The sequence below is a fragment of the Telopea speciosissima genome, chromosome 6 (genome assembly GCF_018873765.1).
Source record: "Telopea speciosissima isolate NSW1024214 ecotype Mountain lineage chromosome 6, Tspe_v1, whole genome shotgun sequence".
Lineage (NCBI taxonomy): Eukaryota > Viridiplantae > Streptophyta > Magnoliopsida > Proteales > Proteaceae > Telopea > Telopea speciosissima.
Genome location: NC_057921.1, coordinates 42,431,483 through 42,575,661, shown reverse-complemented (window position 1 = coordinate 42,575,661; position 144,179 = coordinate 42,431,483). Strand labels below are relative to the sequence as shown.

At 39.7% G+C, this 144,179-nt stretch overlaps 2 protein-coding genes across 3 annotated transcripts; one reads left to right on the top strand and one right to left on the bottom strand.

Moving 5' to 3' along the window:
- Positions 1 to 30,877: 30,877 nt before the first annotated feature.
- Positions 30,878 to 32,100, bottom strand: LOC122664929 (adenylate isopentenyltransferase-like). The gene has a single exon (XM_043860968.1). The coding sequence runs from the start codon at positions 31,991 to 31,993 to the stop codon at positions 30,920 to 30,922; it is 1,074 nt and encodes a 357-aa protein (XP_043716903.1). The 5' UTR covers positions 31,994 to 32,100; the 3' UTR covers positions 30,878 to 30,919.
- A 44,671-nt stretch (positions 32,101 to 76,771) lies between these two features.
- Positions 76,772 to 143,765, top strand: LOC122664392 (synaptotagmin-5). 2 transcript variants are annotated; one of them, XM_043860186.1, is made up of 14 exons: positions 76,772 to 77,151; positions 79,350 to 79,424; positions 79,507 to 79,614; positions 83,269 to 83,301; positions 83,391 to 83,480; positions 99,392 to 99,517; positions 104,116 to 104,259; positions 104,435 to 104,857; positions 104,998 to 105,132; positions 117,392 to 117,616; positions 117,827 to 118,086; positions 118,296 to 118,437; positions 142,455 to 142,760; positions 143,422 to 143,765. In XM_043860186.1, the coding sequence occupies exons 1-14, from the start codon at positions 76,960 to 76,962 to the stop codon at positions 143,641 to 143,643; spliced, it is 2,481 nt and encodes an 826-aa protein (XP_043716121.1). In that variant the 5' UTR covers positions 76,772 to 76,959; the 3' UTR covers positions 143,644 to 143,765. The 2 variants fall into 2 exon arrangements, with proteins under 2 accessions (XP_043716121.1, XP_043716120.1); XM_043860185.1 differs by having other exon boundaries at positions 76,773 to 77,151; positions 117,827 to 118,102; positions 118,300 to 118,437.
- Positions 143,766 to 144,179: the final 414 nt, after the last annotated feature.

Below are 144,179 nucleotides of genomic sequence, written 5' to 3'. Positions count from 1 at the left end.
AAATTGTGCATGTAATGGTCAAATTGATACCCGTTGACAAGTTACGTAATCTGACTTGATCAAAGCTATGGATGACAAAAGCTCTGGAAGAGGCAATAGCTTTGCAACCTCGCGAACTGCAACTTCTTTAGCTTCAAGCCTAGATCTTCAACCATCATTTTGGTTAACTACACAGTAATCTCAACCTATAAATATCCAACTCTTAGTGTCACACCCCTATCCCAACAAGGGATAGAATACAATATCAGGGTATGATTGGGGTAACACGCGTCATCCCACCTCACCGCCAGGATCTCGATGCAGTGGCCAACTCACAGTCATAAACCAATATTAAAATACAATAATATCAGAGTACGAAAGACAAAGGAATATTACATTCCAAGACAGGTCAGAGTTTGCGAAAGCGTAAATGAAATGATTATAAGATGTTCATTGGCTAATGATAATAAGTAACATAGTTACAAAATTCCTATACCAAAAAGGTAAAACATAAAAGTTTATACAAAGCACAATGCTCTAAAATAATAATAAAACGGGAACGATCCCAAGTAACAGTACAACCCGTAGGCACAATCATCACGGGCAACCATCGCCACGATCCTCGCCTCACGGCCTCTGGCTCCACAAGAATCATCTCGCATCCAAATCTAAAAAGAATGTGTACACGGGGGTTAGCTCCACCGAGCTAGTGAGAGAGAAAAGGGGATGCACAATCACACAATCACAAATAGTCCATGGTGCATGCTATTATTAATTCATTTACCACCTAACACACAATACTAAGTCAATGGGTATATGCTCATCGCAATAACTCGGGAAGACATTGTGGATCCTTCCATTCTCACCACAATGCAACCTCAATTATTACTATGGAGCCCGCGCCGGTCGTAGTCATCACCACCCGCAGGCGCACCCGATAACCATTACTACCCCTGGCCTGGCCTCTCTAACTCTCCACAGCAAGCAGTGCCTGCTACCCAACACCTAAACCCCTGTTGGTAAGGGTCGTAGCATAGGAACCGAGCCTAACCACGGATATACTACATGAATCCTATCGTGTTGAGAGGTACATCCGGTGTGTCAACGTCCCATTCCATCTAACACCGGTACCAAGACAACACGGCGCATACAAAAGAATGAGATGCAATATACAATTCCACGTAATCGGGGTTCCGGCACAGATTTCCCAGCCGTAACCCAACACAAATCCATATCATCCAAATCATCATCATCGAATAAGAATAAATGCAAATATGCAATCATGCTTGAATGATAATGTCACAATATAATTCATAAATGCATGAATAAGCAATAGTAAACAAGCTCAAACAATCACCCAAACCCACTCACCAATTACTTCAAATGGAATTTGTATAAGCGCAACGATTCCCGCTCAAAATCACCCCATTGCACATATGTTGGCACCTATGGAAGTGAATAAGAGTGTGAGAGAGTGTAGGGGAGGCCTCAATGAGAAACCCCACAGTTTACATAAGTTATAAGCCTTAAAAACTGCATCGGAGGCAACGTCGGACTCAGCAGGCTTGCCTCCGACCTTGCCTCCGACCTTCCTGCAGGCTCAGGCCACATCGGAGGCAAACATCGGACTCACGCAATCTTGCCTCCGACCTTGCCTCCGACCTTCCCTGCAGGCTCAGGACACATCGGAGGCAAACATCGGACTCACGCAGTCTTGCCTCCGATGCAACCCAAGTGTGATTTCAAGGTCTTTAAAAGCCCAGGGTTGTCCCATTTGGTTCTCTAAGCCTCGAGGGACAAGGAGGGGTGTCTTGGAGTCTATTTGGGTCTTAGAAACACCCAACATTCAAAGATTTAAGGGGGTTTAAAGGATCAAAAGCTCAAAAATCCAGATTTGGGGTTTTCTTTGGTGGTTGAAGCTTTAGAATCAAATAGATTCAGCAAGAGGTCAAATAGAGGTCTTTATAGGATTGTAATGAAAATGGGATAGCATCCTACAAGGGGAAACTACACATGGTTCGAGCTAACCCTTTGGGTTTCAAAAAGGAAAACCCCATCTTGGGGCTGCTACCAACGAACCACCCAAGCTCAAACGAGCAAGGGAGAAAGAGAGAAAAAGGGGGGAAAAGGGGCACTTGGCTTACCTGGTCTGAGATACACAAGATGTGGCCTCTTTAAAGCTCCAAACCCAGCAGCCGTTTCCTTCTTCTTCTTCCCTTCCTTCTCCTTCTTCTCCTCCTTGCCGCCCCCCTCTCCTCAAAGCTCTCCTCTCCTTTCACGATTAGGTTAGGAAAGAAAAAAAAAGAAAGACTAAGGAATAGTCTTACCCCTCTCTCTTATAGAAAACCACTATTAATGGCCTGTTTGGATAAGGCCTCATAGTGTACTCCTAGGGTCTATTTGGGTAGGGTCAAACATGGCGGGCGCCAATAGTACCTTAGCCATGCGGGTCTCACCCAAGGGTCCTTATTAGCGGCATTGGATGCGGGGTCGGAGGCGACCAATAACCTTGCCTCCGATGCGAGTAGGAAGGTGGTTCCCACCATAAGAGGTCAGGGCCTTTGGACCACACTTCGAGGGCTTTGAGAGGGCAGTAAGCACACAATAAAATTTGGTCAACTACTTACCCCGACACGTCGAGGGGCAACCTCCATGGTCCCGACTAGTTTCCATAGCAACCTCGTACTATGGTCAATATAGCTAGGTTTGACCACCAGTGAGAACAACTCACCGGCATACGTGGCAGTGATAACTACACGTCACGGGGAAGAATTAATAATTAATTATACTCCTGGGTGCGGGTATAACATTCTCCCACCTTACAAAAATTTCGTCCCCAAATTTGAGGCGATAGGGTCTCAGTGATAAGGGTTGTTGGATAACAACATCCCAAGTCACCCACATCTTAAACTAAGTCAAAGGTCGGGTCAAGATGAGGCAGTGCTCACATGTCACAGCAAGTCAGGTTCCACAACTCTCTTTTTCTTACAGGGTCACATTACCACAGGGGTGTGGTTCACAATAACCCTAGGAAAACAGGGTTCCAACTACTAAGTTAAGTCTCGAGGAACAAAGGTTCCCTAGATCTTCCAGGATCGGGTGATACCACTCTAGCCTTCAGACTCGGTCATTCTTGGGTTACGGGATTTAACTGTCCACGACCCAACATAGGGTTTACATTCCGGCTTTCACATCCGGTTGTCTCATTACCTAACCCAACTTTAGAATGATTTGGAATATTGATGGAATCTCCTATTGTTCACTCCCGATGCGGAGGAACGCATTTGGTGATCCATTACCCCATTCATATCTGTCGTTGGAGAAGGTCTTGTTACATCCTTCGCCAACTTTCACAACCTTTAAACCTACTACACGTTATCCCACAAGGAAGAGTCCACATCGGTCCTCTTTCGAGAACCAATAACCCTTTAATAGTTTTGGTCCAAGTCAACTCTTCAAGCAGGTCTCAATAAATTAACCTACTCGGTCATTAAATTCATTATTCATTACCCTAAGGTTTGGTCAACCAAGGTCGGGCTCCAACTAGTTTCACAAAGAAAGTCGAGGTAAGTCATACTTATAGTACCGGAGAATCACTCTAGTCACACAAGTCCAGGTGCTAAGGAATAACTATATATATATATCACACCAATATGTAGGCATAGATTCAATAATTACATTCAAATTCCTATGGACATATCGTCATCTAGGTCAATCCACCGTGAAAAGTTCTCGTGCACGGTTCGCTAAGTCCTTTCTTTGGAAAGTCGAATCACGGTGTAGGACTTTCTCTGGAGTCTAAACAAGGTTTGGATGGACCAAGTAAAGTCCAAATAGAGTCATCACTAGCTTGAGGTGTTATGAGTGACTTCCAAATACACGTGACCTTCATGGCTTACTCAAATAAACAGCCCAAACCAGCCTATTTCTTTCCTTTCCTAGTACCTACCCACAGGTTTAGATTCTACGCACCCCCTTAAGGGTCTCTACCCGCATAGATTTAGGTTTCCCTATCCATAAGGTTTGAGTCCTTACATTCATAGGGTCTAAGGATCTTCATCCTCAAGGGTAACTCTTCTCCTTTTAGGTAAGAGAGGAGTCACAGCCGTTACCAATGCCTGCTAGTTCTTATTAGCTGGCCCAGTCGGGTACAAGTCCTAACCTCTTTCAATTTTTAGGTATTAACTAGACTCATGTGGTCCCCACAAATGGGTCACACAACAGGGGTGTCCGATCTAGGGTATAGGCACAAGATCATCACATATAGGTGTGGTCAAAAGGTCTCCAAAATAGGCTCAAAATCTTAAAAGAAAATCGGGTGGACTCACGAGCGACGTCGCGCTCGGTGCATTCGTGGCTCCTCCGTGAAAATAGGTAGAGCGGACTAACGGGCGGATGTGGAATGCAAATCCGTTCGTTCGTCCGGTCTCAGAAGTCTCAAAGGCCGAGAGAGTTGAAGTCAAACGGATCTACGAATGGATGCGTGAGTGTGGATGCATTCGTTGATCCGCACGATTTTAAAATGATAATTTCGAGTTTTGTGCGGGCGGATTCACGACAAGTGGATCCGTTCGTTCGTTGTTCGTAGAATTTTAACAAAACAGAGCCACGAGTTTTAAAACGCATTTTTTGGCTCCAAAGAAAAGGACATAACCGCAGGGAGAAAAAGCTCTACAGGGACTTTCGTTCAAGCTCCCCTTAGGTGGTTTTCTTGTAATCTTAAGCCTCAAGGTTCAACTCTTACTTATTCATGATATGACTTTCTTCTCATTCCTACTCTCTCTTTCTTGGATTTGGGATGAATCATCTCAAGTTGTGATCATGTCTTGATTTTGCTTGTAATCCCATGGCCATGCACACCAAATTCATATCAAACCGATTGGTCGGAACTAGGGTTTTTAGGTGTAAATCAAGCCCTATTTGATCGATGACACTAAGTTGTTGGATCTTTGTTTGATTATTGCATCTTTTATAAATTTTCAAGTCTTTGCAAGCATTTTAGAGACTGTTGCTATGTTTGTCAAGTCTAGTTGAATTTTACTAGGATTATGTTCAGGTTTTGATTGTGGTAAAGTTATCAATTCACAATATTTTGGGAAAACTCTCCAAGTTCAAATCTAATTCTTTTACATGCCATAAAATCTCATAGAAAATTATCACATTGTCTTATCTTCAAACATATTTCCTTGTATACATGATTGTTGATAAAATCCTTAGAATCTTTCCTCTTCTCTTTTGCCATATTTGATTCGGTCTTACTAGATAGGGCTTAGCTTACATTCTCTGAGTTGTCACAAATCATATTTACTTGTTTCCCAAGATTCAAACTTCCAACCACAAAATCTGAAAATTTTCTTTGAAGTCCAAGGCATGCTCCATGATTGAATAAACCTATTTCTTGCTTGAACCCACTGTTTTGTATAAAATATTACTTTCTAGGCATAATATGGCCATTAACCTCTATCATGTATGATTGCATTCACATAGTGGCCATGCATTCCCTTTTTCCCCAACTTCTTAGATCACAATTTGATAAAAAAATCAGAAATTTCTAGCCTAAGAATCCTGCTGTAATTTAATTTGCTTTGAAAGGAAAAATCAAGGGCTAGGTTTTAAACCTCATAACCTTACATTGATCATCTACTCAGGCCTTAGCATTCAAGGTATTAATTTGCTATCTACTTGGCTTTTGGCTGCAGGTTAAAACAATCAATGGCTCCAAGAACACGACATGCATGCGTTGAACAAATTGCACCAACTGTCCTAGATCCACTATGGTTCCAAAAGATAGAGGACCAAGAACTTTACCGAGACTACTTCCGCTTCAGAATTATAATGGAAGGGCGGGATGTAGTGTTGGATGATCTCAAGCTTACAAGGTGGGGCAGAGATTTGAGGCATTGGGGTGGACCAACATTCTCAACCTTCCTGAACCATACTACTTGAAACTCATTCGCCATTTCTATACAAATCTGGACACCGAGAACCCGGACATACAAAATTATCGGGTTGTCTCATATGTCAAGGGGGTTCCTATAGCCTTCACTGCAGCACAGTTGGTCGGCGTTATCAACATGTCCATTGGAGGAGCAAAGACCTATTGTTCACCTGAAGGAATCCCTATACCTTCATCAGGTGGGAGGTATTGACATTCGGCGACCATCGGGCTGAACTGCGAGTGGTGGATGGCTTCGATGAGGTCACGAAGCGACTCTTCGACCGACTCGGCGCCTGAGGGTATCGAGAGAGGGGTAGATGACATCAACACCTTTCTTGGTCGCATGGTGGCGGTGGTGCAAATGACTATCCCAACTTTCTCTCAACAAATTGAAGTTATCCCGGATCGCTTCTTCTAGTTCTTGTCTTAGGATGAACAACTGGGAACTTTTAGAAATGGTAGACTTGTATATTTAATCGAGATAACCATAATCAAAAGTTTCAATTGGAACAAATGGGGTCTTGCGTTCGAGTTGGGAAAGGCACGATTATGCCCAAACAGAGAATCGGAACAATTATGGTGTTTAGATTGGTATCTCTTGATTGAGCAGGATGGAGTCATATGTTTTTATTGGAATAGATGAAATCATGAATGTTGAAATATGAAGGATATGATTGCCTCCCAAGAAAATTTGGAACAATTTGATATTTGTAATTAATCTTATATGTATCTCTATGTATTTACTTAATTCTTTCTTGTTTAATTCATTGTTGATAATTGTGGGTGATTATAATTGATTCATTATTATTTATGAATTTTAACATATAGTTGCCCATTTATGACCTACTTAAGACTCAACCAAGCAATTACATAGTTGTAGCTTAACAGCTATATGGTTCAAGTCCTAAGTTCCATGTTATCTATTATCTTCTAAGTCCTTGTTTCACCACAATCAGTCTTCTCCTATGTCTGCACACAATCATTTATGTTCTTGAAGATTTTTAATTTAGAACCTAATTGTGGAGAGTAAATCAAGAGTCCGCAAGACTGTGGTTGGTGCAGAGCATCATGGCTCTGATACCATATTGTCACACCCCTATCCCAACAAGGGATAGAATACAATATCAGGGTATGATTGGGCGACACGCGTCATCCCACCTCACCGCCAGGGATCTCTACGCAGCGCCAACTCATACCATAAACCAATATTAAAATACAATAATATCGAGTACGAAAGACAAAGGAATATTACATTCCAAGACAATTGAGTTTGCGAAAGCGTAAATGAAATGATTATAAGATGTTCATTGGCTAATGATAATAAGTAACATAGTTACAAAATTCCTATACCAAAAGGTAAAACATAAAAGTTTATACAAAGCACAATGCTCTAAAATAATAATAAAACGGAACGATCCCAAGTAACAGACAACCCGTAGGCACAATATCATCGTAGGCAACCATCGCCATGATCCTCGGTCCACGGTCTCTGGCTCCACGTAATCATCTGCATCCAAATCTAAAAAGAATGTGTACACGGGGTTAGCTCCACCGAGCTAGTGAGAGAGAAAAGGGGATGCACAATCACACAATCACAAATAGTCCATGGTGCATGCTATTATTAATTCATTTACCACCTAACACACAATACTAAGTCAATGGGTATATGCTACATCGCATAACTCGGGAAGACATTGTGGATCCTTCCATTCTCACCACAGCAACCTCAATTATTACTATGGAGCCCGCGCCGGTCGTAGTCATCACCACCCGAGGCGGACCCGATAACCATTACTACCCCCTGGCCTGGCCTCTCTAACTCTCCACAGAGCGGCAGGTGCTCGCTACCCAACACCTAAACCCCTGTTGGTAAGGGTCGTAGCATAGGAACCGAGCCTAACCACGAATATACTACATGAATCCTATCGTGTTGAGAGGTACATCCGGGTGTGTCAACGTCCCATTCCATCTAACACCCGGTACCAAGACACACGCGCATACAGACAAGAATGAGATGCAATATACAATTCCATCGTACACGGGGTTCCGGTGCCGATTTCCGGACCGTAACCCAACACAAATCCATATCATCCAAATCATCATCATCGAATAAGAATAAATGCAAATATGCAATCATGCTTGAATGATAATGTCACAATATAATTCATAAATGCATGAATAAGCAATAGTAAACAAGCTCAAACAGTCACCCAAACCCACTCACCAATTACTTCAAATGGAATTTGTATAAGCGCAACGATTCCCGCTCAAAATCACCCCATTGCACATATGTTGGCACCTATGGAAGTGAATAAGAGTGTGAGAGAGTGTAGGGAAGGCCTCAATGAGAAACCCCACAGTTTACATAAGTTATAAGCCTTAAAAACTGCATCGGAGGCAACGTCGGACTCAGCAGGCTTGCCTCCGACCTTGCCTCCGACCTTCCTGCAGGCTCAGGCCACATCGGAGGCAAACATCGGACTCACGCAATCTTGCCTCCGACCTTCCCTGCAGGCTCAGGACACATCGGAGGCAAACATCGGACTCACGCAGTCTTGCCTCCGATGCAACCCAAGTGTGATTTCAAGGTCTTTAAAAGCCCAGGGTTGTCCCATTTGGTTCTCTAAGCCTCAAGGGACAAGGGAGGGGTGTCTTGGAGTCTATTTGGGTCTTAGAAACACCCAACATTCAAAGATTTAAGGGGGTTTAAAGGATCAAAAGCTCAAAAATCCAGATTTGGGGTTTTCTTTGGTGGTTGAAGCTTTAGAATCAAATAGATTCAGCAAGAGGTCAAATAGAGGTCTTTATAGGATTGTAATGAAAATGGGATAGCATCCTACAAGGGGAAACTACACATGGTTCGAGCTAACCCTTTGGGTTTCAAAAAGGAAAACCCCATCTTGGGGCTGCTACCAACGAACCACCCAAGCTCAAACGAGCAAGGGAGAAAGAGAGAAAAAGGGGGGAAAAGGGGCACTTGGCTTACCTGGTCTGAGATACACAAGATGTGGCCTCTTTAAAGCTCCAAACCCAGCAGCCGTTTCCTTCTTCTTCTTCCCTTCCTTCTCCTTCTTCTCCTCCTTGCCGCCCCCTCTCCTCAAAGCTCTCCTCTCCTTTCACGATTAGGTTAGGAAAGAAAAAAAAAGAAAGACTAAGGAATAGTCTTACCCCTCTCTCTTATAGAAAACCACTATTAATGGCCTGTTTGGATAAGGCCTCATAGTGTACCCTAGGGTCTATTTGGGTAGGGTCAAACATGGCAGGGCGCCAATAGTACCTTAGCCACAGGGTCTCACCCACAAGGGTCCTTATTAGCAGCATTGGATGCAGGGTCGGAGGCAGCCAATAACCTTGCCTCCGATGCGAGTAGGAAGGTGGTTCCCACCATAAGAGGTCAGGGCCTTTGGACCACACTTCGAGGGCTTTGAGAGGGCAGTAAGCACACAATAAAATTTGGTCAACTACTTACCCCTGACACGTCAAGGGGCAACCTCCATGGTCCCGACTAGTTTCCATAGGCAACCTCGTACTATGGTCAATATAGCTGGGTTTGACCACCAGTGAGAACAACTCACCGGCATACGTGGCAGTGATAACTACACGTCACGGGGAAGAATTAATAATTAATTATACTCCTGGGGTGCGGGTATAACACTTAGACATAGGAAAACCAATTAAGAAACCTGTGAAATTTCATTCTACAATGAAATAGTTTCCTCAAAATAAATCAGCAAGGTCAACATGTTTCAAAGGCTAAAGAGAATCAAATGTCTAACATAAACTAAATGAAAGGACTAAATCGGCTGAAATAAGTTGTAAATTACAAGTAAACTTCTACCAGAAGAAATTTCCAAAACCAATCTCATTGATTAAAGCCAGTTTTCTCAAGGAGCACATGACTGACAAAGTATCTCAAAAGCTAGTTAGAAGTTATGAAATGTCTGCCTACTGAGGCATTGAGGTTGCCGAAATCTGAGCAGTGATTGCTGGAACTAAGCCAGTTGTGAAAGCCTGCCCACTGAGCCCACTGAGGCATTGAGGTTGCTGGAGCAGTGACTGCTGGAACTAACTCGTCGTAATAGTATGTTCTCTTTGACAAATCATACTTATAAAACACACAAAATCGATGAACTCGCTTTGTTGGGATTTGCATTAGCCAATTGCATAATTAATGGTTGTCTATTTGTTACACTGTTACACAATGAGCTACAGCTTCTGTAACTCTGCTAAACTATAAATAATTGAATTTATGTGTTTGAACTTGCCATGTTAGTTGTTTAAACTTGTCAGGTCAACTAGAGAAGTAGGGAAATTTGAATTTTTGTGTTTTGTTAAGTTTAACACATTAATTTTTTTCATTCTCTCCTTTAGTTTAGCTTATTAATTCCAAATCAAATTGTTCCTCTGAGCATACCTGTCCAGTTAGTTCTTATATAGTTTACATCTACTTGATTTGATATCAAATTAGTTCTTATATATTTCACATCCCTGCGTGATCTGATTTCATAGGAGGTGTATTAAAATGTATTTTTGCTTTACCTTCATTTATATTCTTTTAATTATATTTTCAGTTAGTTATTATTGGATATTTGTTGGTTGTTGTTAGATATTTGTTGACACTTGATAGTTGGTAATTGATAGAGGCTTATTTGTCGAGATGGATGAACATCTTCTTTGTAGTACTACATCAGCTCCTAGTCTCCCACTCCTGATGCAACTGTTGCCACTCCTGTTATTGAGAGTACTAACCCATCTAGTGCTATGAGTTGAAAGTGTTTTTTCTTATTTCTGTTCTCAAGGAACACTTCCATAGGAGTTAAACGCATTTGGTAACATTGTGCAAGAAGTGTTTCTGAATCAAGAAAGAAACAGAAACACGTTTGGAAGGCACTTTAAGCACTTGAACAGAAGTACTTCTAGCACTTCAACAACTCCAACTTTTTATATTGTATTTTTTGGATTTCTTTTCAAATGTACTGTTAGACAACTCTACTAACCATGTAGATAGTTAGAACGGCAAGAAAAGAAGGGTTCCCAATACAGGGTCTGATATTGATGTAACACAAACAGCCTCTCTAAATTTTTGTGTCCTCAGTGCATCTACTTTGGTGATTTGAGATGAATGAAGTGCAGATTATTTATGATAGTATAATAGCTTTCTATTTCTCTAAATTTACTGGTTTTACCCTTATTAGTAGATGGGTTTATAGAGTCCACTTTAACCTGCCCCATTGTCATCCCATTTACAGGGTTGTGGATCAGTGAAGAGTAGTAGGCCAAGACAGTTAAGGAAATACGGCTTCCGTGTTTGTCTAATCATGAGCTTATAGTATGATCATTCATAGCGCACAAACACACACACACACACACACATTTCCATACTTCTCTTATTATTAAATCATAGTATGATCATTCATATATATCCTCCTTCATTACATAATCAGAAGACGACATTTTTTGTCTCATTCCACTCCGTAAGTGTCAAAAGCCATGGACTATGCTTCTAGACCTCAACATCTCTAGCACTTGCTTCTCCAATATCATCTGTGGATGAGAAGGTTGGTCTCAATATTCCAAGGCGAGGAGCTCCATCTCTTCCTCAACATATCCATTCTCCTTCCTTTGCACCTCACAACCCAGTCTTATCCCTCCTGTCCTCATTTCCTTGATCAATCTAAACGATCCAGTAGCAACATTTCCTCATTCATGCTCCTGTATGAATCTTATGATGATGGTTGCAGCAACCTCTTACCTATGGAGATTGCCAAAGGATATACTCAGACGTATGGTGTTGACTATTTTAAGATCTTTTCTCCAGTGGCTCATCTCAACTCTATTCGTGTATCCTTAGTTTTTAATCTTGACAGGCCTCTATTTCAGCTGGATATCAAAAATGTTTTTCTTTACAGTGAACTTGAGGAGGCATATATGGAGCAACATACTCACATCCTGAGTATGTTGCTCAAGGACAAAATGCTTCCAAGGTTTGCCGTCTTTACAAGACTATTTATGGATTGAAACAGTCTCATCGTGCCTGGTTTGATAAGTTTAGTAAAATTATTGGTGGTTATGGGTTCACTGAGTGCTTCTCTAATCACTCTATATTTGTCCGTCATCATGGTGCCAAGGTCGTCATTCTTCTTTTGTACGTTGATAATATTATCATTTCTCATAATGACACTTTGGCTTGAAATTTTATCAAGGCATATTTACATCAGCATTTTCAGATGAACGGATTTAGAGATACTTAGAAATTTTTTGGATTAAAGTTGTTTGTAGTAAAAAGAGTGTCAGATTGTCTCAGAGGAAGTATGTGTTTGATCTTCTATCTGAAATTGGCATGTTGGGCTGTAAGCTGATTGATAACCCTTTGGATCCTCATCTGAAACTCGGGGCATGTGATGACAAAGAATTTGTAAAGAAACATTTGACTGTTACTCGTCCTGTTATTTCCTTTTATGTTGGTGTTATTAGTTAGTTTAAGGAGCATCTTAAGCAGGCTCACTGGCATGTTGCTTGTCACATTACTCTGATGTTGATTGGATTGGTGCAGACGACTATTGCAGGTCGAGTACAGAGGCTAAGTATAGGATATGGTGCTTATGCAGCGGAATTAATGTGGCCGAAATCTCTCATTCAAGAGTTCTGCTTTCCAGTCACCAAACCCCTAGAGATGTATTGTGACAATCAGGCTACTATTTATATTGTTAATAATCCAGCATTTCGTAAGCGGACTAAACATATTGAAGTTTAGTGATACTTCTTGAGGAATGCTGCAATGCAGAAGCTGATTTCCACTTTGTTTGTTAATTCCTGCAATCAACTCAGTGATATGTATACTAAGGCATTGTTTAAGCCTGCCTTCCTTAATGGTTGTTCCAAGCTGTTCATGGGAGATCTCTATGCTCTAGATTGAGCAGGAGTGTTAAGTGTTTTTAGGTGTTACCACTATTCTAAGGATATCTTTCTAGTATGTAGTGAGATATGGGTAGAGTTGTAATTAGGAGGTTTTAACTCATGGTCTTGTTTGTAATTGCACACAAATTAACTATCTATATGCATAGTGGGTATTCTAACTAGCTGAGACTCCTCTCTCTCTCTCTCTCTCTCTCTTTCTCTCTTCTCATCATCCTCTTTTGCTTCTTGTTTATTGGGATTGATACTGTTACAGGGCATTAAGAAAAGGCATGCTTAATGGGCCATAGAGGAAACATTCACCCTGAGGAAATATAATCCCACAAAACCTGTGAGAGAGGGAAATCTAGAAAATTTTAAATATATAAACCCAAAAAATACCTTTCTATAGCAGAGGAGCATGGTGTTCCATGCACTACATAGGTAGTATCCATTTTATTTTTAACATGACATTAACCATGTGTTCATTCAAGAGCAAGAGTGCTAAATCAAATGAAATAGAAATTCTGAAACAGCTCCTCAGCTATTTCAGAATTTCTATTTCACTGAAATAAGGTGCAAAAATCTAACCAAACAATTTCAGAAATAGAAATCACCCCCCTGAAATTGAAATATAAATCATACCAAATCAGGCTTTAAACTCTCTTATTCATTAAAAAATAATTTCCACCACTAGTATGGTGGTTCAGCCCTCTTGTTTCCATGATTTGCTGGCCATAGTAAATAAAAGACGAGCAGCTTAAGCTTTGTTTCAAGGATTATATATATATGAAAAACATCTTAATTTTTATCCATTACAAACTACGGTCGGTTCGATTACTACTTTTTTCAAGGGGAAGTGTTTCCTCACCGGTAGATTAGGGAAATCCTTGCACAAAAGGTCGAATAAATTAAAGTGGAACCTAAGTATCCATTACAAACTACGGTCGGTTCGATTACCTTAAAACCAGATCTACTTTAAATCCAAGTTGGACTCTGATTGGCAATTAAGATTCAGTTCAATTCCTAGTCCTATTAAGCATGAGACCATTATTTTGATTAGATGTTTAACATGAAGTATAAACATCAATAGCTGACCCTGTGTAACCTACCCAAATGATAAAATTTCAAACAAAGAGAAAAATGGTAATTTTGTAATTTTCGGAACAGTTTAGGATCCTACTGAAAGAAATGAAGGACCTGGGATAGATGGGTAAATAATTAAAGGGAAATTTTCAGCGCCACCCCCTTAAATGGACCAATATTTTAATGTCAGTCCACTAAGGGTCAATATATCACTTTGGGTCCAAAAACTAACGGAAATAATTGAGAGTTAATTGAATGGAGGTAAAATGATTAAATTACCCTTTGATTAAAAACATTAAAAAAAAACCCAACCTTCTCCGTCTTCGTCTCCGTCTCCCTCTCCTTTTCTTCTTCGTCTCTGGCTACCATGGCACCTGTCTCCCTCCCCCCTCCCTCGCCAGCGCCGATTCCGGCTCCATCCCTCTCCCCTCCAAATCTGGCCCAAAAACTCCCTCTCCGACCTCTGGCATGACCCTTCCTCATAAACTGGCGGCAAGCTCCTCCGCAGAGTGATCTTGATATGGCCTCTGCCTCCCTCTCTTCCATCCTCCATGACCTCGACTTGCTCCTCAAATCCGGTGTCCTCCGCCAATCGAATGCCATCGTTCTCTCTCAACACTGTTTCGACTCCGGCAAAGAGGAGCTAGGTTTTTTCATCCGCAACCTCTTCGCTCGCTTGCAGGAGGAGTTTGTAAAAGGAGCTAGGTTTTTTCATCGATCTCTCTTATACCTTTTATCTTTGGGAAATTTACGCATATCACTCCTGAGGTTTAACGAAAGGATATTTTCACCCCCTAGGTTTGGAAAATTCTGCGTACCCCCCTGAGGTTTACAAACAGTAACAGATAGGTCCAATCCGTCAGTTCATGACTAACACTGTTAAAATTATGATATGAACTGACAAAATTGCCCTTGCAAAGAAAACCCCCCCCCCCCCCCAAAAAAAAAAAAAACCTGCAACTCATCTTCCCCAAACGATTGGGGAAGATGAGTTGTAGGCATCCCTTTCCTTGGAGTGTAGATGTATCATCAATACCTGTAAGAAAACAAAATGAGCATAAATCAAAATTTTCTTGGTTTTTAAAATTTTTAACACATTTGCAATGATTCAAGCTAGATAAAAAACCTGCAACTCATCTTCCCCAAATCGATTGGGGAAGATGAGTTGCAGGTATCCCAGATAACCCAGATGCCAAAAGCCCTGAAATCCATAATGCCTTTCACGGCTTTGAAGTAAAAGGACCTCAAAATTTGAATTTATGTTCATCTGAGTGATTTCATTTCAGCAAGGGAAAACCAGGAACAGAGAACCTACCCGACCAGGAGGTCTGCAATTGTGATTCACACTGCACTAGGTCACGAGAGGTCGCCAGAGAAACAAGAGTGGAGCACGTCACACAGCTACAAGGACCGGCTGCAACTGCTTCTTACCGCTTGGAGTTCAATCACTCTACAGTAGAGGTAACCTAGCAGGGTGAAATAGGTCAATGGGGAAGACGGTAAGCAGGTCTCCAACAGCTTCAACAGGATCTAGCAAGTCCACGGGCACCACACAAAAACTACCTCCTTCAATGCCCACACGGGCAGCAGCACCACCTCAAGCTACCACAAGACGGGAAGAACCCCAACACCTCACTCTCCGATCTCTGCTATATAGCCAAGAAGGTCTCTATAGCAGAGCAGAGATTTCCGAATCAGAGTTCTATTGCATATTATGGAAACAACTGTCAGAGAACCTCCATTGAAACACTGGGAAACACCGTCAGAAGCCCTAATAGCAGTTACGCTGACCATTGTTGCAGACCACCAGGCAGAAGCACTAATAGCAGTAACGCGGAAGTCCTAACATCAAACCAGCCACACCATTTCTGAAAGTTCAATTAAGGATTCTTGCATGTTAACCCTATTTCGATCGAAAGAGGAATCCATTTTCAAAATTGAAAATTTATGGATCGAAAGAGGAATGCATTTTCAAGCCCTTTTCCTTGGTAGATATATATGCAAGACCGAATTCGATGAAATCAGGAAATGGGTAAAATAGCCTGCAACTCATGTTCCCCGATTTGGGGAAGATGAGTTGCAGGTGTTTTTTTTTTTTTTTTTTTAAATTATTGTAAGGGCAATTTCGTCAATTCAAGTCTAATTTTTAATAGTGTTAATCATGAACTGACGGAATAGACCTATCTGTTATCATTTGCAAACCTCAGGGGGTACGCAGAATTTTCCAAACCTGGAGGGTGAAAATATCCTTTCATCAAACCTCAACGGTGGTATATATAAATTTCCCTTTATCTTTCGATTTGAGAATTAGTGTAGTAGTCATACACCCTAGGACAATTCAGGCTGTTGAATCTAGGGCTGAAAGACCACCTGGTTTATGAGGTCCATAGGAAAATCAAATCTGAACCTGTGATTATTGCCAGGATTAGTTGCAGGTCTTAAACCCTCCTTAAGACTAGATGGGCAACCCACTAAGCACCAAAATCTTGGCTTCCAACCAAGATTTTTTGAACAAAACAACATGCGAGAGAGAGAGAGAGAGAGAGAGCGAGAGAGACGAATAAGGAGTTTGGGATTTGAGCAAAAACAACACCCAAATGGAGTTGCATAATCCACGGACAGAAGAGACAAACTAAGAAGAAAAAAACACTTGGAATGGGGTAAAGAGAAATGGAAGAATGGAAAATCAAAAGGAAAGAGAGAGATGAAGGAAATGGGGATTCAAACCTTATCACAGCAAGGAAACCCCAACGACTTGGTAAAAATATTACCCATATCGTAGCATAAAACGGAAAACAGAGGAAATAGAGCTCTAATGAAGGAGTTCTCTCGATTCAACGCCAGTGACTTTGAAACTTCAAGCGAAGGTTAGTAACCCCCAACTCTATTGAAGCCCGGCCAAGGAAACTTCAGCAAATAAGTATTAATTTAACAATAGATTTCTGAAATTGATTCAGCCGGACAAAGGAATTGTAGATCTGGTTCGCAAGTTGGGGCTTAGAAGATCCACCCCAAGTGAGTGTGTGCAAGGGTGCAGAGGTGAGAGATGGGCAGCGGTGCCAGTTGCAGAGATGGGAAGTCGACTGAGGAAGAAGAAGACTTAGATTAGGTTTAGTTGTTTTAAGGGGAAGGGCAAAATAGTCTTTTGAAAAAAACTGACATTCTGACATCACTGATTAACAGTTAACAAAAATTTTCCGCTAGTTTTTTAGCCCAAAGTGATATATTGACCCTTAGTGGGTGGCATTAAAATATTGATCCATTTGAGGCGGGGTGGCGATGAAAATTTTCCATAATTAAAAGGAAAAAGACATTCTGAAATTTAAATTAGATTGGGCTAAAACAGAACTTGTCATCCTCTACCTCACGAGTCACGACAGAACAGGAACACAATAGAACCAGGGTAGGTTACAGGTGAGAGATCTCACCAGTATGGATTCTAATCGATCTGAAACGGTCACTAACTCGTACCACTTCTGAATCCAATCAACAATCACCCCAAATAGCTATCAGCAAAAGTAAGAAAATTCCTGCAAGTGAAACCCGGCGGCAGATTCAGGGTCAGCCCTAGTTGCAGGCTTTTATCTCAGAAAAGGGATGCTTGTAAGGGACAAAACTCAAGGATTTGAGTTGCCTAAGCAAGGGAAACCCACACACAGAATCTCAGGCCAAACCGATTAGGTATTGCGAGTCAGCAGATCTTTCGAATGAAGGTGGGGAAAAGAATCACACCTGAGTCAAGAAAAGAACAGAGGCCATCAACCAGTTCAGGTAATCAGCACCCGCCGAAACAGTAGCTCACAGCCCATGAGGTAAAGACAAACTTCATTAGTCTAAAAAAAAAAAAATTTCGTAGAAACTTCATTATTCAATTCAACTCTGTCTGTGGAGGTGTGAATGGGTGAATATAACATCTTCGTTTAATTGCTTATTGTCTTATTTTCAAGAGTTGTTTATGTGTTATAAAAGATTTTTTTAAAATGATTTATTATTGCAGTAAATAAATAAAGGAAAAGAGAATGCCACCTAATCTCGCAGCGTATGCCATCTCCGCGTCCTCACAGTGGGGTACGAAATGACTGTCAAACCTGAGTCCGGATCATCCACCCACATGGATAGAGAACTTTCCAGCCCTCATGCTTCTTTATGTGACATCTGTCCATTCTAAAACAGAACCAAACGGAGTGGATGAGGTACCGTCACCTAATTTTTTTCAAATATTTTTTTTTTTGTTTTTATTTTACTTTTTCCCGATAACTAACGAAAATGTGTCCAACACGAACTCCACAGTCTCCACTTCCATTCCTTCTTCCAATCTCTCTCTCTCTTCCCCTCTTTCTCCTTCATGTCTCTGCAAATTTAAAGTCGAAGAAAGATAAAAATCGCCGCTGCTACTGCCGAACTTAGATCAGGTCATCTCTTCAACTTTCGTACTCCAAAAATCTCTCACCTCCATGTCTCTGCATATCTAAAGTGGGAGAAAATATAAGTCACCATTGCAACTGTTGGACTTAGATTGAGTCGTTGCTGCAACTGCCGTTTCAAAGAATTGAAACTTCTCATGTCTTGTGCGTGCCTCCACATTCTAGAACTAAATTGTTTTTGTATGTACTGAAAAACCTCGAGCATCAACTGCTACTCCCTTCTTTAAATATCTACCTTCATTATTCTTCCATTAATGTCGTCTCTGTTCTGGGCTTAACAGCCGTTGTTGTTACTTTATTTTTTTCTTCTCTTTTTTCTCTTTTTTTAGCAAATCGGTTTAACAGTCAAAACAATTCGTAGCAAAAAAAACCCAGAATCCGCCTATAAGCAAAAGAGAGAGATTTAAAAATGTTGGTATTCAAACTCGCCTATTATCTTATATTCATTGAATATCGCAGAAACTCAAGACCTCATAATCCTTCCTACTAGCTTCAACTATCATGAACAAGGTTTTTTATCCCAATGATGAACTGAATTTATCTGGTGCTCATTTTGGTTTTGAGCTAATCCAGCAACTCTTTGATAAAAATTTCTATGTTTCAATAAAATTTTCAAGGGCTTCCAAACTTTACATTATTCTCTATTTTGAGTGGGAATTAGATCAGCCTATGGCATGACAGCTTAGAAATTCCTATAGAAAAGAGTGAACCACCAGATTAAGAAACATCTCCTGCCACTTCCTTTGAATCCCAAGCTACGATTGGTGTGGACATGGAAGAATATTTTAAAGGGATGGGATCCACCCATGAAATGGACTCACTTATTACCTGGTGATGGAAACAATGACTTATTTGGATCGACAATTGGGTCCATGAAAAAGTATTATAGACCTTCTTAGCTAGTCAGAGTTACGAATGCTCATTTTGGATTTAAAAAGTCCACAATTTCATTGACACACACAAAAGAAAATAGAAAAGCTCCAAAAGCTAGAGGCACAACTGCTAGATGAAATAATTGGGAAAAATTATAGCCATTTATGGAATCAATTTGGTTATATATTGCTTGTCATCTTTGTTTCCTGCATTAATGCAGAGTGAATGAGCTTTCTAAATTGCCCCCTAAAATGCCTTTCCTTTGTTTAATCTTCTCAATATTAGCCACACTGATTCAACTGTTGGACCCTTCTGCCACAATTTAGTTTGGTTATATATTGCTTTTGCAGCCACCTCCCCCCCTCCCCAACCCACCAAAGAGAGAAAGAGAGAGAACTTTGCTTCTTTCTATTCTATTTAGAAACCTAAATTCTACCAAAGAAGTGCTGGTAGACCTGAAGATGCAAGTCTTGAAGAATCAGTCTGTGAACCTTTATTCATTGCAATGAATTCTACAGACATCTACAAAGGATTATAGGGATACAATTATTTTGTAGGTAGATTCTTTTGTCGGTTGAGCAACTCAGGGAGTTGTTTATGGCAGGGAATGGTGAAAGAGTTTCTTTGTAAGACTGAGGCTTTGTTTGGTATGCATTTCAATTCTTAGAATGGAGGATTCATTCTTAACATAGAATGGGAAAGCTGTGTAGAACATATATTCTCTCTGGATTGCATTGTTCACCATTAGTTCTTCATCACCAGTAGACGCTAATGGTGACGAGGAACTAATCGAAAGGAAACAAACCAAGCATTATGGAGACGATGCACTTCATGGAATCCCTGGAAACAGTGGAGTTGCCCTTCGATATGACGGAGGTGTCAAGGGTTTTCAATGCATTTGACGAAGAATTATCGATTGAAGCCAAAGTTTTGCTAAAGACAAAATGGGGTTGCCCTTCTGGGTTTTCTCTTCGAATCGTTTTCTGTTTAATCAATTTGATGAAAAGGGATAAAAAGAAAAGAAAAAAAAATTAAATAACAATTGTTGAGAGTATACTGGCGATGACAGAGAATTCTTGATCAAAGCCATAGTTTCGCCAAAAGACGAAGTGGAGATGCCCTTTTGGGTTTTTCTCTTCGAAGCGTTTTCTATTTAATTGATTTGCTGAAAAGGGAGGAAAAGAAAAGAAAAAAATTAAACTACAATCGTTAAGCTTAAAATAGAGACGAACAAGTTAGTTCCAGAATGTGAAGACACTAGATGTTTCAATTTTTCGAGTCCGAAAGTTGTACAGACAACTTGATCTGAGTCCGACAGTAGTAGCGACAGATTTTTCTTTCTCTGACTTTAAATTTGCAGAGACACAACGGAGAAAGAGGGGGAAGAGAGAGAGATTGGGAGAAGGAATGGAAGTAGAGACTGTGGAGTCCGTGTAGGACACGTTTTCGTAAGTTAGCGGGAAAAAGTAAAATAAAAAAGAAAAGAAAAATATTTGAAAAAAATGAGGTAACGGGGCCTCATCCACTCCATTTGGTTCTGTTTTAGAATTGACAGATGTCACATAAAGAAGCATGAGGGCAGGAAATTTCTTTATACATGTGGGTGGATGATCCGGACTCGTCACACCTTTGGTTATTTCCATTTTGTAAGGGGTGCAATGGTCTTTACGCATACGCATGTGTCTGGGCACAGGGGTGTCTGCACTTGCGCTCTTTCTCGCATAAATAAAAAGGTTTTCTTTCCGATATAAAAAAAACACTATTAAAAACTGTTATTTTCTTCAATTTTCGGTTATAAATGTGAAATAACAGTATGGGCAAGAGAACGCTAACCGGTCATGTCACACATAGAAGCATTGTTTTGGATGGGGTTTTCAATTTCATTGGGGCAGGAGTGGTCTTTTTGTGTGCTCCTATGTTTGGGCGCTTTTTTTCCCCTATCTGTATTTAACCTCATTTGGAAAAAACCTTTAATTAAAACAATAAAAAAGGCAAAAGAACGTTGGTCACGTGGCTAGTGTGGCTCTTGCGCCTAGACACGGTACTGCCTTGACCCCATTGAAAGTACCGCCTTGCCCCCATGGAAAGGCAAAATCCCTCCCAAGTTGATGCTTGAACGTGTGTTCCCATTGGACAGTACGCACATGCAAGCTCTAGAGGCCCAAACGGCGTTCTCTCACCTTAGTAAAATTGTAAATCATTTGACCCCTTAATAAAGGGGTATCAATAAGTCAATCTCTTACATTTATATGCTTATGAAAAAGGTTGGGCACACATACCGCTGGTATACCGTAAACTAGCACCCACTATGTCTCTCTCTCTCTCTCTCTCTCTCTCTCTCTCTCTCTCTCTCTCTCTTCCCCCCTTTGAAATGACCCCTTTACCCCTCATGTATGATACCCCATCCTGCACCCCCATTAGTGTTGTCCGCCCGCTAGTTTATCGCACACAAGTGGTATTGCTTATCCCTCTCCCATATGCTTATTAACTATTGAATTAAACTGAAACTTGGAAACTAAAACAAACTGGATTCTTAACTATCAACAATTATACAAGCAAATAATAATAATGTGAGTTACATAAATAACCCCATATAAAAAGAAGGGAAAGAGAATGCCATCGATCACACAACGCATGTCGCCACTGCACCCAGACATAGGGCACACGAAATGACCACCTCATTTTATGGTACCTCTCTTTCTCCGTCTTTCTTCCCTTTTTATGAGTATGGATTTAAGAATTGATATCAGATCATCATCGATAATGACACTTGGCCAATATTGGATTGGTTTAAAATTTTGATTGCATCATTAGAATCAGGTTCCTTCAATAACATAAAGCTTGATTACTGAGAAGAAAAAAGGGAAACAACATGATTGTTACAAGTATTACAATTATCCAGTAAGGTGACTAAATTCCAAGGCCAACAGGTGGTGTCTGTTGGTGGAAGAAGAGCAAAAGACCGATTTGTTTGTTTCAAACCCTACAAAATGCCAGTAGATGTAAAGTAACCTGTATCGGTTTTGAAACTACAGGGCCCATCTAACAAAATGCAAAAAGCCCATCCCCTTACATTTAGGTCTGGATTATAAACTGCATCCCTTGTTTTTCTTCGTATTGGTGTGTTATGCACTTTATTCCCCTTCTTGTTATGAAGGTAATGGAACAATGAGTTCGAATCTTTGAGGGTTACACTAGTATGTGGCATTGGTTTGAACTCCCAATTTAGGTAGGCATGTAACTGGGCCAGGCTGGACAGTGCTTTTCAGAAACCTAGGCCCACCCCTGGCCCGAGGTTGTGTTGAGATCCTCAGCCCAGGCACTGCCCTTGGGCTCTAGGGTCTGGTCGGGCTGGCCCCACTTTATATTTATAAATTTGTTTTACACTTCTACTCATACCTCTCCCTCGTCCCGGTGCCCCCCCCCCCCCAAGCCCCTCAAAAAAAATAAAAATAAAAATCAGCCATGAATCTTTTATTAGAAAAATCTTTAGATTTCTTATGAAACCCTAATCGAATCCCATACAAAATCCGAGAACACGATGTAATAAAATAAAAAGAAAAGAACCAATGTGTACCTTGCACCAACGTATGTTAAAGAAGAATAATAACTTAATAAAAAATAATTGTGAATCCTCGAATAATCTTGGATAACCGTGATGGGGATCTTCCGTACACCTCTCTTTCTTGTAGAGAAAAGAAAAAAGAGAATAGTGATTGCATGGACTCTCATCAGTTGTATTTATAATATACCCTAAATCCTAACCCACTTCTACATTGAGTCAGTCCCGTCCATCTCAATAAAATAAATAGCAAACCCATGTATTTTAATTCCCATCAACGATTGACCCAATAATTAATCAAGTTCACACATCGCCATTGAAAAATATCTAACATCTTCCATTTAATCCAATGGAGTTTTCTTATGTAACTATTTACATTTTGTAGTATTATTTATAAGGCATTTGCAGTTCTTGTTGTATTGTAGGGGGTCCTTGTTTTAAGGTTTGTGCCTCTTTCAAGTTATAATTTCTTGAACTGAGTTGTGCTAGCTTGATGGATGAGAGAATAAATATTTTTACCTGTCCTATATTTTAAAGCTCTACTAATGTAGGCAAGATACAACAAAACTAAGAAATGCAGTTTCATAAAATTCCCACAAAATTATCAAAGTATATTTATCACTATTTTAGTGTTATATGGAAGGATGGAAAATATCCTCCTCCTAAGGATGCATTTGTTACACTGTAAAGTTTTTATGATACATAATTTATTAAAACAAACAAAAATATAGAAAGGGAGAAAATGTTTTTATCAATGCGCAATACAAAAAGTTGGAAAACAACAGGAACCATTGTGGTCCCCTCCAGACCTCCCGAGGATCCCAGAATGAATAGAAATAAATTTCAAAATTTTCGGTTGTAGGGTATCTTCACTCATAGTGATTCCATCCCTAAAAATTATAAGTCATATCCGCCTTAAATATACTAATGAGAGAAAAAAAAAATGTTTTTAGAAATTAACACCTTCTTTTATTTGCTTTTTGTCTTATTTCCAAAGTTGTTTAAGATAGCAATGCAAAAGGGTTTTCAAAAATAATTTAAAAGCAAAATATCATTGTGTCATTATCAGAAGATGCTTTCCAAATATGCATGTGAAATGAATCATCTATTACTGTCGTTGGAAAAAAAAAATGTATTATATTGAAAGAACATTATTTGACACCATGAGGCGTGCCGCGTTCAATAAGAAAATCCCATAACTAATAATCATAAATTTCCCATAAAATAATTTATGGTGAAACAAATTAAGGATGTGTTTGGTATGCATTCTTGGAATGCATTCTAGGTCGATTTCGCATTCTTGGATGATAAAAATAATTGTCTTTATTGTCCGAGAATACAAAAACTATCTAGAATGTATACCAAACACAGCTTAAATGTAACAAGATTGTGATGGTTCTCATGGTCAACTGAACATATAAGATAAATGCTAATATATGATGGAATACATAATTGATTATGGCTTTGAACTTTGAGAATTGGCAGGAATTAGGTTTGGTTTAGAATTACTCAACTGAATGTTATGGATTAGGTTTGGTTAGGAATTAGAGTCATCCATCATTCCATCCTCCAAATACAAATATGAAAAGCCTAACTATACTAATCTACATTCTGGGAGATGGACTAATCTCAGAAAAGCCCACAGAGTCCATGATTGCTAACTTAGAAATATGGGCCAAAGGTCCATGTTGATGTAGCCCAACTGCCCAATTGAGTAAGTGAGTCTGTTAAAGGCCATCCTTATTGACATTTCATTTTTGGAACTAGTTTCCCTTTTTTTGTTTTTTGGTTTTTTGGGTAAGGAACTAGTTTCCCTTCGCCCTCAATGAAGAGGGAACCTTATAAGCCAGAGTCTAGGAGTCCAGGGATTGAAGTACCGATCTGGCTCGAAAAGCGGAAAAGTACCTATTTTAGGGATCTGTCAAAAGGATAATAAAAAATCTTAACATTTTCAAAAAATTTAGAAAAATAGAAAAAGAAGTGAAAATTACCTAGTTTTATAGTGAAACAATGGACAAAATAAGAAACAAACACATGGACAAAAAAAAAAGACCGAGTTTCCCTCCACCCACGGTGGAAAAAAAGAACTATACAAATCAATGATATAGTTTATAAAACAGTTTTTTTTTTTTTTGGGGGGGGGGGGGGGCGCTAAAAAATCCACCAAAACCAAAGTCATTGTGATAAGGATCGGGTCGGAGCAGCTGATTCGAATCTGATACCAATCTGATGATCGATACTGATTCCTGTCCCAGAATTGATATCAGCCTCAGTCGATATTGTGCTGATCCGATACTGATATCTCATTTCATGTATGGAACTCAGTGTCTAGAAGTTTAATCATAGGGTAGCATCACCTTCAATGATGTAAAATTCTCCTTCATTTTGTTTCTTGATTAAGATTATGTTTGGATGTCAAGAAAAGAAGAAATTCAAAAAAAAAAAAAATTTAGTAAAAAATTTAAATTTACAGAAAAAGATAGACATATAAATAAATCATTGTATAATCATAAATTTTGTCTTTTCTTTTCTTAGCATCCAAACATAACCTAAGGGATCAAATGGGCATGGTGGGCCGAGTTTAGACTTGCCATTACTAGGGCAAATCAAATCCCACCATATAAATGTAGTGGATCAACCCATACTCAAAACAGAAACTGAATTGGGCTTGACCCAACTAATCAAAGTCCAACCCTAGACACTGTTCTCAAATTCTAGCTTACTTTAGGTTTCAATTAATCTCGGGTCAAGAAAGAACTGATCCCTCAAGTTTTGAATGCCCTTACTTTGGGCTCTGGAGATTATGCACTTTGGGACTTGAAACTAGACAAAATATACTGCTTCAACTGTTTAACCACAGTATAATAATAAGAAACAGAGTATAGGATCACGCGTAAGAGCCGCACGCGCATGGAGCCGTGGACTGGAGAGTCTGACTCCTGTACTCACTCTCCCCAACGCTCCTTAATTCTTTTTAATCGATACAATGCTTCCTAATCCAGTAATCCTTTCATTATTTGTTTAGAGGGAGAGAGAAAGAATGCTACTGATCCTGTGCGGCGCACGATTCCTCCGACTAGATACAGTCATACAAGCACACATAAAATGACCGTCGTATTCTCAGGAATTTCTGTCCTTCTATAGAGTTATGATGATCATTTTATGCAACCCTATGTCTAGAGCACGAGGATTGCCATTCTATTTCAGATTAAAAAATCTTAGTGAAACGCAGTTATTGGGCATGGATGAATTGAAAGGGAAAGTTTGTTTTCTCCTAAAATTCTCTTCAGGATCGATGCTTTTTGTCTTTCATCCTTTTGTGGTTCTTCTTGGATCTCTCCAATGCTGGCATCCATCATGGAATCTGTTTTTGTTTTTATCTTCTTATTATTTTTCTAATGACAACCATCACTAAACCCCCATCATTGTCTACATTCATGCATGGTATGACATGTTTTAGCTGTTATATCATGCTCAATCCCCACCTTCCCAAATAACATATTAGCACACGTGCTTTGTGGTGGGACCCACATCTATTAGATGTCACCAACACTTCACTGCACTAACCTTTCTAAACAATGTGGGGTTGCCAACAAATTTTTTCTTTTGTATTGGAGTTTGGATCATACGATACCTTATGGTTATTTGTTCTAGAAAGCCTAAACTTAGTGTTTTTTTTTGTTTTCCATCTATATAAGAGTTGTGTTTGGATGTCAAGAAAAGAAAAGAAAAAATATAATGAGACAAAAAATTCTAATGATGTAATGATTGATTTGTGTGGTTATCTCTCTCCTCAAATTCAGTTTTTATTTTTTATTTTTTTTTATTTTTCTTGACTTCTATGGTAATTTAGAGAAATTATCAAATTCAATTAAGGGCGAGAGATCTCTATTTGGTCGTGTAGCCTTTACAACGGCATGGAGGCCAATGAGATCATTCGGAGGGACATCATTGGATCTTGTATTTGAGCACAGAAACCACGCGGCCATGTAATGTTCTTTTTCCCTTGAACATATTCTTATCACTAAAGGTGTCAATTCTACAACTAATACCATAGCATGTCACTTACAACATCCGAAGTCAAAACCCTAATCAAAATAGCAGAACTTTTAACTGGTTATAATAGTCTTGTTCAAATTTGGACAAGATCTGATTACTTTTTTAAAGTTGTCAAACCCTGGAAATTAACCTAGCTTTTAAGTTTGAACAATGATATTGTTTGAATTTGACCATCAGTCTCTCAAAATTTTGCCACAATTAGAGACATTAAGTTTGAACAAGATATTGAGTGTGGACTTCGGTGTAACGATAAGGTTGTTCCATTTTGACTAAATAGTTGCAAGTACGAGTAAGGAATCAATCCATCGGTAAGACGGGATAAGGATGTATACATTATGACCCTCCCCAAATTTGCAGTGGCGAGAGCCTTATGCATTGGGTACACTCTTTTTAAGTTTTAACAAAATATTCTTGTGAGAACTTTATATGGCATAAACAATGAATATATTAACCAATAAAAATGACTAAAAATACAAGAGAGAATTGGTATTCAGTCACTAAAATTGAAGTTAAAAATTAAAAAAATAAATGTAAAAAATACAAAGAGATGATGTTCAAGTGACCTGACTTCTATTGACAACAATAGAAGCCCTGAAGATCATACTTCATGTGTTTCACACTCTGTTTTTGTGCTTCTTTTTCTTCTTCTTTTAATGCTTTCTTTGAACCTTTTTCCCCTTTTATTCCATTCTTTGGATGTTATTTTCTCTACATCATAACTTTTCTTTTCTGTTTTCTTTATCTTTTTTCTCTTTTCCTTCTTGTTGCTTGTTTGGGTTATCCCTATGAGATGTCCTTATTAATCTAAAAGGAATTTCACAATTTTTGTAAGACTAGCAAAATCCTTCCCCACTTTTATGACCATTTTAGGCACTTGTCAATTCAAGGAAGATAATAAGTTTACAATGATTATATATAGATCCTTTTCAGTTTCACACCTATAGGTCTTTGCTCGAAGAAATTCAAAATTCACAACCCCTTCTCAAAATTCATGCATTCACCTCAACTATTCAAGAGATCAAGGAGTGGATTCTCCGTATGGGTTTAGGCGTCGATACTGTATTGTCTATATCAGTTCGATGTTATGTGAGTGTCTTGAATTCTTATATCCGTTTCAAAGTTTGTCTCGTTCTTACATTTTTAATGATGATTCGAAGGAAAAATTTTGGAAGATCTATGATGATAGCGAAAGATTATCCTTTATGAAGTTTTCTAGTGATTGGTAACTTGTCAAACTCATTAAAGTAAGCACTATATTCATTAATAGATGTTGAATTGATTCAAAGTAGTTTTGGATTACTAATCAACCAATGAATCAAATATCAGAGTAAGTGATCACCATAGTTTTAGCACCAAAATGAGAGTGCCTTTGTCCAAAGGAGCTTCATTAAAATTCAAGATCAAGTGGTCATGCTATGACTTTTACAAACATGGCCCACACAACGTGTAACCCATGACTAATATTTATTTTGAAAGCCAATGCCGAGGTATTCTTAAGGGAAGGAAGGGAACCCAAGCACTTTGAATGAATGAAAGGTTTGTTCATTTATAGGGCATCATTTATTTCCTTTGTAAATAAAGTGGCAGTACCCAACTTGATTGTTGGTTCATTATTTTCAAGTCAATGAAAAAAACAACAAAAAGGTAGGTGGTAGGAACACCAATGTGTTGCCAAGCTTAACAACACTTCTCACCTAAATTCTGCTGCCACTTAGGCAATCTCTTTGGTCCTTTAATTCTGCACACAAGTGGATTTCATTTAAGGTTCTAAATCTCGGTTTTGAGGCTGGTTTCGATCCTGGTTGAAATCGAGATTTTCCATGTTTCAGTCGAAAACTAGTATTTTTTGACAAAACTCAATATGTCATGGATTGATCAAAATCTGATTGAAACTATCAAAACTATCAAAACTGATTGAAATATTGTCGAAACTGATTGATACAACACTTACATGAGTTTGATCTCAAGAATTTGAAAAACCAAGATAAAGTTTTGATCGTGATCTTGAACCATGTTTCTATTTACCTATTTGTCCCTTGAAAATAATGAACCATCCAAAATATCGAGACATAATTGAATACAAGTTGAGCATATGATTGGAGTTTTACACATAATTTGATATGTGATAAATCTACGAGAAACCTTATTTATCCATTCAAATGAAAATTGCTACCTCATCATGGCATACGTGTCCATACTGTCACATTATTGCTATGAAAAATAGTACCACATCACCATTGCTCTTCCCCTTACCCATGTATTTATTACATCTACAAGACTACACCCGTCCACCAAAACTTTTGCGTGAAAAAATGATTCTATGATGATGGTGTGTTAATCCCTTATAATCTCTTTCCTAGTTGAACTATAACTATTCTAGAAACCGTGCAATGTCTACTCCTATGCCTCATTGACTGATAGTTACGGCAATCCCCAACCTCATTTGCAATTAATATTTCTAAGACTGAAAAAAATTCCCTTTCTATCTTTATCTAGCTCAAATATCATTCATCAATGACTCATTGTTGCCTGCCTTTTTATCCAAATTTTTTTTTAGCTCTTTTTGACTTCCTTATAGTTGTGGGTTGTAGGGTAAGACTTGGAGTTGAATTGTATTTAAAAGACTCAAAAAAATTGGAATGATGGAGGTGACAATTTTGGTGGTTAGTTGGAAAAGGGAAAAGGATTGAAAAGGAGAGGCAACCAATCTATCTTCCATTCATCCATTCATCCATTCATCCATTTCTTGGTAGACTTCTCAGTTGTCAGTTATCACTCTTTGTGAGTCTGGTCTGTAGCCTTGGGACTCTTGGCTGAGGTTGGTCCCCTGTTCAGAGCTCAGAAGGGTTAATGAGTTTAGGACCGAGTGGTCTTTCTCAGCTCATAACTTATCAAATTAAAATCGTAGCTTTCACCTCTTACCTCTCACCTAGCTCTCATCATCAGACTGGAAGGGTGGAACCCGAACAAAGAAATTCTGTCAAAAAGTATTGTCCTTTTTCATCTTTTCGGATCATTCTCTTGTTATGTAGAATGAAGGTTCTAGAAGAACAACTCCAATTGGATTTCTTAGATCAGATTATGTATTGTGGTTTGGTTCCAATTGGATATTTGGATTCATTCATCCGTCCAAAAAAAAAAGAAAAGTAAAAAAATCTCAATGGAAGAGTATGCACCCTAAGCCTACGCAAAGGGGGCAAAATGATCGCCCTATACTTCATGAAAGGCCGTAATGATCACCCTGTTGATATTTTTGCATGTACACCTTTTGGTCCCTTCGCACTTGCAAGAGCCACTCTCCCTCAGAGAGAACTCTTGCCCAATTATTTCAAACGTCCATATGACTCTTGCACATGGACATAAAAGTATCATGCTGCTCCCATTGAAAGTTGAAAATGTGGCCCAGGTTGATGCTTGCGTGCATATGCTCCCATGTTCACCAAACACCAGGTGAAGTGAGTGGAGTGTAATAGAGTGATTGAGTTGGCGAGCCAAGTCTAAGGCTGGATTTGGTATGCATGTTAGGTCAATTGTCTAAAAATGCGAAATTGGCCTAAAATGCATTTCAATTAATGCAAACCAAACACAACGTTAATGTTAGAGTCTATGTATTTTTTTTTTTTTTCCCCAAACCTGGAAATACGTGCCGGAGCAGATTCCAACTGACAAAAGGTACCTTTTGGATGAGCCATGTATGCAGATCACAGCAGCTAAGCTTCTCTGCCACTACACAGACACACAGTACAGGCGGGCGGAACCTCAATGCTCTGTTGCCCCATCTTTGATTAGCTGTCATACCCTCCACACACAAATTGTGATTCATCATTATAACTACACAACAGAACAAATTATATAATAGAAAGAGAGAGAGATTGAGATTTTGAATGGATTTAACTCTCTTTTTTCGCAATTTTTGAATGGATTTTGTTTCTTATCAACTCTCTCTCCCCAAACCCAAAATTTCCACAGCCCTAACCAACCCTCCTCATGTACATCTGCTTCAAAATTGGCCTCTCCAATAAAATAACCCGAGTTGATCCGGTTCAACTCGGGTATTTTTTAAAATGAAATGAGAGAGAGAGAGGGAGGTTGGGGAAAAACTAACTACTCCTCAAGGAAATGCTTCACAATCTTCACGCATGGCCCCACCACTTCCCTCTCCCAGACCTCCGCCCTCTTCCCTGTATCATTAGCCAACACCGCCCTGAACGCCTCCGTCGCATCCAACCTTCTCAGGTCCCACTCAGCCGATCTTAGCCGTAAGATCTTCCCCATCTGTATCTTCGCTAGCTCGCACGTGTTTTCCTTTATCTCCACCACTGCCTCTTCGAACGCTCTCTTTCTCTCCTTTTCCGTCTGCACATCTTCCTCGAGATCAGTGCTCTTCCTCCTCCTCCATGGCGGAAACCTTCTGAAATACCGGTCGAACTCAGGAACCCCGATTGCTTTCCTGATACCTATACTCGAGTCGGACTCGTCCGGGTTGTAGAACTCGGAGAGCTCTTCGAACATACCGTCTTCGAGCATGTCGTCCACTCGGACACGGAGGTAGTTGCAGAGAACATCGAAGCACACATCCACCCAGATGAAACAACAGTTGTAACGTAATTCGTTAGACACCCCCGAGTCTAACAAATTTGAGTTGGGATTGAATCGTTGTGCGAGTAGTGCATGGATGAACGAATTGGAGCCACCCACGAGAAGGGGTAATCGATTGCGTGCCGAGATGGATGAGATGGTTGAGTCGGCAAGGGAGCGGTAATCGGAAGGGGAGAACTCTCGGTGAGCATCGAAGAAGCCGAGGAGGTGGTGGGGAACGCCGCGTCGATCGAGCATTGAGATTTTGTTGGTAGTGATGTCGAGGCCACTGTAGACTTGCAGTTTATCGGAGTTGATGACTTCGCAGGTGAAGGAGAGACTAGTGGCGAGGTCGATTGAGAGGCGTGACTTGCCGGAGCCGGTGGCACCCAGGATGACCACGAGCTTCTTCTTGTTGTCCTTGCTGTTACGATGGAGACGATGGGTGTTGGTGGTGGTGGTGGACGACTCCATGCGGACCCATTTGGGGGGTCTTCGAACAAGTTTGGTTTGGAATGGATGGATCACCTGGAGGAAGTCGAAGGACGATTGAGCTCTGTTGTCGCAGTAGTAACCATTTGACAGTGGAAGTAGTCTCATAGGAAGAAGGACGGGAGAGCCAGACCCAGCTGATGAGTATCTGCTGCTGCTTCTACGGCATCGTACATACAGAAACGAAGGAAGGAAGGAACTAACAGTGGATGATGATGATGTTGATGATTTTTGTGACTGTGTGAGGAAGTTTTTGAGCCAAATACATTTTCGAATCGAATTTACCAAAAAAAAAAAAAGCATTTTCGAAAACCACCTTCTTCTTCTTCTTCTCTCTCCCTCTCCCTCTCTCTCTCTGTCTGTCCCAGTCTGTCTCTGATTCTTGGTTTTCAGTTTCTGGTTCTTAGTTTTTGTTTTATTCTGAATCGCTCTCGTAGGTGCAATCATTCCTACTCCATGCGTATTCTTCTCTCACGCCCAGGAATGCCAAAAAACACAAATTACTAGAGCATAACATGTTTTATATCATGAATTTATATATATGGGAAAATGTTACACCTTCCTGACCCCTGAATGGCTGAAATGACCACTTCGTCCTACCCCATCCCATATGTCTGGGTGCAGCTTGTGCCCCGTACTCATGAATATATATATATGGGAAAAAGATCTTTGTCTCGGAGTGTGGTTTACGCTAGCACTCTCATGAGTCTGTCTCTTTCTTCCCCATGTGAAAAGACACCTCTACCCCCTTATTTTACGAAGGAGAGAGATAGACACATATGCCACACTCCCATATAGAAAATTGCTTCCCATATTATATATATGGGGAATAGAATACTACCAAGTTATGGGCCAGTGTGGCGACCATTACATGAGGGTAAGTTGGTCATTTTTAAGCTCTCAAGGCAGTTTCAGTGTCTAGGTATGGTCTCTATGCTGGGCGCACAACCGGATAGTAATCATTCTCCCTATATACACTGAGCAAGAGAACACTTTTTGGGCTTCTAGTGCTTGAACGCACAAACATAGGTTCGACCGTTGGGGGGGGGGGGGATTTCTGTCTTTCAATGGAGGTAAGGTGATACTTTTCATAGGGACAAAGTAGTATTGTGTTTAGGCATAGGAGCCAAGCTGGCTACGCGACCAGGCAACATTTTTTTTTTTCTTTACTTTTTAATCCATGAGGGTAGAAATTTGAACCAAAAAAAAAAAAGAAACGAATAAAAGAGTATGTAATTTAAGTGTTGAGAGCCATTACCAAGAAATTTTGTTGTTTTTTTTTTGTCGAAATGGGTTCATGAAATAGAATCTCCCAAACGAGCCCTTCTAATAGGGTGGGCGCAGCTGGGAAGACCAGTCAATTAGAGGCCCATAGCTTTAGTACCAGCCAAAGGACGGGGTAGTAATTTCGAAATAAAGATTTCTCTTTCCCAACGTGAGCGTGTGAGAGAGAGAGAGAGAGAGAGTTTAGGAAGAGTCTATCATGATTAATGGTTAGGAAACTTGATATATAAAAGGAGGGTTTGCAGAAACTGTGAGAAGACTGAAACACTAGCATGTGGGAGGAATGGGTAGTCTCTTAGACTTCAGTGACTGTAAAACTCGTACAATGTAAGTATGCACTATGCACCACCACTATATCACTATATCCAAAGTTGTTTATGAGAGAATGGATGTGATCGACCTACCACTCTTTAAACTGATTAACTAGTCCCCAACAAATCACAACCCCATGATTCCACTTTCTATACATCACCAATATCCTTAATTTACAGGTAGATGATGCCACGTGGTTTTCAACACAACATCTAGAGATTGCCAAATGTCAGCACCCAAGACTCTCAACTCTTTTGTTCCTTTGTACGAGTAGCAATCTATCTTATATTGTATCCATTATCTGATGTAGGGTTATAAATGAATAATCGAAAAATTGAATTCAATTCGCATTCATATCTATTAGGTATATTTGTATTCGTTTAGAGATATTCAAAACGTCAAAAAAAAAAAAAATTCGAATACTTAATAATAAAAAATAAGTAAATAACGATCTTGAGGATTTTTGAAGATTCAATAGGTTTTAGAATATGAGGAAAAAAGAATCATGATCGAAGAGATATGGATTGAGGATGATTTGTATCGATCTGCTAGGGGGAGGAAGGTCTAGGTTACACAAGGCAAAGATATAAACGGATGGTCAAAAATCCAAATTCGATCCTTAAAGGTATCTCTTTTTGGCCAAGGAATATCTGAATCCGATCACATCAATTCGTATTTAAGTTGAATCTGATCCATTTACTGACCTAATATGATGTTGCAATTTCAATTCATTCAGTTTCACGGAAATCAGCCACCAATTATAATCATTTATGAAGAGTACCTTTATCCTATCATGTGTCGAATTTCATTTTGCCAGAAACTCAATAAAAGTAGAAGATGACATAGGGTACATGTACGCCAAAAATGAAGCATCAACTAAGTTGCCAAATGGCAAAATCCAATTCACTTAGAACCAATCCATTAATGTAAATATTTTGATATTTGTTGGATGCGTAATCTATTTTTATTCTTTGACCCACATTTTAACTAGAAGACATACAATAGATGGTTGGATAATTATTTTTTAAAGATCACTTAGTTTTTTAAATTTTTTATTGACTATATCATCATTAATCTTCTTATAATTTTTATTTTTTTTTTGGTATTTACTTAAGCAATAATTGTAGGAAGTGGCTCTTATATGTATGGGATAATAATTTCATGTTTAGAAATTGCAGAATAACACGGGAAATTTTTTTTTTAATTATTTATGAAAACATGGGATAAGTTTTCCATTTTTAATAATTAATCCATAATTTAATGACAATATTGATAATATATCCACCTTATTTTGAGCTAATTAAACTATCACGTGGCACATTGCTGATGAAGAAACCTTCTCTTAATATTGTGGGGTTTTTTTTCTTCAAGAATCCCGTATTTTAAACCCTGAATCCTAATTTCTGTTCAAGATTGATCTGATCCGAATTGGCCGAAATCAGGATGGACCTCAATCAATCCGATTCGATTTTTCAAACCCAGCAAACATGGGCTTAGAGATGGTCCAATCTAATTGTACTAAGGCTATGTTTGGATGCCAAGAAAAGAAAAAAAATTTATAATAACACAAAAATTATGATGATACAATGATTGATTTATGTGACTATCTCTCTTTAAATTCAAAAATTATTAAAATCTTTTCTTTTATTATTATCCAAACATAACCTAAAGCACAAATTGCTAAGGGTAGGGGTAAGTTGTTGAGTCATTGGTGTGGCGTAAAAGAAAAGACAATTATTTCGCTATGTGGTTGTCGGTGTGGAACAAATGAACAATGGGAGAGAGGGCCTATTACAATCCAAATCATGGTTTTTGTGCACTGTATTGAAATGGGTATCGGTCAACCCAAAAGCCAATGCCGTATCATATTGGCATTTGCATGGATAGTTCATATTGGACAAATTTGCCCCTCATTGTCCTTTAAATTTTTTTTTGTGACCATTTTACCCTTTTTTGTACCGTATCACTAATATGATATCGACACAACATCAAGATTAGTCACTTGCAAAACCAGTACGTACCGCTTGATACAATACCGATACCTCAAACTATGACTCAAATGGTTGAAAATAAATAGCTTTAATTGTGCTCTCAATTTGGAATCCTGTTTCTCTTGTACTGTATCTAGCAAACCTCTCTGAAGTCGAACTCTGATTGATTATTGCATTTATGTCTTTGTGTTTGCTTTGGTCAGGAGATCGGAAACCATTAAATCCTCCGTCGAAGCACAGGTGGGAATTTAGGACCTCATTATTGATTATTGTGTCACCACCAGCAAAATTTCCTATTTTTATCCAATCAATGCCTTTAGTTGAAGGGAGCCTGATGCAACTAACAAAGGTACACCTCTGATGTATAATAGCCTCAGCACCAAATTGCAAACCATTCGGTACTATCAGTCTATCATTTAGGGAAGAGGTTGGGATATGACCACTGTTTACTGGACCGAAGAGTGAGGCCGGAGGATTTGTGGATGTAGGCCTTGCTTTAGGGTTGTAAGTTTGGTCCTGTCAAGTGTCAACCCAAACCCGGCCTGGTTTGCTCTGAGTCCGAATAGGATTTGAGTTAAATTTTTCAACTCAGAGTGCGGATTAAGATTGAAATTTTCAGGGTCGGGGTCAAGGTCGGATTAGGTCAGGGTTGAGGTCTCGGACAAAGCCCATCCCGATCCGGCCCTGTGTTAGGTTATAGTTTACAATTTATTAATTATATTGTGCAATTTTCGTGTAGTATCTAATTTAATTATCTATTGGCTTACCAAAAATAAAAGAGATTATTATCTATTGAACAAAAGTATTTAAAATTTTAATATTGGACTAAGTTTTTTATCCAAAGAAAAGTCCAATAGTCAATTGAGTATGAAACAAACCAATACTCAATCACATGAGACTAGTCAATCAGGGCCAACCAGGCCCTAACAAAAATCGGGGTCAATTAAGACCAACCCGGCCCAACCAAACCCGATCAGGGTCAATCAGGGTTGGGCCTGGGCTGAGCTAAGAGGACTCAGGATTGGACTAGGGTTTTAAAAAATCCGGCCCTATTTCACCTCTACTTGCTTTATAATCTCATAACCGACCTCCTTCCCATTACCTATTGTTGGTGAAGCTCTTGATATACATGCTAGGATGCTTGAAGAAATATGTGAAGGTTTCCAACATTTAATTGTTGAGTATGAAGCAAGGATGTGATTGTCTATCTTCAAGATAGATCCAAGGCCTCTCTTCATCATCAAATCGATAATTGAGGATATATCGCATTTACTATCTTATTTTAACATTTTTAAATTTATACATGTTTCACGGGAGGTTCATGACTTAGCTGACTCCCTGACAAGGAGGGCCTTGTTCTTGACGTGTAAGATAGTTTGATCCGTTTTTGATCTATAGGTACAAGAACAATATTGACCTACATCCATGAGTTCTTCACGTTTCTATGGATAATGTTTTTTTGAGTATATGACAGCTCTCCATTAAGTATCCAATGAATATGGTTGTCAACCATACCATATACGACAAAGTTTTATTAAGTGGGTCACCTTCAAATTCTTCTCAGCATGAGTCATCTATTTTCAACCCACATGGATGGCTGATGTCGCAATTTCAATTCATTCAGCTTCATAGGAAGATGGGTTTACATGTTAAAATTGGTGCCCAGTAAATAAAACCAATACTTTACTGCCACCAGATCATTTGTGAAGGGTACCTTTCACAATATTCTTTCTCGCACTTTATTATATATATATATATATATATATCATGTGGCAAGTTCCATTTGGCCAGAAACTCAACAAAAAGTAGAAGATGACATAGGGTATATGTATGCCTGCCAAATATGAAGCATCAACTAATTAAGTTGCCAAATGGCAAATTCCAATCCACTTAGAACCAACCTTTTAATATAAATACTTTGATATTTGTTGATTACGTAGCCTATTTTTATTCTTGGACCCATATTTTAGCTAAAAGACATACAATAGATGGTTGGATAATTTTTTTTCTTTTTTTTAAGATCACTTGGTTTATTAAATTTTTTATTGCCTAAACCCTCATTAATCTTCTTAAATTGTTTTTGGCATTTACTCTAGATTACAAAATAAGTGTAGGATGTGACTCTTATGTGTATTGGTCAAAGGGGTCATTCTATAGACACTGCATTTTGACACCTAAGGATAATGTCCCAACAATGATGATACAGGCCCAATTGACTTGTATGGCAGTCGAATAGTAAAATTATCAGTACCCTTATTTTTGTGCCCAAATTGTCCCAAACAGTGTCAAAATCCCCAGGATAGTCTTATTAAACCATTTTAAGCCTCCTGTGAGAAATTTCACCCAAAATAGCTTTTACGAAAATGACCATTTTGCCTCTATATTTTCCTCAATATCTCGGTTTGAACCAAAACTTTTTATTTAGTCTCATAAGGCTATTTTAAGCATGCATGTAAAATTTTGTTCAAATTCGTTAATTGTAAATGATCGTTTTGCCCTTGCCCCTTTTTTTTGGTATCCACACCACCCAATTTTTGAAACCCTTCAGATGACTTTATTTGGTCGAAATCTTGGATCTAGGTAGTCGTTTTGTAAAGAGTTTGTAAAAGATATTATTATTATATAAATTCTATTTGAAAAAACATTTTCAAATGTCTCATGACTCTCCTTTAATTGATTACGATGGACCTGTTTATATGGCAATGATTTTTATACCATGGTTGCAAATCCATTGTGGATGTTGGTAGTATAGGAAAAAATATAATGAAAATATCTACCACATGGGGTTTTCAGGTTACGTTTTTTTATAGTATCGTCCTTTCGTATAATTAAAGATAACTTAAAAACTGTCCTTTAGGATCATATCATTTGGCACAATTCTATCCGTTATATTATATGCTACTTCTAATCTAAGAGAAGTTTGATTCAAACCCTAATTGCACTAAACATTATTTGTATATTATTCTTTTAGAGAAAAAGAGAGTCTTCTTCTTCTTGAAGTAAAGGTTTCATTCATTGGAGTGGTGCAATCAATGAAGTTCATGACCTTGTGTTGCATTCCTTTAGAAGAATATGTCACTTGTGTGCTTTAGGTAATATACTGTTATGTGCAAGATAATCTAGAAAAATTAAAAAAAAATAATAATAGGGAGAGAAAATAGAGGGGCATTAGGAACGAAGCTTGATGTCTAGCTTGTTGGGAAGTAGCCAGACTCTCTCAAGATAACTCAAGAGATAATTTAGAAATTTTCATTCTTCCCGATTCCATTACATATCAAAGATATTTAAAACGAAGTAATACACGTACATACAACTACTAAACACGTAGACTCCCAACTTCCAAACTTCACATAACTATTTACACATTACGTTACACCTGTAATTACACTACTCCTGCATCCACACGATCCATGGGGCAAGTCTGTTATACAAGGCAGAAGATGTAAGACTAATATGCTATACAATAATAAATAAATACCTGTAGTAACACAACAACCGTAAGGAGGCAAAAATGAATTCTGAACAATCATGAACAGAAGCAAGCACGAACAGGGTGAATTGAGTCGTATCTAACAGATACTCTTAAGGTTTTAGATTCTTTGGTTTTTTTCCTATGTAAGACTATGACTGAGAATAATACTGTGGACCCTCCACTTCCTACTGCTGCTGCCCAAAATACTACTGCATCCATACAATCGAATATGGAAAAATTAAGAATAGTCTCAGAGTTTGAAAAGATAGAACAGTTCATTGGGCAGAATTTTAAAAGGTGGAAACAAATGATGCTATTTGCTTTGACGCAAATCGGGGTAGCATTTGCATTGATTGATCCCAAGCCCCTGGCAAGTGAGGATATTGCTCTTGATATGAAGAGGATTGCTTAGATATATAGAAGCAGACTTTCAATGCAAAAATCGGATTCTGAATGCTCTCCCTAATGATCTGTACAATGTTTACAATTCCTTTGACAATGCCAACAAGGTTTTGCATTTGTTTTTAAATTTTTAGAATTTAAAATACGGTTCACCCATGTGTACCATATTCGTATACGATGTACACATATACGAATAGACACACTCTTATGAAAGGACCTCCTTAACTTCCATGTACGTGTAGGTATATGGTTAGACACACCTCCACTGGAAGAGGTGCTTCCTATATGTATAAGGTTACCTATATACGTATGGGTGTACCTCCTCATGAAAGGGTATTTAAACCCTATATAAGCCATGTTTTGTCTGCCATTTTCACTACATCAGAAATGAGTTCTGTCTCTGCAATTGTCCGTTTCAGAAACTGCTTTTTTATTGTATTTTCTTATAAAGTTGAGTGATAGTATAACCGTTTGGTATTCTCTGTACTCGTATTTGGTTCTGCAATCTATACGTTTAGGAATTGTTTCATCTTGAAGGGCTAGGCGCAAGGTCAACCCAGTTTGCAGAAGTGGGGCATCTAAAACCTTAAGGAGAGTATCTGTTAGATATAAACAACTCAACTCACTCTGTTCGTGCTTGCTTCTGTTGGTGATTGTCTGGAATTCGTTTCTGCCTCCTTGCGGTTGTTGTGCTATTACAGGTATTTATTTATTATTGTATAGCAGATTAGTCTTACATCTTCTGCCTTGTATAACAAAGTTAAGCACATAACACATACATCTCAATATTAAATTCATTATCCCATGTGTTCATCAAGATCCTATTTCTAATAAATTTTTATAATGATTTTTATACGTATTGTCTGAATTTGTTTCTACTGCCGCTAGCATTAAGAATGTAAAAAGTACTATATTATCGAAATGAAAATTTTTCTTTTTTATCATAATAATAATAAAAAAAAATCCCTCAATCGAATCCAAAGTTGACTCGATCAAGTTTTCTGATCCATGCTGGCTGTTGTAGAAGAGAATCAGATCCCAAGGATCCCGAGTGGTCTGATCCGATCTATTTCCTTAAAAGCCATGGGAAGGGAAAGGACAATTTAAAGAATTAAAATCGAAGTCATTTTCTCCCTCGTCTCTCCTCAATGATTCATTATAACACTTTTATAACCTATTCTTTATTACTTCAATTCAACTCCTTTATTTATTTATTTATGGAAATGAATTCAACTCCTTTTATTACACACATACTATTGAAAGAAAATTTAATCCTTATTTATAGAAACCAAAATCAAGTATCCCCATTGCAAAATAATTCCTTAACCACCACAATATCTGTTGTTTTTCTTGTTAAAAAATAATAATAATAATAAGGGTAAATTATACGTCATCCTTTGGTTTTCAAACGAAACTCAGATCAACCCCTGATTTTTGAAAAAATTCAAATCACCCCCTCTATAGTAATGGTGTTAGTCTGCTGTTAGTTATTGGTGTGAAAGGATTACTTTACCCTTGTACTAAAACATTAGAATTAAATTTACAATACTTTCCTTCGTTCATCTTCAATATTGGTTAAGGGTAGTTTAGGAATTTAAATTTATTTAATTGGCTGACATCATCAGTTAACAACATAAAACTAATGATAGAGACTAATTTATCATATTGGGATCTAAATTAGGGGGTGATTTGAGTTTTTTAAAAAATCAGAAGGTGATCTGAGTTTCGTTTGAAAACTAGGGGGTGATAGTGTAATTTATCCATAATAATAATAACCTCAGGTGTGTGTTGCGGCAATATTTAGGAGATTTGCACTCCAAGTTAAAAAAAATCAAATTAAAATAGGGAAGAACAACTAGGACAACAATAAGCGTGTGGCACACCTCCTTTTATTGTTGCCAGACTTTGGTGTATTTTTTAAGTCTTTATATGTTTTCTCTTTTCCTAATAAAGAGTGCAGTTATGTGGATCACTGCATGTGTCTCATAGGTGGCATGCATGCAGCCTTGGGATTCGAATTTGAATCATTTTAGTGTTATACTAGATTTCTCAGATCTTATAGAAACTATTCTACTCTACTCTTGAAAAAAAAAAAAAAAAAGTGTCAACTAGTGCAATTGACATATAAGGATAGTCACATATGGGCTTGAATCCACCATTATATGTAAGGGTGTCAATTGGCTTGGTTTTGGTTTTTTGATTTGGGTCAAGATAAAATATATACGAATCGAAATCGAAACTAAATAATTTTTTGATTTCTGTATTTGATTTCATTCAGTTCTTAAAGGATATTGCTAATTAAGTTCAAATTTGGTTTAAGTAGAAATAATCTATTAAAGCAAATAAAATTAAAAAGAAAGTTACTACTTGATGAAGATATTGTCCCAAAATGTCAAATCTAGTATCTGTCATCCCTTTTCTTAGATTTTACCCAAAAAAAAAAAAACTCATATTAGATAATTCCACACAACTGAACAAAGATTTATGATTGTAGGTTTACATTCGGTTTGGTTTGATTTATCTGGGTTACAATTTATTCAGTTTGATTCAATTGGTTCAAACATATGGTTTAATTTAAATCTAAACCAAAATCAAATGAAATTAAACTTTTTAAAACCAAAACACACCCATTTTTTTTGTTTAATGACTAGTTTTGATTCCAGTTCAAAATTGATAACCTTACTCACTTGGTATATTGGGTTGCGGTTTAAAGGATAGAAGAAAGTTGTGGCGGACAGATAAGTCCCCCCCCCCCTCTTCCCCTTTTGAGTGTAGACTATCTAAGGCTATCTTTGGTTCGATTTCAATTTCACATTCAGGGGATGATTTTAAGACATTAGAGTGTTTGGTATGATTTTAATTCTGTTTATGGGTAATAAAATGTAGGGAAAATGTTCTCTGTGCCGCAGCACAGGCTGCGCCCAGGCACATGGGCAGGCCTGTGTAGGGGGGCAGGATGGTCCTTGCGCCCACCCCCATGGTTCTGGGCACAGCCTACGCTGCAGCACAGAGAACAGCACCCCTAAAATGTAATAGAAGCTGTAATCTCTCTCTCTCTCTCTCTCTCTCTCTCTCCACCTGCTTCCCTACAACCCCACCTACCCCCTTCCCTTCTTGCAACAGTCCTCTCCTTGCCCTACCCTCTCCCCGCCCCAACCCCTGTCCCACTCCCACTCCCAGCCCCACCCCACCCATATTCCAATCCCCCTCCCACCCCAGTCTCAATCTCTCGCCCACCCATGTGTGGATTGAAGCAACTGAAGAGGGATGAATTAGGTATAAATAAAAAAAAATGAAAATGAAAATGCTCAAATACCCTAAGCTAAAATGAGACACAAGAATTTATAGTGATTGGGCAACCTACCATTGTCCACTCCCAAGTGAACTTTCACACTTAGCTTTCCACTACTCAAACTCACTTACAATGTCTTTTCTCGGGTTCAATACTTACTCAAGTGTTTTGAGGACAACACTCAAACTCAGTGGTTTTACTAAGCTCACCAATAATTACAACCCACAACAATGTAGAAATTCATCAATCTCCAACAATAACACACTTCAAAGATTGTTTACAAAAAGCTCGAAAGTCAACTGTACAAGTTTAACCTCAAATACAGAACTTCTAAAATGAAAATATGCAAGTGCAATGGCCAACTATGATTCTCAATCAAAACCACTAACCCAAGACCAAATGATGTTCATATGTGTGCTTAATTCTTGTATCAAACCTCTTTAGGCTTCCCCCATACATAAGAGAAATAAGGGCTCAAAAATCTACCTAAATGAAAACAGTGTAGGTGTTGTGGATAGAGATCCGATGTTCGCACCCCAAGGAGATGGGAGAGATTTATGGAAAAGAAAGTCGTCACCTAGATTTGAGGTGTAGGACCCATGAATGGTGCCCCTCCTTCATAGAAGATGCACTAAATTAACTCCAAGACTTGATGGTTGCTATACACTTGTTAGTTATACATATTATACACCTAGTTAAACTAATTTTTTGAAAGGTTAACCTATCTTAGTTGGAGATTTATGAACATAATTGGACTAATGAAAATTAATATATTAATTCTATTTGCTAACTATAAATTAGTTGATTAAATGCATTATGGATCCTAATTGATCTAAGTGATGTATTTTCCTAAGTTAGGAATCCTAAATCTATAGTCAGACCTAGGATCAACTTTGCAAATTATTCAAAAGCCTAAATTAGGTTTAGCACATAAAGGAGATGACAATATGTACAAGCTATAATGAAATCAGAAGCAGAATTGGTCAAAATGACAAGATTATATATACATGGGAAATGCATGGAATTATGCTTAGATATCCAAAATTCTTATAATATAACTTAAAAACATTAAATACACAGGAATAAACCAATAACAAACTTTATGAAAATCAGATATTGAAAATGACAAAATTATTAAAATGCCCTTACAAGGCAAGGATGCACAAAAAACTCAATATACCATGCAATTTTTATATTGTAACTTGCATACTTATGTTAAAGATGTAAAACAGACATAGAGGAAGTGGAGGTGTTTTGCTCTTGATGAGCAAAGGGAGCCCAAGTGACAATTCGGTGAGTGTAGGGATCACAAGTGGGATTCGGCCAGTGCCTAGGGAGTGCCCAGGGAGACATTCAACGGTGGTGTTGGGTTGTTGTGCATGTCGGGATGTGTGCTCGGCCCCACACAGGCACACATTCTCACTTGCCTAGCAGCCCAGCTCCGTTGGATGCCTCCGTAGGCACTCCCTGGGTATTGGGGTCGTAGGAGAGAAGCCCGATCCTCCCAAGTGAGCAAGGTGGAGTATAGAATAGATGAGCTGTTAGAGTATCACAAGAAGAACTTCACCCAACGCCAAGGGAATTTCTTATCCAAAACTCATTCCTTCATTCTTATCTACCAAACAATTTTTGTTTCTTGACCAACTAATTTAAAAAATCAATCTAAATGTGAAATTGAAATCGAACCAAGGAGAGCCTAGGAAACTTAACTCCTATAAACATTCAAAATCCATCCCATTGACTGCCATAAACATGGAAGTGGATTGTTTAAAAATACAAAACTCAAACAAGCCAATGGGAATATGGAATGGATGGGTGGATTCTCTCTCTCTCTCTCTCTCTCTCTCTCTCTGTCTCTATCTTTAGGAAGGAAATTCCACCATTTAAACAGAAAGAACACTGCAAATCATGCGTTCACCATTATGTATGTATGGTCTAATATTTCTTGTTTTCTTCTCATTACACATCATAATGTGAAATGTGATCGTGGATCTACCAAAAAAAGAAAAAAAAGTGATCGTGGAAGCTGATGGGATATCAGTTCTCACCACTCAATCTAATCAATTAGAGTCACGAGTGGTACTACTCTACTAGCCAAAAGAAAAGGAAAGAGTGTTATAATGAGTGACACCATCGATCAAATCTCTAGCTGCATCATCAAGAGTAAGTGTTCAAACTTGGAAGCAATAATAACTTAACCCTATAAAATTATTATTATGCTCAACCACTCAAAGACTTGAGAGACTGAGCGTCGCATCAGAGCACGGGTGAAGGGGACTAATTGGACGTTTCACATTTGAACCCTTCACTCCACCACACAACACAAATTCAAATAAGCCCCCCTCCCCCCGAAGAGCCAATACCTTTCAAAGATTTGACCTTCTAGCGACCCTCGATCCATCTCTTCTCAGAATGGCTCCATTTTGACAAATGCAAATCATAAGCAAATCTCTTGTCAATCCTCTACTAATAATTACTGATCGATTTCCTTTCCAATATTAGACTCGTCGCCCTAATTAATGCGTTTCTTCGTTCTCTCTCAGCTCTCAGGAAAAGGAGGGAAAAGGAGAGAGACACAGAGAGATTACAGATCTCAAGATGGTGACAGAAACTAACTATTCTTTGGTATGAGTTTAGAAAGAAAAGGTATGTGTAGATTTGCTAGTTAGACTTATCTTTGCATGATTGCCTTTATTATCCAAAACAATCATTTTTTGAAATCATTTGCAGATGGGGATCTTCTACTTTATTTTTTATGTGGGCTCCTCTCAGATCTTCTTGCAATGGCCTCAAATTAGTCAATCCTTTGAAATTGATACCCAAAATGTACTACTCCTCTTTTCCTAATCCAGACTAGCCGGTGGCCGGCTGGCCGGCCGGTCCAGATTAAGGAAGCTTCAGCTCATGCCAAAGGTACAAGAAAATATAACAACTTGATATTAAATTGCCATCTTCTCTAGCTATTGTTAGTGCTACGTGTGGAAACGTTCGTCGTCCGGTTTGCCTAAGGATGAGCCTGCAAAAATCGAATGAGCATAAGAGAACCAGTGTGGTTTCAGCCAAGGACTCTTCGATGCCTAAGTCAGGTTTCCGGTGCAACAACGTTTCAACTTAGTAAAAAGTGAGATGAACGTTTGAGCTCCATACCTGAGTATTTATAGGATGAAGTTGAGGCAGCTGAGATGAGTCCTCGTTGGGTAAGAGTCCTTTTTTTATTGGGCTCTTCCGTGTAGAGCAAGGATGAGAGTCATTCTCGGAATCGGACTCTTAATAAGGTAAGAGTCCTTATTGGAGCGTGATTCTATCCCATCGTTGGATTATGGCCTGATTCGTATCCCGCGATTATCGAGATACGATGACGTGGCTCCGTGATTTTGGTGGGTCATGGTCACCGCCTCCGTAGGGACCTCGGCCTCGAGCAGTCGAGCCCGAAGTGCTCGGCCCCGCCTTGGGTGCAGGTGAATGTACGGTGTACCCGAATGTTCATCCGGAAAGCCTCGGCTTAGGTCTCGGCTCGGTATTCTTCCTCAGGGGTCTCAGCTATTGGGATGACCCCCTCGGCCATCGGAGTGTTCAACCATTACGTGCTCAGCCGTGTGGCTGAACGGGATGATCCCTGGGCCAGGGGCTCATGTTCTGCCCTGGTGTCTGGTTCGGATCGGCTAGTTATGGTTCGGCTCAGTATTCGGGTTCGGCCTAAGTATGTCCACATGTCACCCTCCGAGTGGAGAACATTTCTATGACTCATCAGTTAGGGATCCATGCGGAAGGCGGAAATAATAATTTCACATCAGATAGAGACCTATAGGTATTTGGGCAAGGAACCCGATGTGAGAGCATGGAGGGGGAGATGAGGAAGATCCCACATCAGATGTGAATAGCCCGATCAGGAGACTTATAGGTACTTAGGTGCCCCCGATAATCTTGGTTTTGATACCACTTATTAGTGACTTGGGTCAGATCATTCACATCCGATGTGGGATTTAGGTATTTAGGTGGCTCTATCACACCTTGGCCCTACTATAATCTTCCACTTGTTAACAGCTAGGGTCAGACTATTCACATCCAATGCGAAATTATTACTTCTGCCTTCCGCGTAGAACCCCAACAGCTTGGTGAGCACCACTTCAAGATATTGTCAGCAGTTTAGTCAGCCTGTTTCACGGTTCACCTATTGTTTTGTTAATTGCAGTTCAAATGCATATTCAGGTCCACAAATGGACCGGTTCACACAAGGACTCAATGTGATCTTGTGGATCCCACGCACGGGTCCACTCGAGGATTTGGTAGATTGATTGAAAATGGTTGAGAGGTTAGACACAGTCATCCAACTTAGCATGAAGAAAAGTATGGTTTTAAACACTTTTTAGACCCACGTCCCTGCACACGCATGCGCAATCAAAGGTGGTTTATGGCTCTTCTTTTTTCCTGAAATATTTTAGGGTTTATGATGACCCACCAAAGTGTCCAGTGGATCTGGATATTTGGTTAACCAATTGGACGAGGGTGGATTTGCATCATTCACCACAATTGTATAATTAGTGAAGATACTAAGGGGCCTACGTAATTATGCTTTGGATTTATTTGCAGGATTCATTAATTCCAAGTCATGGAAGCATTGGTATTCAGTATTGATTAGTTTTTTTTTTTCGAGACAAGGTTTTTGTGAAAAACGAACTCACTCCGCTCACCTCTCCTGATCTGCGGCTAGCGCCCCTGCCCCACCACATGAACTCTTCTATGCCCTTCTCCTGGGGAGGAGGTTGAAGTAGAAGCGAATGAAAGCCTTTTTGGTAAACAAAGATTTACTGATAAGAACATGTAGTACACATGAAATCCAAATTACAAGCTTTGAGAAGCCATAGTATTCATTAGTTCAATATTATGTATTAGTAAGGGTTCGATATGAAAATGCTGAGATGATATAATGAAACAAAATAATTGTTATCAAACCACCTCAGCCCGTATTGATTGATCTAACCTAAGATGGGTCGACATTTACGACCCGAAAATATGGAGATGTGGACTGCAATGAAGAGGTAAAAAACACAGTGGAAAAATAAAAGAGTGGATTGGAGGCATTCCACATCCTGCCAAATTTAAGATTTCATAGAGAAGTTTTAATTCCAGACTGCTTTGGCTTGCAACCTCCCCTGCTGAAGCGGAAATCCCCCATTCTAGTGTATTTGTTCCCCCCTTTTGGCACGGTCAAACTAAACGTTAATGGTGCTTGCAAAGGTAATCCAGGCTTAGGTGGTAGAGGAGGAGTGGTTTGGAACCAGGAGGAGATTGTGTTGTTCGCTTTCTCAAACTTTTTTGGGGAATGCACAAATTCTATGGTCGAGTTAAGGGTATTGCGGTTTGGTTTGAAATTATATGTTGAATTCGGCTTGACAGATTTGGTGGTTAACTCTGATTCGGCTATGACGGTTAGAATGGTCAATCAGAGGAAGTATAATCTGTGAAAGGAGTGGTATTGGTTTCAGAAAATCGTGAAGTTATGTCACTCTTCTCGGCCCTCCGTCATGTTTGCGTACAAGGAAAGTAATAAAGCGACAGATTGGCTAGCAAATTTAGCATGTGATACAAATTCCAATAAAGTTATTCATATTGGAGAAGGGCCTCTAGGAGAGCTTCGACAGATTCTTTGAAGACAAGACCGGCCTTCCAGTCAACAGAAAGTAGTTTTCTTTTGTTTTGCTTTCAAATTCCTTTTGTTAGGGTTGGGGTGTATGAGTGTTTGAGATAGTTTTCTCCTTTGGGTTGGGGTAAGGCGCCTATGTCCCCCCCCCCCCCTTGTATCTGTTTCCTACTTTTCCACTTTCACTAATAAAATTTAGGGGCTTCTCCCGATCCCAGATAATATTCAGGATTAGAAAAAAAAAAAAAAATCTCATATCTAAGTAGATCTGAGCTTGGGAAAGCAATCTTACTTGAAAAAAAAAACAAATTTTTTAATAGAAGGATCAAATCTCAGTTTTGGAATCAAATTGCAAGAAATCTTGGATTCTTGCATGAACATGCAATTTTTTTATTTTTTGCATAAATCATGGCTTTTATTTATTTATTTTATTATGATTCAGACCTTAGGTAAAATCCTACACACATGCATGATCAAACTTGTTCTTTTGCATGGATTTTTTGAGAATTTGCTCATTTTCTCCCAAAATTGAGGGTGTTTTTTTTATTATGATATGATATTTGCATGCTTATTTTTTTAGATGGATGGAATCAACATATTTTTGAAAATTCTTGATTTTTTTTTTTTAATTTATATATTTTGATAATTAAAAATGATATTTAATATAAATTTTGAATTCACTTGATTTATGGCACTATGCTCTGATTTATCTTTCATTATGCTTCAAAATACGATTTTACATGTATCATAAATATATCCAGGTATATCTTAAATATATCCATGAGTATCTTTAGTATATCTACCATCTCTTAGCGTCTTTCCAATACATCTCCTCGAGACATCTCTTAAAATCACCTTTATGATCGATACATGAATTGATACTAATACTAGTCACATTTCATAGAAAGTTATGATCCTTTAAGGAAAATGATTCATTGATTTAATGATGGTTAATTAATTGAGAATAATGGTAAAGAAATGTTTTCTAAGTATGAATAGGTCTTTATATGTTTGCAATTAAATTAATAACTGTGATATACAATATAATGCATAAATGTAGTTAGTTAATTCACCAAATATATTTGTATATATTTATAGCACTTATAATTTATACTCTCTAGACATCCTGGGCTTGGCGAAAAAATCCCTAAATGTAGACACCTTGTCAAGGATGCAATTCGTTCAAGAATTGATGACGGATGTGATACATACCAGTGGCTTTACAATTGGCATCCTGACGGTGTGCTCAATTCTAGATATGATGACAGTATCATAGATGATGTTGGTTCTAATAGAATGGATGAGGTCTCCTCAATTAACTAGAGATGGTATTTGGTGCCCTGGACAGGGTGGTCGCAGATCAGAATTTTCTTCGTATGCTTCTTGTTCGTAGCGCATCCGCCTTTCCTAGTAACTCCAACAATCTAATTTAAGTTTGATCTCAAATTTTCTTCAGAGATCTAGGGGCAATGGTGAGTTAGTTCAATGGATTCTAAATACTTCTAAGAAATTCACCTCTGCCTCTACTTAGAATCTGATCAGAACTAAATCTGAAAGAGTTCAGTAACATAAGATTGTGTGGTTTAGTTCTAATATTCCACTACATGGTTTTACTCTATGACGTGCTTTGACCTTATCTTTCCCTACCTAGGAGTTCCTTCTCAAGAGAAATCTGTCTTTCTCAAACTTTTGTCTTTGTTGGAACTCTCCTGATAATGTGGAGCACCTCTTCATTTCCTACTCTTTCTCTAGATATGTTTGTCAAGGTATCCTTAGAAAGTATTGGCATTATCATAGAACTATCCTTTTGTTTCAGAATGTATGAAAGTAGATATTGAAAACTTTAGAGGTACGTCTGATTGTGATTATGTTGGTAAAGTTACCTTTGGTGTTGTGATTCATTATATTTGATGGGAATGGAATAAAAGAAGATGGACTTCTTCGACTCGTAGAATTAAGAAAATCTGGGAAACCGGCACTTAATTTTGAGATCATACATATATATATATATATATATAGAGAGAGAGAGAGAGAGAGAGAGAGGGAGAGAGAGAGAGAATATGATCTCAAAATAGGCATCTTGCCTCATGTTGGGATCTTCCACTCATTTATCCCCATCCCCATGGTTCTTGATGTAACATCCTTTGTTCATTGTTTCTCTCTTTCCTCTGATTTTGATGTATCATCCTTTTGATTTTGTTTCTTCCCCCCACCCCATATTTAAATGTTTCATCCATTAGTTAATTGTTTTGTTGCTCTTGTTTGGGATCCCTTCCTTAGATAACTATTTTGGCTTCTATTGTTCTCTACTTTTTTTCCTTAATATTCTTTCCACCATGAAAATTAGTTATAAGAGATCTTTTGGTGTGTCCCAAATTTTCACCATAGAATTACATGTTGAAAGTTACCCAAATTATTATTATTATTTTAATGAAGTATTCCAATGCCACTCCTTAACTATAAATATGCATATAGTATATTGGAATTAATATTGCCTGTTAAGTAGTTGTGAAATTCTCTTTTATTATCCTTTTATTTTATATTTTTTGTTTTATACCTTGGCTTTGAACTCAATGTCCTTTCCACTTTGTTATATTAATTGTCAAGCATCAAGCTGATGATTGTAACTTATCTTATATGTATGGACAAGAATGAATTTATTTAAAATGAATGGATTGAGCAACAAGCATGAGGGTGCAACTCATAGTATATATCCAATTAATACTCTCTCCAAATACTAATAGAAAAGAAATTAATTAATTTGTTTTAAGAAAGCACCCATGAGGCCATGAGGAAGGAATAAGATGATTTAAACCCATCTGAGGACCCTCTTCATTAAATTATTTGACTCTTCCATTGAAATCATTGGATTTTAATCTACTTAATCCCTTTTATATAGAGAACCTCTTTGTTTTGATTCATTAAAATTGAATATATAAAGTTCTCTAATTAGTTTATGAACTTATTTATATCCAACATATATATAGTTTATACACAACATAAAAAATAAATACTAATTAAGAAAGAAATATAGTACATAAGGTATCAATTATAAGCATGCAACTCACACGTGTAAAGCTATTAATGTTGTTAGTGATTTAGAATAGATAACCCAGCTACTCCTATCAGCTCCAAAAGACCTGACTCTCATGGGGTCAGATTCGGTTGACCTCTTCTTCCCTCCACTACATAATTATAAGATAATACAAATAATAATAGGTCAGTCATTGTGAAGGTTATGACTTGTCTTTTCTTGTTCTTCTTTAACAATAAAATAAATAAATAAAAAGAAGAGGATATTTATTTTTTTTTTAAAAACCCATCTTTAATAAGGGGAAGGATTGTTTCTATTCCTGTTTTCACTAGAGTTTGTAGGAATTTTTTTGGTCGAAAGTGAATTTAGTGACGATAATAGTCATGTGTATAACATAAATGAGTAGAAAGTTGTTTTAACGGTATAAGAGTTTTCAAACAATCACTTGCACTGTCTTTTCAGAAACCTATAACAAAAATTATGTTAAAAAATTAACAAGCTGAGTTGTGTCACTTGACATTGTCCTTAAGACCATAAGCACCTCCAATTGTGCAATAGGGAGTATTACGAATCGGCCTCTAAGATAAAATAGTCCGTTGGTTCCCCTAGTAATTGTATACTCGGCTGTGCTCAAACTAATGCATGCCCAGCCCACATATTGAAAATTCTATCACAAAACTAGCCCAAGCAAGGTCGACTCTTAGCTAAGACCAATTCAACTTCAAGACCGCCGGAGCAAAAGAGAACCACCCCAAGATTAACAAGAGTCTTGCTAGTTGAGAATCTCTACAATGCCTCTTGAACAACCTTAGTAGATTGATGATGTGGAGAGCTTCTTAATGTGGATAATAATGTGACACCCACTTTCAAAATATCTTTTGCTAAATTCGTCTCCTCTTGAGTCTTTCCTTGAAGATAATATCAAGACTCTTCCAAGCAATGACCAAGACACCTTGAAACAAAAATCAAGACATTGTACTTATTGTTTGGCACAACCAACAAGAAAGTGGTGAAGAAGCTCTAGAGTTTTACCAAGTCAAGATGTACTATCAACTAATGAAACCTTATTTGAATTAAGGGTCGAGATGTTGTAGGAACTTTTAGGTTTTCTATCATTAGCCTATAAAAGATCTACCTATCTTGTTTGTAATAGACTAGAATTTTGTGGATGAAAGTTGTTATAAGCACTCCCTTGAACCAAGATGTGTTCTTGAACCTAGAAAAGTTCAACAATGAAAATCTTGAAGAGTTTTCTCATTTAGACCTAGAAGAGTTAGGTATTTTTTCCTTGTGTTACATACTTCCTAGAAGCTTTTCCACAACACTCTTGGTGCTGCAACACATCCTAAAAGAGATGTGCTTCAATCTCATACTTGTCCCTTTTATTTTGTTGTTCTTTTTTTTTTCTTCCAAAACTTGTCCTTACACAAGACCTAACTTCACGGCCAGTTTTCACCATCCTAAAATCAAAATCTATGAAAACTATATTTCACAAACTTTGTAGGCCCACGAATCTTCTTTCATTTGGCCCTAAAATCAACTCATTCGAGTTATATCTAGAGAATTGTGTCTATTTTTTCAAGTTTGCGGTTTTGGAAAATCTTGAATCCGAGTTCAAGTTTATTGAACTTATTTCTATCACTCTCCCAATCCTAGTCCAACAACCTATCTTGAGGCTTACATCACAAACAAAAAGAAAAAACTTACAATAGTATCATTTTTAAAACTCAACAACGAACAAGAGCAAGAATAGCAACACCAACATACAGATGAATTAAGAGAGACTTTATTATTCTCAGAAGAGACGTAATAATCTCTAGAAAGAATTTTTCATAAAAGGCTAGAGGTTCCCTCAATTTATAAAGGAAGAAAGAGGAGACATTAAGAGGAGGAAACAAGAGCCAAAAAACTGAAGAGATAAAGGCTTTAGGGACTTCAAGAGGAGGCTACATAATTTTCTAGCATCTAATTAATTGAAAAGTAAATGAAGAGAAAGTCTTATGAAACAATTATTTAAAGTTATTTTGAATCTTAATTTATTTTAAAAACTCATTTAAAATTTACAGATTCAGACAAAGGATTTCATTTCATTCACTACGTGCAATCTTATTAGATAAAATCTTAATCTTGAACTTGCAAAAGTAAGACAGGAAATTTATAGCCATTTCTGATAGAACAGAACTTTGGAAAATGGTTGAAAACTCAAATCTTCAATAAATAAACTAAAAAACAAGGCCAAGCCAAATGAGTAAAAACAAAAATAGTTTTATACATGTGGCAAAGCCAAAATGCTTCTAAACTGAAACTTATCACATCTATAGATAATATTGGAACCAATCAGTGCTTAGATGAACTATGGTAAAAAGGCACAAGTCTCCAAAGTTAGATCTAAATGTAATAATAAAAAATAAACTAGAAAAGTTAAAAAGAAATGAACATGCATGTAGAGGTCTTTTAATTTGGATTGCCAACTAAACTATCCTATGGAGATGACTTTTGCAAGTCATTCAAGATCAATGAATTCAGTAAAAAGTATGTTTTTAATTATTAGGTAGAAAGTGAGATGGATATATAGAGTGGACAAAAAAGTACTTAAAGGTTTAATTAGGATTGTGGCAATGTGGTTCATGGAAAATTTGCCAACCCCATCCATTTCTAGAACTTGAATGAGATTATGAGAAAATTTTAGAGACCTAACCTTGAAACTTCAAAGTTGATAAGGTCAAAGAGGTAGGGAGAGCTACATATATCCTTTGATATATAAAAGGAAGAAAGAAAGAAAGAAAGTAAAAGTGAAAAGAGAAAAGGGAAATGCTTAATCCCTTGCTTTAAACAGAGTGGATTAGCCAACCCAAACCACAACTAGTTGGAGAGTTTAAGGACCTAATTAATAATAAGTGTTGACTCAGTCAAGTCACCTATGAACTTGACAAACATACCCATTGTATGATTAGCACACATGGGTCATTTAGTTGAGGTCACAGTTTAATTACAACCTTATTGACCTCAGAATGAAAGAGACAATGGCAACTTAATTAACTAACCCACTAAAAACAGATGCTTTTGGATGAGATTAAGGTACCTGTAAAGAAGAAAAAAAGATAAATAAATAAATATCAAAGAACATATTATCCAAAAGGAGCTTCTTAAGGATATATATTCCAGCCACTTGGCTTGTTAATTATCACATAATTTAATCTTAATATACTTTGATTAACTCCTAAACTCACCGTTCTCGTCATGTCGATGTGTCATCCATTTTAATTAAACAGATATGTTTGGATAATTAATTAAATTAAAAAAAAATGGACTTGAACATAATACATTAAAAGCTAGCTACCAAATTATAATGTTTAAGAAATTAATGTATAGCTTAGCTAGAGAGGAGTTGGTTAAGAAGGTAGGTTAATAAATTAGAGGAGAATATAGGTTAATTTTCAGTTTAAGAGAGCTGTTCTAGTGGACTCTCACCTCAAAAAGACATGTACCTTTGAAACCCCCCCCCCCCCCCCCAAATAAATGAAAAAAAAAACTTTATTTTAAGCCTTCCAATGTTGTTGAGTTAGGTACTTAATTATATGTTTAAATTACTATTAGATAGTCATTTTAATAATCTTTCATAGCTTACAACATAAATGATGTCTCCTACCATTATCATGTTATAAAAACTGTCCCAGTTGTTTGCACATGCCATACATGACATGCGCATAAGAGAGAGAGAGAGAGAGAGAGTGTTTCAGTAAAATTGTGAAAACTTAAGTCTTAAGCAGAATAATACCAGTCTGGTTCTGTCAACTGGTTGGTTTTTGGGCAGGTAAAAGGTAGCACATCTGGTGGTAGCTTTTATCAGTTGGCTTTTGGTAAGAAATTAATAACAAAAACTGAAGATGGAAGCTAATTGTAAAAGCTGATGAGAACCAGAAAGTCTGGTGCTTCGGATCATGTGGAGAAAGTTACAGAAAAGTTTCCAAATGAAATTTCAAAAGGGTGTGGGCCATAGGCTCACTAAGCCCACTCAGCAGGGTTTACCTAGAACAGGAGAATACCAAACAAAATATGAGAAAAAAAAATAAATTGGCAATGAAGGTTTTGCTCATAAAATGAATACATGACATAGCTCCATTGTTGAGCTTATCATCCATTTGATAATTATCTTTGAATCACCATCTATACTAAACATGATTTCAAGAATTGGGATCATATCAGTCGATCTTGATTAGAATCAACCGAGGCCAATCCTGATTCTGTCTGACCATGGTCAATTTTTGGTTTTCATTCACCTATGGTGAAAAGAGAATCTTTACGGGTAAGAGACGATCTCCCTTCCTCATCCTGTATTCATGAGTTCTGACACTTTGATTGGGACTCTAGGAGTAGTGTACATCAAGGACATTTCGGACATTCGTCATATGAAGAGAATATTTATGGGACCGTATCGGTGGGTATCTCTTCTCCTACAGCGAAGGAATTCTTTGTCTTATTTTTTAGAGTTGGGTTATGCTTAAAAATACTTTATTTTCCATCCTATGGAGCCCAATTGTAGGTCAGGCCCATGAATTCGAAGAGACAACTAATTGTCTACTTCTCTAGAGAGCCAACTTTAATTGGGCCTAATTAAGATGGTACATTGGGCCAGGCCCAGTTCATCTTTGCGTGAATTTCTGGGTCCAGTTATTTTTTTTTTTTTTTTTTGATGAAACCAAGGAGAACTATATTACAAAGAAGGATGAGTACAAACATTATTTGCCAAATTTTTGGCAATAGTCATACAGAACCCATTAGTGATAAGTCTAAACTGTACATTGTGAGTTAAGTTTGCTATATATAGATAACTATCAAACAAAAACCAAGGCCATGGACATTTGGTTGGGGATGGAAGAGATTGAGTGATATACGGATTATCACACCAAATTTCTTTTATCCTCAACCCAATGGAGGCGGCATAGGTTAATCCTTTACGGAGCGCAAAAATGTAAAGTTTATGTTCCATCGTTAGCAATAAAGACCCTGCATCAAAAAACCTAAATTGTCCCTAAATCAAGATGAGAAAAGCCCAGCCAACCCTAGTTAGTCCCGAGGAACTAAAACCTACACAAATTAAAATAGGATAATCATAATAGGGTATATGAAACGATAAAGGGCTCAATTCGAAATGTGAACAGCAGGCATGGAATCCAAAACAGAGAATGACGCAGAAACCAGATTCAAATCCAGTTAAAGTATTTTCTTTGTTTTTTTTGAGAACCAAGATAATTAAATGTATTAAAGCAAATAGTATATTAAATTATAGGGAGAGGGATGGGTATGCTAGCACCATATGTGTCTCTCTCTCTCTCTCTTCCTCATTTTGGAATGACTCCCTTACCCTTCAAAGGGGGGAAGAGGGAGATAGACACATAAGGTGCTAGCATGCCCAACCTTTACCCTAAATTATAATATAATTTTTTTGATAAATAATTATAATATAATTTAACATATAGTGACCTATTTACATGTTGCCCAGCACAGTTTGGGAGTCTGGATTATCTCCCCCCCCCCCCTACATGGTGAGTAGTTACTCTTCACATATAGTTTTATGACAACACATGTCCTTTTTCTTTCATAAATTCCCTTAGCACTCTTAATGGTAGCATGGAGGGACAGTTATGAAAACAAAAGGACACACATCATCACAAACCATACGTGGCATTCTCTGTGGGGGAGCACGGCCCCTACATGTGTACGGTGGCCAATGAGGACGCACGTGTTGGCATCATGGGGGGGATTTCTGCCTTACATGGTGGGTAGGGCGGTCATCCCCCCCCCCTCCATGTCTGGGCGTAGGCTGTACCCTCCTCTCAGAGAGTTCTTTTTCCTATAATTTTATAGTGAAAAAAAGATCTCCATAGTGACAGTGTGGGCTCTCACATCCTGACCATGTAGGTCTCATACAGGCATTTTCTTTCCTCCCTAACCATGTAGGTATATTTTGACTGTGTGGAAAACTTTTTTCAAATTCTTGAAGCAATCTAACTAACCTAACTGCACTTTGTGATGATCTTTGAAGAGAAAATTAATAAAGGTTAAGAAATTACTAATGGATTTTGCACATAGACAAGGATTGTTAGATTATATTTGGGCTGAACATTTGTAATTTTTTGGATAAGCCCATTTCATAAGTAACTCTTATCTAGTTATAAACCACTATTATATATAACTTGATATGCCAAAAGACATGGATTACTTGGACCAAGCCCAGCACTACTAAGCTCAGACATGGGATGAGCCTCAATCAGTTTTGGTCCAAATTGGTAAGAATTGGAATCGACCAGCAATATAGCCCATAATCAGCCGGAAACCTGGAAATTAGAATTGCAAAGAAAAAGCAAGACATTTTCAATATATATATGGAGAGAGAACGCTAATTGGTTGCGTGGCCCCTGTGCCAGCATAGGGACCAATGGGAGTACATGCCCAAGCATCTAATATGGGGGGCGGGGTGGTCATTTCGCCATCCATGTGTCTGGATGTAGAGGATGCAACCAATTAAGCAGCCTTTTTTTTTCCCATATATGGATCGGGCTTTGCAGATTCCAATTCAAATTGGGCAATATATCTGCTCCAATCTCTAGTCCTCCAACCATGGACCCAAGCAAGAGTTCACTCATGGCCGAAGGCTTTCCAAGCCAAAGCCAATCAAACCTATGGCTCCGTTTGGGTACAAGGAATAATAAAGTGAAGGGAAATAATTATGTGGGATAATGATTACCGAATTTTTAGATTTGAAAATTTTAAAATTCCCCTTCCTTTAGTTTCCCTTACAATCAAACGGAGCCTAAGGATTTTAGGGTTTGGAATGGGCCAACAGCCAATGCATCTACTTCACAGAGCCCATAGCATTCACTGGTTAAATGGGCCAATACATTTCTTGATTTCGGAGTTGGCAAACAAAATTGAATTTAGTTGAAACAATCATTTCTTAAAATAAAAAATGGTAAAAGGTTATTATATGTATGACCGTGTATGGTGCACAGTTGCACATATAACATGCGATGGAGACCAAAAAAGGGTTGAAATGATAAAAAAAAACCCCATCACTGTATGACGAATAGTTCGATGACCTTACGCGTTCATGCATGGTATCAATCCTCATTAAAAAAATAAAGGGTATGTATTCAGCAGTACGGGTAACTGGGGAAACAATGGTAGCCGAAACCCCACCACCTTATGCGATCCGGACATCCCAGCTGAGAATGTAGTCTTTACCTATTTGGTCTCCTAGGTTCAGCAGCTCCATGGCCTCCATTGAATGTACAATGAATACTATGGGATGTAAACGGTTGGCCGGTTCAGCTTGGTTTTGGTTTGGGAATGAGTTAGACTATAATCAAACTGTTAAGGAGCTTTGGTTTTTTGTCAATTTTGATTTTGGTCCGATATAGTTTCAGTTTATTTCGATTTTCTAATATCGGTTAATATTGGTTCAGATCGGTTTGTATTTATAACTTGAACCACAATGAAATCTTACAATTATAATCTGTAATGAGGAAAGATTCAATAAAAACACTTTAAATCATCTTCCACAAGTCAAACAAGTAAACAATCAAGAATAGGGAAATTGATTTGATGTGTTTATATTGTAATTGGAACAAAGAGAAATAAATTCTAAGGGGTGTTGGGGTTCCATGCGAGAGCAATAATTCACATCGGAAGTAAATAGCTCGATATGGTGACTTATAGGTACTTGGGCATCTTCTCCCTAACGGTTACCTTTAAAGGATGAATTCTATCCAAGTTCCTAACAAGTGGTATCAAAGCTGGGGCATGAAAACTCTGGTGTGCCTTTGAGGATGGAAAAAATCCATTAGGAAAGATCCCGATTCCTACGTATGCCTCCGTGTGGACGAGGAGATTGTTGGGGTTCCACCCGAGAGCAATAATCTCACAGGAAGTGAATAGCCCAATGTGGAGACTTATAGGTACTTGGGCACCCTCTCCTTAACTGTTAACTTTTAAGAATAAGTTCTACCCAAGTTTCTAACAAGACTTGTTGGGAAAAATAACCATTTATCACTTGTGTGCAAGTTAACGGGGAGACCCATAACGACAACCAAATATGTATAAAGTAATAACAACCTAACAAATCAATCCAAACAACAAAAGCACACACCAATTTTAACGTGAAAAACCGTTCCAAGGCAAAAGTGAAAAACTACGAGACCTTGTCCAGGTAAAACTTCCACTATGATAAATAATGAGGTTATAAGATCTTCTCTCTAAACAATACTAGAGGCTACCAAAACATCAAGAACTAACCCTTATTGGATTACAAAGTAACTCACCAAACAAAAGTAGATTTACAAGATCATAGTACTCTCACCACAAAACCGTCCTGACAAAATATGGAAAAGCCAAAATGCTTTCCCTTATTCTCTTGACAGAGAGAACTTCGTCACTGCAACCCAAAGCAAGAGGGCACCTTCTCTTCTTTCTTTTCTCTCTTCTTTCAGCCACAAAAAACTCAAAGATGAAAAGAGATTACTCTTGGTCTTCGTTTCACAAATGTAAATGACTTGTACCTTTGCACGTGAAATCAGATCTATTCATGTGCTATATGTCTTTCTCGCATAACAATGATTTATATATATAATGCAATAGATGAGAGTGATGTCAATGATTGAAACACACCGACTTTTAAGTCGGTTTAGAAAACCATCTTAAAGCAGGAAACTAGAGGCCCCCCTTAATGACGTGAGGAGGACGCCACTCAACAAAGGGAAGATAACTAATATTGAAATCAATGGATAAGTAAAATTTGTAGTGAAATCATTGTTACAAATCAAATCATTTTAAAGGAAAAATAACTAATATTGAAATCAATGGGTGAGAATATAATTAATATTAAAATTACAAAAATGAACCCTATTGTCAAATCATTCATTTAACTATCCAACTAATTTTGTATAGTGAAAAAAAATGAACCCTTCCATGGCTGTTTCACTAACTATCAGGTATTCAACTTCAGTTGTGGAATCGAGTGTTTATTTCTGTTTGGCACTTTTCCAAATTATAGTTTCACCACCCATCATAAAAACTATGCCAGATGTGGATTTTCAGTCATCTTTGTCAGTTTAAAATTTTGAGTTTGTGTAACCCACAACTGATAACTGATCACAACCATAGATTAGGAAGTAATCTTTGGTTTTCCATAAATGCTGGAGGATCTCTTTGACATCAGTCTATGATCTTGCCTGGATTGAATTGACAACGGCTCATAATCCTTACTCCATGACAAATATTTAATCTGGTACACACCATGACATACATGAAACTCCCTACAGCTGAAGCATAAGAGATTCTCTTCATTGCTTCAATGTCCTCAACAGTTTGAGGGCATTGTGATTTAAACAAAGTGATTATATGCCAGAAAGGAACATTTTGTCTCTTGGAATCCTGCAAGTTAAATCTATCCAGCACTTATTGTGACAAGTCTAACATCTTATTCTTGTGATCTCTCATAAACTTTATCCCTAGAATATAACTAGCTTCATCAAGATTTTTCATTGAAAACGTCTAAAATAACCACACTTATAGACGAAAGTAATCCCACATCATTCACAATAAAAAAAATATCATCCGCATAGAAGATAAAAAAAACAAACTCTACTCCCACCAACTTTCTTGTAAATGCCTGGCTCATCGAAGTTTTGTTCAAATTCAAACTCTTTGGATCAAAACGTATGTTCCAACTTCAAGAAACCTATTTGAATCCATAGATGGACCTCAACAGTCTACACACTTTGTTTTCTTCCTCTGGAGAAGCAAAACCCTCCAATTGATGCATGTATACTACCTCATTTAAATGTCTATTAAGGAAAGTGTTCTGTACATTCATCTGTCATATCGCTTAGTCATAGTGTGCAGCAATCAAAAATAAAACCTCGATGGATTTAATCATCGTCATTGGTGAGAATATCTCATCATAGTCTATACCAACTTTTTGAGTATAGCCCGTCACCACCAGTCTTGCTTTGAAACGGTCCATATTACCATCCACGCCTCTCTTCCTCTTGAAGATCTACTTGCATCTTATGGGCTTAACGCCTTGAGGTGGATCTTCTAGAGCCCATACATGGTTGGAATGCATGGAATCAATCACAAAGCTAGCTTCCAACCATTTAACGAAATCAACATACTTTAGAGCCTCAGAGTAGGTATAGGGATCCAAGTCTGAAGAGTCAGATACCGTGTGGAACTCTTCCACTTTTTGATCTTCTTCAATAAGAAGAGTCAAACGAGTTGGAGGCCTGATGGTCCTTCCACTGTGTCAAGGCTCTTGGGGTTGTTGTTCTTAAGTGGGAATGTTTACCGAAGGTACTACAGGTCCAGAAGGTTCTCGATCATTAAACACCTCTTTTATAACCATTGGATCTGATTTACAGGAAATCACATCCTCTTCAAGAAATTTTGAATGTTTACTCACTCGAACCTTCTGATCAACAAAGTCATAGAAGTAAAAAAAATCAATGTTTATTTTAGGGTATCCTAGAAAGTAGCATCTATCTGTACATGATTCCAATTTGTCTGCCTGCTACTTTCAAACATGTGAAATGTAGCCCCGTACCCTAATATATAGTGGGCTATGCTTACACCCATACTACAACTCAATGGTGCTGTGGGTATAGAATTTATTGGAACCCTGTTCAAAATATAGATAGCAGTCTCCAAGATAAAACCCTCGACAATTCCTTTTCGAATCCTTTTGCAATAAAAGCAAGGTTCCTTTTCAGGTTTCTTGCCATTCTCAACTCCCTTGTCAGCAACCTTAAGGGTCTTACCCTTATTGATCTTCTTCTTTTTTTCTTTCCCTTAGGCTTAGGAAGAAGGTTTCTCTTCTATTGACAAGACCTCGACCTTCTGTTTCTTAGATGCTACCTCTACTTCTTACAACATATTGCCAAGTTGTGGAAGTTCTATGGAAATTTGTTCATATTGTAATGTGCAACATATAAAATGACCGTAGGAGAAGTGGTGAGGAAAGACATGAATAGCTTAGGCCTTGTATCAAGTATGACCTCAAATAGAGTTGATTGAAGGACAAGGATCCATGTAGTCGACCCTATTTAGTTGAGATAAAGTTGAGTTGTGGTATAGATAAAAGGTTCGCTCTTGCACTCTCTTTTCTCCTAACACAATCTCTTGTCCTTGACCATATATGGGCCCTCAATATATCAATTGTGAGCATGGTTTGAGGAATGGGTATCGGATCAGCCAATTCGTATCGTTGTTGGTAGATACTGATACTAATTCTTGACTGAACCCGTATCTGTGGATTAGTACGGACAAAGGATAAAAATGTAAAATAAAATCTAATTTTTTAAAGAAAACATGGATAAATCTATCCGATCCAGATCGATATTGGCCTAGACCGATATTGGTTACTAAATCCCTATCATGAGGCACTCTCTTCCATGCATCCATTAGGTTGGCGTGGGAGATTCAAATACCTGTGATTCCTAAGTAGATTCTCTTTTCGTTCTTACAATTCATGTTGCTGTTACCCTCCTCCGAGGCTGGCTTAGGTTCACGTGCGAGAACCATCTTGTATATACACCTCATAGGCGGCACAGATGGAATGTGTGCCTAAGAGGTGTACAAGATGGTTCTCGTACGTGAAACTGAGCTGGTCTCCCCTCCTCCCACACTGACTTTCATCCAAAACCCCAAGAGGTCACTCATTTCACTCGACTGTAGACAAAATAGAGAAAAATTAACCCTATCATGGAAGAGAAAACTGCTCTCACAAGCAGGTAGAACAGTCTTACTGAAGTCAGTTCTAAGTTGAATTCTCACATATAGTATGATTTGCTACATTTTCCCTAAAAAGATCTGCAACCAAATTGACACTATCCAATCTAATTTCTAGTAGGCACACAAGGAAACTGAGATAAAACTACATTAATTATTTCTTGGGCTTCAATCGGTAAACCCAAAGCAAAGGTTGGGATCGATGGACATGCATTTGATCAAGCTCAATTCACAACCGGGCCCCCGTTCTAAAGCTTGATTGGCTAGTACTCTTTAACAGTCCATGGGCCCATGTTCTCAAGGCAAAATACTCCTATACAGATCAGACTTTCATCCATTCACAAAGGAACAACAATAGATCACGTATATGGAATAGCCTACGACGCATAATACTTACAAAACCCAAGATAGTGCTTTTTAAAAAGAATTGTACCAACAAAAGATTTTCTTATGTTATGTCCCTAATGGGGCCCATTCTAGTGTATAGGCGTTAGATTGGGCTAGTCTAGTATGAGATAGGTTAAAGGGCTTGATTTAATGTGTTCCATCAACTTTGGAGTTTTTGGCGTATCGATCAAGTACCTAACATTTGGTATTAGAGTTGGACATTATGTCACAAGTTCGAGTCACAGAAAGGACCTAGAATAGAGTGAAATTAAGCCGTCAAAAAAGAACTACTTGTCTCCGGACAAAACCCCTAGAGCAAAGTGGAGCCACTTGAAAAGGGTTACCTACCACCACCCACCGAGGATGACGACTACGGAAGTGTGGTGATCTGTTATGTGCCTAATGGGATCCATTCTGAAGATTTTGATGTATTGATCAAGTACCTAACACCTTTGGACACAACATGCTTTCTCTGTTTTACCAATAAAAGGAAATACTCTTTCTGTGATTAAGAACCAGAGAACATGACATTTCTTCTTTTCATGTAGCTTTACTAAGAGGATTTATGTACGCAACAGGTATACTGGGACTTCGAATTGAGACTCAGAGCAGATTCCATTCGTGACCTATTCCAAAAATTCTGGTCCTCATCCATCTTTTCAAAAGTAGGGAAAAAATGAAGATTCTTCTCATCATCTCAATCACTTTATATTTTATGTGGCTTCCAAGGAATGACAAGAGCTTTTCCTTGACCTCACCTAACCCCACAACAATCCTCAATAATATCTATAAATGTGAATAAGAATTGTGTGACCAATCACTTAAACCAATGGTAATGTACCGATTGATAATCATCTAATCATTCTCACTGACGACAAATTCTGTATGGATACTAAAGCAGCAGGATGGGAAGGAGTAACATAGACCCTTGCTTTGAATACAAGGAGTTGCGTGGTTCATTAAGATTGCGTACATCTACGGTGATATGAGATTCGTTTCACTATCAATGGAGAATAGGATTGAAGTTGTTCACCCTCACACATCTCTTAAATTGCATTATACAGATAGAACCCTTGCTATAAATTTATACCAAAATACACATATAGCCTTTAAAAAAAATTCTTAGAAGGCTATGGCCTCTTAATGATCTTTTGGAATTAACCGACTAATCCAAGCAACGAAATACAAAACATCATATCCTTAACTGGGGAGGGGAAGAGAGAAAAAGTGAGTAGATGTGGATCTTGCTCATCAAATAGCTACTATAGATAGTAAAGACGGAGCATCAGGTCATCATTATGTACAACATAACTTTTTTTGCTGATCTCTAATCAACATTTGTGTTTTTTTTTAAAAAGAGAAGAAGAATGCTGCCTAGTCACATGCAGCCTGTGCCAAACACAACCCTCCCCCTAAAATGATCACTCGCCTCCACTTTAATGCAAGGATCACACGACTAAATAGCATTCTTTTTTTCAAAAAAAATTATGTAAGTTTGTGATGGGTTCATTTTTGCACTAAGGTCCCACTCCCACTCTATCATCAAATAAATTTGGATGTTGACCCAAAATATTAAATAAATATCTATCGACATGGATGTCTGTGTACTAGATCGTGGTCCTCAATTATCTTTCTTTTTATTTTATTTTGGGATCTTGAGCTTTCGGAAAGGGCTGTGTTGTTGCCAAAAGAAAGACAGCTGTCTCGATGTGTGGCTATAGAGCACCAACTACTAAGAGCATCACACAGATTCTTAAAGAATATTACGAGAATAAGAAGGTCTGGACCACTTGAGAAGAAAGAAGAAAAAAGAAAAAAGAAAAAATTGAACGGATTTTTGTTTTGAGGAAGCCCTTGAGACCTTGACCTTACCAAGTTCCAAGTCTTCAACTCCCATTTCAAGTTTACAATTCAAAGAGGCCCCTACGAGGAATGGGACCCAAATTAGTGGAAAATTTTCATTTCCCATGGCAACATTAAAAATAAAAAAAAAATAAAAACATCCATGTGGTTATGGGAAATGAAAATTTAATAACATTGACAATAGGAAGTGTTGTATTATTATTTTATAGAAGCACTTTGGGTCAAAGCACTTGTTTCAAAAAACACTTTTTCAAGTGTGTGTCAAAGTTTCAAAATTGTGTTTTGTTTCATTTTCTCCTTTTTTGTTTTCCTCCTCTATTTTGTTTGAAATTGGTTGTACTCTCTTGTGTGCAAGAGGCTAGAATTGAGCTCAAGAATAGTCCCACATTGGTTGTGGGAGAGTTACTTGAGGGGTATATATATAGGATTGTTTCCTTAAGGTGTGAGCCTTTTGGAGAGGAAGACACCCTACTCTCTAGTGTGTGGGGGGTCCTTGGGGTGCTTTTGAATCACGCGCGCCGAGCCGGGCCGTGGTCGAGGTCGGGGTCGGAGTGTGGGTGTGGACAAAACCTTATAGGAGTTTTAATGTTTTGTTTAAAACTCGATTTAGTTCACCCGTGGTTCATCTATACGGTTGAACCACACTTGTCTATTCGTACATATATATGAATAGTTACACCCCCTCCCTGTACGTGGAGGTATACATACGGTCACACCTCCCATGTAGGGGTTACACCCCTGTACGTATATCACCTGTATTCATACGGATGTATCCCTTCATGAAAGGGTACTCCAGTATTATATATATGCACCATTTCATGCCTGCATTTGATATAGACAACAGAAACATATTGTCCCTGCAACAGTCCGTTCCAGAGACAGATACTGTATTTTCATTTAAGTAATAAGAGGGTTGTATAGCCATTTGGTATCCTTGGTACTCGTATTAGGTTCTGCAACCTATACGTTTAGGAGTTGTATTTATCTTGGAGGGTAAGGTGCAAGGTCAACCCCGTTGCAGAAGAGGGGGCATCTAAATCCTTAAGGAAAGTATCTTTCAGATACGACTCAACTCGATTGTCCGTGCTTCTTCCTTTCTGGTTCGTTTCACTCTGCAACTGGTGTGCGATAACAGGTATTTCTCTATTTCTGTACATCTGCTTTGTCTTACAGTATATGCCTAGTATAACAGGAAGTGAAGTTTCTGAAAATCACAAAATAAATTTCATCCTATCTATTTTATGAATTTTTTAATCTAAATCATTTGCTCTCACTCAGAATTGCAAGAGTGCGTAGTAGTGTGTAGAGTATTAATACACATGCATGGGCGTATATGAAATGTATGACAATACAAAAAATATGTATTTTATTGAATTAGACCATGAAATTAAGGATGTCAATCGATATGGTTTTGGGATACCAGTATGGTTTCGGTTCGATCCATTACACACATGCCCATACCGATACTACAGAATACCAATACAAGTATCTCATACCGATACCGTATCGAATCAATTCAATATTATTCAATGCAAATAAAACAGGAATTTCAGTATGATATGGTGTATTTTCAGTATTATGGTCCATACTCCATACCGATATCGTATCGAATACCGACTCAGTACGACAGTGCATATATCCCATATCTATAACGTACCGAATTTATTTGGTACGGTTTCATATATGGTTCAATATCAATAATTCGATATGAAAACAATATCGGTATTCGGTACTCAATACACATTGATACCATTACATGAAATTTGTCATATGACTAATCCAAACCATGAACCCTCTATCCAACTGTCAAATTTACGTATCATCTGTCCACATGACAGAATAAATGCATTGTGATATTTTTAAAAAATAATAAACCTTTGTGACAAGAAGAAGAAGGGATAAGGGGCATCTGCCCCTCTCTGCAAAGATGTTGATGGTCTGAAATCGTCTCCGACAATGACTAACTCGTCTACTTTAATGGAAAGGCAATTGCTTGAACAGCTAGATTGGCATTGATTGCAGAGGAGAGGTATCCTTTCCCCTTGTGATTCCAACGATTTGGAAGTTTTTAATTTACTAAATTGAACCATGGTTAGGTGGGAATTTCATTGGCAATGGGTTCGTGTACGATCCCAAATGGGCAGGACTTAGAACTAAATGAGGATCGTTAATGGATTCTGCAGCAGAGTTTGCGTTTGGTGTATACAATAATCACCATTATCATCAGGGCAACTTTCTTTACGCCATTGTTGTGCTTGCAAAGATTGACCCTGCTTGAGGGAGGAATAGGAGTGGGACGGGAGTGGCTGCAAGGGGTTAGGAGGAAGAAGAGTGTTGCAGGGGGTGGGGCGGTGGAGTATTGCAGGGAGTGAGGGAGTGGGGATGGTTCAATGCCTTGAAGAAGAAGAAGATGGAGGAGGAGGAATCTAACTCCTCTCAGGTTCCCTGCCCGGTCAGGTTCGTAGGTTCCTCTCATAGGGAGGGCGGAAATGACGACCTCACCCCACCCGGGCAGTGTGTTTGGGCAGGGGATGAGGTCATCATTTTCGGTCCCTTATGAGAGGAACCTACGAACCTGAGCGGGCAGGGAACCTGAGAGAAGAAAAATTCGAGGAGGAGGTGGAGGTGGTGGTGGTGGTGGGTCCCATTATTTGATTAAAAAAATTAAACCGGTAAATTTACCTTTCTTAGGGTAGTTTGGTTATTTAGAAAACTCTAATTCGCTGACATCATTACTTAACCGGGATCAACTACCGGAATGGATCTATTTATTATAAATTTGTAAAAATAGGAGAGGTACATGATAATTTTTGCAAAACGTGAGGGTTACATGAATTTTGGCCTAGTTCTAGACTTTTAGGTAGGGATATAAATGAGTAGTTTAAATCCGTTTCTGTATCTGTTTAGCACCATCTAAATCCATCTGAAAGCTAAACGGATACAGATAGGCTATAGCTATATCTAAAAAGCTATATGTACATGTAAACGGATAAAATATCTGATCTGTATCCGTGTCCGTATCCGTTTAGCACTATCCGAATTTGTCCGAAAGCTAATCGGATGCGGATGCAGATATAACAGTATCCGAGCCAAATCCGATCCGTTTACATCCCTACTTCTAGGGGTATAGTAATTTACTCTTCATTGTATTATTGGTCATTTTAGTTGGTTTACTAATTGGTTTTGCATTTAATTATTAAATTTGTCATATTAATTTGTTTGAGTTAGTTATTCTTATTGGTTTTGCATTCTAAGTTTCTCTAGTTTATAAATTATTTATATTTCTCAGAGGATATAAACCAATTATGATCACCTTTACCAAAAATAAAAATTATTAATATGATCACTAAAATTTCATAAGAATTACTTGATTAATTAATATACTTTTTCGTTTAAAAAATGATTGATTTGGTCTTAGCATGCGTAAATGAAAATACAAGTGGCAAAATTGAATAATGGACGGGATTCATAATTAATGATCCATAAATAAATAAAGGGTCTAACTTGTTACCATGTTGGTGACACATTAGATTTTGTGACCAAGTATCATTGCTGCCACATGGTATTTTAGATGGGCTGAAATTTTGTGGAGAGGTGGATATATCCCATGGTCAATTATATATTCACATGTCAAGTTCCACCATTCAGAGTTAGCCACATGGCAAAGTAACCACTAAAAAGAATCATGAGTATATAAGTGTTGAGCCTAAAGGTTCCTAAGTGATTATATGTATTGGATATGAAAATCTTGTGTGGTATGTGTTTGGTGTTCTAACATGTTTATTTATATGCTAAGAAAATGATAAAATCCACGTTCTTGAGGTGGAAGTGGTATCACTATTTGAAGAAATGACATGTTAATTGGAGAAGCTATGTTGTTGACGGGCATCTATAATAAAGCTACTGACTTCTGTAAGAAGAAAAATTAAAGAACTTCAATGCTAAATCAAGTTGAAGATTCTTTCTAGACATTTCAAGACAAAGGATTTTATTTTATTTGAATATTCATGTAATCCTACTGTTGATATCCATAAGATGAAAAAGCTCAAGAAAAAATTAACTAAAGATCTAAGTGAACAAACCCAAGAAACTAGGAGGTTTGACTCACAAAACGGGATGACTTTATTGTTCATGGACTTTCGTAAGAGTGACGGTCATCTGTGCTTATAAATGAAAAATTAAAATCAAAGGAAAATTTTCATGGACACCCCCTGTAAGTATATCAAATATCACGAACACCCCAAACAATGTCAAAATATCAACCTTTCCCCTTACGTTAAGCACATTTAGCACCAAAGTTGAAATGTTCATTTTAACCCTCTTAGTTTTTTTTTTCTTCCTTCTAATACTATACATTTTTCCTCTTTTTCTTCTCAGTTTCTTAATCTAAAAATTTGATTTATTTAAGTGGGTTTTAATTGAATTCGTCTAATTTGGGATCATTTCCTCCCTTCCTTCTTCCCCCTCTGTGTGTGTTCTTTATCCCTCCTTCCTCTTTAAGATTTTGATTTCTCTCCCATTTTTCATTTTTTGTTTTTTCCTTTCTTTTTTCAAGAATTCAAGTTCGGGTTTTGGAGAGAGAATTGAGTCGTCTTGGTGGTTTTGGAGGAAACAGGGTTTGCCTGTTCTTTCTTGATCGAGGTGGGGTTAGGGGTTTATATTTAGAATACAGAGAGAGCAACTATGTTGGATTTTATATAATTTCTACTTGCCAGCTTTGGATGTTGGAAGGGGAATTCAGGAGTTCCAATGGTAACCAAAAATGCTCTGTGGTTGGCTAGGATCAAGGGTTTTGGATTATGGATATTGTAGAGTGTTGTCTCTAAAGTTAATAAGGGATTAACATCATGGAAGGCCCATTTATTATCTTACGCTGGTCGTAGGGTTTTGGTTCAATCAATTTTGTCTTCCATTTTGTCTTATTTTATGTTTTGTTTTGCTTTTCCTTAAAAAATATGTAGTAAATTAGATTCTATCAGCTTGAAGTTTGGGAATGGAGGTATTGATAGCAAGAAAAAGCTTCACCTTATTCCTTGGAAAATTGTATGTTCTCCTAAAGTAGTTGGGGGGCGGGGGGGTTGGGACTTGGTGAATCTTCCACTCATAATAAAGCGAGATTACTAACTGAAAAAACAAGTCTTTGGACAAGAGTTCTTAGAGCTAAGTACTTTGCGAATAAATCTTTATTTGGTCATCGGGTGATTTCCAAAAAGGTTCTTGGACTTGAAACAGTATATCAAGTGTTTTACCTATTCTTCAAAGATTGGCATGTGTTCATATAGGGAACGGTAGAAGTACTTGTATTTGAACGAATCCTTGGGTACTATTATTACTGTGTTTTAGGATTCTTTAAGGGCTTAATCGGAATGGTTTGATCTATAAAGTTAGTGATTTAATGATGGATAATAGTTGAAATTTAAGTTTAATGATTAGTTCCACTGATGATCAATGTTTTGTCCCTATCTCCAAAACTGGAAAGTTGAGTATCAAGTTCGTGGCCAGATTCATTTTTAATCAAGGAGAGAATATGCAAACGACGATTCTAGTCTAACCTTTATTATAAGGGTAATTTATACATACCACCCCTGAAGTTTGACGAAAGTATGATTTTATCCCCCAGTTTTGGAAAATTTTGTATACCCCCCTGAAGTTTGCAAACAGTAACAAATAAACCCATTCCGTCAGTTCATCACTAATTGCGTAAAAATTTTGATTTGAACTGATGGAATTGCCCTTACAAGAAAAACAAAAAAAAACACTTGCAACTCATCTTCCCCAAAATCGATTGGGGAAGATGAGTTGCAGGAACCAACTACCAATACCCCGTCTCCGTCCACTGCTCAATTCAAGCAGAAGTCATCCTGATACATCCAAGATTCACCAAACCAGTCAACGGCTACCACGTGTCACAAAGCGACCCGCTCCAGAACCAAGGAGAACCAACCGGGGGTCCCACCCGGGCATGGCCTGCACACAGGCGTCGGCCTCACCCAGGCGCGGCCTCACCAAGGCGGCGGCCTCACCCAGGCGTGGCCTCACCAAGGCGGCGGCCTCACCTAGGCGCTGACCTCACCCAGGGGCGGCCTCACCAAGGCTGCGGCCTCACCCAGGAGGCGGCCTCATCCAGGGGCCGGCCTCACCCAGGCGCGGCCTCACCAAGGCGGCGGCCTCACCCAGGCGCGGCCTCACCTAGGCGCCGGCCTCACCAAGGCGGCGGCCTCACCTAGGCGCTGACCTCACCCAGGGGCGGCCTCACCAAGGCGGCGGCCTCACCCAGGAGGCGGCCTCATCCAGGGGCCGGCCTCACCCAGGCGCGGCCTCACCAAGGCGGCGGCCTCACCCAGGCGCGGCCTCACCTAGGCGCTGCCTCACCAAGGCGGCGGCCTCACCCAAGCTGCGGCCTCATCCAGGCGCCGGCCTCACCTAGGCGTGGCCTCACCAAGGAGGCGGCCTCACCCAGGCGCTGCCTCACCAAGGCGGCGGCCTCACCCAAGCGGCGGCCTGTACCCAGGCACCTGCCTCACCTAGGCGCGGCCTCACCAAGGAGGCGGCCTCACCCAGGCGCCAGCCTCACCCAGGCGTGGCCTCACCCAGGCGTGACCTCACCCAGGCGCCGGCCTTACCCAGGTGCGGCCTCACTCAGGCGCGGCCTCACCTAGGCGCGGCCTCACCAAAGCGGCGGCCTCACCCAGGCACGGCCTCACCCAAGCGCGGCCACACCCAGGGGCGGCCTCACCCAGGCGCGGCCTCACCTAGGCCAGGCCACACCCAGGCGCAGCCTCTCACCCAGGCGTGGCCTCTCACCCAGGTGTGACCTGCACCCAGGCACGGCATCGTGGATGCAGACGTGATGTGCACGGACATCGGGGCTACTCATCTATAACCCAATTGTATCACTACAGACCTGCACCCAGGCGCGGCCACCACTCAAGCGCGGCCTCACCTAGGCGAGGCCACACCCAGGCGCAGCCTCTCACCCAGGCGTGGCCTCTCACCCAGGTGCGACCTGCACCTAGGCACGGCATCGTGGATGCAGACGTGATGTGCACGGACATCGGGGCTACTCATCTATAACCCAATTGTATCACTACAGACTCATGTCACCACCAGGACTCTAGGCCACCGCTTAGAAGTCACGTCACCCAGACGGATTCAAGCACCAATGATGTTATCACCACACGCGGGTATCTATCCACCAAGGATCTTGATACCACCAGGACACTCCCTCCCGCGGGGAGATGGCCAATCAGGATAGAGCCCCGTTACCCAGGGCCTCTATCCACTCAACGGCACAATCGCCATCAAACTGGGACTCTCCACACCGTCATACACTATTATAAAAGGCAAGGTACACAACCTCATCAAGGGACATCAAAACTCATACTGAATAATCACTATTCATCTATTTGCTCAGGAGATCTAACTTTGGCATCGGAGAGCCCCAGGCCGGAACCACACCGGTTCTCTCTGTTGACCCCTTGGTCCACTTGCAGGTGACGGCACTCGCAGGACCACTCGACGATTTCTTGACGCAACACATCCAATCTTGCTCATGGCGGAGGAAAAAAATTTTGTGTTAGCACCAAAGCAGAATTGAAAAGAAGGGAGAAGGAGAAGAAGAAAGCCAAGTATGGGGGATTCAAATCTCTGGGCCTAAGCCCTAATGTATTCCGAGGCATCATACGCAAGGGGTTACAGGGTCCCCACACCCATACAGCGGAAGACCATGCCTCTCATACTTGCCGGTGCAGCCGTTGTTGCCATGGCCAGGACTAGCTCTGGTAAGACTGCTGCTTTCCTTGTACCAATGCTCGAGCGGTTAAAGCAGCATGTCCCTCAAGGTGGGGTTAGGGCTCTCATTCTTTCTTCCACTAGAGACTTGGCGCTTTAGACTTTAAAGTTCACCAAAGATCAGTACAAACCACAAATGGGATGATAAAGGCATGGGCTACAAATTTCATTATCTTCTGCCAAACATTCATCTGCAGCAGAGCACTTTGTTTCAGTGTTGCAGTACCCTAAAACATATCAAAAGTTGGAAGTGATTTGAAGAAAAGAAAACAAATTATAAAAAAAGTTGGGCAAAAAGGAGAGGTAGCAGATCAGACTGGAAGCATGCAATTCGAAATCATCATATGTTCAAACAAGGCAACCAATCTAAATTCCATACCATGATCAAACAAGGCAGTTGATTTCAGTCAACCCTTTCATTGAATTTATGCAATGACAATTTGCAAATTAGAGAAAATTAAAATCATCGAAAATCAGAAAACTACGACAAAGAAAGAAAAGATGAAGACCGTGGCCGATGCGAAGCAGTGGGTATCGGTGGCACCATCGAGATTGACGATTGGGTGGCGGCTTAATTGCCGAAGCAACTCAGCATACATAGTAGATTCGAATAATAAAAAACCCTAACCGCCTGCATGTGTATCAGCAATTTAGAGATCAGAAAACCCTAAATCACATATCGGTAGGAATTCAGATGGAAAAAATAGAATATTCCATCAGTGCCTCTGCGAGTTGGGAAATCGTACATTGGTTTGAGGAGGTCGAGAAGAGAAAATTTTTGGGATCATTGACTTGCGCTGAATATGAGTGCCAGAGCTTAAGTGACGGATTTTACAGGAGGGGGCGGGGGCGGATGCCGTAGCAGAGGTGACGGTGGGTTCTGTGATTTCGATCATGACGCTCGTCTCCCATTTGCGAGGGTAGGGACGGATCTTTTCCTGTGTGGGTTGGGTTTCCGGGTTTTGATTACCGGAGCCCGACATAAAGAGGGTATTGGTAGTTGGTTCCATACCTGCAATGTGTGTGTGTGTGTGTGTGTGTTTTTCTTGTAAGGGCAATTCCGTCAGTTCAAATAAAAAATTTAACGCACTTAGTAATGAACTGACGGAATTGGTTTATTTGTTACTGTTTGCAAACCTCAGGGGGGTACACAGAATTTTCCAAAACTGGGGGGTAAAATCATACTTTCGTCAAACCTCAGGGGTGGTATGTGTAAATTACCCTTATTATAAAGATTGTTGAAATGGTGGAGATTCTTATGGAAACTAAAGATTCATCCCAAATATAAGATTTTTTTTAATTGGAGAGTGTTGCACAATTTTAGTTAAGGATGTTTTACAAAAATGGTTGAATATAGAGAGTGTTTGTGTTTTTTCGTAAGTCATAATGTATCAGTTTGTGTTACGACTTACGATCACATTTATCTCACATCGGTTGTATGGAAAACTTAATGTGGGTTGACAAATTCCTAGGTTCCCTCACTTTGTAAGCCGGTTTATGGGGATGAGTTCTCCCAAACTTATATTAGTGGTATCAGAGCTAGCATCACGTCTCTCAGGTGTAATCGTGCGACGCGGGTGATGACATCGGTATTGCAGTGATCGACTGGGACTAGTTGCTAGTGCAAAGCCAGCCCGAGTGGACGTCGGGCCTGCGGAGCGTGGTGGAACGTTACGATCACATTTATCACACATCGATTGTGTGAGAAACTTAATATGGGTTGATAAGTTCTTAGGTTCCCTCATCTTGTAAACCGGTTTATGGGGTTGAGTTCTCCCAAGCTAGTATCAGTTTGATACCTATTTTTCTATTGTGGTTTCAATAAAAGAATATGGGATGCATGACCATTGGGAGCCACCCTTTTACATCTTGTGTTGCTATTTTCTGATTGTTATAATCCCACAACTAATGAAGTTGGATAGACATCTTCTATTTTATAAATGACAGTTTATTTTCATGGGGATGGACTATGGTATAACGAGGTGTAAAGATAAAGCAGAGACAAGGGGATTGTTACAGGGACTTAAAGAGCAGATCGATTGAGGTACCAAATAGAGGAGGCTGGAATAAATTCTAAATCATTGGTTGGCCATGGGTGGGTGTTTTTATTCTCTCTCCGGTTTGAGATTTCCATTTTGATTTCTAACAACAATAAGTTTGTTTGTATAAGGTCTAATGAGGCTTTTAAGGATGTTATGTGGTTGACTGGTAAATCCAAAATGGAGAAACAACCCTACATAGCTTCTAGGGATGTATCGAACAATATTTTTTGTTTTGTTTCTTAATTTTATTTATTTTTTGGTTTACATTTAAAAAAAAAAGGGAGAGGGTTCCCTCTGACTCTGACATTCGAGTACTAATTGGATTTGAGAAGAGAAAGAGAGCCTGGGCACCACCCCTTTTATCTCTTAATGTGTAAAAGAACTCCACGAGATGTGAATATTTCGTTCAAAAAAATAAAAGTCTGAAATTTGACAAGGCACTAACTCAGATTATGACCTTTCTATTCATGTGGCAAAAAGAATAGTGGTCATGTGGAAAAAGTTCTTACCACGGATTCATAGGAACAATTTTCCCTAGATTTAGATGCAACTTCAAATTTCCTTTTGATATAAAAACCATAAACTAAATCCCATATAACACATAAAAATTAGAATCTAAAATTTTCAATTGTTATAATGTTATGCAGAAGTAATTAATAATTAACCTCATTACTATCAAGAAGGTTCATCTTGTTGCAACAATTAGAATACTCAATTTTGACCATGTGATCACGGATTCAAGTCTTTAAAATGGTGTTTTTACTTTTATTATTATTATTATTATTATTTGGATAAATTAATTAATTGATTCCTAACAACCAATGTGGAGAGCCAGCGGCCAAGAGAACCTGAAACATAGGCCAAGACTGTCCATTTGGAAAACTATTTAAGTCAACGTTTATGGTGGGACCCATTTCCATTATAAAAAATATATTAAATAAAAAAGCTAAATCAGGGTTATTTCATCTATATTCATCTGTCTTATACCAAAAAAATTTAATCTATGTTAACAATAGCAATGATAAGTAGGCACTCATGTTTCACCAAAAAAAAAAGAAGAAAGGAAAAGCACCCACCGAATTAAAATCCTTTGCAATATATGGTGGGGTGCGATGCATATCGGACGGTACAGTAAAGACCATGTAAGCCATGTGTGCCATGTGGCCTCTGCTGTACCGTCGGACGTGCACTATCGCCCCGCCGGTGCTGCAGAGGATCCTGGTCCGCAATCATGACACCATCTCTTAAAACAGTTACTGGAACTTCCAAGAAAAAGAAACATTTGGGATTGCCCTCTTCTGAACAATTAAAGCTGAAAGGAACTCTTTCCTTTTACAGTATAACACAACCATACCACACGTACAAGGGTACATCATCTCATCAACCCAATAACTAACCTCCCATGTCCCAAGTGCCGACTTGATTTTTCTCCCTGCCTCCCTCCGCCTCAGAAAAAAAAAAAAAAAAAAAAAAAAAACTCTTCTGTGTCTGTCTCTTCCTATTCTTTCAGTTTTCTTTTGTTATGGAATAGGACAAAGTTCAGTTCTTCTTTCATCTCATGTGCAGCAAGGCTCGAATTGTCTTGCCTTCTTTTTACAAATTTGGATCGTTTCTTTATTTTATTTTCTGGGTTTTGTTTCTTAGCTCTGAAACTGTTGGTTTGTAGCTTGTAACTTTAAGAATTTATGGACAAGGAGACGGAGGAGTTGTTTTTGTTGTTGTTGTTGTTGCTGGGTAGGTGAAGAAAGAGCTGGATTTTGAGGGTTGTCTTTTGAAATGGCGAGAAAAAGAACGACGAGGGATCATATTGTTAATGAGTGTGTACAGTTTTTCAGCTATTTAATGGCAGAGAGGCCTAAGTTTCACTTTTTTGTTCCGTTGATGCTGTTTGTCTGGGCCGTGGAGCGATGGATCCTGCCCTTCTCCAATTGGGTTCCTCTTCTTGTCACTGTATGGGCAACCATTCAGGTCTGCTCTTCCCCCCCCCCCCCCCTTCCTTTTTGTGAATTTATTTATTCGTTCCCTGAATTGGATTTGCAATTTGTTGCCTGCCTTCTTTTCGCCTAAGATGAAGCCATGTTCCGTAGGTCTACTTATTGAATTTACCTGGTACTGAGTACTGGGAACTGAAAATTTTGCCTTTCTGGAGAGAAGTTTAAGTGGGTCTGTGGTTATTGAGTTGAATTTTTGCTGTTCAGTTTGTTGGATTTCACACCTTTTACTACTCTCCTCCCCCACCCTCGACATTCTTATTGAATTGCGATGTGTCACCTTTTTATATTCCTAAATTATGATCTGTTTCTGTTAATTGACTTTTACAAGTAGGGAGTTGTGAATTTTCTTGTACCAGGTAATTACAAAAGTGAACCTGAATTTCACCTTTGTGGGTTGGTACTTTCACATTATCATAATTGCTGATACCTAGCTTTGCATTATATAATTGAATCAAAGTGTCAGAGTGGTGTCACGTTCTCTGCAGAGTTATATATTAATGTGAAAATTACTTGCTGCTGATGGTAATGGTGTACTATTTGATCCATTCTTGCTTGTTCTCTGCAACTGTTCATGTCTACCCTGGTTGGCTGCTCTTTATTGCTGTTTCTATAATCATAGGATTATTAAGTCCTGCATATTTTAAACTTAACATTAGCTTTAATGCTCTGTGGCACAAGTGGTTTATCTATTGGTTATTTTTTTTTATTGTGTTTCCTGAATTTTTTTAGTTGGATGTTCAGATTCTCTTCATTATAGCAACACTATGCTTCTGACTTTAATGCATTCTGAGCTTACTGGAGTATCCACTCCTTTTTTTTGGGTGGGAATGGTATATCTTAATGTAACTGTCATTTTTCCCACTGCTTTGGATGGAGGTCTCCATCTCAGTTGGAAAGAATCACAAATGAGTGGTATTGGTTTCCAGTGTTTGTTAGTTGTCTAAGCAATCTTTCTCAGGGTTATGACCTGCAGTCTACAAATTCCTCCCAGCTTACCATTTTACAAATAAAATCAATGAAGAATGTAGCTCATACAGTCTCCATTCACTTTCAATGATTTTCACTCCTGTAGTAGTTTCTTCAACCTCCATCTTGGTTTCTTTTCTAGTGTTGTCTTTGTTCTCTGATATGTTTAAAGAATGATCCCCAAGGTGTATACACAAATTTGTTTGGAATCATTGAAATTTTGATTTAATTAACACATAAGTGGTCCAAATATCAGCTGGGAACCAGATCCATAAGTAGAGAAAATCTGTGCAAAAAAGAAAAAAATTAAATAAAATCTGAAGGAGCTTTTCTTAATAATTTGAAGATGAAAAGCTAGAGCCAAAATAGAGGCAGGGGAAGAGAATATTGCTGCAATCTTCTCTCCTTGCAAGAGGTCTTAGTGGAAGCAGCTTCACCAGTCAGCTGTGTCTTTAAGCTTTGGCTGGATCTCAGCATGGCCCCATTTATTTTTCTTCTACATAAACCTTAAAATATATTATCCTACTTCCTATATGATTTTGAATTCCCTTGTAGACTCAGTTGTAATTAGCATCCTTCATGTGGGAGAGATCTTCAGGTCGAGCCCCTATGCTGCTACATGTATCAGTTCACTCTGAAAAAAACTGATCTTGCCTACTAATAGGAATGTGGCTTTCCATGCTTTTGGTTGATATGATGGGATTAAGCCTGCAAGATTGGGTTACATCACAAGATATGATTACATGAACCCATTGAAGAACAGGTATAAGTGCAATTTTTGAAATTAGAACCACATATGATGTTTTAATAAGATCAGCAACTCAAAATCCAGAGCTGTTGGTTCCCAATATAGGACCTTACTGATTCAGATATTTACAAATTTGCATATTTGACCAACTTGATCGATAGATACAGGATTCCCTTCTTTTGAAAAATAATATATTGGAACCAATCTATGTACACAGTTGTTTTGGGTTTCTACTTAAACCTGTCAAATTGAAGATCCACCGGCATAATCATGTTACTTATTTCCTAGCACTAATTTTTTTTTTGTAACTTTTGAAGAATTATTCTCTTCTCCTTTTGTTTCTCCCCAAATTTCAAAGTCTTGAAAGAGGGAAGAAAGGAGATTTGAGTTATGTCGCACATTCTGTGCGATGGTAATCATTTCATGTGCAGTATGGAAGTTAATCTTTTCACGTGCAGTATGGAAGTTATCAACGCCTGGTTTTAGTAGAAGACCTTAAAAGGAAATGGAAACAAGTCATATTGAACAATTCGGTACCTTTCTTTCTCCTGTTTTACTTACAGATCTTATTTATGTTGTCTTATTTCAATTCCATGAATATTATTTATTTTACAGCCCATAACACCATTAGAGCACTGTGAGTGGCTGAACAAGCTTTTGATGGAAGTTTGGTCTGAGTTCATAAACCCAAAACTCTCAAAAAGGTTTTCATCTATTGTTGAGGTAAGCACTTTTTTTGGGTTTGATTGATGAATCTTCTTCTTATCCTTCTCAGTATGTTACTCTATAATAGTGATATGATGGACCCTTAGCACTGTGTCTGAAAGGTCTCCCTTCATTTTTCACTCATATTAGTGCATGTTACTATTTGTAGTTGTTTCTGATTTCTTTTGCCTATTTGTATGGTTACAGAACTCCATTTATTCATCTCTGCCTGACTTCTTTTCATTAATTATTATAGAATTATGGGTAAATTACACATCACCCCTGGTTTTCAAACGAAACTCAAATCACCCCCGGGTTTTTGAAAATACTCATCCGTCCCCCTCTACAGTAACGGTGTTAGTCTGCTGTTAGTTATTGGTGTGAAAGGACTATTTTACCCTTGTACTAAAACATTAGAATTAAATTTACAATACTACCCTTTAAAATCTATGTTTGGATGTCAAGGGTAGTTTAGGGATTTAAATTCATTGAATTGGCTGACATCATCACTTAACTGCATAAAACTAACGGTAGGGACTAATTTGTCATATTGGGGTCTAATACAGGGGGTGATTTGAGTATTTTCAAAAACCAGGAGGTGATTTGAGTTCCGTTTGAAAACCAGGGGGTGATGAGTAATTTACCCTAGAATTATTTATAGTGGGCGAGCCTTGGTGCAACGATTAAGTTGTGCTATTTCAACCTGTTGGTCGCGGGTTCAAAACTTGGAAACAGCCTCTCCTACGTAGCAGGGGGTAAGGCTGCGTACATTTTCCCCTCCCAGACCTTGCAGTAGCGGGAGCCTCGTGCACTGGGTTGCTCCTTTTTTTTTTATGGCAGAGTGCGGACCTCAGTGCAACGGTAAGGTTGCTCCATTGCAACCTTGTGGTCGTGGGTTCAAGTCAGGAAACAGCCGCTCCAAAGCGGGAGTAAGGCTGCGTACATTATGATCCTCCCCAGACCCTGTAGTGGCAGGAGCCTTGTGCACTGGGTACGCCCTTTTACTGATTTTTGACGACAATACTGAATCACTTGCTTATCAAATTGAATTTCTGATATCAGCCCACCACCCTTCAAAGAAAAGATGAAATAAAGTGAATTTGGAATGTTATTTTCCACTTTCCTTTCATGCTACTCGAGAAGGATTATTCTCATGATGTATTGCACTTGCTTTCTTTATTATAAAAATCACTATTACAAGTACAAGCAAAAAATATGTTGACAATTTGGAGTTCTTTGAACTTTCTTCAACTCAACTCAGCCTCATCCCAACAGAATGGGGTCGGCACAATTTGGAGTTCTTTATTCATCACATATGTCATCTACTACAAGCAGAAGCAAAAATATGTTGACAATTTGGAGTTCTTTATTCATCATTTTTGTCATCATTATCCATTGCTGTGATGGCTCAATGAAGTTAGCCATACCCCATATCAAGTTATTCTCTATGCTGTTTCTTTTATCTTGCTCCTTGTATCTGCTCCTTGTATGTTAACATTGTGTATGAATAAGTGCCTTTGAAACTTTTAGTTTAATAACATTTTAAAATAATGATGTCGAGGATATTATAATCATTTTCCTTCTCTTTACATATTTTGTCTTTCTGTCATTTTCTTCAAATTCTAAATGTTGCTTATGCATTATAATGTTAATGCCTTTTGAGCCTAGTTATCTGTATAACATATTTTAATTGGAAACGTGGAAGGTATTGAAGGGTGTGTGAAGCGTTAAAATTATAGTATATACAAATTACAATAATTGCTTTTACACATGTCATAATGTGCTGTGCAAGTTGGGAATATTTATGCAAAACCTTTAGAAAATGAGTATGATGGAAAGAAGAAACTCCGTATGATGTTTCTTGGATGCCTCTAATATGATAATAACCAACGAATGGCAAAGTTATTTTTGTTGACTGGATCCTATTTTTACAACTGCCATCTACGGATGCCTGCTTTTCTAATACGTCTTTCTTCTGGGATTGTTTCAACTAGGAGTAGTGATGTAGTTCAAAAGAACAAGAAGGCCAGCAGCAAACCAGGCCATCAGATTCGACATTAATAAGCTTAATTTGAGTGCCCAATGGTCTGTATGGGCTGTGGGCTTTATATTTTTGGGTTTTTACTAATATAATGGTTATGTCGTAAGGGATTCTCCTTACCATACATAGGGGTTTCCTATTTTGTTTATTTCATTAAAGTTATAAATAAAGAATAAAAGATCATACCCACTACCATTGATTTGAGAAATAATATAGCTTTGAGCTTGTGAGTTCTGTGAAAGACGGAGCATGGTTTTGTGGGTTTTAAAACTACTGTACTGTGGAATGTAGTAGGAAAACCTTAGTGGGATGCCAAAGATGGAGTTGGTGGGATTCCTTCTCCGCAGTTAGGTGAGAGGCCTATCATATCCTTTCTTCTATTCTTCTATCTTATAGCCTCTGCTTTTTCTTTTCTTGTTCTTGTTCTTCTTCTTTTGTTCTTCTATTAAAGGTCATATCTCTATTCTTCCATTTTGTGCATTGTAGTTTACCTGTTCTACCTGTCACCTGAAGTTCTTATATTAATCACTATTCCTTGACAGTTTTCTGCAAGTTTTCAGATCAAGCTTCTTACCTATACAATCCACCAATCTGGCCCAAAGCTTCCTGGCTGTGTAGGCTGCCCCATCGAACGGCTGTTACAGCACTGCTTCCTTTCTTACTTTCCAATTTCCTGCATGCTCCTAATTCCGATTTTATGCTACCGGAAATTTACTTTTTTTGGAATCTAAGATTGGTAGTTACTAAATCTGTTTCTGGTGCTTGTTTGCTATCTTAAACACATCCTGGTTCGTTCGACTAATCCTGCTGCCATTGGTTTTTATTTTCTATATCTATTTTCCAGTTTGTTTTCACCTGCTATTCCATGGTGTAATTTCTGTTTTTGAACTTTCTCCCGTAGTTTCTAATTTTGGTTCCAGTTTGTATTTCAGTTATTCTGCTAATTCTAATTCTGGAAGTTCCAAATCTTGTTTCTGAACTTTCTCCCTTAGTTTATAATTTTGGTTCCAGTTTGTATTTCAGTTGTTCTGCTAATTCTAATTCTGGAAGTTCCAAATCTTGTTGCTATTTGGGAAGTTGCTAAATTCTGATTTCAATTTTGAGTCCCTTATCCCTACGATCCTAGATTACTTGAGGTTTTCTAACCCTAATTCTTAGGTGATTAGAATACCCCACCAGGTAATCACAAGCTTCTTGATGTCCTTGAATTTTTTTATTAGCAGGATTGGGGTGCAAAGAAAAAGAAAGGAAAGAAAACCTTGAATATTTTGGAAGTTGCTAATGTTATCTTGTAAAAGTTCTGTGAATAGCAGTTCTAAGAACTAAGATTTTATCCATTAGAAAATTTGTTTCAATCTGTTATGTAGTTTTGCAAGTATCTATGGTTGTCATTCTTGTTCATCTTATGGAAACTTGTCTGATGATCCAAAATTATTGGCAAACAGGTTAAATTAAACATTTTTTTTTTGGTGAATAAAAAAATTTAATTACCAAAGCCCAAGGAGGGTGGGTTAAATTAAACATTGTTATGCTAAAAAATTCTATTTATATTTTATATGTCATATCAAATAATAATTTTTGAAATAACATTAGATTTTATTTTAGTAACTAGATAAACCATTGTTTTGCAGAAACGCTTAAAACACCGGAGACCAAGCCTTATAGTAAGTGTCAATATCTACGTTAGTTAATGATTGGGATTTGTCATTAACAGCCCACATGTTTATTAAGGATTTCTTTTTTAATTTTTTAGGAAAAGATTGAACTGCAGGAGTTCTCATTTGGTTCAAGTCCACCTATCTTGGGGCTGCATGGGACACGTTGGGCAACTTCAGGTGACCAGGTTTGTTTCTGGTCTTCCATTTCCAAATTTATGACTACCTTTGAGATTACCGCAAGAATTGTTTTTTTTCCCCCTTTCTTAGATAATGGCTAATATGACCTGGAAGAAAAGGTAATGTGAACTTATGAAATTTGGATCTGGAACATGGGTTCTCTAGTTTGTGAAATTCAACTGTCAGACAGGATCTCATACTAATATGTTAGAATTGTGAGGGCACTTCCATTTAGAAGGTGGTTAGGAAATTTTGTGCAAATATTTATATGCGATGTAAGACTCATGTACTATTCTTTTCATCTATTAAATTAAAAGATAAAGCTTGCAAGAAATAAATGGTATAAACTATATGTATATGTCAGTATTTTGTATTTTGTTGAAGATCTTGAATTGGTTGTTGTATCTACCTAGAGTGATATCATTATTATTCAGGCTTATAGGGTGCATCAAGAAATTGTAAAACTTATCCAGAGTATCCATAATAAAATTATGTTACAGTGGCCAGGTTTTTTTTTTTTTTTGGGGGTGGGGGTGTCGTGTCTATCAAAGAGAGATGGTTAACCAGTTAGATTTTAGGTTAGGAAAGTAGGTAAGAAGAGGAGAAGAAGTTGGAGGAGGAAGAGGAAGAGAGGAGAGGAAGAAGGAGACAAGGAGAAAGAAGAGAAACTATTTCGGTTGTAATTGTTGTGTTGGAGATTATTCTCTCCACACCTATATTACTCAAATAACAACTCTTAACATATTACATCCAACCTCCCTAGGGAGGTAAAAGGTAAAAAGAAGAAAAAGAAGAAATTACATAATAAGGGAACTAGATAAGGTCCAGTTCCTAAAGTACCCCTAGGACATAGAGTCTAATAACTCTAACACTCCCCCTCAAGCTGAAGAATAAATGTCATGCATTCCCAGCTTGCATAGGAGAGTACCAAACTGAAGAAAGGCAAGTGCCTTGGTGAAGATGTCTGCCAGTTGATCACCAGTCTTTACAAAAGGAGTACAAATGCAGCCATAGTCTATCTTCTCCTTGATGAAGTGTCGATCAACTTCAATGTGCTTGGTTTTGTCATGTTGTACTAGATTGTGGGCAATACTGATGGCAGCCTTGTTGTCACAGTAGAGTCTCATAGGGCCTTCAGTGTCAAACCTCAGTTCCTGAACTAGTCTTTTCAACCATATGAGTTCACACACTCCATGAGTCATAGCTCTAAATTCTGCCTCGGCACTGGATCTAGCTACAACCGGCTGTTTTTTGCTTCTCCATATAACCAAGTTACCTCCCACAAAGGTACAATATCCGGAGGTAGATCTCCTGTCTGTGATGGATCCAGTCCAATCAGCATCAGTAAAACCTTCCACTATTAGATGGTTGTGTCTGGCATACAACAGTCATTTCCCTGGGCACGACTTCAAATATCTAAGAATACGATACACAACCTCTAAATGGCCACTCTTGGGGGCATGCATAAATTGGCTCACTACTCCCACTGCATAGGAAATATCTGGGCGTGTCATAGAAAGGTAAATAAGCTTCCCAACTAGCCTCTGTTACTTTCCCGCATCAACAAGTGAAGGACCACAATCTTCTCCTAGTTTGTGATTCTGCTCAATAGGAGAACTTGCTGGTTTGGAGCCTAACATCCCTATCTCTGTCAGCAAATCAAGCACAAACTTTCATTGACATATGTTGATTCCTCTCTTGGTCCTTGATACTTCAATGAAGGGACCTAGATCTTTGATTTCAAACTGTTCAGCCAAGTAGATTCTCAGTTTATTTATTTCAACCATATCATCTCCAGTGACTATAATATCATCAACATAGACAATGAGGGCTGTGATGGTACCATTGCCCCGCTTGGTAAAGAGAGTGGTCAGCTTAACTCTGGGAATATCCATTCTTCAGAATAGCCTGTCGGAAGCGCTTAAACCATGCCTTTGGTGACTGTTTGAGTCCATATAGTGCCTTCTTGAGGAGACACACCTTCCCTTCAGTTGAAGGTATTTTGAAGCCTGGTGGGGGTTGTATGTACACTTCCTCTTCCAAGTCACCATGAAGAAAGACATTCTTCACATCTAACCGATATAATGGCCAATCTTTATTGGCAGCCAATGATAAAAGAACTTAATGTAGTCCTAGGTAGGAGTAGCCCCACTAGGAACCAGGGTAATAGGATCACCAAACAAGGTTGGCCGATTGGGACAACTTAGGCTAATTAGGGCAGAATTAGGGTTAGGGTTAGGGTTTCGAGCTAGGGTTTTATTTGGTAATGATGTGTAGGTTTTTATGAGTCTATTGGTGTAGGTTTGGATTGATTTGGATGAAGTTGGAAATCTAGGGTTTCGGGTTAGAGGCTTTGTAAAAATAGAGTGTTTTTAGGATTTAGGGTTAGGGGTGGCTTTTGGGAAAGGGGTTTATAGGGTGTTAATGGGCAGGTCTAGGGGGTTATTTTGGTATAAAGAAGTTAGGGTTTGGATGAGTTACGAAATTCTGCAATTTAGGGCAGAATTGGATTTAGGGTTTTGATGGACAGATTGGGCTGCAACTGAGATCGAGTGGAGGGATAAGGCTGAACAGATTTTAGAGTGAGGCTAGGATTATGGGAATCGATTAGGGTTAAGTGGAGGATTAAGAAGAGGAATTAAATTGCAGAATTATTAAACTACTTACTTGAATTAACAATGATCTCCAACAGTAGCAGATTGAAGAAAAGCTAAGAGAGGACCTCCAGATCTAAAAGTTGCAAGGAGTCGATTGGAGATCCACCAATCCCTTCACCTTGATATTACTCACAAGACAACCTTAGTGTTACTTACAAGGCACACTCACGACGGAGCAAAGGCAGTAATAAGGTAGCAAGCATAAAGCTAAGTTTTTATTAATCAAAATTCATATGTAATGCTGGCCTCCCTTACAAACGTATATAGAAGACTAAAAAATAGACTTAGACACTAAAAAGGAATGACCTCACCCTATCCCTAACCTATTAGGTAACTTAAATTGACTAGGAAACTAGAATACTAAAGAATACTAAAGAAAATAGACTCAAAACATGGCTGGACTTATAGAATCCTAATCCAGCCCAACTTACATCACATGACCACTTAAGTTGTCACATGACCACTTAACCAAGTCACATGATCACTTAAATTGAACCAATTGGATGCTACCAATTTGAACCGGTTCAATTAAAAAACATAAAAATAAACTAAGTATTGGGCTAATCCTGTATGCAACCTATATACCCATATTTTAGGCCCAGAAAAGTGGCCTATTACATTAGAAACCCATGGGATCAAAGGCCCAACATGTATGTAACCTAACCCTAGACTTATTCCCAATGAAACAAGCCCTGTTTGGTGATGAATCTGCATCAACTCTCCCCAACTTGAAAAAATTCGTCCTCGAATTTTATAGTGATGAGGGGGAATCAACATGTGATCGGCAGCTTTGACCATCCCCAAACAAAATTCCGATGAGGCAGGAACATTGGGGATAAAGTCTTCAATGCGTGGAGCTTGCTCTTCGAAGAACCATGGTGGCATAACAAACTCTATGTGTTCTTTCTTTAAATCAGCAATAATTGTCAATGTCTCGTCCATAGAGCCTTCAGTGTTAGCAACCTTCTCATCTAATGCACGAGACACAAGCTCCACCTATTCAAGAACAACATCTTGAAGGTCATTGTTTTTCTTTGGAATGCTCTCAATCAACTTTTCATCTTCTACTATTTCAGCTTTGTCTACTTTGTTCTCTTCAATGTATACCTCTTCAGTAGAATCTTCTACAATTGTGTTTTGGACCTCCACATCAATTTGATGGCCGAGCTTCTCAATTATGATCTCAACTACTGGTGCAGCTTGGTTTACTTTAATTTCTTTAGCTATCGGTTCTTGAATCTCTTCGACACAAACTGCCTTAGTAGAATCTTTTGTTGGTACATCCGCCATTGGTGAAACTTCAAACACAGTTGATGCCACTTGCATTTGGGCTGACATGTTCGGCAATCCCTATGGTTGTACAGTCGATGTGGTCACTTTTGGTTGTAACCCTTTTAGAGTAAACAAATGGTATAGACGATGTCGATCAGGTAGGACACACGAGTTGTTTTCGGGTTCAATCCAACCTTGTCGCTTGTCCAACCAATTACAATCTACTTCAATAACGCTCCTTGGAGATGGTACCGGCTTACACCAAGCACCGTCAGAGTATGAGGAACACTCAAATTCAACAAAGACTTGACCTGTAGGCTTGATGCAAATCTCTCCTGATTGGGACAACATATCCACCACGGATTGTGAAATAATGTTGTTACGTCGCCTCTCATCAACAATTAATATGGTTGTGCTCCCATTGGGAAGACGAACTCGGGTCTTGAAAACGAATGGAGGTGGGTCTTTAGAGGCTTGGTTGGAGCTTCCCTTTGCCATAGCTCTGATACCAATTTATGTAGTCCTAGGTAGGAGTAGTCCCACTAGGAACCAGGGTAATAGGATCACCAAACAAGGCTGGCCGATTGGGACAGCTTAGGCTAATTAGGGCAGAATTAGGGTTAGGGTTAGGGTTAGGGTTAGGGTTAGGGTTTCGAGCTAGGGTTTTATTTGGTAATGATGTGCAGGTTTTTATGAGTCTATTGGTGTAGGCTTGGATTGATTTGGATGAAGGTGGAAATCTAGGGTTTCGGGTTAGAGGCCTCGTAAAATTGGAGTGTTTTCAGGATCTAGGGGTTAGGGGTGGATTTTGGGAAAGGGGTTTATAGGGTATTAATGGGCAGGTCTAGGGGGTTATTTTAGTATAAAGAAGTTAGGGTTTGGATGAGTTACGAAATTCTGCAATTTAGGGCAGAATTGGATTTAGGGTTTTGATGGACAGATTGGGTTGCAACTGAGATCAAGTGGAGGGATAAGGCCGAACAGATTTTAGAGTGAGGCTAGGGTTCAAATTTTAGAGTGAGGCTAGGATTATGGGAATCGATTAGGGTTAAGTGGAGGATTAAGAAGAGGAATTAAATTGCAGAATTATTAAACTACTTACTTGAATTAACACTGATCTCCAACAGTAGCAGATTGAAGAAAAGCTAAGAGAGGACCTCTCGATCTACAAGATGCAAGGAGTTGATTGGAGATCCACCAATCCCTTCACCTTGATATTACTCACAAGGCAACCTTGATATTACTCACAAGGCACACTCACGATGGAGCAAAGGCAGCAACAAAGGCAGCAAGCGGAGTTTTTATTAATCAAAATTCGTATGTAATGCTGGCCTCCCTTATAAACTTATATAGAAGACCCAAAAATAGACTTAGACACTAAAAAGGAATGGCTTCACCCTATCCCTAACCTATTAGGTAACTTAAATTGACTAGGAAACTAGAATACTAAAGAAAATAGACTCCAAACATGGCTGGACTTATAGAGTCTTAATCCAGCCCAACTTACATCACATGACCACTTAACCAAGTCACATGATCACTTAAATTGAACCAATTGGATGCAACCAATTTGAACCGGTTCAATTAAAAAACATAAAAATAAACTAAGCATTGGGCTAATCCTGTATGCAACCTATATACCCATATTTTAGGCCCATAAAAGTGGCCTATTACATTAGAAACCTATGGGATCAAAGACCCAACATGTATGTAACCCAACCCTAGACTTATTCCCAATGAAACAAGCCCTATTTGGTGATGAATTTGCATCAGAACTCTCATAGAGTTGTGCTCAGCCACATGAGCAAATGTCTCCTGATAGTCAATCCCATAGACTTGACTGTACCCCTTGGCTACCAACCTTGCTTTGTATCTCTCAACAGTACCATCAGATTTATACTTGATTGTATAGACCCATCTGCATCCAACTGGGACACGTCCCTTGGGAAGATCCACCAATTGCTAAGTACCATTCTTTTCAAGAGCCATCATCTCCTCAAACATAGCTTGTCTCCACTTTAGGTCAGACATAGCATCAGTAACATTCCTGGGAATAGAAGCTGTAGAGAGAGCAGCAATAAAGGCAAGACCTATAGGAGAAAGAACATCATAGGAAACAAACTGGGCTATAGGATTAGTACAAGCTCTTTTCCCCTTTTTAACAGCAATAGGAAGGTCTAAATCAGATGGAGGAGAAGGGATATCACCTGATTGAGGAGAATGAATCTCAGGATGTGGATCTGGATCCAAAGAGGACTTTTGGTAGGTCTTCTTTCCTTCATTATGCAAGCCTTCACCTCTCTTGTATTTAATGTGGTAATCCTTCTCCTTACCAGGACCACTGTCAACAACTAAATCTATATTCACATCCACAGCCACAGCCACAGCCTTGTGCTTTCCAATGTCAAGCATAAAGGGAGAGATAGGTAGAGGATAATGAAGGAAATCAGCAGTTTGTTCACTTCCACAACTCTCCCCCTGAAGAGGATGCTGAGATGGTGCAAAGAAAGGGACAGACTCAAGGAAAGTCACATCTCTGGAGGTGAGGCATCTGCGAGAAGATGGGTGATAGCACTTGTAACCTTTGGTAGTAGAAGAGTACCCAAGAAAGAGACACTTGAGAGCTTTGGGATCAAGTTTAGTACGATGTGATTTGTTAACATGCACATAACAAACACACCTAAAGACTTTAGGAGGAAGAGAGAAAGCAGAAACCTGTGGAGATAAGATTTCTAAGGGAGATTTGAAATCAAGAAGTTTGGTAGGCATGCGATTAATGAGAAAGGAAGCAGTGAGAACAGCTGTAGACCAGAAGGTCTTGGGAATATGCTTGCCAAATAAGAGACTACGAGTGACCTCCAATAAATGGCATTTTTCCTCTTAGCAACCCCATTTTGTTGGGGTGTGTCACCACACGCGAACTGATGGATAATGCCATTATTAGTGAAGAAGGCTTGGAGGCCACCAAACATATATTCTCCTCCTTTATCAGACTGAACAATTTTGATGAGTATCAAACTGAGTAAGAATCATCTGATAAAAATTCTGAAATGCATCACAAACATCACTTTTATGTTTCATAAGAATCGTCCAAGTAGCATGAGAAAAATCATCAACAAATGACACAAAGTAATGATAGCCAAATAAAGAGGTAGTAGGGGAAGGTCCCCAAACATCAGAATGCACAATATGGAAAGGAGCAGCAGTTCTATTACCATGATATGGATAAGAAGAACGACAATGTTTGGCAAACATACATGGTTCACATTGAAAAACATGAGAAGAAGCAATAAAAGAAAATAAGTGAGGCAACTGTTTCCTCATTACAACAAAATATGGATGGCCAAGACGACGATGCCATAACATAATAGACTCCACAGAACTACTATCATTACGTCCACACACATAGGATTGAGCTGTGGGCAAAAAGGGTCAAAAAGGTAAAGGCCTTGCTCCTCACGTTCACTACCAATAATCCTCTTCGTCACCAAATTCTGAAAAGGACAGTGAGAAGGAAAAATGTGACACAACAGTTCAGAGAATTAGTCAAGTGACTCGCAGATAAAAGATTAAGTGTAAGGTTAGGGACATGAAGAACGGAAGTAAGGGAAATAGATGATGTAACAAGGATACTACCCTTACCAGATAATCAGATATGGAGGAAAGGGAGCCATTAGCTACCCTAACCTTATCCTTACCAGAGCAAATGATATAGGAATCATAACAATGGGACGTACCAGTCATGTGGTCAGTGGCACCAGAGTCAATGACCCAAGACTGGGTTGCAATAGAAGCGGAGGTGGAGACCTGCAAAGCTGAGGATGAAGAAGAGCTGGCCACTGTGGGTGCAGGAGATATACTCAGCTATGACATGACCCTGCGAAACACTGCATCTGCCAAAGTGGAGTCATCCTATGTAGCATCTGCCTCAGTCATCACAGAGTGTGCTCTAGCTCCCCCTCTACGGCCACCACGACCTCGAGTGCCAGGAGGACGACCATGAAGAGACCAACACTAATCCTTGGTGTGTCCAATTCTCCTACAATGATCACATTTAAACCTGTCTCTCCCAACTCCACTGGCACCAACTGTCTCCACTGCTCTGTCTTCTTCACGGTTAGGCCCTTGGCCTCTACCACCTCTACGGGTGTCTCGGAAAGAACTAGAATTGAGAGCTGAACTCTCAAGAGATGATGCTGGTGTTGGTTCCATAGCAACATGCGGAGTCTCCTTACTCTGTAAGTAACTACAGACCTCACTAAGAGATGGGAAGGGAGACCGACCTAAAATCTGGAGCCTGATTGGCTCATAGTCAGGGTTCAGACCACCAAGTAAAGTGAAGACACGCTCCTTTTCAAGAGTGCGATACACCTTTGCTTCATCCTCTGAGTTGGTCAAGTGAAGATCCCTGTAGTGGTCATACTCCTCTAAAAGACCAAGAAAAGCATTGTAGTATGCAGAAATGGTCCTGTCACCTTGCCTCATTGAGTTAATTTTTTGGTGAAGCTGATAGACCTTGGAAGAGTCACTCACTCTATCAAAAATCTGGGAGACATTGTCCCAGATTGCTTTGGCAGTTTCTTTTCTTATAAACCTTCTCCCAATCTCGAGTGTCATGGAGAAAATTAACCATATCATGACTGTAGAGTTTTCGGTCTCCCATTTGTCATAGGTAGGTGAACCAGGCTCTGGAGCTTTAATAGTACCAGTAATGTACCCAAGTTTCCCTTTGCTCCTAAGGGAAAGCTTCATAGAGTGTGACCAGTCCAAGTAGTTAGTGCCATCAAGCTTCACAATGGAAATCTGTGTATGTGTGCTCTCATAAACCAACTGAGGGGCAGCTAGAGTGGGCTGTGAATCAACCGAACCAAGTCCAAATGTACCCAAATCAACCATATTGTATGGGAAACAACACTTAACCATAAACCAGATTTCCAACAGCAAGTGGGGAGTACACACTCAACCCAAATAGAGGATACCAACACAAAACAGAAATTCCAGCAAGGAAGAAAACAAGTACCAGCTGGACAAAGCTTCACCCTAACACTCTCGAAGGAGTAAAAACAACTTACACAAGCTCCAAGACTTCAAATACAGGTATTCATAATCACCCCTCAGCCAAAAAGAAGCCCAATGTACCCTAAATGCAAGAATAAGAGAAGGGCAGCAATATCGGGTTTACCTGGGCAGAAAAGAGACACCATGAAACTGAGTTATGCTCAAAGAAGAGCCTCATCCATCAATAGAGAACACTAGAGGCAGAAGTAGGACCCTTATACGATCCTAGTAAGCTGCTCCAACAACCAAACCCATGCCGAAATGGAGATGAAACAGGGATTGCAACCTGCAACTGGCGGAAATCTGACTGCAGGTAGATGAGCTTCAAAACTCCACGAGGGCTTCAACAAAGCTCAAAAAACATCTTCCATCTCTTAAATAGGTTGTATATTACCTATCTCATGGTATTCCAGCAAGTTGTTTACATGAGAGCCTCTTCCTTGGAATCCCATGTGTGCTAGGGTTCTAAAGAGAGGGAAAAGAATAGAAGCAAGAGGATTGATGCGACTCTCAAACCTAAAGCTCTGATACCAAGTTAGATTTTAGGTTAGGAAAGTAGGTAAGAAGAGGAGAAGAAGTTGGAGGAGGAAGGAGACAAGGAGAAAGAAGAGAAACTATTTCGGTTGTAATTGTTGTGTTGGAGATTATTCTCTCCACACCTATATTACTCAAATAACAACTCTTAACATATTACATCCAACCTCCCTAGGGAGGTAAAAAGTAAAATGAAGAAAAAGAAGAAATTACATAATAAAGGAACTAGATAAGGTCCAGTTCCTAAGGTACCCCTAGGACATAAAGTCTAATAACTCTAACATAACCTTATTAAGAAAAGTTTTTGTATGGATGAACGGGTGGATGGGTATTTGGCAATTGACTGACCTAGGAATGAAAAGAGTTGTTCATTCCAAGTAAACTATACAAATAAAATTAGAGATTGGTAATAGACAGATGGTGTTGCCGTGTTGATTTGTTTTGGTAATTTTTAGGTTAATATATGGAATTGAAAATTGTGATTAAGAAATTTCATTGTCATGGTAAATTGAAAATTCTGTAGCAACTGAGAAAGGAACCTACTATTTCGGAGAACCAATTTGGTTTTATGCTAGGAAGATCCACGATGGAAGCTATTTTCTTACTTAGGAGGCTCATGGAAAGATATAGAGAGGGCAACAAGGATCTCCATATGATCTTTATTGACCTTGACAAAGCTTATGACAGAGTTCCTAGAGAGTTAATCTGGCATATGCTGGAGAAGAGAAGGGTTTCAAGTAAATATGTGGACATAATTAAAGATGTGTATGATGGCGTGGTGACTAGCGTAAGACTGTGGGGAGTCATGGTAGTGAGTTCCCAATTATAATTGGGTTACACCAAGGATCTGCCTTAAGCCCTTATTTGTTTGCTTTTATCATGGATGACTTAACTAGAGACATTCAAGAGGAGGTTCCTTGGTGTATGCTGTTTGCGGACGATATTGTTTAGGACTTTTGGTGGATGAGACAAATGCAGGGATAAACGCAAAGTTGGAGTTATGAAGATCAACCCTAGAGTCAAAAGGTTTCAAGATAAGTAGAACAAAGACAGAGTATATGGTATGTAACTTTAGTCATACTAGAACGGGTAATGAGGTGGTGAATATTGATGAGGGGGAGATTCTACAAAGTGACTATTTTAGATATCTGGGCTCAATCATAAATAAAGAAGGTGATATAGAGGATGCAGTGGCTCAGAGTATTAAAATAGGATGGATGAAGTGGAGAGGTGTATCTGGAGTGTTGTGTGATCGGGGTATTCCTTTAAAGCTTAAAGAAAAATTTTATAGGATGTATATTGTGGAATGTTGGGCTGTTAAGAAGCATCATATAGGTAAACTAAGTGTTGTGGAGATGAGGATGTTGAGATGGATGTGTGGTAAGACTAGGAAGGATAAAGTACATAATGATAATATTAGAGGTGTTTAGGGTGTAGCTCCGATACATGATAAGCTACAAGAAAGCCGTTTGAGGTGGCATGGCCATGTTCAATGGAGGACTTGGGATGCTTCAGTACAGAGGAGTGATTTGATTCAAATTGAAGAATCTAAATGCGCCATGGGCAAGCCTAAACTTATTAGCCTGGGAGAAGTGGTGAGGGAAAAGATGCATTTAGGGCTTCTATCATGTTTGTCGTCGAATAGAGCTGATTGGAGGGCAAAGATCCATGTAGTCGACCCCATTTACTTGGGATAAGGATGAGTTGTTGTGGAGGGCAAGAATCCATCTTCCCGTCCCCATTTAGTTCTGTTGAGTTATGTAACCCGAAAGGGTATTTTGAGCCTTTTCCCACATAGCTAGTAGAGTCGGCTATGTGGGGGGTTTATATGTAATTATGTCCACTCTTTGAAAGTTATAAATAAAGGGCTTGATGATCACATTGATCATTCAAGCATTCCATTCTAAATTGTTTTGTTAACATGGTATCAGAGCTAACTAATTTGATCTAGGTGTCAGAACACCCCCCCCATCGTTTTTTTTCTTCTTCATCTTCTTCTCTCTTTCTCTCAGTCTCTTCTTCTTCTTCTTCTTTTTTTTCTGGTTTTCCACCCTTATTAGAGGGCGGCACTAAGGAGTGATCGAATGATCTAGTTGCTGCCCTCCATCTTACCTCTACAATCAATCATATAAAGAAGGTTTTCTGTGATAGCTGCTGCTTCCCTTTCTTTTGCGATTTTTGGAGACTCCTTGAAGATCAAGTCTCAATCACCATTGGAGATTGATTGTTCGTATTGGAGATCCATTCTGGCAGCCTTGGACAACATCTATAACCAGTCATCATCAACAATTGAAGCCCCCTACCCTACATCAATCTCAGCTTTCAGGGTTTTATAAAACCCTAACAATTATTGATTTTAGGGTTAGGGCTGTCACCTCTTGCTGATTTTTTGAGGGGAGTTCTATCCATACCAGAGGAGCACTTAACCTTGATATCAGCCATATCTACTGAGTTTTTTTTAAAAATTCAGGTCCTCTTCTCCTTGGATCGATTTCTCCAAATATCAATCTCTTTTCTCTGGTTCTTCTTTGGCTGGCTGCATCGATCCACATTGCTGGTTCTGTTGATTGGTTGTTTGCAAGCATGTCAGGTTCAGATATTACTACTGCTACTTCTGGGATTGATGGACAGACAAGGATTGAGTATTTACCTTTTGCTACGCCTATCAAATTCAATGGAACAAATTACTTAATGTGGTCTAGATCTACTTATTTGACCATTGCTGGTTGAGGACTTACTAGACATAATATTGGCAGTGACACAAAGCCAGCTGAAACTGGTCCTCTTCAGGATCGATGGGTGTCCAATGATGCTATGGTGATGTCCTATTTGCTGCACTCTATGCAACCTGACCTCTCTAGCAACTACTTATTATTGCATACAACCCATCAAATATGGAGTGCTGCCAAAGAGACTTATGGGCAAGTAGGGAATGATGCAGGTGTATGAGATTCGAAAGAAGGTTCATGACACCACACAGAAGGAACTGTCCGTCTCTAAATACTATGCTGACCTAAAGAGTTTATGGTAGCAATTGGATCAATACTCAGATTTTCAGCCTTCTACTGTAGCTGATATTGCTGCCTATCGCAAACACGTGGACAAAATTCGTGTCTTTGACTTCTTGGCGGGCCTGAATGTTGAATATGATCCCCATTCGTGTGAAAGTGCTTAGCCGATCTCCATTCCCTACATTAGAGGAGTCCTTTGCTTTGGTTCATACTGAGGAGACTCGTAGGGCTGCTATGTTGCACACCACTACTGTTGATAGATCTGCCTTACAAGCTGGTTCCAACCCTACTTCCATTACCATTACCGATGGTGGTAATGCTGCCTCTAAGGAGCCTGTAAAGTGTGAACACTGCAACAAACCCCATCACACTAAGGCTACTTGCTGGAAATTACATGGGAAACCTGCTGACTTTGAGACGAAACATGGTCGTGGGAAGTCCAAGTCTAAGGCTAATCACACTGAAACTACTGTTGCTGCCCCTTCTACAGACATTGGTCTCACTCCGGATGAACTTTTTCTGGTTCTCACTTTGCTTCAGGTATTCCAGTAGGTAGTCATTATGCATTGGCTGTTTCCAGTCCTTGGATTATAGACTCCGATGCAACTTACTACATGACTGGTTCCTCCCATATTTTTCACCAGTATTCTCCCTCTTCTGGGAAAGACACTGTTCGAGTGGCTAATGGTTCCCTTTCTTCTATATCTAGAAAGGGTTCCATTCGCTGCTCTCCTACCCTTACATTATCTTCTGTTTTGCATGTTCCCTCTTTTTCTACTGATCTTCTTTCAATTAGTAGTCTTACCAAAGATTTAAACTGCAAAATAACCTTTTTATCCTTCTCACTGTGTCATGCAGGATCTGGTGAAAGGGACGACGATTGGGGGTGGTAAGGTACATGGTGGTCTCTACTTACTCGACACGGGTCCAACTTCTCTTCTGCTAGCTTCATCTCCAGCTCATCAGTTACACTTGGCCACGTCTCCTGATCTCCATCTATGGAATTGTCGGCTTGGCCAGCCTCCCCTTAGAGCTTTAGCTTTTTTATTTCCTCACTTAGTCAAAGATTGTAAACGGATGAGTTTTTATGTGAGGCTTGTGTTTTGTCCAAATAGACTCGTTCCAATTATTATGGGTCCTTGCCCGTCGTGCTTCCATTTTTGGTCATAGATGGTTTGTTTCCTTTATAGACTGTTATACTCGCACCACCACCTGGGTGTACATGATGCAACACAAGAGTAAGGTTTTTCTATGTTTTTAGCTCTTTCATTGTATGGTTCAAACCCAATTCATTGCAACCCTAAAAATTCTGCATAGTGACAATGGTAGAGAATACATGGAGGGGTCAGTTCCAAACTTATTTGGCTGATAATGGGATACTTCATCAGACCAACTATGTCGACAATCCTGCCCAGAATGCAGTGGCTGAAAGAAAGAATCGTCATCTTTTGGAGGTTGCTCGGGCCATTATGTTTGCATGGCAGGTTCCTTCTCAATACTGGAGTGATGCTATCCTTACCGTTGCCTACCTCATAAACCGCATGCCCTACCCGCCCTGCACTTACAGACATTCTCCAGGGTTCTTCTCTTGTTGTTCCACCGAAAATATTTGGTTGTGTTTGTTATGCTCGCAACCATCATCCTCATGGCAAGTTTGATCCTTGTGGCATTCGGTGTATCTTTTTGGGCTACTCCGCTACCCAAAAAGGATACAAGTGTTATCACCCTCCCACTCGGCGTACTCTGGTCACTATGGACATTGTCTTCCATGAATCCTTGACGTATTATTCTCAGCAACCTCTTCAGGGGGAGCATGATCTAGGTTTTGACGATACTACCGGTTCCTATTCAGGGGGAGCCATCTCCTCCAGCCTCGAAGTTTTGTTCCTGTTCAAGGGGAGAGTAGATTTGTGAGTCAGATTCCTATTGATAAAATCTATGCCTGGGTCCTTAAGCACAAGGAGCAAGTTGAGACTACCACTACTACTGTACCTCTTCTCCAATTGTCAGATCTTGATCTTGAGCCTGCTACTCCATTTGGTAAGGATCCTTCTCTTGAATTACCTATTGTTGTTCGTAAAGGCATTAGGTCTTGTACCTGACATCCCATTTCCAATGTTGTTTCCAATGATTATTTGTCTTCTTCCTATCGTGCCTTTATGTCTTCTTCTTTCCTTTGTTTCTATTCCACAAAAGTAGTAGGAGGCAATTGCAGATCCAAAGTGTAAAGCAACCATTATGGAAGAGATGAAAGTCTTATCCAAAAAGGAGACGTGGGAGTTGGTGGTTCTTCCTCCGGGTAAGAAACCAGTCGGCTGTAAATGGGTATTTGTCGTCAAGCAGAAAATGGATGGCTCTGTAGATAAATACAAGACAAGACTTGTGACCAAGGGGTTCATTCAAACCTATGGGATCGACTACCAAGAGACTTTTGCCCCAATTGCAAAGTTGAGTATTGTTCGGGTTTTATTGTCAGATGCTGTCAATTTGGGCTGGGATTTGCAGCAATTGGACATAAAAAATGCCATTCTTCATGGAGAGCTGGAAAAGGAAGTTTGTATGGAGATTCTTCAGGTTTTTCTTGTGACAAAACTCATGAGAAATGTTGTAGACTGAAGTGGGCATTATATGGGCTGAAGGTTTGGTAGGTTCCATAAAGCCATGAACTCTATAGGGTACAAACAGAGTAATGCTGATCACACCTTGTTCATTGTATACTTTTTGTGAAGTCAAGTGATCAGCATGCTGATGTCTTCACTAAAGGGCTGAGTGGAAAGATGTTTCATCCTAATTTGGTCAAGTTGGGCATGTGTGATATCTATGCACCAACTTGAGGGAGAGGGTTGACTTATGTTTATAAAAGGGTATTTTGGGCCTTTCCCCCCATAGCTAGTAGAGTCGGCTATGTGGGAGGTTTATTTGTAATTCTGTCCACTCTTTGAAAGTTATAAATAAAGGGCTTGATGATCACATTGATCATTCAAGCATTCAATTCTAAATTTTTCTGTTAACAAGTTCAGATAAGGCTGTGTAGTGTTGTTGTTGTGTTCTTTTCTGTTTACTATTATTATCAATTTTTTGTCTTTGCAAGGATCCATGTAGCCGACCTTATTTAGTTGGGATAAGGATGATTTATTTAATTCAATACCAAATTAACATAATGTATTTGATGCTTTGATTATGAGTAGTGATATATCTCAGTTGTGGCTCCCCTTCCCCTTCACACCCCCCCCCCCAAAAAAAAAAAAAAAAGAGAGAGAGAGAGAGAGAGAGAGAGAGAGTAGTGATACGCCTTCTTTAGGTTAGTGATTCTATTAGTCTTTTCTTATCATTGTAAATTCCAACTGTATTGATCTCATAAAAAAAATTCTCTGAAAGTGTTGACAGCGAATCATGCACATGGGTTTTGACTGGGACACAAGTGACATGAGCATTATGTTGTTCACAAAGTTAGCCAAGCCGTTACGTGGAACTGCCAGAATTGTCATAAACAGCATCCACATCAAGGGAGATGTATGTCATTTATTCCTCTTCTCTGAAGTTTTATATCTAAAAAAATATCTGCATGAAAAATGGGAAAATTTTGTATTGTAAGATGAAATGGGATAGAAGAAATTATGGAAGTTACTAATGGTTTCTTTTATTTGTTTTATAGATTTGTATACATTGGATTATCTATTTATTTGCAGCTTTAGACTACATTGTTTTCATTTGTCATTTTTGTTTCCATTCATTGTCCTTAACAACAATTACCATGAGTTCCAACTTTGCTACCTTATTTAGTTATTTTCCCTTGCCTAGTTTCTCCTCATTTGCCTTTTATTCCCAGTAGTTTGTACATGATTTCCGTCCATGTACAAACACTACAACTTTGTCCAGATGGTGTCATGTAATTTGTAGACTTTTAACAAAGTTTTGAAATTGAATGAGGATATGGAAAAACTAACACTTCTAGATTGGGTATGACTAGGACAAGGTCTTGTGTGTGAGCAGTTCCTCTACAACAATAGACAAGCAAACTTCTTTAAACAACCAGTACAGGGGAGGAAAAAGCATCTCAAGGTTATTTTTGAAGACAATATTCGAGCTTGTTGTATTTAATATATTTGGTGTGTTAATGTATATGCCCCAAGATGCTTTTCCCCACCTCCATTGTGGTAGTTGTAGGGAGCTTGCACAATATAGGATTTGCTTTCATATTATAACATCTCTACGTAATGATGAGTAGAATTAAAAGAACAATAACTATGGTGATGCTGATAAAAAATAGTAATAATAAGGGGCAATTTCCTAAATGGCCTTAAAAATCTACCATGACGAAAATCAGATGGGGCCTAAATTTTGTGTGCCGGTAAACTTTAAAGTCCCTTGATCATATGTCAAATTCTAGGCTTCGAGCCCAAGCAGAGTTTTCCAAATAGAAAAATATTGCTTTGGAAATCCAGGACTATGGGAGACTGCATAGTAGTGGTTGGAGTACTCTAGGCATGCATAGACATACATGGGAATGCATATCAGTACTGTTAGAGTTCATGTAATAAGGGTACTTTGGGTACTGGTACATTATGTTGTATTGTGCTTTTACTTTTTTACCTTTTTACCTCCCTTTACTGCATTATGTTTATATGGGGGGGGGGTACATATATAATTTCTCCTATTATTGGCTGAGTAAATCAATATGGGGAGCGAAGTCTATTCTCTCCCATACAACTTCTACCGCCAACTTCTCTTCTCTTCATCTTCTTCTCCTTCTCTCATCTTCTTCCTTTGTTCTCTTGCAATCTTTAATTCTAACTTGGTATCAGAGGTCCATGGTTGGTTTGAGAGTCGTATTACAAGTTCCACATCTCCACCCTCTCTTTGGAACCCTAGGATAGAAAGGGGTTCCAAGGAAGAGACTACCATGTAAATAGATTGAAAAAAGCATGAACTACTGGTCAATTTGTTCCAAATTTGTATGGAAGTAATTTGGCCAAAAATCAGAAAAAAAAAATGTTTTCAAAACCTTAAGAATCAAAATCAGCGAAACAGCCATTTGAAACTATACATTTTATATTAAAATTTGTATCACTTCTGTCGAAATGATACCCAAACCACACATAATCGTTGAAATTTTTTCACCGAAACAGCGAAATTTCGACCAAGACCTTGCACTTATTACATTTCACATGGAATTTCGTTTCGATATCTTGCGAAACTGAAATATTTTGCGAAATTTATTACATTTCACATGGAATTTCGTTTCGATATCTTGCGAAACTGAAATATTTTGCGAAATTTCGGTGAAACCTTGAATATTGGTTGTCACGGCATCTAGGCAATCTAAGGCGTTGGAGGGGGGTGGATGCAAGATGACACCAACAAGGCACCTAGGCGATCAAAGCACCTGGATGCCTAGGCGATGCCTTGACAACCATGCTATGTCCACATATTTATATGAAACACTTTTCTTCTCTAACACTTGTTAAATTAACTCTCTAGGGTCATAAGATTTTCCAAGTCAATATTTGTGATCCTTCTTACAATCTCTAAATCTTTACATTACTCTCCTAAGCAAATAAATAGCTTTTGCGGTTGATCTTCTTGGCATAAATCCAAATTGGTTATCCAAAATATTAGTTTATTTTCTCAGCCGGGTTTCAACTACTCTCTCTCATAATTTCATAATATGGCTCATAAGTTTTATTCCTCTCTAGTTATTATAGCTTTGAATATCACCTTTATTTTTACAAATCGGAGCCACAATGCTCGTTATCTTATCAAACAACTAAATTAGCCTAGTTGTTCCACTAATGTCTATGCTCTTCCACACCTCCACTGAAACACCATTTGGACTTATTGCTTTACCTATTTTCATCTTCTTTAATGCTTCCTTTACTTTAGAGTTTAGACACCATAAGTTTTCGTATATATCTAGGACTTGTGGTTTCTTGATGGTTACTACATGTCTACAACCTTGTAAAACACTATTAATTGTATTGTTTTCATTTAGGCTATCTTTGGTATAGTTTTTATTTTTTATTTTTACAAATTTAACATAAATCATTAACGAAAACTATTTTTTATCAAAACATAAAAATGGTTTGGTAACCAATAGACATAAAATGGTTTTTTTGAAGAAATGGGTTTGGTATACCTATGTACAAAATGGTTTTTTGAAAAAAGGGGTTAAGAGATGTTCCCTTCACCCGCCTTCTTTATCACTCTCTCAGCTTCCCAAGCCCTTTGAGTTAAATTGCAAAGCATAAAAATTGTATTCATGGATAAATGGTTCAGAGATGGATTTGTACAGTGGAACATTGATAATGGAGTGAATAGAGACCCGAGATGAGGGATTTATGGGAATGGAGTTCTGTGGTTGTGGTGTTCATCTCTCTCCCTCCCGCTAATTTATTATTTTTGTTTTCTCCACTGTAAAATCACCCAACCGGTTTGTATCGCTTTTTTTTTATATTCAATTTTCCCACTTTCTCTTCTTGTTCTTTGACCACCATGGCTTCCAAAATTCCAATCCCAAGTCATTCTCTTTAAGGCTGAACAAATTAGGAAGGCCCCGGATAAGAATCTTCAGAACTCAGAAACAAAATGTTAGATTTCTTCACACTGTAATACTGTTTTACCCCATCTTGAATAGAATTTCTCTCCATCTTTGAAGGGCCCGGACTCGGAGTAATAGATCTGGTCTCCGTTTTCTCTGCAACCCAGGAACGAAGGAGGAGAAGTGAAAGGGGATAGGAAGAAGAAGATGGGAGATTGTTGGGGGGGGGGTTGCAGGGGTTGAGGCGGGAGAGGAAGATAGGAGATTTATGGGGGAGGGAGAATGAATGGGGGCGGGGTTGTAGGGGAAGGGATGGGGAGCCGATGAGCAGGGAATGGTTGCAAGGAAGAGGGTACGAAGAAGACGAAGAAGAATAAGAAGAAGAAGAGGGGGAGTGGGGCTTGCCTTTCTAATAACAAAATCAAATGACGTTTTTACCCCCCACTTTTGTGGCATATAAGCACATGTTCATTAACATTGAGCGAAAAATAGAACAAAAATAGCTTTTGGCCAAAACACAAAAATGGGTCAAGAGTTGTTTTTGGTTTTTGGTTTTTGGTTTTTGGTTTTTTTCCATCTTTTTTAAATAGAAACAAGCTCCATAAACAATACCAAACAAAACCAAAAACGTTTTTTAAGGCAAAAATAAAAAATAAAAACTATATCAAAGATAGCCTTAGTAAGTTGTAGAAATAGTTTTTCCATCTCTCTTTAATATCCTCATCTAATATGTTTGAGATCTCTGCTCTTCCTTTCCCTCATTATAGCTAATTCATGGATATTCTTTCCCCTTTCTTTGTGCTCAAATTGTTATAGAGATCCTCATATTTCTTAGCCCTTGCTTTCGCTACTATCTTCTTAGTTTCATTTCTAGCGAATTTGTACCTTATTAAATCCTCCACGTCCTTAGTCTTTTGCTAAGTTTAAAAATTTGATTTCTTAGCCTTAATGGCTGCTTGAACTTCATCATACCACCATCAAGTTTCCTTAGATGAATGTCGTTTTTCTTTAGATTCGCCTAGAACTTCTTTAGCAACATTTTTAATATAAGTAGTATCTCGTTCCACATCATATCAGTGTCTCTGTTGAAGTACCACCTTCCCTGTTTACTAATGTATCAGTATGTCTTCAAGTTTTCTCTTTTTATGTTCCACTATCCTAGGGCAAATAATCTCACATTTCCTACGATTCAGTGTTTTAAAACACATATCAATGACCATTAATCTATGTTGGGTGGTTAAGCTCTCTCCTTGTATAACCTTATAATAGTGGCTGAAATAATTTTCACAGATCTCTAGTTGTTTTCCTAATGAGAAAGTTTGTGAAGTAGTGCATGTATCATGTATTGATTATTGGATTGATACAAAATTCATAGATGCCTAGGTTTCAGGGTAATAATATTTTTGAGGACTGGTGTACATGATAGACTTCCTGTTTCAGAACCTTAGTTGGTCATGAAATTTCTAAGAACTTTGGTTGTCGCTCATGCTTTATGTAATGGAGTTATCTTGTGTGGATGTTAAACCAAATCTTTGGAATTGATCGTTATTTTTCTCCAATTTACATTACACAGCTTCTCTTGATGCCAATTCTGGATGGAAAAGCAATTTTGTACTCATTTGAATCAACTCCTGAGGTGAGAATAGGCATTGTCTTTGGAAGTGGTGGGAGCCAAACACTTCCTGCAACAGAACTTCCTGGTGTTTCATCGTGGCTGGTGCGTTTCTCCTCTAAGTTCATGAAATATGTGCTACAAGTTATCAAAATGTCCTTGTGGCATTTGGTCTTCTAAATAAAATTTCATTTTCTCTTGTAACTTTAAATTGATTTCAAAGAAGATTTGGCACATATATTCTAATTTTCACATTACTTGTGTTTTATTTCTCATGCAGGTTAAGCTTTTCAATGATACCTTGATGAAGAAAATGGTTGAGCCTCGACGGCGGTGTTACTCTTTGCCATCAGTAGATTTAAGGAAGAAAGCAGTTGGAGGGATTCTTTCAGTAAAAGTTGTTTCCGCAAGTAAACTGGTGAGGAGTAGCATGAAAAAGAGCTCTTCTGTGAGGCAACACAGCTCTAGAAGAAATGGTTTGGTAGAAGAAGAGAACCTTGATGATAATGATATGCAAACCTTCATCGAAGTCGAACTTGAAGAGCTAACCAGGAGAACAATTGCAAGTCCAGGTTCTAGTCCTAGATGGGATGCAAATTTTAATATGGTTTTGCATGAAGATACAGGAATTCTTAAATTCCATCTTTATGAATGCATTCCAGGCAGTGTGAAGTATGACTATCTAGCCAGTTGTGAAATTCAGGTACTTAAATAGGTACTACATTAATCTTTTCTTTATTGATTTTGCTGTGGCATGCAATTGTGTAACTTTAGAAACACTGTTTGCACATCTTGGATATCTTCTGAATACGAACCAATTTGAAAGTCCTATCTTATTAACAGATGAAATACGTCCTAGATGACTCCACAATATTCTGGGGAATAGGACCTGGATCAAGTGTGCTAGCCAAGCATGTGGAATACTGCGGGAAAGAAGTTGAAATGGTTATTCCGTTTGAGGAAATTAATTCAGGGGAGGTAAAAATCCTCTTAATTGACTTGTAACCATTTCTTTCTGCATATATTCTATATATATAAATATATAATATATATTTGTCTTGTCTAGATGCTGTGTATTCTTTTTAGTGAACAGTAGCCAGAGTGTAGAACCTTTTCTTGAAACTAATGTCAGGGAGCAGCTTATTGAATATTGATGTTTTTGGCTGAAAGTTTTGGTTATTCCAAGCATAAACTTTCTGAAATCAACAAGACCCTAGCTGAATGGAATATGGAGGAGATAACGGATTTGGTTCACCAATTAAATAAGCTGATAGGTAAAATATGCACCAGGTCTAACCTCAGAAAAGGGGATTGCTACGTGCTACCTCTATGCATGTGATAGGATTAGACACCACTAAAAGATGCCAGTTTGCCACTTTACTGTGAGGACAACTTCTATACATGCTCTGAGCTGATTATAAAGTGTGTTTGTTTTGCTAGAACCCTTTGTGTGTGTGCGTTGTCATGAACTACTAGTTTTTTGCTGTGTTAGCCAATATATGATGACTAGAAATTCCAATATTTCTTGGAAAATAATGCCTAATATGAAGGAATTGGAATGTGACTAGTAAAAAAATATCAAATTTCTTTCATGAAATATTTTAAGGTTTAGTATTGATTGTAGAAATATTGGCTCTCACTTTATGTTTACATGGTAAGAGCTATGTATGCTCCAGCTTGAGGGCTTACATTTGGCTAGCACTCCCAATCGTGGGCTAGTCTTATATACAGTAATCAATAAGAAAACATTACAATTAAGAACTCTAAAGACCCCTAAGGTAGTAACACTACTTAACAACTTAAACAATACCATGTATACTAAACGACACTATGACCTGTAAACATATAACTAAACTATACTACAAATTATAAACATCACCACAACGTTAACGCTCCCCCTCAAGCTGGAGCATATATAGCTCCTAAGCTCTAGCTTGGAATGACAAGAACAAACAATAATCTTCAGAAACAAACTTGAACAGATTGTCGTAGAAGCCGGTGGACATCAAACACCAGAACCACAGAAGAAAACTTCTTCCACTCGCAGCACTACATAAACATATCAGGCACCAATAGCATCAAAAGAGAAAAATCCTTCGTGAAGAAGTAACGCACAATATACGCGGAAGAAAAAATCAACCGCAGGCCAGAAAAGAGCAGCAGTGGAAAATAAACAAATCATCGCTGCAGGTCAAAATTCTTTGACTGCAACAGAAATAGAAAAATCCCAAAGAAGAGCAGCAGAAGGAGATGAATAAGTTATCGTTGTGGGCAAATAATCTCCAATACGGACAGTCAAATAATCTTTACAAGTAAGACACAAATGATCTCCAATAAGGCGACATAAGTAGATAATCATCAATAAGAAGACACGGGCAAATAATCTTCGATGAGAAGACACGACAAGAATCTTCACTAAGAAGACAGAAACAGCAAGAATCTTCACTACGAAGACAAAAATAATGTCCAACACCTCCAATGTCCCCCTCACGTGTAGCATACACATGGACAAACAATTTATTTATTTTTTATTATGTAAGTTAAGTGATGGATAGACGGTGGACCTCGGCGCAATGGTAAGGTTGCTCCATTGAGACCTATTGGTTGCGAGTTCGAGTCGAGAAGCAGCCTCTGCAAGGCAGGAGTAAGGATGCGTACATTATGACCCTCCCCAGATCCTGCAGTGACAGGAGACTCATACATTGGGTGCACCCTTTACGCCCGTAATTTAAGTGATGGATGGGACAAGTAGGTAGTTGATTTATGTGGTTAACTGATTAAGCAAATTTTGCAGCATATGGACCAAATAACAGTGTTCAAGGTTTCGATCGCAAAATATTTTGGTTTTGTAAAATGTCAAAACAAAACTTCATGCGAAATGTAAAAACAAAATTTCGATGATATGTGTAGTTTCGGTATTGTTTTGACCAAAACGATACAAACCTTTAATATAAACAGTATAGTTTCGAACGAAATGGGACGTAATTTCGTTGGTTTCGACTCTAAGGTTTGTGAAACTTCGTTCTTTGTGTATTTTTTGTGGCCAAATCACTCCCATACAGACATGGAACAAGTTACTAGACAGTAGTGGAACGCAACGAAAGTGACGATTTGCTGCATTTATAGGAGTTTTATGCAAGATTCGAAGTTGTGTAGAATAGGTCATATTAGAAAATGTATACAGCAGCATACAAACTACCAACCTAAAGTGCAAAGTCAAATTACCAATTAGGTGCGTGTTTTTACAATATAAGGGTTCCACTGTGTTTAGAGGGCCTAAAATAGGGTTTCCTTGAAATTTTGGGACCTAATTTGGCCATTTGGGCCTAGGGTTTTGACCGAAATTTCACGGTTTCATGAAAATATTTCAGTTTGAAGCCTGGTCGAAACCAGGCTCGCAACCGAAACCTGAAACCTTGTCAAGTAAGGGAAAAGAAGGAACTAGAGGACTGGTAGATGAGTGTTGTAAGGGCTGAAAATTGCTGATAATCGTTGATGGTTATGGATCTCTTAATCAAACTGCAATTTTGTTCATCTACAAAAAAGGACACCTGTAGTCTAGGAGTTGCAATTTGTCAACCTTACATCAGAAAACATTGTCCTTCAGATCCCCCATCAACATTCATGGGACATGGTCAATAAATTTCCTTTTCAGTTACTCAGTTTTTCAAAGTACCAATGCTTGGCCAGCATTCTAATACAGGAACCTTATGATGGGTTTATTTGTGGCAGTGTAGTTTTGAAAGAAATGAACTGCAGACAAGTCAACCAAGATAGTTTGACAGGGCAGTTTTGTCAAATTTTCAGGCCATGTCTTAGGCTGGGTAAGGGCCAGGATGTTTTCCATATGGGGGCCACAGGTATGTAGGAAGTTCTAGCTTGATGCATTGATTAGAGTTACATATAATTCTGCTCCCACCTTACGGAGGGCTCACTCCTAATATAGAGGTTGGACCAGCTGAAAAAGTAGCTGGGTCACTGTATATGTATGTTTGCTAGCATTACTTAGATGTATTAAATATGAAAAAGTATATACTTGTGAAAAGAATTGTCTGTGACACAAATACTATTGGAGGAGGTGAGATGTAGTCATTTACTGGCTATATTTAACAAAGAGACTATTGTTAGGTTTGGGAAGAAGGTGGGAGTTATGACTTAAAAGAGAAGATTAGGAGGCAAAGCAAAAAGGTTAAACTGGGAAAAAATGTGACAGATTAGTAACACTTTGACAAAGAAAAGTGAGGAAAGAAGGAAAAAAAAGTTGAGTGGGAAGGGAAACCATTCATCTTTTCTTTTTCTTAGCATTTGATAGAAGGCTATTATCTTGCGTCTAGGGCTAGAAAACTTGCTGTTTCCATTTCTTGCCAAATTTCTCATGATATGTCATAGGGGGGATCATAGAAGCCAAAGGATGGGACCTATCAAACAAAATGAAAAGCTGCTTGGTCAGATGAACCCTATCATATTTTTTCTAAATTTATTTGAAAGCTCAAAACATTTCCTATAAACCATCCTCTCAAAGGAAAGCTGTTGGGTGAGACCTTTGCGGTGGTGGTCTATCGTCTATGCTGAAACACCTGACAATTTATGAATTCTTAAGACTCATCTGCAGGCACCTTGGACTCGAACTTAAAACTGTTCTTAATATAAGATATTTAGGATGTGATATGTTTACATAAATCATTGAATAGAACTTTTCTCAATTTGAATCAATGTGTGATTACACTGTAGAATCTGAACCTGCTTTATCTACTTTGATGAAAACATGTTACAAAATAATAATTATTGCAAGGGTCTGTGGCATCAGGTATGAACCTTAGGTCAATTCTATGGTCAATACTACCCAAAGGAGAATTTGATCTAAAATCCAAGGAGAGGATACAAGGCATGGAGAGGTATAGTTATAGTAGCTGTGGAATTCCGTGAATACTGGCTTGATCAATGTGATCATAGCCCAGCCTTTATTTATAATATTGAAATCATATGACAAAAATATAACTAAGCAATGTGGGACTAAAACCCACATACAAGAATACCCCCATGGACAGATTTACCCTTGGACCCATATTACAACACTCCCCCTCAGGTTGGTGCATACATATCAAACATGCGCAACTTGCTAACAGTAGGAAAGAACAATTTTGTAATGATTCCTTTGGTAAGGATATCAGCCAACTGTTCACTAGACTGAATAAATGGAATACAAATAATTCCTTGTTCCAGCTTCTCTTTGATGAAGTGCCAGTCAATCTCAACATGTTTGGTCCGATCATGTTGGACCGGGTTGTGAGCAATGCTGATTGCTGACTTGCTGTCACAGTAGAGTCACATAGGAAGATCAGCACTCATCCCCAAGTCTTGAAGAAGCCCCTTGAGCCAAAGAAGCTCACAAATACCCTGTGCCATAGCTCGGAATTCAGCTTCAGCACTAGATCGAGCCACAACAGCTTGATTTTTGCTTCTCCAAGTAGTTAGGTTACCTCCAACAAATGTGCAATATCCAGATGTAGACTTCCGATCATCAGGACTGCCAGCCCAATCTGCATCAGTGTACACTTCGATCCGGAGATGGTCGTGTGGAGAGAACAATACTCCTTCCCTGGAGCTGACTTAAGGTAACGGAGAATTCTGTATGCTACTTCTAAGTGAGAAGAGTGAGGATCATGCATGTATTGGCTGACAAGGCTTACAGCAAATGTGATGTCTGGCCGGGTATGTGAGAGGTAAATCAATCGACTCACTAACCTCTGATAGCTGCCTTTGTCCACTGGCTCACCTTCCTTACTCTTCAAATGTGTGTTGGGCTCCAGAGGGGTATCTGCTGGTTTGCACCCAAGCATCCCTGTTTCTTTCAATAAATCCAAGGTATATTTCCTTTGAGAGAGAGATATGCCCTTAGCTGAATAGGCAACCTCAATCCCTAGGAAGTACCTCAATTTGCCCAAATCCTTGACTTCAAACTCCTTGCCCAAATAAGCATTCAGCTTCTGAATCTCATGTGCATCACTGCCTGTAATTACTATGTCATCAACATAGACAATCAAAAGGGTAACTTGCTATCCCACTCTCTTAACAAACAATGTGTGGTCTGCATTACTCTGCTTATACCCATATGCGATCATAGCTTTGTGGAATTGGCCAAATTAAGCCATTGGGGACTGCTTCAGACCATACAGGGCCTTCTTTAACTTGCACACTTTCCCCCGAGTCTTTGAAGAGGTAAAACCCGGGGGTACCTCCATGTAGACATCTTCTTCCAAGTCTCCATGTAGGAAGGCATTCTTCACATCGAGTTGTTGAAGTTCCCATCCTTGATTTACAGCACAAGAAATGATTACCCGTACAGTATTCATCTTCGCTACAGGAGCAAAAGTCTCTGGATAATCGATTCCTTGGGTTTGAGTGAACCCTTTGGCAACTAATCTCGCCTTGTATCTCTCCACAGAACCATCAGCCTTGTGCTTCACAACAAAGACCCATTTACAACCAACAGGCCTCTTCCCATGTGGAGAACTTACCAAATCCCAGGTCTGATTTTTCGCAAGGGCAAGCATTTCTTCATTCATTGCCTCCTTCCATTTTGGTTCGGCTATTGCTTCTTGCCAAGTGTTAGGTATAGAGACAGAGGACAAAGAGGACATGAAAGCATGAAAGGCAGGAGTTAGAGAGATGTAGGACACAAAGTTTGAGATAGGATGCTGAGTACAACTTCTTTTGCGAACAGCAATGGGTAAATCAAGACTAGGATCAAGAGGGGGCTTACCCGAAGTATGACTATGAGCAAGATTTGGAGTAGGAACAGATGCCGATGGCGTAGGTGGTGCAGCAGTGGTGGTTTCTTTCTCTTTGTACCGAGGACCATCTGTAGGAAAATCAGTTCCCCGAGTGTATTTCTGTTTCACAAGTCTCTCCCCCTGCACCTGTTGCTCAATCTGTCCCACGTCTTGTTCTTGACTTGTAACTCCATCCTCTAGTTCAATAGAAACATCTTCAATGGTTGGTATCTCAACATCTAAAGGAGCAATCAGCGGGACCTCTTCATTACTTTGAGTCTCCCCTCGCAGAGGTACCGGTGGTAGAAAGTAAGCCTCTGTCTCCCGAAAGACAACATCCATGGTGACCAACACCTTTCTGGTAGGAGGATGGTAGCATTTATAGCCCTTTTGAGTCATTGAATAACCAAGAAAAATGCACCGTAATCTTCTGGGATCAAGCTTACCATGGACGTGGTGATTTCGTGCAAACACAACACAGCCAAACACTCTTGGGGGCACCACAAAGGTGGATTTTCCAACCAACATATCCAAGGGACAGAGGCTACCCAAGACACGAGATGGAAGTCGATTGATGAGGTAAGTAGCTGTAAGCACGACATCACCGTAGAAACGAGGAGGGACAAACATGGTGAACATAAGAGAACGAGCTACCTCCAGTAGATGTCTGTTCTTGCGTTCAGCCACTCCATTTTGAGCGGGAGTGTCAACACAAGAAGTCTGGTGTATGATCCCATGGCTGTCCAAATAGGAACGGAAAGCACCATCCATATATTCCTTGCCATTATCTGAGCAAAGAATCTTCACCTTGGCATCAAACTGCGTCTGGACCATTTTGTGGAATAACATAAAACAGGTGAACACATCACTCTTGCTATGCATCAAATATACCCAAGTCGTCTGGCTAAAACAATCGATAAATGTGACAAACCATCGAAACCCAGAGGTAGAAACACAACGGGCAGGGCCCCAAACATCAGAATGAATTAAACCAAAAGGACTCAAACTTCTGTTGTCTAAAATAGGAAAAATACTCCGAGTTTGCTTTGCCAAAGTGCAAGCATCACAAGAAAAATTGTGTTCATTACATTGTTTTACCAGACTAGGAAATAAAGCATATAAAACCCCAATCGGGGGATGGCCCAAACGACGATGCCAATTATTCAACTTAAGCAATGCAGAATCAAAAGTAGAACATGCCAGCTGTGATGTCGATGCTGTCCGGGAACTTTCAAGCACGTACAGACCACCAACCACCTTACCACATGCAATCGTACTGTTCGTTTCCAAATCCTAAAATAAACAATGAGCTGGAAAAAATATTACTTTGCAATTTAAATCCTTAGTTAGACTACTAATGGACAGTAAGTTAGTAGTAAACTTAGGAACATGTAAAATAGAGGAAAGAGTGAGAGAGGAGGTGCACTGAACGGATCCCTTCCCAGAAATAGAAGAAAGAGATCCATCAGCAACCCGAACCTTTGACTGGCCTGAAAGAGGAGTATATGCGGTTAAAACAGAGGAAGAACCTATTATATGGTCGGTTGCTCTTGAGTCAATAACCCAAGAGTCAGGCATGACCGAGGTGCAATTCCCACCAAAAGAAATACCTGTGGAAGAAGGTGCATTGGAAGGAGCAGGTAGAGACAAAACCGAAGCCGCCATGGAAGGAGATACAGATGCTGAAGAAGATGTGTCCAAGCGATTCATCATATCCCGTAGATTGTGCAACTCAGCCATCACAGAGGAAAGAGACTGTTCAAATGGATCTTCGGTAGCAGCTTGATTAGCATAAGAGGAACTGGGCCGATTGGAACCCCCCTTTCTACGCCCACGAGTATCCGTAGGACGACCATGAAGTTTCCAACATCGGTCCTTGGTGTGCCAGTCCTTCCCACAATTATCACATTTAATAGGCGGGCAATCACTAGATGGCCGATCAGTAGGAGGACGAGAGGAATTTCCACGAGAAGATTGAGAACCAGAAACAAGGGCTGATCGTTCCTGAGTGACAGGATGAACCATGGCAGTGCGCCTCGTGTCCTCAGCCGAAAGTATGGCATAGGCCTGCTCCAAAGAGGGAAGAGGATCCCGATTCAAAATATTGGACCTGATATTATCAAATTCAATGTTGAGGCCGGCCAAAAATCAAATAGCCGTAGACCATCCTTCCACTTCCTGAAGGCCATCGCGTCAACATCCGTAGTAGCCTTAAATGTGCCCAAAAAATCCAATTCCTGCCACAGTGTGCACATGGTATTGTAATATTGGGACAGAGACAACTCTAGTTGCTTGGTAGTATGGAGCTTCTGACGGAGTTCATAGCATTGGGCTGCATTCCCAACCTAAGAGTATGTGTCATGAGCCGTCTTCCAAATTTTTGCAGCGGTGTTAAGGAGCAGATAACGACCAGCAATGGTCTGGTCCATGGAATTAACCAAATAGGACATCACCAAAAAATTGAAATTCATCCATCAATCTTGAGCCGATCCAGCCTCTGTAGGCCTGACCTTAGTGCCCGTGATATAACCAGACAGCCCACGGGAACCAATGGCAAATAAACAGGAACGAGACCATAGAAGATAATTGCTGCCATTCAACTTTATGGGATTCACCGGAAAGGGAACAAAGTCCCGCGGGTTGGAATCATCAGAACCAGTCGAAGCAGTCGTGATCTCGGACTCGTCAGGCATGGTGGCTGGAGAAAAATAGGCAGAGACAAATCCCCCAAAAAAAATCAGAACATGTATAGGGTAAAAAACGAACCCTTGGTGGGAGTCAACTCACCACCAAAGGATGAAAAAAAATTCGAACAAGGTGGAAGCCCCCCCCGAGGTGTGTAGAGGTGGCAGAAAAAGGAGGGAGGGACCTGCGAAGGTGGCGGGAGGAAGGGAGAGGGCCGACGGTGGTCGGCGGTAGTTGGCGGAGGCGGTGGCTGGCGGAAGTGGTGGAGGGGCTGGCGGTAGGTGGCGGAAGTAGTGGAGGGGTGGTTGGTGGCTGGCGGAAGTGGTGGACGGGTTGGCGGTGGGTGGTTTTAGGGAAGAATGGCTGAAAAGGAAAAAATTTTACTTCCCATGTCCCCGGAATATTTTTGGCTCTGATACCATGTTGGAACCGCTTCCTCTAAAAGGCCGACCTTGTAGGAAAGGGAAGAAACAATATGTATATCAAACAGGAGCTCTAACACGGCAGACTATCCAAAGGGGGACACGGGTGGATAAATAATTTCAACACCTGCCTGCTCCCAGGGGGATTCGATACCGTGACCCCTGCCTGCTCTGATACCATATGGAATTCCGTGAATACTGGCTTGATCAATGTGATCATAGCCTAGCCTTTATTTATAATATTGAAATCATATGACAAAAATATAACTAAGCAATGTGGGACTAAAACCCACATACAAGAATACCCCCATGGACAGATTTACCCTTGGACCCATACTACAACAATAGCAAACTAGCAATTCCACGTATACAGAAAGCATCTCTGAATTTTCTGACATTTCAGATTCATCACATGTTTTTCGTAAGATTTCACTTATACCCCATTAGTCATTAAAATTGAGACACAATAAATGGTGGTAGAAATTTTACTAAAATACCCTTTGTAATTTAGAGCAATTGGATTTCTATCAGAGGGTGGTTTATGAGAAACTCCCTTTGTACTGTGGGAGTTGCTCCAAGTTAGGTCACAACAGTAACGTTTGTAGAAAGGCTTTAAAGAACAAGACTGCTCCACATGATCCAAAGGGGAAAGGAGTTCTTCAAATTTCAGGGAGCGTGGAGATCTTCACTGAGGGTGAGGAGAGGGCTATGCAGATCATGGTGGGTGTGGTGAATCAAGAAAAAGAAACAATTTCTCGGTGTGGAGAGGATCCTCACCAGGCTAAGGCGTCATATAAGCCTGTGAATGGAACAGGGCATCATGCTCAGGGAGTTCATCATGGGGGCCATCACGGGTCTGCCAGGGGAGGTAGATGGAAACCAGCTAAAGAGCATGGAGGTGATGCGAGTGGTGCTGCTGATGGTGTGTCGATGGGCAGGGACCCACATGGGATTTCAAGTGAAAACCCATGTTTGGGTGAAGACCAACAAGTGATTTCATGTGAGGGTCTGCAGCAGAATCTCGCCATTGCCATCTTGGGTGCGCAATCAAACATAGAAAATGCGGTGATTGATGCTACTGGTGGTGCGATGCTAGGCAACGAGCCCCATGTGATATCATTAGAAAACTCAAGTTTGGGTGAAGTTGCTGATGTTGGCTTGACTCCTCATGCAGTTCCAAAAGAAGGTTTAGAAGACGGAGTGAGCAGTGAAGCTGTTGGGGGCTTGCTGGCCAGAAGGGAGGCACATGCGATATTAAGTGTCCATGGACCTCTTAATGAGCTGGCGAGTGATAATGTTTTGAATGTGCTTAGTGGAAGTTTGATTCGGGATTTAGGGAGTTTAGACCCGGCCCAGGAGCAGGAGACACAAGACCAAGGTTTTTTGGAAGGTAATTTGGAAAATGGTACCGTTGAGACGAGGCATCAAGGTAAATCTTTGGTGCCGAACCAAAGAGAGGGAGGGAGTTCGAATGTGCATTATTCTCACTTTCAAGATGGGGCTATTGTTTTAAACATGCCTACTGAGGGGGAACCAATTCATAGATCGGATTCTTGTGGGTCGGGTTTTGACCAATCTGATCAAGAGGAGGTGCAAGGCGGGAGGTCTCAGGTGTTGGGTCGGAAAAATCGTGCTGGACGTAGGAATGCTCTTCGAGGTGTTCGTGTGGGTTCTCTTATGGCAACTCCTGTTCTTGGCAGAACTCGTCGTCAAAGGAATGCTAATCTTGGTGTTGAGGCGGTGGACTCGGCGGTAGGAAAACATCAGGTTGAAAAGGAGTTAAGAGTGGGGTTGCAAAATATTCCATCTCCCTTTTCGCCGGAGGAGGAGGGTCTTTTGGCCCGTGTGGCTCTTGATCAGCCTAGTTTATATGCCAAGATCCCCTGACGTTCGAATAGGATAAGGACCCCCTCGGTGCGTCTCACAGATCCCCCATAGCCTTATTTTATTATTTCTCTTGGGTGAGCGAGTGGCTTGTTGCCCTCGCCAATATGTTTTAGGACTGAGTTCCCTTTTTAGGCTTTAGCTTTCTTTGCTTTTAGTCTGTCTTTAGGCTTGTTTGCCTCCTTTTTAATCTTTCAATAAATTTTTTAATTAAAAAAAAAAATAAAAAAATGGGAACAGTTATTAAGTAATGGGGAACAGTTAGTGGTTTTCTTTTAGTCAGTATTTTGAACGGATAACTGTAAGTGATATGTAACACTTGTTTTGGTCAAGTAATGGACTGTGGTTGTACTACCTTAAAAAAAAAAAAAAAAATTAAAAAAAAAAAATATTTAGAGCAATTGGATCCTTCATTCTAAATGATAAAATTGTCCCCATTGATAACCAAAAAAAATCTCTCTCTCTCTCTCTCTCGGAGTTTGCTTGCCACTGACATGTCCTGTTGGTAACGGCACTTGTTGGCTTGTTGCTAACATAGCCAGCTTGCTTTCCTTGGTGGGGTTGGGCTGTATCTTTAACATTAGCGCAATCTTGTTTTTCCAATACTCCTCATGACTGATACTTGTGCTCAACCAAGTAACCAACCAAACTTGCAAAAGCAAGGCTCCTCTCAGTTACCTGTTCTGGAACTGTTGCAACCATCATGGGTTTTTCTGTCCCCTTGACAATGTTCTTAGCTACTGGCAAAGGCATTGTCCAACCGTATCTGTCTTTGATCTCTTTCTCCATTCATTTGGGTCTCACCTTTTGCTTCTGTTTATAGCCTATACAAAATTTGACAGAGATGCTGAAATGGCAGGACAGTGTCCATCCATGTATAAGGCTTATAGGCTATTCAGATGTGAGGAAAGGGGGATTAAAGTGGGTGGCCAATTTCAGTGCACTGGCATATGTTGCGTATACAGTTAGACAAGTCTGTCTCCCATCATGGCCCTGCACAATGGCTACGTGGTTCAATAGGAGTGGTAGAATAGGAGAGAACTCTTATTTGTTTGGTGTTTATAGCACACTGGAGAGCATTTTTTTTCCATTTAAGTTTAAAGTTGTTGCTAGCATTGCTAAATTTTTTTACCAAAGTTAAAGGCATATGGAGTTTTAAAAATTCCAAAAGTGAATGTGCAATTGTTTATTGACTCAACTGATAGTCTTTTGGCAGAAGGACTTTACTTGCAATGTGTTAGAAAACTAGAGTGTAAATTTGGAGCTCTTTAAGTTTGATAAATGGTTTGCATCTTCAACTGAAAAGACAAATCCGTTGGAATCATTCAGTAGGAGCAGCTCTTGTTTTTTAGTAGAGGGCCGCCAGTTTATCAAACTCTAAGACATTCACATCTCTTGCCATAAATCAGTCTTAGCAGGAAGCAATGTTACCTTTTCTTTTTATTTAAACTAACACAAATATTTCTTTTACAGTTGACGGTGAGGCTTGTGTTGAAGGAATGGCAGTTTTCTGATGGTTCAAATAATTCTTTGGATAATAACTCCCATCTTTATTCTCAACAATCTCTAAATGGTTCATCTAACATTCAATCAATGACTGGAAGGAAGCTCATTGTAACTGTTGTGGAAGGAAAGGATTTGATTGCGAAAGACAGGTCTGGAAACTGTGACCCATATGTAAAACTACAGTATGGGAAGGTTGTTATCTTATTTCCTTTTAGTGATCAACTTCCTCTGTTTTTTCATCATCTTTTCTCTGGTATACTTAATATTACTTTTATCAGCTGATAGCCTAATGAGTAAATTAGAATGCTGAGGCTTCACCATGGAGATATAAAAGCATATTTGTGTAGGCATCTGTTATTGTCAGATTTTAGAAATAGTTTGCTGATAATGCTTTCCTTTCAGGCCCTTCATAAAACAAGGACAATCCCTCATGCTATGAATCCTGTGTGGAATCAGATGTTTGAATTTGATGAGGTAGGAGGTGGTGAATATCTGAAGATAAAATGCTACAGTGAAGACACCTTTGGAGATGACAACATTGGCAGCGCACGTGTAAATTTGGAAGGACTATTAGAAGGCTCATCGAGGGATGTCTGGGTCCCCCTTGAAAAGGTGAATTCGGGAGAACTGAGACTTAAAATCGAAGCAGTGAGAGATGATAACCAGGAAGGATCAAGGGTAAGCTTTTACTTGCATGAACTTGACAGTAAACAATTTGTATAAAAAGGAAGATAAATTAAAAAATTTCAGAGTACTCTCGACTATTGTAACATAAGATGAGTGTCCTCGTGCATGGAATTTTTTTTTCATTGTAATTTAATCCTTTTCCTTTCAAGGTTGTTTGTTTCATTCCTTATGTTCATCAATCCTTTCAGGGTGCAATGTCAGGATCAACGAATGGTTGGATTGAACTGGTAGTTATTGAAGCAAAAGACCTCATTGCCGCTGATTTGAGGGGAACAAGTGATCCATATGTGAGGGTTCAATATGGAAACATGAAGAAAAGAACAAAGGTTGGAGAAATCTAATTTAGTTTGTTAATGGTTTTCTTCCATATCGTGATCCATTGCATGATGCATAACTCTTGCATGTGCATTTTCTATCAAATATTTCTTGGCAAGTCTTATCCCAAATCATTTCAAGAAAAGACTGCACGCAAAAATTATTGTCATCATATATTAACAACAGGCTGACTTAGCCGTTCTAGCCTGTCCAAAGCATTATTCTAAATTGATGTCACCTCCTATTACTCTGTGTATCAGATGCTTTTTTTATAAATAGGGGTCACTGAAGTTTCTATTGCCATATTATGAAGGTTGTGATGTTGATAGAAGTTAATAGTTGTACACTAAATCTTTCAAGGAAGGACCAGAACTAGTAAGATGGAGAGCCAGTTCCAGTTGGTGGAGGAAAAAGAAGAAGATATGGGGGAAAATACTGTTGGTTAGTGACCCATACAATATCCCTATTTATATATGTTGTGATATGGGTTCAGGGGTAAAATTGTTCTAGGGGTAATTATGTCCTTGTACCTATTCTAGAATGTTCTCTATCATATTATAAATAAAGCATGGCTGTAGTCATACTAACTAAGCCAGTATTTACGGAATTCAACATGGCATCAAAGCCAAAAATCATCTGGGAATATGGGCAATAATTTTTTTTCTTTTTTTCCCTTTCTCTCTCTCTCTTTCGTGATCTCACCCTAGGCATCCCACCGCCCTCCACCACCTCCTCTGCCAGCCTTCCGCGAGCCCTCCACCGCCTCTACCACCCTTCCACCAGCCTCCCAACATCTCCGCCGGTCTCCCTCCAGCCTCTCACCCTTCTTCTCTCGCGAGAGTTCCCTTTTCCCCTTTTCGGCTTCTTCTTTCCACCCTTGGTGGTGAGTTGTCTCCCACCAAGGGTTGATTATTACCCTCCCTATGCATGAAAATTTTTTGGAGGATTTTTTTTCTGGTCTTAAGTTTTTTTTCAACACTAGCCACCATGCCTGACAACTCGGAGATCACTTCTGCTTCCTCTGGCCCCAATGGAATGTCGCAATGGGATTTTCTTCCGTTTCCGGCCAGTCCGATTAAATTAAATGGCAGCAACTATCTCTTGTGGTTTCGTTCTTGCTTATTTGCGATTGGTTCCCGTGGTTACATCACTGGAACTGTTGTCAGGCCTCCTGATGCTGGTATTGCACAAGATCGATGGATAAATTTAATTTCTTGGTCATGTCCTATCTAGTTAATTCCATGGACCAAGAAATTACCGGGCATTACCTTCTCCTTGATATGGCTGCAAAGATCTGGAAGTCCGCCCAAGACACATACTCGCAGGTCGGGAATGCTGCCCAATGTTATGAGCTCCATCAGAAGATCCACTTGACCAAGTAGTTGGAGTTGTCTCTCTCTCAATATTATAATAAAATGTGCACTATGTGGCAGCAATTGGATTTTTTGGGCACCTTCACTGCTACATGTGATGTTGACGCTACGGCTTTCCAGGAGTGGGGAAGATGGATTGAGGGTCTTTGATTTTCTGGCTGATCTCAACATTGAGTTTGATCAAATCAGGACCAATATTCTGAATCGTGATCCTCTACCTACTCTTGAGCAGGCCTATGCGATTCTTTTGGCTGAAGATAGTAGGCGTACGGCCATGGTTACTCCCATTACTCAGGAACGATCGGCCTTCCTTTCTGGCTCTTAATCTTCTTCCCGTGGGAATTCTTCCCATGTTGTTGGTGGTGATCGGGTGACTAGTGATTGCTCCCCTATTAAATGTGATCATTGTGGGAAGGACTGGCACACCAAGGACCACTGTTGGAAGCTTCATGGTCGCCCTGCAAATACCCGTGGGCATGGGAAAGGTGGTTCTAATCGGCCCAATAAATAACAATGCCCGTGCCCATCAGGCATCTACTGAAGAGCAGCCTGACCAATCTCTTTCCCAAGTTGTGGCTGAACTGCAAAGTCTCCGGGATATGATGACTCACTTGGACACGTCTTCTTCAGCATCTGCGTCTCCTTCATTGGCTGCTTCGGCTGTTTCTCTGCCTTTCGATCATTCTACCACTTCTTCCACAGGTATTCCATTTAGTGGGAATTGCACCTCTGTCATACCCGATTCTTGGGTCATTGACTCCGGGGCAACCGACCATATGACAAGTTCTTCCTCTCTTTTTTTCAAATATTCTCCTTTATCTAGTCATAACAAGGTTCGTGTTGCTAATGGGTCTCTTTCTCCTATATCAGGAAAGGGATCAGTTCAGTGCACCTCTTCTCTGTGCCTTTCCTCTGTCTTACACGTTCCTAAGTTTTCTACTAATTTGTTGTCCATTAGTAGTTTAACAAGGGAATTAAACTGCGAAGTGACATTTTTTCCCAATCACTGTTTGTCCCGGGACTTGGAAATAGGTTGTACGATTGCATGTGGTAAGGTGGTTGGTGGTCTGTACATGCTTGATAGTTCACCGGCAGCTTTGACATCTCAGTCTCCATCTTCTGATCTAACCTCTGCGTTACTTGAGTTGAATAATTGGCATCGTTGTTTAGGCCATCCCCCATTGGGAGTTTTATCAGTTCTTTTTCCTAGTTTATTGAAACGCTGTAATCCGAATAATTTTTCTTGTGATGCTTGCACTTTAGCAAAGAAACCTGGAAGTGTTTATCCTGTTTCTGATAGTAGAAGTATGTCTCCCTTTAGTTTGATTCATTCTGATGTGTGGGGCCTTGCCCGATGTGTTTCTACTTCTGGGTTTTGGTGGTTTGTACCTTCATTGACTGTTACAGTCACACGACATGGGTTTATTTGATGCATAGTAAGAGTGATGTATTTCAATTTTGGGAGGTGCACGTCAGAGCCGTTTTGCCCTGGAGGTGCACGTTAGTTGTTTTTTTGCTTGTGGGGGTTTAGGTCATGGCGATTCCTCCTCCTCGGGAGGAACGCCCCCTGATCCTTGCCTAGGTGCTGCGGCTGGTGGGGTCACACCTGCGTCTTTTGCTGCTATCGTGTCTAGGTCGCTGGTCTTTCAATCTATTGAGGTGGAGGTCAAGAAGCCTTCTTTATTTTTTGGAGAACCTGCGGTGTTTTTCTCCAGGGAAGGAGGTGGAGTTGTCAAAAAGGGCTTTCTCTTTTGCGTTGATTGCGAAGTGCAGTTATGGAAGGCCTTCTCTTTTCCAGATCAAAGAGTTTCTCCAGAAATCCTTGTTCCTGCAAGGCGATGTTGTTATTTCAATACTGGATCCAAGACATGTGCTTCTTCGTTTTTCTTTTCCGGCGGATTTTGTCAAGGTCTGGATGAAGGAACAGATTCACATTCAGGGGTTCCTCTTGCGTTTCATGAAGTGGACTTCAGAGTTCGTTTCGGGATGGGAATCCCCCTTTGCACCAGTTTGGATTTCTTTGCCAGGGCTACCTATTAATTTCTATCAAGGGAATTTTTTGGTGTCTATTGCTGGCATGATTGGTAGGGTTCTAAAGGTTGATGGTGCCACGGCCAATTGCACTCGCACTGTGGCGGCCTGTGTTTGCGTGGAGGTTGATTTGAGAGCTTCGTTGCCGTCAAAAGTTTGGATTGGTTGTGGTGCGGATGGGTTTCACCAGAAAGTTGTTTATGAACGACTGCCTTCGTGTTGTACTCTCTGCTTGAAGATTGGGCACCTGAAAGATTTCTGTCTAAAATTTTTAAGGAGAAAAGAAGTCGTTGATCTCCTAGAGGCTGCCGGTGTGACTGGTTCCAAAGGCAACATCTCTTTAGGCACTGTGGCTGCAAGCGCAGGTGGTGGCGACAGGAACAAAGATGGTGTGTTCATTCCTAGGGGAGAGGGATCCTCGCGAGGTGGACCGATGGTTCATGGAGGTGTGCCTGGTCAGGGGGTTTCGACGGCTGGACAGGTTTTGACTAGAAGGGGTGGTCGCTGGAGATCTGTGGCGCAACAGGGAGCTGGTCCATGAGCTCCTTTGGTGGTTGGCGAGGGCCCTAGCGGTGGTTCTGCCGGGGGTGTTTCAGCCGCTAGTGGTAGGGGGAATGGCGTTGTGGAGGGGAATAAGGTTTTGTTGGAGAAGGAGGGTGCGGTCATCGCTTCTCTTCCCTTGGAGGAGGGGGAGCTCCCTTGCGTGGAGCTTGGCGGCTTAGATTCTGAGAAGGCAGGGGACGTCAGGGAAAGATCTGTAGCGCTGGATGCGCTTGAGCTCTTGAGGCTGGAGTCAATCGGTGAGGAAGACAATGATGTTGGCTTGGCTGAATCTTGCTCGTAGTCTTTAGGAGGGTCTTCCTTACCGTTTTTTGAAGATAAGGTTGGGCCCCTTGGGGTTAGGGATGATTGGCATGTGTCAAGCACGGCTGTCACGCAGTTGGGCCGTAAGGAGCTGCTGGAAAGTTTTAAGGTGTTTAATACTTCAATTGAGGGACGGATTCGCAACACTTTTGAAACGCTGAGAGAGGACAATAGTAACGATGAGCCAGCTGGCCCACGTGTAGCCAAAAAGCTGTCCTCTCGGTCAACAGTTTTCAGTGCTGCCCACGTGTATAAGAGAAAGAAAATTAAGAAGGTTAAGCGTGTGCATTCTGTTAGGGAGGGCTCCCTGCGGCGTGTTACGAGATCTATGGGATCGGTGGACCCTACTCCTACCGGTGCTAAATGAATTGTTTATTTTGGAATGCTCGGGGTATTGGGAATAAGCCTACTTCTAGGCGTTTGAAAACATTATTAAGCTTACATAAAATTAACTTGGTTGCTATTGCTGAACCAAAAGCGCATGTCTCTCAGGCACGCATGGTGATGGGAAGGATTGGCATGGATTCGGTGATCTCTTTGGAGAGAATTTGGGTTTTTTTGGATGGCTTCATGGCAGATTAAAGTGGTAGAGGAGCACCTTCAGTTTGTTACATTGGAATGTTTGGATGCCAATGCGGTTTCTTTTTATATCACTTTTGTTCATGGGTTTTGCTCGGTGATGGAGAGGAGGAAGTTGTGGGAGAGATTAGAGCACTTCTCCAGATCCATCTCACTTCCCTGATCTGTGGGGGGGGGGGGGGACTTTAATGCTATGGTGTCACCCTTGGAAAAAGTTGGTGGCAGGCCTGCCTGTTCATTGTCCTTGGATGAGTTTAGGACCTTTGTGAGCACTGCAGGCCTCATTGATGCAGGTTATGCTGGGAACATGTTTACTTGGTCGAATAATCAATCTGGTACAGGAAAGGTCCTGGCCAGGTTGGATCGGTTTCTATTGAATGCTGCCTGGGTTGCTACTTTTCCAAGGTGTGAGGTAACCCACTTTAAAAGAACTTGCCCTGACCATGCTCCTATTTGGCTCTCTTTTTCTGTTGCTTGTAACCACTCCTTTTCAGTCTTTAAGTTCCAATAAATGTGGTTGTTGCACCCGGGCTTTCTCGACTTTGTTAGGAGCCAATGGGCATAGTTGTCATGGCATCTCGGCGACCCAAGGCGGTGGAGAGGGTCCAAATGGTAGGCGACACCAATTAGGCGAACAAGGCGTCCAAGGTGCCTGCACGTCTAGGCGTCGCCTAGTCGACGCCTTGACAACTATGCCAATGGGAGAAGCCTGCTTTCGGTTCGCCTCTCTTTGTGTTGTTCATGAAACTTAAATGGCACCGTAGTGCTCTTCGAAACTGGAACAAGGAGGTTTTTGGCAATATACACTAGAAGGTAACGGATGCTGAGGATTCGGTTAGCAAGGCTGAGGCGGCCTTTGACCGCTGTGCCGATGTTGGGTCCGTGGAGACCCTTGAGGAGGCCAGGAAAAACTCTGCAGGGGGTGTTGCTGCAGGAGGAGATTTTCTGGAGGCAAAAATCCAGAGTTACTTGGTTAAAGGAGGGGGATCAAAATACGAAGTTTTTTTCACCCCATAGTTAATGTCAGAAGAAGGCAAGGCGGTGTTCATAAAATTAAAGGAGGGGTTGGTTTGTGAATTACTGACCATGAGGGGGTGCAGGCTGAGGCGGTGCGTCACTTCTTGAAAATTTTTGCCTCCCAGTGGTATGTGTGTTAGGTTTTAGAAGGGAAAGAGAAGAGAGAAGAAAAGCTCCAAGGGAGGCAAAGTTCAAACACGATTTGGTGTAATCTGTTATGTCTCTCAACTTGAGACAAACAGCCTTTTATTGAGAAGAATATCTAATTACACTCAAGCCCTTAGCCTAATATAAATATCACATAAAAATATAAAATACATAAGTAAGTGTCTAAATACAAATATACCCCTGAAACTAAGTACTCTTAACACTCCCCCTCAAGCTGGGTGGTATATGTCATACATACCCAGCTTGTCTAACAAAAAACTGAAGTGATGAGAACTAAGTCCTTTGGTGAATATGTCTGCCACTTGTTCACTTGTCTTCACAAAAGGGGTACAAATAGTCTTAGACTCTATCTTCTCCTTGATGAAGTGCCTGTCAACCTCAACATGCTTTGTCCGGTCATGTTGGACCGGATTATGTGCAATACTTATGGCTGCCTTGTTGTCACAAAGATAGACTCATAGGTTCGTCGCCTCAAACCCCAATTCTTGGACAAGTTTCTTCAACCACAAGATTTCACACACACCATGAGCCATGGCCCTAAATTCTGCTTCAGCACTTGACCTAGCTACCACAGGTTGCTTCTTGCTTCTCCAGGTGACTAAGTTTCCCCCAACAAATGTACAGTATCTGGAGGTGGACCTTCTATTAGAAATAGACCCGGCCCAATCTGCATCTGTATATACTTCAATTCTCAAGTTACCATTCCTAGAAAAGAGAAGACCCTTTCCAGGACATGACTTCAAGTACCTGAGGATCCTGTAAACTGCATCAAGATGTCCCACCGTAGGTGCATGCATAAACTGACTCACCACTCCCACAGCATAGGTAATGTCAGATCTGGTGAGGGAAAGGTAGATTAACTTGCCTACTAATCTCTGGTATTTTTCAGCATCCACAAGCGGTTCACCACAATCTTCCCCTAGTCTGTGATTCTGCTCAAAGGGGGAGGAGACTGGTTTACATCCCAAGTAGCCTGTCTCTGTAAGAAGATCAAGAACAAACTTCCTTTGACAAACATTGATCCCATGCTTGGATCTAGAAACCTCAATCCCCAGGAAATACTTCAATGGACTGAGGTCCTTGATCTCAAACTGTCGAGACAAGTAAAGTTTAAGCTTTGGAGATTTCGGCTTCACTATTTCCCGTGACCACAATGTCATCAACATAAACAATAAGAGCCGTAATAGTGCTGTCCTTCCTTTGTATAAACAATGTGTGATCAGCTTGACTTTGAGTATATCCGTTTTACAGGAGAGCTTGTCTAAATCTTTCAAACCAAGCCTTAGGAGACTGTATGAGTCCATAAAGAGCCTTCCTAAGACGACACACTTTCCCACTGTCACCAGTATGCTTGAACCCCGGAGGAGGATGCATATACACTTCTTCTTCTAGGTCACCATGTAAGAATGCATTCTTCACATCCAGTTGGTACAAAAGCCAATCAAGATTTGCTGCCATTGAGAGAAGTACCCGGATAGAGTTGTGCTTGGCCACTGGAGCAAAGGTTTCCTGAAAGTCAATGCCATACACATGTGTATAACCCTTAGCGACAAGTCTTGCCTTATATCTCTCCACGGTACCATCAGACTTGAACTTGACTGTGAATACCCATCTGCACCCAACAGGGACTCTCCCTTTAGGGAGCTCAACAAGGTTCCAAGTATGATTCTTCTCAAGTGCCAACATCTCTGTGTTCATTGCTTCTCTCCATTTTGGATCTGCCATAGCCTCTGTTGCATTCTTGGGAATAGATATGGAGGAGATAGCCACAGAGAAAGCTATACCTGTAAGGGAAATAGAATCATAGGAAACAAACTTGGCAATGGGATTAGTACATGCCCGAGTTCCCTTGTGGTGGGCAATAGGAAGGTCCAAGTCTGAGGATATAGGAGTAGAAGAAGGTATACCTGTCTCGATGGATGGAGACTCAGGATGAGGTGATGAAGAAGGATTTTGGCAGGTCTTCTTTATAGGCAGCCATGAAGTAGGATTTCTCCATTCCTTCGTATACACCAGTAGCTCCCCCTGTTCTCTGTTCCCCTGTACAAAAGGATGCTCCCCCTCAACTACATTCTCTATACAAGGTTCCCCCTCAACAGAACTTCTCTTTCCCTTGTCAATCTGAAAAGGTCTCTTTCCCTTGTCAATCTGAAAAGGTCTCTTTCCCTTGTCAATCTGAAAAGGTGAAATAGGAACAGGATAGGAGATAGGAAGTGAGGCAGACTCGGGAACCTCTTCACCTGCAATACCACCACCAAGCGATGAACACTCCCCCTGAAGAGGTGACTGAAAAAAAGGTATGGTTTCAAAGAAACGGACATCTCTGGAGAGAAGCCACCGACGAGTGGGAGGATGATAGCATTTATATCCTTTGGAGGTGGAGGAATACCCAAGAAAGATGCACTTCAGAGCCTTAGGATCCAATTTAGTGCGGGCAGATTTGCTAACATGTACATAACAAATACAACCAAACACCTTTGGAGGGAGAGAGAATGAAGACGATCGTGAGGGTAGGACATCAAGAGGAACTTGAAATTGTAAGACACTAGACGGCATGCGATTAATAAGAAAGACAGCAGTGAGTAGAGCATCAGACCAAAAAGTTTTGGGAACATGCATGGTAAACCAAAGGGACCTAGCCACTTCAAGAAGGTGGCGATTTTTTCTTTCAGCCACCCCATTTTGTTGTGGGGTATCAACACGGGCCACCTGATGAATAATGCCATGGTCAGAGAAAAAGGTTTCCAAACCACTATACATATACTCCCCACCTTTGTCAGAACGAACAATTTGGATCCGGGTTTGAAATTGGGTATACACTAACTCATAGAAATTTGTAAATGCAACATGGACATCACTTTTATGTTTCAACAAGTACACCCAAGTAACCCGAGAATAATCATCAATAAAAGAGACAAAGTAGTGGAAGCCACGCAAAGAGGTAACAGGGGAAGGCCCCCAAACATCAGTATGTATAAGATGAAAAGGTGAAGTAGATCTATTACCATTGGATGTATAAACTGTTTTACAACTTTTGGCAAATAGACAAGGTTCACAATGAAAAACATGAGAGACTGGAAAGGAAGTAAACAAATGAGGTAACTGTTTCCTCATAATAGAAAAAGAAGGGTGTCCCAACCGACGATGCCAAAGCAAAATATCCTCTTGAGTACGTCCACCTTCTAGCCCACAAACATAGGATTGAGGTTGTACAACAGAGGAAGCACCAGTCTCCAAAACATATAAGCCATCAGCTTCATGACCACTGCCAATCACCTTCCTCGTCACCAAATCCTGAAAAAGACAATGGGTAGGAAAGAAGGTGACAAAGCAGTTCAAAGATTTAGTCAATTGGCTAACGGAAAGAAGGTTAGTAGCAAAGTTGGGAACATGAAAAACAGACTTCAGGGGTAAGCAAGGTGTAACATGGATATCTTCCTTACCAGAGATGGAAGAGAATGTACCATCGGCAATTTTTACCTTATCTTTCCCAGAACAAACAGAGTAGGAATTATACAGCTGGGACCTACCAGTCATATGATCCGTGGCGCCCGAGTCAATAACCCAAGGTGTGATGCCGGAGGAGGAAGAGGCCTGTAGTGCGCAGTAGAAGTAGGAGCTGCAGGTGAACTGTCCAGGTGGGCTACAACCCGGCGAAAGGCAGCAATGTCAGCTGGGGAAAGAGAGGATGAATCAGCTTCAATGACACCCCAACATGAGCCTTAGGCCCCTTCTTCTGTGTCCCTTCCCCCAGTGGAACCAGGTGGGGCTTCCCATGGAGATCCCAACAAGTCCTTCGTATGTCCAATTTTACCACAATGGTCACATAAGAATCGGCTCTTCGAAGACCCCTTAGCAGCCCCCTTATCAGCTCCCTTAGTGGAGTCCTGAGGGATGGAAGAAACAAGAGCAGAGCGCTCAATAGTGGTGTTGATACTAGTCTCCATGGCACCCCTACGGGTTTCTTCACTCTGTAGATATCCACACACCTCCTCCAGTGAGGGAAGACTAGGTCGGCCAAGGATTTGTACCCTTAGGGGCTCAAATTCAGGATTCAGGCCACCAAGAAGAAATAGTATCCTCTCCTTCTCAAACAACCTGTGTACCTTGACTTCATCATCAGGACACAACTGAAGATCTCTATAGTGATCATACTCCTTCCACAGGCCCACAACAAGACAATAGTAGTCAGAGATGCTTCTATCACCCTGGCGTAGGCTAACAATCTGTTGGAGAAGTTGGTACACCTTTGTAGAGTCTCCAACATGATCAAAGATACGGGCTACACTGTTCCAAATATCTTTGGCAGTCTCTTTACCCATAAACCTCCGTCCAATCTCAGGCTTCATTAAGAAAAGAAGCCAGGCCATCACCAGTGAGTTCTCAGTGTCCCATTTGGAATACCCTTGATCGGTAGGAAGAGGTGCCTTGATGCTGCCATTTATGTACCCCATCTTTCCCCTACACCTAAGGATCAGTTTCATGGATCGAAACCAATCTAGGTAATTGGTATTGTCCAACTTGACAATGGGAAGCTGCACATTGGGGTTCTCATATGAAGGGACAGAGGATGATGCAGCAAGTGGGTCTACAGACAAAGGCAAGGCTGTTTCCTCATTTTTGTCACCCATATTTAACTCAAATCAAATGCTTAATAAGTCCAAACAACAAGATTTCAACCACAGCCACTCGCTCCTTGAACACAAAGCAAGAAAACGGCAAAAACAGAGACCAGAAAAACTGAAAAAAGGCTTGTAAAACCCAAACGAAGCAGCAAACAGCAGCGGAGCAACAAGGGTAAGTCTTCCTTACCCAAAAACGATGCTGTATGGCCCAAAGAAAGCAGCAAACAAAGCTCAAACTAAGAGCTGGATCACTCCAAGAGATCGACGCGTAACCGGGAGAAAAACTGTCTAGCCGAAACTCAGATTCTCTCCTCTGATGCTACCAGCAGACTTGAGAGGATCAAATGATAAGGAAGAAGACTTCCAAACGATGCTAGAGCATCTGGTTGCTCCCTATTTGGTTGTCAAACAAGGAAGGAGAAGCTTGGTGAAGATACCCCAAGGTTTCCTTCGCAAACCAGCAAGAACAAGGAGATTGCAGCTTACTCCAGCCTTCCACAACCTTCAAACTCCAGAAAGAAAGTGCTCTGATACCATGTTAGGTTTTAGAGGAGAAAGAGAAGAGAGAAGAAAAGCTCCAAGGGAGGCAAAGTTCAAACACGATTTGGTGTAATCTGTTATGTCTCTCAACTTGAGACAAACAGCCTTATATTGAGAAGAATATCTAATTACACTCAGGCCCTTAGCCTAATACAAATAGCACATAAAATACATAAGTAAGTGTCTAAGTACAAATATACCCCTGAAACTAAGTACTCTTAACAATGTGGTAGATGAAGAGCTGCTGTCTTTGATTCTCAAGGTGGTGATTGAAGCTAAAAATTCTTCTCTTCTGTTGCTCCCCACTTTGGAGGAGGTAAAGGGGGCAGTTTTCTCTCTTTCAGCCGATAGTGTTCCGGGCCCAGATGGTTTCTCTGGGCACTTTTTCACGACTTGCTGGGAGATTGTTTGCAATGATGTCTGGGCTGCTATCAAGGACTTCTTTGAGGCTGGTGTTCTTCCTAGAAGCTTTACTTCTGCCAATCTGGTGCTTATTTCTAAAAAGGACAACCTTGAGGTATTGACTGGTTTTTGGCCTATAAGCCTACGCAATTTTTCTTATAAAATTATTGCCAAAATCATTGTCTCTAGGCTGGCAGGGTTGCTCCCCTGCTTAGTAGCGGAAGAGCAAGGTGCTTTTGTACAGGGCAGGTATACATGATAATATTTCCATTGTCCAAGAAGTTGCTCAGGACTTAAACAGGAAGGTTAGGGGGGCAATATGATTCTCAAACTTGATATGGCAAAGGCTTATGACCGTCTTGAATGGAAGTTTCTTTGGTTGGTCCTCTCAAAATTTGGCTTTGCCGATGCCTGGATCAACTTAATCAGGAAGATTGTGGAGAATTGTTGGTTCTCTATTGTTTTGGGGGGCAGCCAATCGGGTTTCTTCAAGTCTACCAGGGGAGTGAGGCATGGGGATCCTTTATCTCCTGCCCTCTTTATATTGGCGGAGGAGGTTCTCAGCAGAGGCATCAAAAGCTTGTTTGTTAAGGGACATGCATCCTTTTTTAAGCTACCGAGAGAGTGCTCTGGTATCTCTCATTGCTTATTTGCAGATGACACCATTATCTTTACCAGGGGTCTAAAGAGCTCTCTTAAGCAAATAATGGGTTTTCGGGACAACTGGTCAACAGGCAAAAAAGTTGTTTTGTGTTGGGAGACAAGGTCTCGATGGCTAGAGCTCGTATAGTGGAGTCGGTTACTGGGTTCACTAGGAAGTCTCTCCCGATAATCTATTTGGGGGCTCTACTCTACTCTGGAAGACTCAAAATTTGTTTCTTTGATGGTCTTGTTGAAAAATAAGAAACAAGGTGGCAGGTTAGAAGGGGAGGCTCTTATTTTCGGGGGGGCATGTAACGCTCTTAAAACATGTTCTCTCTTTTATTCCCATACATGTTATCGCCACGCTGGATCCACCTAAGGCGGTCATTCGTAGGCTTTATGGAATTTTTGCAGACTTTCTTTGGGGTAATTCGGAATGGGGTAAGCGCAGGCACTGGGTGAGCTAACGGAAGGTTTGCAGGCCACTTGATGAAGGTGGATTGGGGATTAGGCTCATGGAGGATGTTGGCCTCTCTCTTAGGCTAAAGGGCCTTTGGAGAGTTCTTTCTGACCATTCGTTGTGGAGTGATTTCTTCAAGGCAAAGTTCTTTAAAAATATTCAAGTTGCCTTGGCTGGTTCACTTGGGGCTGGTTCGAAGTCTTGGAGAAATACCCTAGTGTATAAGGAGTTCTTGCTGGATAGGTCAAGATGGTTAATTGGCTTTGAAAATATTTCTTTTTGGCTTGATAATTGGGCTGGGGCTAGCCCTCTGATTGACCATGTTGACAACGAGCTTCAGGTTGATACGGCGCTGTGTGTCAAGGATGCACTGGAGGAAGGTGGCACTTGGAGGCAGGGCATCTTGAGTCTCATTGATTCAGCTGAGGTAAGAAGTAGCACATCTCTTGGTAAGTTTACTCTTATAGATAGAGATGATGTTTTGGTTTGAACCCCTACTAGTGATGGTTGTTTCACAACTAAATCGGCATGGAATGAAGTGCGGTGTGTGTCGCCTGGGGTTTCCTATGCGAAATGGATCTGGAATCAATCCTTGCCCTTGAAAGTGGCCTTTTTTACTTGGCAGCTCTTTAATGGAAGGATCCCCACAGATGAGTCTTCGATGTCGATTGGTATTCTCCTAGCCTCCAAATGCAGTTGTTGCGGGAATCCAAGGAGGGAGACAACAGATCATTGCCCGGTTTTTGGTGGCATGGCCTCCAAGGTTTGGGGTTATTTTTCACATATCTTTGACATTGCTGTTCTTCCCTCAAAGGATACCAGAAGTCGGGTTTCTCTTTGTAGGAATCGGTAAGTTGCGAAAGCCTAAGTGCCTATATTACTGGGATCTTGCCTTCTCTGATCGTCTGGGAACTTTGGAAAAAAGAAACAATAGAAGACACGGGGAAAGCGTGCGCACTGCTGGCTCAATAGTTGAGTGCATTAAAGCCTAGGTGAAAGGCCTTCCGCTCCCCCCTAAGGTTAGGCGCTTGGGGTCCTCTAGAGATGGGTTAATTCTGCAATGTTTCGGTCTCTCGGCGCCCACCCCCAGGCTGAAACGTCGTCACCCAGTATATTGGTGTACGCCTTTCGCTTCGGTGAAGCTTAAAGTGGATGGTGCTTGTAGAGGTAATCCGGGCAATGGAGGGGGTGGAGGGGTCATTAGGGACTTGAATGGTGTTGTCTTGGCAGCTTTTTCTAACTACTATGGTGCTTGCACTAACTCAGTTGCTGAATTAAGAGCTTTAAGGGATGGTTTGTTTCTGTGCAAGGAGTTAGGTATTTTTGATTTGGTGGTAAACTCAGACTCCGCTTCCATTGTTAGAATGATTCACCTCAGGAGATGCAACTTGTGGAAGGGTTGGTACTGGTTTTGAGAGGCCTTAGCTTTAGTTTCTGCAACCCGGTCTAATGTGACCTTTGCTTATAGAGAAAGTAACAAGGCGGCTGATTGGTTGGCTAATCTTGCCTGTGACTCAGGGTCTTCTATCAATTTCCACCGAGGCAACCTACCACTGGGAATTTTACAGGTTATTCTAAGGGAGGACAAGGCTAGACTGCCTGTTCTTAGAAAGTAGTGCTCATTTTTTTCTTCCAAGTTGTATGGGGCTGGGAATGGATTTGTTTGAGTTTTTTTGAGAGCTTGTTCAGCTTCTTGGGTCGGGGTAAGGTGGAATATCCCCCCCTTGTATTTTTTTACCATTTTGGTTTATTAATAAAACTCTAGGGGTTGGCCCGGGTCCCAGGTAATATTCGGGTTAAAAAAAACAAAAACAAAAAAAGAGTGATGTATTTACTTGTTTCACTTTATTTCTTAAGATGGTCCAAACCCAATTCGATGCCAAGGTGAAGATTTTACGGTCTAACAACGGCAAGGAGTATATGGATGGTACCTTTCGCTCCTATTTGGATTCCCATGGAATTATTCATCAGACCTCTAGTGTGGACGTTCCTACTCAAAATGGGGTTGCTGAGCACAAGAACCGACATTTGTTGGAGGTGGCTCGCTCCCTCATGTTTGCTATGGTTGTTCCTCCTCGTTTCTGGGGCGATGCAGTTCTTACGGCCACATATTTGATAAATCGGCTTCCTTCCAGAGTCTTAGGAGGCCGCTGCCCTTTGGAAATTTTGTTGGGATCCTCCACCTTTGTTGTGCCTCCCAAAGTATTTGTTTGTGTGGTGTTTGCCCGAAATCACCATGTTCACTGGAAGTTCTACCCCAAAGGACTCCAGTGTGTTTTTCTTGGCTACTAGGCTACCCAGAAGGGGTATAAATGCTATCATCCTCTTACTCGGTAATTGTTTGTCACCATGGATGTGGTCTTTCGGGAATCTGAAGCCTACTTTACATTGTCGGTACCTCTCTAGGGGGAGATTCTAAGTGATGAAGAGGTCCCGTTGATTGCTCCTCTGGATGTTAATGTGCCTACTATAGAGGAAGATTATGTTGAATTGGAGGATGGGATTACTAATCAGTAGTAACAACTAACAAGAACTAGGACAAAATGGGCAACAAACGGTCCAGGGGGAGTCTAGAGAATTGAAATAATTGAAGACGTACTCTCAGGGAATGAATTTTCCACCTCATAGAACTTGGCACAAAGAGACCACCACCACTGCTCCTACACAATCAGTACCTGCTCCAAGTCCTACTCCTAATCATCTCCCTGGTAAACTTTTCTCTAATCCTAGTTTTGATTTACCCATTGCTATTCGGAAACCAAATCGGAGTTGTACACAACATCCAATTTCCAATTTTGTCATACAATTCTCTAACTCCTTCATTCCATGCCTTTGTATGTTCATTATCCTCTGTTACTTTCCCTAACAATTGGCAGGAAGCAATGGCTGAGCAGAAATGGAAAGATGCAATGAATGAAGAAATGCATGCCCTTCAGAAAAATCAGACTTGGGATTTGGTGATTCCTCCACCAGGAAAGAAACCTGTTGGCTGCAAATGGGTCTTCATTGTAAAGCACAAATCAGATGGTTTAGTAGAGAGATAGATAGTAAGATTAGTTGCAAAAGGGTTCACCCAAACCCAAAGAATTGACTATCAAGAGACCTTTGCTCCTGTGGCAAAGATGAATACGGTGAGAGTCATCATTTCTTGTGCTGTGAATCAAGGATAGGATCTCCAACAACTTGATGTGAAGAATGCCTTTTTGCATGGAGAATTAGAAGAGGATGTTTACATGGAAATACTTCCTGGCTTTGCTACTCCAGAGACTCAGGGAAAGGTATGCAAGTTGAAGAAGGCCTTATATGGCCTAAAGCAGTCGCCGAGGGCTTGGTTTGTCGCTTTCATAAAGCCATGGTTGCAAATAGCTATAAACAGACAATGCTGATCACACGTTGTTTGTAAAAAGGGTGGGACAGCATGTCACAATTTTGAGCATTTATGTAGATGACATAGTGATAACAGGAAGTGATGCAGAAGAAATTCAGAAGTTGGAAGACTTATCTGGGCACCAAATTTAAAGTCAAAGATTTGGGAAGGTTACAGTATTTCTTGGGGATTGAGGTTGCCTATTCAACCAAGGGCATATCTCTTTCTCAGAGAAAATATACTCTTGACCTGTTGAGTGATACAGGGATGTTTGGTTGTAAACCGGCAAATACTCCTCTTGAGCCCAACACACACTTGAAGAACAAGGAAGGTGTCCCTGTGGATAAGGGTAGTTATCAGAGATTAGTTGGTCGGTTGATATATCTCTCCCATACCCGACCAGACATTACATTTGCTGTGAGTGTCGTGAGTCAATTCATGCATGACCCTCACTCCTCTCACTTGGAGGCAGCATATAGGATACTGAGGTACCTAAAGACATCTCCTGGAAAAGGAATCTTGTATTCTCCACATAGTCATCTCCGGATAGAGGCCTACACTAATGCAGATTGAGCAGGCAGCCCTGATGATAGAAAATCAACATCCGGATATTGCACCTTTGTTTGAGGAAATTTAACTACGTGGAGAAGCAAGAAACAAGCAGTGGTGGCTCGATCTAGTGCTGAAGCTGAGTTTAGAGCTATGGCACAAGGTATATGTGAACTTCTCTGGCTCAAGGGTCTTCTTCAAGATTTGGGTCTAGGTGCTGATCTTCCTATGCGACTCTACTGTGACAACAAGTCTGCAATCAGCATTGCCCATAACCCGGTCCAACATGACCGTACCAAAGATGTTGAGATTGACCGGCATTTTATCAAGGAAATATTTGAGCAAGGAGTAATTTGTATTCCATTCATCCAGTCTTGTGAGCAGCTGGCTGATATTCTTACCAAAGGACTTAATAACAAGTTGTTTTGTCCTATAATTAGCAAGTTGGGCATGTTTGACATGTATGCACCAACTTGAGGGGGAGTGTTGTAATATGGGTTCAGGGGTGAAATTGTCCTAGGGGTAATTATGTCCTTGTACCTATTCTAGAATGTTCTCTATCATATTATAAATAAAGCATGGCTGTAACTGCACTGACTAAGCCAGTATTCACGGAATTCAACAATATATGAGTAGAAAATTACAAGTATGCCCCTTACAATGCTAGATATTACAAATGAAAACATATACATAGTTATATGTATACCTTCATACCCCTACTATTCTAACACTCTCCCTTAGGTTTGCGGAATAGTAGTCGTGCATTCCCAACTTGCCTAGAAGAGAATGAAACGGTTGAAAATTAACTCTTTTTGTTAGCATATCTGCAAGTTGATCTCCAACCTTGGCAAATGGTGTACAAACACACCCATAATCTTTTCTGTTTTTTTTTTAACATGAAATGACGATCAACTTCAACATGCTTTATACTGTGATGTTGGACTGGGTAATGAGCTATACTTATAGCAGTTTTGTTATCACAATAGAGTCTCATTGAGCCATCAACCTTAAGTCCGAACTCTTGCACTAGCCACTTTAATCATAGACCTCACAAATTCCATGTGCCATGGTCCTGAACTCAGCAGCTTCAGCACTTGATCTAGCCACAACTGACTGCTTTTTACTTCTCCAAGTGCTAAGTTCCTAGCCACAAATGTGCGGTATTGTGAAGTGCATCCTATCAATCATAGATACCCAGTCTGCATCAGTGTAAGCTTCAATCCTCAGGTGATTATGTTTAGTGAACAACCCCCCCCCCCCCCCCTTTCTAGGATTGGACTTAAGATACCCAAGGATATGCAAAACTTCTTCCATATGTCTTGTTCGGGGAGCATGCATAAATTGTCTTATTACACCAACTGCATATGCAATGTCAGGGCATGTGAGGGAAAGATAAATCAATTCTCCCACCAGCCTTTGATACCTCCTTGCATCAATCAATGAAAGGCCCTTATCTTCCTATAACTTGTGATTCTGGTCAATTGGGGAGCCAACAGGTTTACAACCCAACATTCTTGTCTCTTTCAATAAGTCCACTGGATACTTCATCTGACAGATGTTGATTCCTCTATTGGATCTTACCACTTCAATTCCCAAAAAAATACCTTAGGATGTTGCCACTTCAGTTCCCAAAAAAATGCTTTAGGGTGCCAAGGTCTTTGATTTCAAATTGTTATGCAAAGTAGGTATTTAGTCTCTACACCTCTTCTTGGTCATTTCCTATCACAATGATATCATCCATATAGACAATAAAAGTAGTTATTTTGCTCTTGTCATGTTTGATGAACAAAGTATGACCAACCTGGCTTTGAGTTTATTCATCTCTTATCATAGCTTGTCTAAATCTGTCAACAAGCCTTTGATTACAGTTTCAGACCATAAAGCCTTCTTGTGCGAAACACTTTATTTACGGCTGTGGTGAATTTGAAACCAGGTGGAGTTTGCATGTATACCTCGACTGCTAAATCCCCATGGAAGAATGCATTCTTCACATCGAATTGGTATAAAGGCCAGTCCTGGCACTGCTAGGGATAGGAGCATTTTAATGGAGTTCAGTTTTGTAATTGGAGCAAATGTCTATTGATAGTCAACTCCATACGCTTGGCTATATCCCTTGACCACCAGTTTAGCCTTATACATGCCCAAGTACCATAAATCTCAAGGGCCCTCATCTCTTCACACATAGTTGCCTTCCATTGAGGATTAGCCATAGTTTAAGCAACAATTTTAGGAATAGTGATTGAGAATAAGGCAATTGAATATGCATGACCTGTTAGAGTCATAGTATATTAACTTGGCAATAGGGTTTGTGCAAGACCTTTTTCCTTTTTCGACCACAATTGGAATATCTAACTTAGGGAAATAAATAGGAATATTACCTGGATTAGGTTGAGGATCAAAAGATTGTTCTCGATAGGTCTACTTTACTCTCCTTTTGTATTTAAGTAACTCCTTTTCTTTAGTTCCTCCAGGGTTCTCTCTTTCCCTTGTCACCTTGTGTCTATCCACAACTACCCCTACTTCACATTTTTTATTAGTTCCAACTTCTTTCACAGCTTCTACTCTATGCTTACCCATATCAAAAGAGAGTGAATGTTGGATCACCTCTTCATCTCGACTCTCCCCTGAAAAGTGTCACTGAAGAAGAAGGAAAGGAACAGATTCAAAGAAGTTGACATCCATAGATATGAGTCTTTTTCGGGAAGGAGGATGGTAGCAATTATACCCTTTTTTTGGTTGAAGAGTAGCAGGGGTAAGGCTGGGTACATTATGAACCTCCTCAGACGCCGCAGTGGCGGGAGCCTCGTGCACTGGGTACGCCCTTTTTAGTTGAAGAGTAGCCCAAGAAAAAACATTTAAAGGCTCGGGGATCAAGTTTGCTACACTCAGATTTGCAAACATGACATAGCAGATGCAACCAAACACTTTTGGGGGGATAAGAAAGTTAGAAGACGTAGAGAGTAAAACCTTTAATGAAGATTGGACCCAAAGATACAAGATGGAGTACGATTCATTAGAAAGATTATAGTGAGTAAAGCTTCAGACCAAAAAGTCTTGGAGACATGCATACAAAACAACAAACTTCTAGTGATTTCCATCAAGTGGTGCTTCTTCCTTATAGCTACACCATTTCTTGAGGGATATTAACATAAGCAAGCTGATAGAGAATGCTTGTAGCCCCCAAACATGTATTCACCCCCTTCCCCATTAGATTGAACAATTTTAACTCTTGTTTCAATTTAGGTGGATACCATATGATAAAAAGTCATGAAAGTAGTGCACACATCAGTTTTGTGTTTAACCAGACAAACCCAAGTAGTACAAGAATGATCGTCAATAAAGGTAACAAAATATCTATACCTAAACAAATAAGTAGTAGGAGTACGTTCCCAGACATTAGAATGAACAATATGGAATGGAGTCTTACTTTTATGACCATTGGAAGGATAGTAAGTTCTACAATGCTTCGTAAAATGACATGAATCACATGAAAAAATTGGTACTAGAAATAACACTATACAAATGAGGTAGCTGTTTTCTCATTGCAACAAAGGATGGGTGACCCAAATGCTGATGCCATAACATCACATTGGCAACAAAGCTACTTTCACTACTTCTACACAAAAACATCTGAGCTTCTTTCACTCCAAGCAGATGGGCCAGTATAGAATCAAGCAGATAAGAGTCACTTCTTCTCATGTTCACTGCCAATAACCCTCCTTGTCACCAGTTCCTGAAACAAGCAATATGAAGGAAAAAAGGTAACACTACAGTTCAAGGATTTTGTAAGGTGACTAACAGAGAGAAGGTTAGTAGCAAAATTTGGGACATGAAGGACAGAATCAAGAAGGATGTTAGATGTGACATGCACACTACCTCTATTAGAAATGGAGGAAAAAGACCCATTAACAACTCTAACCTTATCTCTGTCGGAACTGACAGAATGGGAATAAAAAAGCTGAGACATACCAGTCATGGGCTCAGTTGCGCCTGATTTAATGATCCACGAGGAGGAAGAGGTGGTACGAGGCAAATGAAGAGGAGGTTAAAGGAGAAGCACCACCATAACCCTATGAAAGGTTTCAATATCCTCTTGAGTAAGGGTCCTAGTATCAAGGACTGCCGCCGAGGAAATGGGAATCACACAGTCAACAGCCACTGCGTGAGCCTGGGCTCCACCTGTTTTTCTACCTCTGGCTCCCCCAGAGGAATATTGGAATGGATGATCATGTAGGTTCCAACATGTCTCATTAGTGTGTCCCCTACCACCATTTCTACCTCGACTTCCACCACGCCAGTTCTTCGATGAAGCCGAGGCTAGAGCAGATTTTATTTCCATGACACTTTTCCTGTCTCTTCACTCTGCAAGTACCACCCTGATAGGTTCATATTCCGAATTCAGACCACCAAATAGTACATTCCTTCTCAAAAATCTAATAAACTTTAGCTTCATATTCCGGGTTAGATAGTTAAATGTCTTTGGAGTTTGGAGTGATCATATGCTTCCTAGAGACCAGTCATTTTATAATATTTAGAGATAGACTTCTCTCCTTGTTTCATATTAATGATCTTCTGTAGGTGATGACAGACTTTAGCAGAGTCACCAACCCTATCAAACGTTCGGGTAACACTATTCCAGATCTCTTTGGTCATTTCCTTAGGCATCAAGTGTCATCCTACTTCAGGTCACATGGAGAAGATCAACCATGTCATAACATCAGAATTATCCATCTCCCACTTTGGATAAGTAGGATCCTAGAAAAGACTAGAAGGTTTTTTAATCTCTCTATTGATATATCTTAGTTGCCCTCTACTTCTCGAGGTCAATCTCACAGAATGTGCCTAGTCCAGATAGTTTGTATTATCTAACTTAACAATTGAAATTTAAGCATTAGAACTCTCTGAAGTAAACATGCTGGAATTTAGACTGCTCGAACCTCCAGCAAAGGACTCTGTTGGTCCACTGATCTCAGACTACGTACAAGGCATACCTGGGAAGTTGGTTGTGAAGCAATATCAAATAGGGAAACCAGTGTTAGCCCAAGAAGAGAAAGAGAAGATAGGAGGAGAAGAAGAGAAAGAGGGATCACCCATGCCGGTTAGACTACCATATAGTGTAAGGAAAATAGATAGAGACAAGTATACCCTTACTACATTGCTATAGAGTAAAGACCATAAATAAAACCATAAAACCTACTCACACAGTACAGAAATATCAATGTGATAACTTCACACTCACCCTCAAGCTGAAGCATATACATCACCCATGCCCAGCTTGGAATTGACTTTCTGGAAAGCAGGACTGAACAAAGGCTTGGTAAACAACTAAACATATCATCCAACTGATCTATAGAAGAAACCAATGGAGTATCAATCAGCTTCCTCATAATTGCATCCCTCACAAAGTGACAATCAACTTCAATGTGTTTGGTCTTTTCATGAAACACTGGGTTGCTAGTAATGTAGATAGCAACTTGATTATCACAGAGCACCTCCATAGGTTTACAAACCAGAAAATCCCAAGTATTGAAGCAATGACTTCAACCACATCAACTCGGCTGTTGTATGAGCCATGGCCCTATACTCAACCTCAGCATTGGATCTAGCCATAATCGTCTGCTTCTTGCTTCTCCATGTGTCAAGATTTCCATCAATGAATGTACAGTAATCTGTGGTAGATCTCTTATCACCGTCAACACCAGTTCAGACCGTATTAAAATAGCCAACTATATCAATATGATGATGAGGCCGGTAGATGAGCTCCTTTCCTGGAGCACCCTTAAGATTCTTTGAAATTTGACATGATGTCTCCCAGTGAGTCTTCTTAGGTGACTCCATAAACTGACTAATAACTCCAACAGAAAAAAATATGTCAATTCTAGTAACAATAAGGTAAATGAGTTTATCATCAAAGGCAGCTATAAGCATTGCTCACAATCCGGGGCAACACAACAGCACAAAGCACGTCGAAGTGGACCGGCACTTCATCAAGGAGAAGATAGACTCTGGCTGCATTTGTGCTCCTTTTGTGAAGACTGGTGATCAATTGGCGGACATCTTCACCAAAGGGCTTATTTCTCTTCAGTTTGGTACTCTATTATTCACGCTGGGAATGCATGACATTTATTCTCCAGCTTGAGGGTGGAGTGTTATAGTTTCTGTATTAAGGTTAATTTAGGAACTAGTTTGTTAACTAGTTGCCTTATATAGCAATTTTCGTTTTTTACTTATAATTTCTTTCATATTATTAATGAAGTAATATAGGTGTGGAGGAGCCATCTCTCCAACACACAACATTCCACTGAACTCACTCTCCTCTCTTTCTTTGTGTTCTTCTTCTTCTACTTCTTCTCTCTTCTTCTCTCATCTTCTCCCTTCTTCGTTTCTCGTATTCATCTCCTAAATTCCAACTGTAATAGCCCCTTCACAATTCTGAGTTGCGGACAGCAGCTGCAACTCCATTCAAATGAAACCCATATATTATTGAGATGACCCTTGGGCAATACCAGCTGACTGATCTCCTTCCTCAAAAGGGGGGGGGGAGAAGAAAACAACTTCTTCCTTGACCAAGCAGTACTCTGGTTTGCAGGACAGATTACCTTCGATTGGTCTTTGCCATAGTATCAATCCTTTACTTCATTCTTAGTTGGTTGGACATTCCTCTTAGAGCTCTAGAACCTACTGCCTTGCTCAGTTCTTGGGGTTGCAGGGAGGAGAAGAACAGAATCTGGTTCAACTCTCAAAACTTCCCTTGCTCTTATACCAAGTTAAGAGTTGTGCACTAAATCTATTAGGGAAGGACCAGAACTGGTAAGATGGAAAACCAGTTCCAGTTGGTGGAGTAAGAAGAAGAAGAAGATACAGGGGAAAAGACTGTTGGTTAGTAACCCAAACGATATCACCATATATATATATATGGGTGTGTGTGTGTGGGTGTGTGTGTGTGAGTAGAACATTACAAGTATGCCCTTACAGTGCTGTATATTACAACTAAAGACATAAATACATAAAGTTCTATGTATACCTTTATATTCCTACATGGTACTATTCTTGCAATTGCACCTGACTAGAGGGATGATGTATACTTTGAAACTTTGGGGACATCTTCTTGGTTGCCTTATGTTGTAGTCCTTCATGTATTATTCTTCTTTCCTGTCTTCTTCTCTTCTTTGGATTTTTCTTTCATGTTCTGTACCTTGGCACTACCAATTTACCAGTGATGGTTGATGCCAATATTGAGAAAAGCTGAGTGGGAAGTTACTGTCGTCTTTTTTTTTCCGCATTGTAGGTATTTTCTAACCTAAAATGGTTACTGTATCTGTATGTGCAAATCAATCCACTAGCTCTTTTTTCCATTTTTTAATTATCTTAAAGTTTTCGTAGTCACTCCCAGTTGTGCATGGCTGTGCAGGTTATATATAAAACACTGAATCCTCAATGGAACCAGACCTTAGAGTTCACTGAGGATGGTAGCCCATTAATGTTGCATGTTAAAGATCACAATGCCTTACTACCAACATCAAGTATAGGTGATTGTATTGTAGAGTACAAGGGATTGCTTCCAAATGAGACAGCTGACAAGTGGATACCTCTCCAAGGGGTGAAGAGGGGGGAGATCCATATCCAAATAACAAGAAAGGTTCCAGAACTACAGAAGAAATCCAGTTTGGATTCTAATACTTCAGACTTAAGCAAAGCAAATCAAATTTCTGTTCAGGTAACTTTATCGCATATTTTGGAACTTCCTTGCACCACCTGTTATTTTTAACCGCATTATGATTTGATGGTCCATGATTGCCAATTATTTCTGGGTGTTTCATTATGAACTTGTAAGACAAATCAGGATGAGTCTTAACATTTATTAGGTACAGTTTTGTTATATGACGATTTGTGAAAAAGAAACGTTAATTCAGCAGAACCATGATTCTAGCATAAAGAGATGGTTTTTTATCAATAATTCTACGACTTCCCATTTAAATTATTACAGTCCTTTGATACTGAATTTTATTTGGAACACAGAATGGTGAATGACACACAACCCCCTCTCTCCTGAAGAAGTGAAGATAAAAATTAAAAATAATAGTCTGTAACATGGATGTTTATTCTAATGCAATTTCAGGGAAATTTTGATCTTTGATGTAGGAAGTATTCTAGATCAGGCTGATATTTTTTTTTTTATTCCATTCTTCTACATTTGTGTGAAGCTTTCAGTATCACCATTGGAATACCATAATTTTTATTATTAAGTATGACTATCAAATGTCAGTTTAAGTGCACCATGAAGTATTTTGTCTGAGTATCATGGCCTATTTTTTTAGGAGCTGTAAGCTTGCTACTCACCTAATGTGTCATTGTTTTATGATAATGTGATTAAGCAGATGAGACAAATAATAACCAAGCTTCGAACCCAAATAAAGGATGGGGATCTTGAAGCCTTATCACTGATTTTGAATGACATAGAAACTGTAGAAGATGTCCAGGAGGATTACATGTTACAACTCGAGACTGAGAAGTTACTAATGCTCGAAAAGATAAACATGCTAGGTGAGGAGATCTACAAATCTTCGCCTCCCCAGAGTAGGAAAAATTATGTTGTCTGAGTGTTTGCTTGGAATGGAATATATAATATCTATTTGTTGTATCCTATGATGTAAATTTGATAACAGATAGCACGATTTGACATGATAGCCATTGGAATATATGCTGTAAATGTATGTTGGAGAAGGAGCTGGTGTTACAATTTAGGAGCAATTTGGAGAAGGATCTAGAATTACACTTTTAAAATCTACAGTCTAAAGTTAAAAGGGCATGGGCTTGTAATAAATAAGTGTACAGTTCATGTTATATATGTGGCTGTGTAGAACCCATCAATAGAAAATTTGAAGTAAAAAGTAAAAATTGTGTTTGGATTTAGAAGATCCAACACATATTTGATGCCCATACCAATATGACCATATTTTCCACACATTCTTTTGGTAGAACATTGTGCTCTTGGAATCACAAGTTAGAAGTGAGTAATGGAACTGACAGTTCCAACTTCTAATGAAATACTCATGTTTTAAGCAGTGACCATGAAATAGATTACTGTGCCACATTACTCTCATATGAAAAATACTGGAATAGGAATCGAATCCCA

What these genes read in the sequence shown, in the direction of transcription:
- LOC122664392 (XM_043860185.1), top strand. Translation starts at nt 76,960, where the DNA reads ATGGCGAGAAAAAGAACGACGAGGGATCATATTGTTAATGAGTGTGTA. An exon ending in GCATCCACATCAAGGGAGAT is followed by an intron (nt 99,518 to 104,115) that starts GTATGTCATTTA and finishes TACATTACACAG; the next exon opens with CTTCTCTTGATGCCAATTCT. An exon ending in TAGCCAGTTGTGAAATTCAG is followed by an intron (nt 104,858 to 104,997) that starts GTACTTAAATAG and finishes TCTTATTAACAG; the next exon opens with ATGAAATACGTCCTAGATGA.
- LOC122664929 (XM_043860968.1), bottom strand. Translation starts at nt 31,993, where the DNA reads ATGAGACTACTTCCACTGTCAAATGGTTACTACTGCGACAACAGAGCT.